Below are 144,179 nucleotides of genomic sequence, written 5' to 3'. Positions count from 1 at the left end.
ATTAACTCTCTTATGGCAAGATTTTATATACCCTGTTGTTCCATCGAGAAATGTGAGGTTGCATAGGAAATGTGGATACACATCAAAATACAAGTAGATTTCATGTACAACCATCTGTAAACTAGTGTGCTGATGTTGCTAATTACTTATTTTGCAATTAAGCTCTGCTCGCTGCAGAAATACTGTTCAACATTGAGCCTCAAAAGATTTCCTTTTAATGCCAGTGGAAAAAATAAATATCCCAGTGCACAAGTTATAAAGTGTGTCCAATATTAGATAAGCGGTGCTAATAATACTTTTATTATAGTTTTTCTTTTATCTTTAAATATGTGTAAAACATCATACACAAGACAAGGGACGAGCAAGACAATACAGCCTCTTTATCTGGGTTTATGACCTGACCTAAAAAACAAATTTGCTTTAGCTCTGCGTTACTGTGACTACACAGTGTAGCAGTGATAACCCGGTCAAACCATAGTCTATTTTTAGCATTTCACTTTCTACTTCACTGCTGCTCATTCAAAGACATTAAGTAAATGTGCTACTATGAAGGACACTTTTAGGACAAGTACACACACTATGCTGGATTTAGTCAAGCCGTTTGTGGTCAATCCACATCAGGGTTGATTGAGTTCTTACTGTGGTTCCATCTTGATTGAGGGCTGATCAGGCCACCCCCAGCGCAATCAGCGCTAAGACATGCCAGACTGAATTGTGTTTAGCTACAGATTTCTACAATGCTTTAGTGGGCACAGTTAATTGATGTTACTATTGCAGTAACATAGCACCAGGCAGATGCAAATGAGAGATGGGAAGTCAAGCAAATAAAGAAAGGAACAAAAACAGAAATTTAGCCCAATGAATTATAAATCAAACTTGTCAAACCCAATTTCATTGCACTTTAACACTGTATGGATATCTGGCTTATTCAATGTTTTTTTCTATCAGTTATATGATTTAGTCATTTAGATAATCAAATGTGTGGGATGGATATTTGTTCAAATTGTACTTTATGTAATTAACACACTTTCTTTCCAACACTTCTTTTACTATGACAAAAATCACTGTCATGCTCATGTGGATGTTGGCGCGAGTACACAATGTTATCTCACTAAGCTCAATTACAACTCTAACCACCAGAACAAGATGCCAAACGTTTGATTTGGTTTAGAAGTCCTCTGCTTTTGCCTTCAGACCCCCAATCAGCACAACCATTGCTGAGTACAATAATATCAAATTACCAACAGGACCAATTTAGATTTCAAGACTTTAAGTGCCCCCTACAGGCTGTTTTGTCTTGGTCCGGAAGCATTTTAATGTTTTAAAAACATATATGAAAATTCATATAATGATAATTCTTGTTAATATGTAGACTATAGAAACAAAGTAATCGTGTGGTATTGTTTTCAAGACAGTTCGCATTGGTGCCCAGTCCGGGCAGTTTTGATATCTCAGATGTACATTTCCTATATGCCTCAATATGTAAAATAATAATTAACCTTTTTTAATCTCACTAAACAAATTATTAGTTATAGAAAATCATATACAGGGTTTAAAACTACATTTTACATTACTGTTGCTTGAAAATAACAGGAATACAACTCACAAGAAAAAAAGATTAATAAGTAACTCATGTTAAAATGTGCTCCTTGTTGAGCCATTTTAGTTAAAGCAAAGGTTTTTTAAATTCAAGCTGTGCCTAGGAGGCCATGAGGTCCCCGGTTCAAATCCCACCTCAGCCACTGACTCATTGTGTGACCCTGAGCAAGTCACTTAACCTCCTTGTGCTCCGTCTTTCGGGTGAGACGTACTTGTAAGTGACTCTGCAGCTGATGCATAGTTCACACACCCTAGTCTCTGTAAGTCGCCTTAGATAAAGCTCACACACCCTAGTCTTTGTAAGTCACCTTGGATAAAGGTGTCTGCTAAATAAACAAATAATAATAATTATCCCAATGTGTCTACAGCCAGCTGTACTGGAGGTATTACGTGTGGCAGTTCATTTATTATTATTATTATTATTATTATTATTTATTTCTTAGCAGACGCCCTTATCCAGGGCGACTTACAATTGTTCCAACATATCACATTATTTTTACATACAATTACCCATTTATACAGTTGGGTTGTTTACTGGAGCAATCTAGGTAAAGTACCTTGCTCAAGGGTACAGCAGCAGTGTCCCCAACCTGGGATTGAACCCACAACCCTCCGGTCAAGAGTCCAGAGCCCTAACCACTACTCCACACTGCTGGAGATACTTATTGAAAACAATACCACAGTGATTTTTGTCATAGTAAAAGAAGTGTTGGAAAGAAAGTGTGTTAATTACATAAAGTACAATTTGAACAAATATCCATCCCACACATTTGATTATCTAAATGACTAAATCATATAACTGATAGAAAAAAAGAGTCCTGCTATCATGGTAAGAGCTGATCAAACGGCAAGCAAAAAAAACACCATTAGGGTGTTTGTGAATTACAGCAAGGAGTTTAGAGGAGTGATAATAACACACCTCCAATCTTAACTCCAGTTGCACCATTGGTACGTGAATCGGGTTCTGCACACTGCAACACCTGCCATCAAATGTCATATTTTTAACACACCTGCTGTGTAATGATCATTCTGATGATCCCCCATTCTATTCCTGATTAGCTGTGCGAGGGTTTGGATTCTGAAAATCACAGAGCATTTATCATCCACCTGAATAGACGGTCTTGCTTTGTCAAGGAGCTGTCAACTGATTTACTGTAAATTACCAGATTGGTCGCTTATTAGGTCCCTGTCCATGTAATGCTGGGTAGTGATGTCTGAAACACTGAAATGTATTCTTCTGCTATAAACCTTAACTCACCGTGGCTTGTTGTTTGTTTAAGAATACGTTTCGGAGATTATTAAGGCTTAATAGCAAATGTGACAGAAATGTGTAATGAACAGTTTTATCTCTAAGCCCTCTTTGTTCATCCCAACAATGGTTTAATTGCTTCTTGCATATCATGGAAATAATATATATTATTAGAATTAATAGTGTTTGATATGTATGTTAAGCACACAGTATGTCATGGAGGGTTAATAGAGTATGATACAGATTTTGTAAGATTTTTCTCCACTGCAAAGCTGACACCACTAAAATAAAAAAAACTTGTATTTTTTATGACTATAAATCCAAAATGTTTTTTTTTTCTTATTAGAGGACACACACCTACTGTAGCAATGCAACATAATAATAATAATAAAAACAATGCTATCTACAACCTCTAAATTAAATATCTAAAGAGCTTTGAGAATGTCATATAAAAACCTATAGCAAAAAACAAACAAACAAACAAACAACAGGTCATTTGAATCACCTTATGGCTGTAGGCCACAATCTGTTTCTTAACTGAAAGTCAGAGTATATCCATGTCTACATTACTACTTAAAGGATGTAAATAAATAATTGTTGGCTTGAAAAATTATATTTAATTTTATTGAGAAATCTATCTATCTATCGATCTATCTGTCTACCTATCTTTATATATTATATATCTGCTTTTTCTATCCAGCTGAAGAAAGACTTGTAGTGCGAAACAGTGCTCCCTCGCTATAACGCGGGTCTCGGGGGACACACAATATGAGCGTTATAACCGAAGAACCGAACAGGGGAGAGGGTGGGGGGCACCGTGGGACACATAACAACACATCAAATGGATATACAAAATACTTGCAATAATTACTACAAATTTAAAACATCACATTTTCAGTGTGCACCGTAGTCTTTAAAGGTTGCCATAGCAATAGCCCCACATATTCTCAATGAGCAGTGCAGTGAGTTGGCACTCTCTGAGATGGAAAGCACACTGACGCAACATGCCTTTATTAATGGATTGACTTGTTGGAGAGTAAAATCCTGCTCTGTGTGTATATACTGAATATAGGACCCATTCTCTACTAACATCTCTACATTGTTGTGCTTGCTTGCCTTCAAAGGTATCAGTATTAAAACAAATAGCAGGGAGGGCTCTCTGTCTGTGATTTCAGTTGGTTTTGTAAACTGTACAGATAATTACTGTATTCTTCATTAAAGATTTAGGAGAACAAATCTAGTTGAGAAATTATTCTGAGAATATATTTCATATTATGTATTTCTATCTCAGAGTTATGAATACAGCTATTTTATTGACTATGATCCTGTATTCCTAAAGCAGAAGCACTGTAATAAATAGGATGTTTGTTCTTATGCCTAACCCCTATCTTTCCATGTGATTCACACGTAATAGTATTGTGCTCAAATGATTGGATCTGTAAAATACAAAATGTTACTGTATTCCTCCTTTAGGCAAAAGGTACCAGGGGTCAACAAGAAGTTGAATGACAGACATGACTGATTTCTATTAATGACATACAAGCAATTCAATACAAGCCTGCAGCCAATACATTGATCTGAAACATGGCTAAACATACAGGATATATGGTTGACTGGACAGTTGACTCCAAACCATCTATCATGCCATATTATTATTATTATTATTATTATTATTAAATTGTGGGATTGTTAATGTGCAGTGGTTCGTTTTTACACATGTCAGTACAATGCAATAAAACCTGAAAAACAAATAATACTGATTACATCCTCCAGGCTGTATGCTATTTGAACTCATTACCTGCAATAAAGGCTTTTACAGATGTATCCCCTCCAATGGATCATCTGATAATAAAAAGTTGTTTTCTGTAATACATGCTTCATTTTATTGAAAGTATAATACCATACATGTTTCAGTGCCTTTAAAATCACTATCTTAACTTTCTTCATTTCAATGCCAATTTTGTGATTTTTACAGGTTACAGTCTCAAACCACAACATGGTTAAAACTGTCTAATACCTGTTTAAGTACATAAACAACATCAACAGTTTGAAGGGCACCGGCATGGGGAATGAGTCCTGGTGTCTTTAAAAAAAATAAACAAAAATCGAAAGCAACTGTATCTGCAGTCGCAGCTGATTGTGTAACATTTGCCTTATGAATTTAGACCTTTTCAACAAGTAGCTTTATGTGTGATATCACGAACGGGCGTGCCTGTAATTCATTCCTTCTCGTTAACGAGTAGTCCTTTGTGCAGGGGGTGATGGACAGCTTGTTCCACTCATCTCCCAAGGGGACAGGGCTTGTGAGCAAAGCCTGAGTATCCTATCTCTAATAAAGAGTATCAGCAGCACATTTCATCCTAACCATTAGTCTCTGTTTCCTTTCTGTGAGAAGCTCAGTGTCTCTTTGAAGCAGTGGCAAATAAACCCCTAAATCTGAAGTGCCAGCCTATCTTGTAGACAGCTGGATAGTAAATGTCACACCGTGTACTGAATGCCCATTATCAGAGCTAGCTATTTGTTCTGCTTTTTTTCTTCTTCGTTGTATTTATTTATTTTTTCCCTCAGCAAGCTAATGTAATACAAAATTGACAAATCAAGCCAGGTCTGTGACAGAATATAATGAACGAGAAAGCAGGAGCCAATTCAACACTATTCCCTTGGACCTAATTGGCCTAGTCATCAAAGATGTCACTCAACAAAAGACTTTCTTTAAGTACATTTCCTCCCTTGTTACGAGTCTATTAAAAAGACCACTGGGTTACCATACACACACACACACAAAAAAAAACAACTAAAAGCAAGCAAAATGTGTCCATTTAAAAGCATTTTTAACAGCCTCTGTCATATACCGATAATTAAAACATATAAACTCAAAGATAATCATTTAGTACTCAGAAGGCCCATCTTATATACTGTAGTAACAAGGTAAAAATGGCTGTTTTTTGACAATACATTTAAGAAATGTTATGAAGTATCTTATTCTTTATCTTAAATATTACATAAAATCCAATGTCTCTGTTCTGTTTGGCACTGCGCTTTGGGGGTCGGGTTCTGTTTGCAGTGGTACTGCACTGGTTTTCAATAAACTACAAATACTGGTTCTGATCAGATAATAAAGGGGAAGTAAACACCTTAGTCCTTAAGAGTTCTTAATGCATTTTTTTGTAATACAGGTTATATTGTTTTTTTAGAATTTGTAAAATATCATTAAATATTACATTAAAGCTTCACTATAAAACATGTATGATGCCACTTTATATTACAAGGGATGAACAGCCGTGTAATTACATTGTAATAACAAAGTGCTTACCAATGGTTACTGTTCTTACACAGTAACTATTGTGTAATTACATGGTGTTGGGCTTGTGAACAACATTTGTATGTCCCTGATGTAATTACATGTGGTACAATCTATTTCCATGTAATTATACACTTATTCCACCAGTAGTAACTATGTGAGAACACTAACCGTCATTCCGGTGCTATTACATCATTATATATGCCCCTAAGTCTAAAGTGTTACCAAATCTCCTTGTAAGAAGGCTACATTAACTTCCAACATTGTTGGCCTCAACATCAGCCATAGTATGGCCAGAGTCACTGCCCCATGAGACAGACAACAGTGTTGCAGAGTAATAAAACAAAAACAAACGGAAAGGCAGATCTTTAAAAAGCAAAGATAATTTGCTTTCACTATGGCATGAGTCACTGCTCTGCCTCCACATCACACCAATGCTTTAGATTTTGCCAAATGCAAAAGGAGTCCAGGATTATACTGTACAGTAATTATGTGTGACCTACCACACATCTATTTTCGTTTTTTAAATATGAATAAATCTGTTGTTGTAAATGTTTAATAAGTAGTTTTGTATTTTAGTAGTTAATATTATGTTACTATTATGTTTATAACGCTTAATACTTTTAAAAAGCATTAAGCATTATAAACATAAAATGGGAGGCTTAAATCACATTTCATTTTGTATTCACATACTGTATAATATAATGCAGAACATTTAGTTGAATTTCTGCAAAGCTCTCTGAATTAAATCAGAAAAAAAAATCATATTCTGTTATGATAATCACATTTAATTTGAATGTACAACTTCTGAAGCAAACGGCTTGGTAGTTTTGAACTGTGAGTGTATACTTCTAATGGGCAATCATGCTTTGTTTGAATTGGGTAATTATTGTAAATTATAATGCATTTCCTTTTAACACTATATTTGTATTTCTCTTACCATGTACAGGATTCCTTTTGAGTGAGCTGTTGTACCTCAATGAGCCTCTATGTATAAAACACTGTCTGTCATCCATAATCCATCTGAAGAGCTTTGTATCTAAACATACAGCATCAACCTGTTATTTTTAAAAAATACAGCTTTATATTAATGAAACTGCTGTTGGTTTATATAACATTAATATCAAACTATATTTTTCTTCATGAAAGTAGACTTTGAAGAATCATTATTTGAGATTTATAAATAAGGCACAGAATAACAACAACAGAACTGATGATGCTTGACATATGTGCCTCCTTCTTATAATAATAATAGAGCCTGATATTGATGTGATACCGTCATCTGAAATTTCTTTGTACCAGTTTGTACTAGATGGGCTAGTGGTCATATCAATATCAGATATACTGTTTATTTATTATTTTTTCATTACATTCTGTATTTTAATGGACTCCTTTATATAAAGATACTGCATTATACAGAATATCATTTGGATGCAAAGTGATTTCCAGCCCTCCAGTAAGCTGCTCTGACCCCTTGTGGGGTAGATATCAGTAACTGTACAGTAATTCAGGTGTGACGAGACCATTTGTAGTATGGTTTTGTTTATGTATTTGTTTTTAGCTTCCAGTCCTTCTGAATATAATGTTAATGAAAGGAGAGAAGCAATTACTCTTGATACAGTGAGGCATAGTGCCGGCAGACACCACAAGAGCTTTGCCTCATAATTCTGTGAGCTGTGTGACCATGTGGTTCCAGGTTTAAACATGCGAACCAGAGAGGGTATCAAGAAACATTTCGATTTGAACCATTTTTGACACAAACAACTGTGTGTTATGGAGGTTTTAGTATGTGGCTTAGGCATAGAAGGAATTCAATTCAGTTACATCTCAGCTTCAAGCCATTTAAGGTCTTTAAGAATTTAGCCATGCAAAATCAAATGTATAAAGCCAGGTTTAAACTGTGGGTTAAGAATTAGTGCTGTACAAATTTGAGCTAGTTGAGTCTAGTAAAGACAGCTTTAACAAGGGTATTTTACAGAAAAAAAGACCAGCTTAGGCCTAGAAAGAGTTAAACAGAGTTTCCATTTTTGTTTCACACAAGCTGTAGTGTTATAATGACCAAAGCAGATAAAAACACAACAGAAGAAATTCACAACACAATTTACTGCAATGTACAACATATACATTCTTACCACAGCTCCCTTCAGCAGGACTAATAGGTTTTGACATTACAAGCTCCATAAACAGCCACTTGGCTGGCAGAGGAAAAAGAAACATTAGCAGTTGGCCCAACTGACAATTGATGCATATAAAACACTGACACGCAATAGGCAACTCATACAAGCAGATATTAAGCAAGACAAGAAGATAATTGTGCAGCTGGTTACAGCTTGAGAAAAGGCTTTTTTGGCTTTATTGCATAAACGGTTAGAATTTATCTTCAGGACTAAAATACAGTATAAAAGGAAAAAAGGCTTTATTTAAAAAAAAAAAAAAAAAAAAGCCATTTACTGTTACAATCCTCTGAGAACATTTTACTTTGTACTTGTTTCCAAATAGGGCCCAAAGAGTGGACAAGCTGAGAACATGTTTGTGTTTGGTTCTTTTTGACTTTCTCTAAATCTACAGGGAGCAATCCATTTCATTCTTATTGTTGCGTCTATAGTAAAACCCAACAAATAGCTGACTTACAGAATACTTTCTAACACAATTCTAAAAGCTTTTTCTTTTCAGTATTGCTCTTGCGGGTTCCATGCTAAATGACGGATTGTTTTTATACACTAGGTACAGGCTGGTCTCAGATTTACTAATAGCAGCTTCCAAAACCCTGTCAACTTTCTGAATACCTCATTACAAAACTAAAAGAAACATGAATTGGAATGAAATATCCACTTATTACGTCTAAATACTTCACTGCATGGTTATCAAAGGCCTTGCTACCTAGGAGTGGGAAAGGTTTAAGAAGGTATTTCTTCTCAAGTTCATACTCAGTTACCTAATAGCAGCTCAGTTCTAGTCTAGCCCCAGCCCCAGAGTGACTCGTTGGCCCTACAGCTCTCCAAGGGCAACTGTGATGCAGTTAGCCTCAGGACATGCATGAGCACTGTCTTTGCCAATGGCATTGCCAGGAACCAGACACTGAAAGGTCCCTCTCCTGAGAGCCCAAGGACAACACTGGAAAGACTACCTAAAGACCACCTCTTTTCAGTAACAATATCACTTTTCTTTAAACTATGCATAAAATTGAATAAAAAACATGAACAAATAAAAATCACACTATAGTTCAGACATACTATCAAATCTCGTTATATTATCTACAATGACTGAGATAATCCGTAGGTTTTTGTTTTTTTTAATACTTTAGAGTGCCCATTATTTGAATGCCCCTGACTGTATGACTCACTTTGTACACCATGTGGCTGTGCTTTTACCAGGTGAGCCACTCCACTGTTATTATGAGGTAAAAGGTATGTGATGGAAGTAGGAGGAATACTAACAAAAGCATATGAAGAGAGAGCTTTCCAACTTACACTTCAACAAATATTGGAGCACAGGAAGTTGAATATTTAGGTCTTCCCAACTTGCATTATCAACAAGGGATGGAACATAACTTAAGAAAGAAAGTATTTTACCAGCTTGTTGAACTATGGGGAACTAGACTTGAACTATATGGAATGTATTCTCTTCCAGGATATGGACATCTACCCAACTCTCTGAGAAGATCTACAAGTGCTACGGGATTGGGATATTTTCCTTTGCAATTTGATAGTCATATTAATTTAGATGTACAATCAATTTAAAAAAAAACACACATTTATCTATTATCACCAGTCTTAAAAAATACTTTTTAAGGTAAAATGGTAGACTGACAGACTTTCCATTGAAAACCAAACACAGCCAACAGACACCAAGGCTCACTCTTGCCATCCAGTGAGGCCTACAAGTATGATCGTTTCAGTGGCTCTCACATTAAAGAAAAAACTACAACTTTGGTGTGGAACCTGCTGTGTGCCCTTTCACAACACTGTGGTTAGCCACAGTGGATCACTCAGGATTAAGTTCAAACACTGAGAACTCGAGATGAATTGAAGTTCATCTACCGCAATACTAATTAATTTAATTAGAACAGTGGGAGGGCACAGCAATGGGCTTGCTCTGACTAATGGCATCATCAAGTAGCGAAGTAGATTCACACATACGGTGGTTATCCTGGTTAGTTTTTGTTCTTGGTCCTGTTATCCAGAAGCCCAGTCAAATAATAATTATTTTAGACAGCGCCAAATTGCTTGTTACCAAATTTAACAATTTACTGTGATAACTGGTTCTCACGGAAGACATGTGACGTGTGTTATAGATTGTGCATTAATCAACCTGTATTCCTTTAGGCAGGGGACTTTTATTTTCTTTTTCGTAGGTAGGAAACAAAAAAGTCAAAGAATAAAACACATTAATATACAAATGAGATGTATTCAAAAAATGTAAGGCAGTACAGGTAGGACTTATTTCATTGGTGATTGCAACTTTTCATTTTGAGGGTACATTGCTGTGCTTTAAGTTATGCCAACCAACATACTTTATGGCACTATACAGTTGAATTCTCCTAACCTTGTGTTTTATAATCCCCTTACCTCAATCTGTCCAGCAGTGAAAGGCTGTTCGTAGTCCTGTGTTAATAGCAGTCATCACTTATTTTGTTTTTTCTCTGATAAGGCATCCACACCTGAGGGCCCCTTGACAGTGGCTAATCTACATGCCACAATTCCTTGTGTCACAAACTGACAGACATTAACTGGCATCTACACCCTGTAGCTAGTACTCTAATGTCTTGAATATAGCAGGGGCTATAAAACATAATCACTGAACCATCTGCTATTATTTGTTTTTAAGCTATATTAGTATTTTCAAAGTGTTTGCTCCAGTCATTAATTAACTCCTATTCAAACTCCTGTTCATTTTACAAAACTAGAACCAAACAACTAAATAATATAACCCAAGTTAAGCACGCTTAGGGTGTTTGCTTCTCATTTTGTAACGTTAAGATGATTTTTCCTCCTTTCAAAAAATAGGAGTCAATTAAAGAATGGAGGAATCGCTTTGAAAATATGGCCCAATGTTTCTAAAAAATACATTATAATGAGCTGGGTGGCAGGAATCAGTGGGGTGAGTTGAAGTCCTCCTTTGTGTCTTTTACTTTTCATACTTCTAGTTACACAAGCACTATTGAAATCACCTGAGCAGGATGCCTACTTCTCCAGCCTGTCCCTGGGATGTTTGCAGAACATGATGGTCACGGAACACTTCCATAAAGCAGGCATCCAGCCCGATCACTTTTTCTCTGAATGTATCTTCTTGAGCTGACCAGCCTTAATAAGCCTGTTCGCCATGTTCTAATCATCCCCTGGTGATGTATCACTCAAAACCACCAACTGTACATGTGGACTTATCATCAGCACAGATCCAATGCAATTAGACTGTCAGGATATTGAGTGGTGTGGTGAAGAAATAGAAGGTCCAAATGGTAGGTTATTTACAAGTGTTATTTTTTTTTAATTTATTTAATTCCCTTCTACCAACAATTTAGGGCTTGCAGTCCCACACAATAAAGTATACACAAATATTTACAGTCCAGGGTGCCAGTGCTTGTGCTCCATGGTGCTCTACTCCTTGGTAGTGCTATGATGGTGCAGGTGCTCGGGGTGGTGCTGGCTTATTAGCGACAGCTCCCGTTCTCTCCGTCTGCAAAATCAAAAAACAAACAAAAACACGGCGCTCTGGCGCGTTAGTGTTTCAGTGTAAGGGGCCATACTCACATAGTTGCATCCCCTTTGTATTCTTAAACTCCTCCTTGTGATCAGTGTGGCGCTACGCCACTGCTTTTATCTAAGATGGCTGACTTCCGGTTCCATCCTCCCATCGAGTCGGCCCATCCCCAGCTCAGATTCCTTCTCTCCCGTTCACACATGCTTATGTCAGTGCTTAGATATTTTCATACAGTGCTTCACTTGCCTTCCATTGTTGCTATTATCTCTATCTGCAGCCTTTCAAAATGCAGTCTCTCACATATGGATCGAAAAACATATTACACCTCTGATCTTGATCTGTCTCTCCTGGTTTAAAGGCTCAATTGGTAGACAGAACTGACGTGTCATGTGTCAATGTATAAAACTTCATGCAGTATTTTGTCTGACCTTGTCAGAACAAGAACTTTCTGTTACAACCAAGCACCGTCAGAATCTGCAAATACATTTTTTATCAGTTCAAAAAAAGGGGTGGGGGTGGGGCATCTTGCAAACTCTTTCACTATTCACTCTGGCCTGCTATGCCATTTGTAAAATTATCTGGCACAGACTCCCTTGCAGCACAGGCTGGCTCATACCAAACAGGTTGGGTCAGAACTATCTGATTATCTTTTGCCTCTTGCTATCTTGTCTTACTTTTTCACTGGATGACACAAACTTTCCAACCAGTTGTTATTTTTATAACTTAAATGGATATGAATAGAAAATGAAAGAGTTTCGTGGGCAGTTTAATTGATGTAAATTAAACATCCCACACAAACCCTCAATGGAGTGGTGAAATAGTCAGGTTTTAAAACTTTATTGTTCTTAACTAAGTAATTAATTGTGTAGGTGGGTTTCATTTTACATTGTCATGGTAAAACTGAATGACTGTACACATCATCCGATGCAGAGGAGTGTGAGATATCTATGGGTTGTAATTTTATTTTAATACATCCATTAGAAACACATACATACGGCTCCAGTTTTAACTTAAGGATACATCTATGAATGTAACTTTACTTATTTTATTGTTCCATGTTATATATATATATATATATATAATGTTAATAAAATTAATATTAATATGGTAATATGTTAATAAAAAGTCCATACCTGGTATGGGAAGGTTTGAGAATTATGAAGTTCATTAGATTCAGGTATAGCACAGATAACACCAGATGATTTAGATTTAGAATCTTGCTGTTCAATAGCGACACCTGGTGGGAGAGGGCTGTAACCATCTGTAGTTTTTCACACAATTGTTACCTGCCCACTGCCAGCAGCTGCTCCTTTTAGGCTGCACTGCAATTACCATTTGATAACACATAAACAAACACTCCACATGATATGCTTTTATATCTATAGTATTTCATTCAACATTCCGTTTTCATTTTCTTCTTCGAAATTTTAATATTTTTTCACATGGTTGACTGATGACATACAGCATCCCATAAATACTACTTAGAAATAATTTAAATGTTATTACTGAATGGTGCAGATGAGACACCCAATTGCTGGAAACTGCAATAGTGCAGCCCTATTGATTTATTAAGATGAGACATGACACACTGCTTTTCGGAACCCTCTTTGCCCCAGGGTTCCTCTGCCACCTTGTCTGCAGCTGCCTGCTACCGGTACCTGTTGTCAGTCTGTTACAGCTCCTGACAAGGCTCTGTGGTTAAACAGCTGGTCTATTTATTAGGATCTCTGTCTGATAAGTTAAGGTATATCTATGATTGTACATCTGTAATACGTTCAAAGTATCTGTGTTTTCTAATCCCTTTTAAAAGTTGACAACAGTATATTTGACTGGAGTTTTGCAGTTTCCCTGTCAATTCTGTGTGCTATTTTTTCTAATGTCCCCAACCTGATGTACCCATCTAGCTAGCCAGTCACTTTCTTCTATCCCAAATTGCACATTGACATATCTCCATTCCTGAAATCAATCCCATTCTTGCTGCCCATGATGACCTATCCTATATTCAGTGTAATGTTACTGTACTGTAATCAGCTAGTACAGTAGGTACATTGTATAGATATACAATTGCTGAACATAAAGAGCTCTAATCCCTGATTGTTTTAAATGCAGCAGACAGATCTGTTGAACTGTGCTTGATAGTAACTGTTCCCTTTTGGCCAAAGGTATAGGTGGCAATGTTGCCATTCAGTTACTTCTGCTCCGTATGTGTTTGAGTAGCTAGAAAATGTCAACTCTCTGGAGCCTGGAGCAACTCTTCTTTATTGATTTTGCTGCCATGAACTTTGGATCACATGAATGAAGCACTTCTGGAATGGACAGTACATTTTATTCCTCAAAAGAATCAGACGTTCTGGTAATTGTATTCCTATTCATAACAAAGGCTAAATAAACCCTCATTCAAACCACAGCCTGCTCACTTAACCCTTGTGTAGTGTGCTCTGGGGCAGCTGTTAAATGGAACTCAATACAGATGTACATTTGATAAACTTGTCGTGAGTAGAAAGGGTATAGGCTTATAATGAAATACCTTTTTATACCTGTTAGACAAAACACAACCGTGAATGTAACCATGTGCAGTTAAGTCTGCATGATTGAATTGTATTTCAGTATGTTGCCACTAATTAAAGAAGCTAACAAAAAACAAATGTGTCCTTGCCTTACTAGAATATAAAGTAGTATTTTACAGTTACACTTCCTAGGTCATTTCACCTTAGCAGTGTCTTACGGCTCAATGTACAGGTAGTGGACAAAAAATGGAAACACCTGGGTAAATGAGGGACACCAAGTATATTGAAAGCAAGGGCTTCCACACAGGTGTGGCTCATGCATTAATTAAGCAAATAACATCCCAGCATGCTTAGGGTCATGTATAAAAATGCTGGACAGGCCTGGTTGCCTATAATTATGGCTAGCATAGCTGTAGGAGGAGACCTCAGTGACTTTGAAAGAGGGGTGATTGTTGGGGTGCGTTTGGCAGGAGCTTCAGTGACCAAGACAACTCAACTTGCTGATGTTTCACGAGCAACGGTGTCTAAGGTGATGTCGGCATGGAACTCCGAGGGAAAGACATCATCAGCAAAGGGCAACAGTGGGCGGAAGCGCATACTCCAGGATCGTGATATCCGTGCATTAATTCGAAGTGCAAGGCAAAACAGGCGAGCAACTGCAGATCAAGTGACTGGAAATTTCAACCTGGGAAGCGAACAGCCAGTTTCATCAAAAATGGTCATCCGAGAACTCCACAGAGCGGGATACCATAGTGGCCCAACGCCCTATTAAGTGACTTTACATTGGGGTTTCCATTTTTTTGTCCACTACCTGTATGTCACTAGCTGAAATGCATGTCAGTCAATAGGGGGAGCAGTTGGTTGGTTTGTGGGAGGAAGAGATGTGTTGAAGAGATTTCTTTAATCAAGTGTATTACAAGACATCATATTTTAAAATGAAAATACATGTGCGTATAACATTTCCAAAGAAACCCTTAAAACCCTTAAAAGATTAGCCATAACAAAGCCTACAGAAAGCATGGCAAATCACTGGAAATTAAATGACAGGGGTAAAAACCATGGTAATTCAGGATAATACACACAATTAATATACATTTATGCATTTTAAGTGTTGAGGGATTTAGCGATGGAGTGCTGAGGTTATTTTACTCCTGAGAATGCCGTAAACAGCCCACTGGGTGGTTATTTGGCCACGCTCATTCATGGAATAGTTACAGTTCTCCATAAACGATCATGGTATATCCTCTATGCACTGTGCAGGCAAAAATACTGCGCAAATAACATGGTGTTGTGCCATGTTTTAAAATCTTTTTTTTTTACATAATGGAAGGCTTTGATGAAAGATGGAGTGCTGTTGGCTATAGTGTCTATCAGTAGTTCCAAAGGCTCCCACAATACATCTGTGCTGTGGGATCAAGAAACTGGTAGGCAGATGGGGTTCTGCAGTTGCCACATACCAAAGGGATACTATGACTGGCTTTGATCAAAACATTGCATAATTGATTTGAGGGGACTAGGTTTGTTATTTCTGGTACAACCTTGATAGTTTTATATATTTCAAGGGTCTAAACATGATAATGCATTTTTGATGTTCAGATATTATGCCAAACACTCCAAGCATTTTGAAAAAATCACAGTAATGACTACACACGTCATTTAGTCATGTCTTCATTTTTTGAAAAAGAAAATTCTACCCTTTCAAGGTCATTACATTTTTACATTTTAGTTTTGCATATACATATCCAGTGACACATACTTGCCCCCCCCCTCCATTTTCACAAAGCATGCATCAAATGTGCTTAGAAATAGCTGTTTCCATAGCAACAGTCTCACTGCTATCTGAACATCTTTTGTCACTGTGACTGAAATGGGGTGCTTAAAATGTATAAAATATCACAAATTCTCAAGGGCAACCTTTCCAATTGAATGTAACATATTTATCTTTTGAAATAGGCCAGAATACACAAGCTCAATTGCCTTTCCAATGCTGACATTTTTATTTAAACATAATTATCAGCTGAGACTGTTGAAGCAATTTTTCATTGTAGCTGTGTGCCTTAACAAACTGCAGCGGTATATTGGGTGTAAACAATCACCTTGTACCGCATCTCCAGTTTCGTGGTTATATGCAAATATCTGAATTGTTTTTATATTGAGCTAGCAAAAAAAAAAAAATCTATATTTTAGCGATGTAAATGATGAATCTGTTTAGATCAACTGAATTTTGTATTTTTGCTAACCCTGGTAAAGTGCTACTGTAGACTACATATTCCATGTATGTACACCCTCCTTATGGGTCCTTCAGTCGTGCCTTAGTATATGGCAGCCAAGTTCACTCACAAGCCCCAGATAAGTTAATGCTGAACTTTTAGTTTTATATGTTACAACATTTTTAAACACATAAACAAATGCGGCTACCAGCAATAAGTCACATGTAGCATGAGTTATTATTTTACCTTTTCACTTGACTAAGGTCTTCATCAAAGATGCCCATACAATAACCTCTACATTTCCATGACTAAGTAAGACTAAATATATTGAGGAGCAAAATAAAGTACTTTATGGGTCAAAATACAATTAGAATACAGCCACAACCATAGATAAAAGGTTGTGACATATCACAAGAACAAAAGATAGCTGTATTTTCATAAAATAGAGTTAAAAAACTAAACAAAAAAGACCAACAGCAAAGCTTTCAAAATACATTAATATGATGACTCCTTGTCAGCATCTGTTGAGTCTTTTAAGTACATACAGACAAAAGTGTGAAGTTTAGTAAACAGGTCAATCCTCACTCCTTTTAATGTTCTCCAATCTACCTTGAAATACCATGGCATACAATATGATTTATTTTTTTTGTCATTATGTATGATTAATCCATAAGCCATATGCTTCATCGCACATAACAAAGCCCTGTTGCATGTGTTCTTTTTTTAGCTGGATATTTATTGTGTTTTTTTAACAAGAAAGCCACTGGCAATACAGTATGTTGTTGACACATCTAATTATCTTTTTCAGAACTAGCGCTCAGCTCCTGTTGAAAGCACTGCTTGAAACTTGGCTACCATAACTTTAGACTATGTCCTTTTGAAAAAAAAAAGCAGCATACCTTTGAGCTGAGATTATATATCTATCTATCTATACATATATACAGCATACATTACATAGTGCGCTATTGAATAGTTCTATGTGTGGTATTATAAAAAAGCTTTTATTTACTGAGTAATTGCTTTTATAGTATGAAATACAGAGGACAAAGCAATAAGCAGAAGGCTGTTCTGAAAAAAGCCCCCGGGGTGGCTTATTTCATAACATTATTGTTATGTTCTAAATTGAGCCATACTGAAAGTTGCAAATCTATTACATTGAAAACAAAAAAAACAACAGTATTTTTATAGGATTGTAGCTTTACTTTTAAGCACAACTCAGCTAATAGTAATAGCACATTTGAAAAAGTTTGTCTTTCGTGTGGCCGAAATAATATTTGATATTGAATTTTAAATCAATTAGACTAAAAACATTTCCAGATGATTTCCAGAGGCCGATGACTGTTTTTATATCACAAACATATGTTTATACTGTTTATATAAATACATTAAATAATATACTAATAATAGACACCAATGAAAACCCAGAAACCCAGATGCATGTTTAATAGACAATGAGATACAGGATGTGTTTCTAGCCCGGCATGGTATATATACCCCTATTAGTCATCAGTCACTTCCAGACACACATAGATGTTTGCCATCCCAGCTATAAAAAGGATTCCTATTGCAATTTGTAGTAACCTTCTATATTAGAAAGACTGGGAAATCATACAATGACAATGAATTAAATGATATATATATATATATATATATATATATATATATATATATATATATATATATATATATATATATATATTTGAGATCAATGGGTGAAGTAAACAATCTATGTGGCTTTCACTGCATTTTATTCCATTTCGCCTCTATTCAAAACCTTTAATAGTGTAAAAAAAAAAAAAAAAAAAGATTGAAGCTGAACATATTTATGGTTGACATTAACGAGTATGTTCAGTCAAAGATGATTCATTTGCTTATTTTTACATTTGTCATTACTGTAGCTATTGTGCACATGTCACTGACTGAAGTTAAAAATGCACTGACATTATCCTCCTAAGCCAGAATGACTTTGTCTTTAACCGATCATAATTAGTATCTGCAAGACAAATACAAACTACATCCATCCTGTAAGGTACAGTAAAAGGGAGGCATCTTAACCCTTTTATCTCTATGGGTAGCAGACACACTGTTAATGCTTTCTCAGCCTGTTCCTGCTCCTGTGCTGGAGTATTGATGGAATGATTACCTGTAACACAAAAGCATCACTGAGTGAAAACCTAAAGAAATCTACAGCAACAACTTGAGCGAATGCTGAGCTAAGGTAAGAAAGTGGCTTTAAAACCTCTTACGCCCTCTAGTCCCGCGGGCGGAACACGGAACTGCACGTAAACATTATATTTCATAACTCATTTGTAATATTATTACAAAAGCAAAAGAGAAAAAAAGCTGACTCAATATCAAAATCGTTGTTTTCCTACCGTCAAACAGCGAAGGAATTTTTCGAATCTGTCATTTCACCGATGAGATATCCCATTCGCAATGTGTCTAGTACCCCCATGCTTCCAAAACAAATGTGATCGACTAGCTTGCGTTTTGCTGCTCTGGTCTTACAACCTTGATGACGGTAAAGTCTCCCTGATCACGTTGTAGGGGAGGTCACAAGCTTTCCATTCATACCTTTACTTTGTTTGTAGCCCAATCCATTACAGAGTAATCGATGTGCAAACAAACAAGCCCACCTCTTGAATGAGATAAGGGGGGAAAAAAAAAGCCTTACAAAGGCTAATGCATGTGGCAATGGATAGCATGTGAGGTGCCAGAAGTTAACATCCCTTTTAGAACTTAGTGTATCACTGGACATAAAGATTTACACAATGTTTATTTTTGGAGAGGTTTGGGGACCCTTGGGCTTAGCTTTGTAAAAACTCCTGTAGAATTTGATCCCTTTGTTCAAACAGTTCCAAATTTTTACCCAGTATAGTAGACATGCTGGCTCTTTTCATATGCTACAAGTTGAAAAAATGACTATAGAACATAAAAAAATGAAAAGCGTTTGTTGTTTTTTTATGTATTTTTTCTGGATATCTCCTTCCAGTGTGGTACTGAGTAAGACTTTTATCACACCTGAGGTTTTAGTCTTGATGCCCAAGGGGTTACCTTGAATTCAAGCCCTGAACCATGCCTGTGCTGTCTATACTTTGGAAGATATTGTGATTTATTTAAGGGCACAGCCCCCCAAGCGGAAATTGCCTGTGAGGGGCTGGGGTTTTGACAGGTTAAAGCATTTGGTTGCTGCCCCTAAACCACACGCCATACTCGACCAGAGCTGGCTGTACTGACAGGCAGCAAATTAGTGGTGTATCTGCTGCAGCACTTGTTATACCTTATTGCTCCAGTAGGTGGCACAAATGAGGCGTGTGGATTGAGGAATCCTGCATCCTGATTGAGAGGGATGTAAAACGGTCAATTAATACCAAAACAAAAGGAGCATGATCTCAGAATTGTCAATGCTTTATGTATGGTATGAGTTTTTCTGTTGTACCACTACAGGTACATATACTGTAATTCCAGAGATTTGTCCAAACTGTAGCATGCCACTCAGCACTCCCTGGAATAGAGAATTGTAGGAGTGGAGTGTAATGGAGTTACTAATAACGTTAGTTATATCTACCACGGTTGTAAAAATAGCCTTTATAAAACATGATATATCAACACAATCATGGTAATTACTAAAGCTTTGCTTACTCTAATGTCAAATTGAATCATCTTTATTTCTTACCTTCTTGTTAGTAGGCCACTGTTTTTATGAAGCATTCTTCTACAAAAATGATTAACAAAAAAGCATTGTTTCCATAACATCCTCAATACCTAACATTAGATTCATTTTTAAGCAAACACTGCTGGCTAGACTGAAGTCTTATTTGGGCACAAAGCCAAACAAAGCTCCCTAAAGCCCTTTTGTATTTGTTTGCTGTTTCAGAAAGTTGAACTGACTGGCAGAATAGTCACCAGAGATTTGTAGGGCAGTGCCAGCTATTAAACAGCAACCTTTGAGAAAAGGATCTGAGAAACTGGAAACGGAATGACTTTGGGTCAGTGTGTGCATAGAATTATAAAATAAATGTATGCAATATTATAAATGCTGTTTAATTTAATTTAATGTAATGTACTGTGCACAATAAATATGTGGTAATCACTTTTGCTTTAATATGTTTTTTTTTTTTAATTATTGTTTTTTTTTTTTTACATTTTTTATATTATTGGCCTTTACTCTTATTGGGATTGATTCTTAACACACAGTGCCACCTATTAGTTGAATGTTGTAATTGCACAAACTATCTTAAAGGTTTACTAGTGTGTCTATGCAAAACTATATGTATAATGTGTGTTTGTTAACATTGTAAAAGTTTAAAATATACTGTAAAGGGTATTCATATTATAATAGTTAACTGTATTTTGACGTTAATACTTTAATACAAATTAACAAATGAAGCTTTGCTGCTAAGTTCTTAGTAGCCTGTAAAGCAGTTTCGATATTTACCATTGGTGTCACGCTGTTGTGTTGATTCCCAAACTTGCCTCTAGATGTCAGTGCAGTACATAAAGTGAGCAACAACGGCTAAGTACAGCATATATTTTGATGTGTTTTCTGAAGCACAAAGGAACATACAGATGAACCCGCGTTATATCACGACTGCCGTGCAGGTATAATTCGTGATATAAATTGGGTTGTGATATAAAGCGAGTTTCACGTTTGCCTATGACAGCACATTAAGAGTGCTATGAAAAAAAACAAAAAGAAAACTAATTTAAGAGTAGTGTTTTAATAATACTGTACGGGTAAAAACGGGTTTATCTGTATATGTACGTTCTTCATTTAAACATCATTAACAGCTAGAGGAAAGGATCTTAAAATGGCAGAATTCACATTTCAAACATTGTAAATAGGTTATGTCTGATCAGCTGCAGACATAATTAATATCAGTGGTAATGGCTTTGTCATATAGGTATATTGGTATTTAATACAAGTTAATACAAGTTGCCCTAAAGTGCTACACATTTTTATTTTTTGTTTATTTGAAATTAAATTAAACTGTAAGTAATATATATATATATATATATATATATATATATATATATATATATATATATATATATATATATATATATATATATATACAGACGTGCTCAAATTTGTTGGTACCCCTCCACAAAAAACGAAGAATGCACAATTTTCTCTGAAATAACTTGAAACTGACAAAAGTAATTGGCATCCACCATTGTTTATTCCATATTTAATAGAAATCAGACTTTGCTTTTGATTTTTTATTCAACATAATATTGTAAATAATAAAACAAATGAAAATGGCATGGACAAAAATGATGGGACCGCTAACCTAATATTTTGTTGCACAACCTTTAGAGGCAATCACTGCAATCAAACGTTTTCTGTAGCTCTCAGTGAGACTTCTGCACCTGTTAACAGGTAGTTTGGCCCACTCTTCCTGAGCAAACTGCTCCAGCTGTCTCAGGTTTGATGGCTGCCTTCTCCAGACTGCAAGTTTCAGCTCTTTCCATAGATGTTCGATAGGATTCAGATCAGGACTCATAGAAGGCCACTTCAGAATAGTCCAATGTGTTTTGTTCTTATCCATTCTTGGGTGCTTTTAGCTGTGTGTTTTGGGTCATTATCCTGTTGGAGGACCCATGACCTGCGACTGAGACAGAGCTTTCTGACACTGGGCAGTACGTTTCGCTCCAGAATGCCTTGATAGTCTTGAGATTTCATTGTGCCCTGCACAGATTCAAGGCACCCTGTGCCAGGCGCAGCAAAGCAGCCCCAAAACATAACCAAGCCTCCTCCATGTTTCACTGTAGGTATGGTGTTCTTTTCTTTGAAAGCTTCATTTTTTTGTCTGTGAACATAGAGCTGATGTGACTTGCCAAAAAGCTCCAGTTTTGACTCATCTGTCCAAAGGACATTCTCCCAGAAGGATTGTGGCTTGTCAATATGCATTTTAGCAAATTCCACATTGCGATCAGAAACGATCAGAAGCGATCAGACTTACCTTCACCTTGGAGTTCAGCTTGTATCTCTTTGGCAGTTATCCTTGGTTCTTTTTCTACCATTCGCACTATCCTTCTGTTCAATCTGGGGTCGATTTTCCTCTTGCTGCCACGCCCAGGGAGGTTGGCTACAGTTCCATGGACCTTAAACTTCTTAATAATATTTGCAACTGTTGTCACAGGAACATCAAGCTGCTTGGAGATGGTCTTGTAGCCTTTTCCTTTACCATGCTTGTCTATTATTTTCTTTCTGATCTCCTCAGACAACACTCTGCTTTCTCTGGTCCATGTTCAGTGTGGTGCACACAATGATACCAAACAGCACAGTGACTACTTTTAAAGAAACTAATTAGTTTGAAATATCACTATAATCCAATTATTTATTATCTTTTCTAAGGGGTACCAACAAATGTGTCCAGGCCATTTTAGAATATCTTTGTAGAATAAGCAATAATTCATCTCTTTTCACAGCTTCTTTGCTTTATTCTATGACATACCAAAGGCATGCAAGTATACATGATAAAATAGCTTTTAATTTCATCACTTTTCAGGAGGAATGAAGCATTATTTCAATGAGCTGTAAGGGTACCAACAAATTTGAGCACGTCTGTATATATATATATACTGTATATATATATTTAAATCAGGTACATCTATTTCAAGTTGCCTTCTGGTAGCAATGCACAAACCCAGCACTGAGTCCCATAAACACTAATCTTTGCATAACAGACACAAGCTGATGTATTGAGTACGTACAGTGAGTGAGGAGGCCTTTCACTCAAGCTCGAGATGTTCCAGTGAAGTTTAAAAAAAGCCCCTGCTGTTCCAATCTGGTGGCTTTTAGTCTTCATTGCTGTCACACAAAAATGATTCCTCACCTCTGGAAAAGTGACGTGTATTCTGTTACTTTAATGAAATACAGAGATATGTTGATGGAGTTTTTATTTGACCTTTTTAATGGTAGTTTAACAACAACTACAAAAGCACAACACATACAAATAGCTTGCTTTTAAATGATGTACTCCAGTCTTTAATAAACCTTTATTTCTTTGAATGTTACAAAACTCAAATAAAAATACAAACTATAGAAATGGAGAATAAAAGGATTTTATTATGGAAGTCAAAAACTTCATATCATCTTTAAAATGTATTGTTTGATTTGGTGTCCATCTCTTTTTTGTTACTACCTTTGTCAATGTTTCCTGTTTTAAATCAGTTTTGTATCGCTTCCCTGAAGTTTCTTCACCCTGTTATAATTTCATTATCCCCACACATTAAGCATGTTATTATTATTATTATTTATTTCTTAGCAGACGCCCTTATCCAGGGCGACTTACAATTGTTACAAGATATATATATATTTTTTTTTACATACAATTACCCATTTATACAGTTGGGTTGTTTACTGGAGCAATCTAGGTAAAGTACCTTGCTCAAGGGTACAGCAGCAGTGTCCCCCACTGGGGATTGAACCCACAACCCTCTGGTCAAGAGTCCAGAGCCCTAACCACAACTCCACACTGCTGCCCCAGTTGGCTACCCCCCCCCCCCCCCAACCCCCCCGCATTTACATCTTAACGAATGAGGATGCGTTTGGTGAAGTCACTGATTGCTAGTGTTTTTGTTTTTTTTTACCACCATTGCTCATTATTGAACACAGACTGTGATATATGCAATGATTTGACAATGTTCACTATAACGTGGAAGAATCCCTGATACTACCCATTAACTATAACATGCTAATATAGAGTAGACTGATAGCATTCTGTATTACTCCCATTCAACCAACTATGAATTAACACACACAGACCTAAGTCAAAAACTTTGATTTAGCTGCCAAATCAATACTATTGGCTGCATGCTGTCTAAAAGGATATTATCACTGGGCAAAACTCAAATACAATACGGTGTACATGTTACAGTTCCCATAACTACAAAAGAACAACTTTAGGAGTTTATAATTGTATCAAACTCCCCAATGTAGGATTCACCTTGCCTCACTTATTTAAGAACTGACTGCAAGATTTATCTGCCTTATTCAGAATTTGTCTCTGCTGCCTTGTTGGCCATTTCATTTGTTATCTGAGATAAAAAAAAAAAAAGTTGCAAAGATACAGAAACCTTTCCAAATCTTTAAACTCTTAAAACCAGAAAAAGAGAACATGCCTGTCAAATCCCTTGGTAACGGTACTCAATGGTCCCAAAAAAATGATTGCCGTCTGCTTCATTAATTAGAATTGTACAGAACTAACCACAATATGTTCCTATTTCTTAGGTTGTTCTCCATGGGGGATCTGGTGATATTTATAAGACATATGTTTATTTATTTATTCATTAATGTATCCTTTTTTAGAGAGAGAGAGATGAATAAACCATTGAAATCCAAACAATAATCATTCAAAATCTAGTATCATATTATGCAGTCACTTATTACAACAAGCATCTTAAGTAAAACCAAGAGAATCAGGAGTATTGTAAGAAACAATGGAAAATAGGTACCAGTAATATTTTAAAGCAACTATTAATATTATACTGTTTCTATTGCAGGAGTCAACACTATGAGCTGCATTTAACTACTGATATGGTTGAATGAGTACTTAGTCAGCCTCATAGACGCCTTTGGATTGGTTGGTCGCAGCTTCCATCCAGGTACAGTATATTCCAGTGGGGCTTGACTCAGATGAGTTTGTAACAGATCTCCACCCTAGTGGCTGATGAGTTAATAATACTGACATCAGCACAACACACGACTGCAGAGCCTACTTGTAGTTGAATGGTTTGAGGTTTGCATTTTGAATGGTTTGCATTTTGAACTGGATTTACATTCAGTTCAATGCCATGTGCTGTAATAAATTGGCATCAATGACTAATATCTTACCACTCTACTAGAGATCAAGCTGTGTAGTTGGGAGGTACCTGTCTTATGGTGCTCTCAGAATTATCAACTCATCCACCACTAGCAGCAGATCCATTACAAGTGGAAGAAGCACTTGTACTGGGGAGAAGATGGGAGCTATCAGTTACAACAGTCTTCCTTTCACTTTTTGAATGGTTCATAGGACTGCTTTTTTAGGCAATATTTATAAACGCAGGTGTCTGATGCTGGTGGTGGCTCAGGTGTGGCTAAGGTCCAACTCCGACACTTGCTAGTTCTACTTAAAACCTTAGTTGGCTCATATAGAGGCAAAGTGTCACACAGCTGTCTGTCTCTTGGATGTAGGTATCTCTCCATGCAAGATACCCAAGCAATCAGCTGTTGTCTATTTCAGTCATGCATAGAATCCTGAACAATTATTAAGAGGCAAGAAAGGAATGGCTGTTTGAGTTGACGTGAAATCGATTCACCTACATAAAAAATGAATGCCTTGCACCTTGCACATTGCACGTCTTGAAGAAATAATCCCACAATGAATGAATTGGAAACCCACGACAATACTCAATACATAACTTGAAGTCCATTGCTTCTGGCACAGCCATTTTATTTCACAAACTACACAAACTTACAAAATCTACACTGCTGACAGAGCTTGCCTCTCTTTTAAATATAAACATTGTGTTTGTTTTTGGGGCTCTACACATGCATTCAGGATGAAAACGACATACAGTAGGGCCCAAGCAAGTGTAAACAGAAGCTGCAACTGATAAGAATCTTTATAACTGGCCTAACTTGTAAGTGTAAATGCAATGAATACTGTTGTTCTGGAAGTTCATCCCCTTGTGCAATGTCCTTCAGATCAAATCAGGTTACTAAGACAGGGTTTACAAATTGATTTGCAAATCTTCCCACTGGCTGCAATGCATGTCTATCTTTAGGGGAAGCAGCTGGTTGGTTGCCACAATGCCAGTCTGCTCCCTGTCAACTGTTTTTTTCCTTTTCATGAAAAGCCTCAAAGCTTTTAAGTCAATATTCAGTTAAGTTGACTTGCTAATAGAGGATGATAACAATTTGTAAATCTGAAAAGAAAGGAAAGACATGGTAAAGTCACTGACTCCCAATCAGCTCCCATTCTTTAAAGATGTATGTTTTGGAAGATACTGGTAAGTGACAGGTACAGTACATGATGATCTCTGGAAGCAAACAAGCAAACAAACAAACAAACAAACCAAAAATACACTATCCCAATGATACAATACAATTATGGAGCAGCAGTGTGGAGTATGGAGCAGCAGTGTGGAGTAGTGGTTAGGGCTCTGGACTCTTGACCGGAGGGTTGTGGGTTCAATCCCCAGTGGGGGACACTGCTGTTGTACCCTTGAGCAAGGTACTTTACCTAGATTGCTCCAGTAAAAACCCAACTGTATAAATGGGTAATTGTATGTAAAAATAATGTGATATCTGTATAATGTGAAATAATGTATAATGTGATATCTTGTAACAATTGTAAGTCGCCCTGGATAAGGGCGTCTGTTAAGAAATAAATAATAATAATAAATAATAATAATACAAAACCAATGCATTTAATTGTATACAAGCAAGCATAAAACATCTGAACCTTGGAATTACACATCCTCTTTTCAGCACTAACTAAATATTTCCTTTTAAAAAAAGTGTTACTTTACAAGCAAAAATAAATACAGAAACTGTAATTAAATCTCAAATGCTGCTGAGTATGTCTTCAGCAAAGCAATAATTACACAGAGATGTCATAATGGTCTATTAATGCATATCTTATGTGGCACATTCGAATCCTTTTCTGCTTAAGTAGCTCACTAGGAAGAGTGGGATTTTATCACATTTTACTTCAGCTCTGATGGACTTTGCACCCAAACACATTTACAGCATACACAAGCGTTCAGTGTGAGATTTTTTTTTTTTTTTGCATTATTGTTCAGTAATTAAAAAAAGAAAGAGCTTTTGGGATACTGCTAAACAAACTGAACAAGCATATCACCTGAGTTATTGGGTTTCTGTCTGTATATACAAACCTCCATCTGCATGTCACACTTTCATTTTTGCATATACTGTATCTGGAGAACTTGTCATGAAAGTGACTATTGACATTCTTAATTAGAGCGTCACATTCTGGGGATGTCTGTCTGTATTTTTGCATATATCTTGAGAACTGCTTATCAAATTGTGATAAAAGCGTTTAATGGCTAATTCTTTTTTCTACTATTCTGTACATACTGTTTCATCATACTGATATGTCTAGTTCTGAATTTACAGCCGTGGTGGCGGATGGATGTTACTGACACGATGCATCTTGAGACTGCAAGCTGTTTGTTTCAGGATCTGTTTGCCTTTCTTGCAAGCTTTGCTCATTTCCTTGACAACATGTAGCCTTGGGCTTAATAAATGGAGTGCTGCTGACGCATGAAGCATCTTACTGAACATCTTCACTGTTTGGGAAATTTTTAAAACTCAGATGAGAATTTGTTTGAAAATGTACCTTTGATATTACCTGATTTAGTCATTAATGGTATCTGTTTGCAAAGATACGTGCAGCTCTCCAATCGATCCAAATGGTGGGGAATCGAAATACTGTCATTGTTTGAATCATTAAAATAGTGATTTTACCTTTACAGACAAAAAAAACCCTGAATATTGTCAGAAAATGTAATTGGTAGCAGTTGGGTCTTCCAGTGTTTAGATCAGTTATTATTATTTATTTCTTAGCAGATGCCCTTATCCAGGGCGACTTACAATTGTTACAAGATATCACATTATTTTTTCATGCAATTACCCATTTATTCAGTTGTTTTTTTTACGGAAACAATATAGGTAAAGTACCTTGCTCAAGGGTACAGCAGCAGTGTCCCCGACATCGGATTGAACCCACAACCCTCCAGTCAAGAGTCCAGAGCCCTAACCACTACTCCACACCAGTAGATGCAGTATTACCATCCAACTTGTAAAAGCTCTTTGGTAGAACAAGTCTGGAAATGGATCATTCCCCTGCTGTTTATACAGCTGCTCATAATAAAAACAATGTTGTCAAAGACCGAGCAAGAGTTACATATTTCTAACAGCATGTGCTGACTCTAAGAAGTATCTAGTTCCAATGCTCAATTAGCCTTCTCATCCAATTATTTCCAGGAGTATAAAGAGCAGTTCTTTCTCTGTATGCCTGTGTGCACCTGAAGCATGCTTCTCTACAGCTGCTCACCAATAATAAACATGCCAGTTCCTCATGAAAAACAAAACAAAAACCTAGAGACATTTCCGTTGCAGCACCTGGAATAATTACAGTGGTCGCTTGGATAATGTGTAAGAGGTGTTGTTCAATCTGCCAATCATCCTCCTGCTAATGGTCTGTCAAAAGATGTTCTGTCTCAACCTTAGTTTTTTTTTTGTTTAATCCCAGCCTCTTCTCTCTCTTTCTCTACATTTAACAGAAAAGCAAGCCATCCGCCCACACACAATCTCAGTTTCCCTTTCATCCTTTACAATGGCAGACAATAGCACAGAGATAGGACATTTAGATGAATGGCTTGCAATCAGCGAACACATTAAAATAATCTGCATATCTTTTTATTTAAGTGGGTGTGTGTTTTCCGGGTTGCACTTTGTCTGGTAATAAATAAAAGAGCTCTTCCACAGCTGCACAATATTTGCAGGGTTTGAAATGACAAACAGCTTGATTTTGCCAGTGCCAATGTTGCACCATTTTAGGGGTAAACAAGAAACTTAGTTTGGTCAATAAATGATCTGTAAGATAATGTGTCTGTAGGCTGTTTAAAACAAATATCCTTAATAAGCTGTTTCGATATGTTGATGAAATGCGTAATACCAAACATTATTTACAGCTGATATTTTGATATGAGTAATAGAATGAGTGGCAATGTTGCAATAATTGCTGGCTCATTTGAGGTTGTTTAGCTTGTGCACCAAGCAAGATGGTTAATGAGCACAGCTTCGTATGGCAATTAGTGGAACAGTAGTATCTCACAGATGATATGCAGCTTGCAAAATATACATAGTAAGTTCTTGTGGTTATGAAGGCACTAAAACAGAAACACTGCAGAGGAGTAATGTTGACTTGAGTGTGTGTTTACCTTCAGATGGGAGATAATGTACAGTGGCTGAGAGGTGAGAGGTAAATACAGGAATGCAATGAGCAGAGCTGCATATTAAATTGTATGAATTTAGGAAGCTTTAGTTTATTCTGGTGAACTGATATACTTTCCTGTAATCAAATATTAGTCAATAAAAACATTTGACAGTATCTATCTTTCTATCCATACATACATGTTATGTTTCCATTTTCTATTCCATATTAATTGGGAAATACAGTTTTTAATGCAATTAATATGTTGAGTGTCAATTCAGTGCCACTACAATGGCAATGGTTTAGTTCTTGGGGCTATAGTCACTATGTCAGTTATGCATGAGCTATTGATTTAATGGTCAAAGGGATTTTCCTATTTGGCATACAAATGGTACCAATACAGACTTGCAATGCAATGCATTACCATGGTACCATATCATACAAACAGTGTGCTACCATACCAGGACCACATGCATGTGCATGTTTTGTTAATGGTGGGTTCTTGAGTGCTCCCTCAGTACCCTGATAGACATGGTGGGTTGCTGTGGTATAACGACACTATTCTACATAATGTCATCATGATCCAATTTGGTAGAAGTTTATATAGTACCAAAATGATAAAGATTAAGACTAATGGAATCCTAAAAGTATAAACGATTTTAAATAAAGTTTACATACATACTGATTCCACGTCTGTAACATTGGCTACCCATTGCATATACAACACATGCCAAATTGTATTCATGCTTTTATTTTAGATAAATAACAAGGTCAGAGAACAAATGAGTATTTATAATGGCAGATATTCAGAGACCATGACCTTGCAGTATAGTGTGCTTCATTGTTTCTTCTTATGGGTAGAGCAGACAATGGCAATCAATACTAATTCATAATGCTGCTTGTTTGTCTCCAGTACAGTGTCACAAGTCTAAATCCTTATAGCAGTATAGAAAAAAAACATGGACTTACTGAATCTTCATAGACTATTATATACAGTATTGTGTAGGTATGCTGTGCTGTTGATGAATTATCAATGGAAAGTGCTCTGGGCTCAGTTCATACAGAAGAAATTCCTAATACCAATAGCCCAACAGCAAAAATTATCAAATGTGTCAAAATCCCAAAGAAATAATTTCAAAATGATTTTCTTTTAATCTGGACAGAATATGCACATGAATAATGTATTGAAATAGTAACATACCCCTGAACAAACTTCATATCTTTCATGTCTTGTGGTTATTTGTCCTTCCTCGTCTGCAATTTGTGACGGTCAGAAAAGAAACCTTAAAATGAAGTTTTAGCCTCTTCCACTAGCTATCAACATCTTATCTGATAAATACTGAACAGTTAATAGACTAATAAAAAACACATTTATTCAAGTTTTAATTGGTGACATTTAGGCTCTCTTTGTTCAGAATGCTAATTTTACCAAGGGGTTTTGAATATATTTGCTTACTTTTACACTTTTTATGTCAATAACTAATCAAAAGTGCCTTTGAACTTAAAGTGATTCTTTCTATTCTTTACATTTGTGGAATTTTTTATTACTTATCTGTTTAATATCCTATGATGGGTGTTTTGTATAATTTGACTGTTTCATGCCTAAATCAGTAATACAACCAGTGGAAAATGAAAAACATTTAGTTGCAATAGTAAGTATGCATAGTAAACAAGGCTCGAAACCCAACATTTTTGTCAAAAAGAGCCAGACTGTACCGATGGTCATGGAGAGCTTAAGCGCCATAAACACAAAACCAAAAAAACGCTGTTTAGCCTGACGGCTTTAGTATTTAGCATTCATTTAAAATAAAGCACAGGTTGAGAAACGTGGTATTTTGATGCACACATGGAGCAGTTTTTGAGTGAGGATTTTTTGCTCTGGGTGCAACAAACAAATGGCAATATTGGTAACCAGTGGTTGTTTTGTTATACTGTAAGAACTACAGTCTGACTATACAGCATCATTGTCTTCTTGTGCCCTTTGTGTTATTATTATTATTCTCAAGGTTACTGAAGGCTGTTTTTGTCTTTTAAATTAATGTCCTTTTCTTGGTTTTGCTCTGCATTATAATCTTCATCTAAAAAAGACTGCTAATTGAAAAATCCTTATTGCATTGAAGCACTTGTAAAAGGCATCTTGTGCTCTCCTTCAAAGCAGCATTTTAATGACTAATTATCTTTTATGACCTTCAACTGATTGGGATAATCTAATAGAGATTAAGGATTACAGGCTGTGAAACCAGCTAAATTGGTTACCCATGCCAAGGTTAAACAGTGCAAACAAGGACTGAGTCTTGGATTTTCACATTGAAAACCTTTAGTAATTTACTGTTGAAATTCCTACTGAAACTGACCAGTATATTGAAAGGTTGAAATGTCTCCATAGAAAGTACAGAACAGAACTTTATCCTTTCCCCAAGAGTAGTTTTCCCAAGTTAGCAGGCATTCAGCCACATTGTGCTCTAAGACTGGCATCAAGGGGCTAGGTTGATGCAACACAGAGCAAGATTGCAGCCCACAGCAATCCAATCCAAAGGTGACTATCCAAACCACCACACCCTCTGGGTGGTGCAGAACCTTGTGACAAAGATTTCAAAGGCAGGGCCTCCTCTAGTGCAACACACAGAACCACGAGAGACAGTTCTGATGATGTTGTTTTTATAAAGTTGCTTTCTATATCAAGATGTGCCGGTGTCAAAATCAATAATGACTTCTGTCTCTTGATAAAACTAAACAAGTTCTTGTGATGCGCTTAGGGAAGTGTATTTCAAACCACCACTGAAAATGTTTGTAAGTGTTTACCATAAGAAATATGTTTAGCTGTTGTTTTTTGCTGCGGGTAATTACCTACTTAACAATATGCATCTTATGGGAATAGAGATTTTCCATTGCTTTCTTGTTCTTTGTTTCACCCCCATGGTGCATAGGCAGCAATACAGTGACAGACAACAAACGTTGTTTTATAAAAGAAAAGTAACATTGTTTTCATATGTTGCTTTATTAGAGAGAAGGTGCTGTATTCTCTTTTGCTGTTTCTGTTAAGATGAATTTATGAAGTGAGGTTTTGGAGAGGACCACTAGAGGTGTGCAACATTCATTTCTGCCCCTTTGCCACTGTGGTTTTGTATAGTGATTTTCCATTGACAAAGTCACAGTTGCCACACTTGAGGTGATGGAAATGACTTCAGAAATTCAGTTTATTAGTCTTTTCAGAAGCAAACCCTGTAGCTGACAAATGACACATTAAACAATGATCTAAACAGAAAAAAACAAAGGGGAATTATATTAAAACATAATAGGATATAAAACAGATAAGAAATAAAGTACTCTGAAATTGTCAAGCCAATTCTGAAAATCTATGAACCCAATGAAATACTAGCAAGCCACCTATTGGCACACCTGGTGCTTACATCAATACAGCCCTAAGAGATTTATATATTAGCCAATACATCTTGGTAAACTAAGGTCATGTAAACTTTTACACATGATTAACTGTTATACATTTTGACTTGCTCAGCAAATCATTTTTCTGATTTGAATTAAACATTTTAATGAATTATGGATGGATAAAACATTTACATGACAGATTTATGCAATGAATTAAGTATTGTATACTAAACAGGCAAATGAAAAGAACCATCCTTCAAAAGTTGGGATTACATGTGAATGACCTTGCAAGGTCACTCATAAATCATCACTCTGTCAATTAACACACACACAGTAAAAAAGGTCAAATAAATATAGACTTGACATGTTTAATAAAATCTGTTGAACAAGACTGTAATAAATGAATATCTGTATCATTCTGAAAGATATGTGCAACATATCAAAACGTTGGGCAGCTGGCTCTTTGAGCTAATATATATATATATATATATATATATATATATATATATATATATATATATATATATATATATATATATATATATATATATATATACACTGTATATGTCTAAATACAGTTGTACCTCCCAAACAAAATGTTGGCAGTAATTTACCAAGGTTTCGCACTAAATTTTAGTATGATTACACCATAGTAAAGTCTAATAAAGCACAAGTTAGTTCTCAACTTCTCAATTATATTGTCATTTAATTATGGAACTGCTATACCTATGTCAATCATATCAATCAAATTATTTTTATATAGTGCCTTTCATTACAACACCATCTCAAAGCGCTTCACAATCAGAAAAAAGTAAAAAGGTCTGTAACATAAGATTGAACAATACAAGAATACAAGTAAAATAAAACACAGAATACAAACATCAAATGGAATCACACTCCAAAGGCTTGAGAGAACAAACAGGTCTTCAGCCATGACTTTTCCAGCGAATCAGCGTGTCTGATGATCACTGGCAAAGGATTCCAAAGAGCCCGGAGGGAAAAACGATGACTTCTTAACGTGACAGAACTAGACACTGGTAAAACCAGCAGCCCTGAATTTGTCAATCTGGTGTCCAGGGTTAAAATAGCAAATTTAAAGATGCAGATTTTGTTCCCACAATTCATCATTTTACCCCCATTTTATCTTCCCGTATATAAAGTAAACATCGACATCAATATTGTAGTTAAAACGTAGATTATTTTATGTATTTATTTTTTTGTATTCTTACATTTTATAACATATTTGTTTCCAGAATAAATGGGGACATATTTTCCTTGTGGAGACCATGAAATAACAGTCACATTTGCAGAGCACCAATAAGATGACATAAGCTCTTTTGTCAGCTAGAGTGATTTTGCTGGTATATCCATAGGTTGTCAATTTACACAACTGACATTGTGTAAATTGCTGTCTGGTAAATTCAAAAGATACAAACAAAGGGGGAGAAATGGCTGAAAAATAGAGTAATAAAAATACTCAATATTATACTGTAATTTATTCTGAAAATATGGTACTAATTATTAGATATCTGTGAAAAAGCATTGTCTATATACCTATACCCATGTCTATATTGTCTATGACATGCAGTTGGGTACTATCGCCAGCTGGCTGTTTTGTAAAGAGTTTCAGCTGCTGATGTCATGTCTGTAAGAAATTACCATTGCTACACAAGTGTTACACAGGGTTACACAGGGGCCAGGGGCAAGACTCATGTGACTGCACCCTAGGGCAAGACTGTACCCCCCCCCCCCTCCTCCCATTATAAACAAGCTGTATCATAATCAAGGTTAAAAGAAGCATATTGGAATAACACATAACAAGGAGAGCTGGTACCTGTCTCTAGAGAAATGATTGTTACCAGGATCTGGGTATTCTTCAGTAATAATACAGTATATTTATTTTGTATAGCGCCTTTCATTAAAAGAAATCTCAAGGCACTTTACAGCAACCAGTATTGGGCACCTTGCATGGTAATGAGGTGCCCTCCATACATGCTCCAGACAGCAATGTGATAAAAGAATAGTTAAACTAGAGGTTAGACTATCCCAATCGTACGTTTAAAAAACGTACCCACATTAGCACTGGAAAGTCAATCAGTGAAAACTGCATTTTTAACATATCAGTCATTTGAGCTCCTAAAACTGCAGACAAATTATACGGTATAGAAACTGCAAATAAGCAGCATGAAGATAATCATGAACAATCACAAGATTTATGTACTGGTATTGTTATTTGAAAATGTGTCATCTTTAACTCCCTGTATCTGAAGAAATATGCTAAAAATGTTCTGACAACATCAGATCACTACTTCAGGACGATCAACTTTAAGTCGAATGATTGATTTGTGTAAATATGTAGTAGCAATGTTCAGTAAATTACATCAGCTGAGATTTTATTATATATATATATAAACGTGCCCCTTAAAATAATGTGTCACTAACACTTGCTATAGAATAAAAAATAAGCTATAGGAATCCATACAAATGTCCCTGTTAAAAGCAGTTCAACAGGGTGTGACTGTACTTACAGAGTTGCAAAAATATAGTTTCTTTGCCTACATGTGCAGTCACATATTCTAAACAACAGATCACAAATAATGAGATACCAACAAACCAACTGTCAGTGAGGCAGTAATTATTATGTTTGTTCTTCTCCGCTCCAACGGTTCCTTCCTTTCACTGTGAGACATGCAAACATAACACACAATTAGAGAAATAATTGATGATCAGTACCTTGGAAGCTTGTGGGGACCTGATTTATGCTTCATAAGTCTAATAATGAGAATGCCAGTTACTTAGTCATTAGGACTCTGCATGTTGCACTCTGATGATGCTCGTGAGGTACAACCATATTATACAAAAGGTCTTTATCTGTCCCTTCCTGCGTTAGTTAGTCCCTAATGAACTGAACCGTCGTCCCTTGCTGTTTTTAGATTCCAATTAAAGTTGTTTATGGAGGAGAAAAATAATTAAATGTGTACTTTGTTTTTTTTCTCTCTCTCTCTCTCCCTCTCGGAGCTGGGTTGCTTGCAGCAGTGTTGCAATATGTTTTGTGATGTTTACTATTCAATTTCCCTGTTTAAATATTAAAAAGAAAAACAGGTGTCACCCACAGTAATGGAGTATAGCCTTGTCTTCATAAACATGCAGTCATCATCATTTCTAGTGTAACTAATTATGCCTTTATTAAGATCAGCTGTCTCACTTGGTGACACAGGCATATATATCTCTAAAAGACTTACAAAAACCCTATTTGTAGGTAATTGTACAGGAGTAAGCAACACAAAGACTAGTTTAGTAGCTTTTAAAAGCTTTCAATTAAAGGCTCACTGTCTAGGTTTAACCTAGGCGTCATCTGAAAACACATACAGCTATGGCCAAAAGTTTTGCATCACCTAGAATTTTAGGATTCAGACATAATTAAAAAACAATTTATTTATTTATAATTTAGATCTTTTATTTAACATCATGTAATCAAAGAAACTACAAAATGATTTTGCAAAAGTCTACCGGAAGCCATAAAATTAGTACCGTATTTCATATTAGATTTTGAAATGTCACATTTTAAAATTTTTGTCAGTTTTACGTTCAGTATGTGGAAAACTGCAAAACGGTATGTAATTCAGTATGTTAACGTAATTCAGCTGGTTTCATTCAACTTTATGAAGCAAAATGGGTTCATTCTATAGGGTGATGCAAAACTTGTGGCCATAGCTGTACATAATTAACCTCACAGAGTTTATTACCCACGTTTATCTGAGGCTATTTGTATATTTTTTTTTCAGTTCTGGTTTTATTGGTTATTGGATGACCTGTTATCAACAAACACTAGCTTTCAAGACATAATTTATTTATTTATTTGTAGACAATTCCACAACTGTAAAGTTCAATCTCCAACAGCTAAAGTTAGTAGTTTTATTAAGCATAGGCAGTCAGGACTATTTCGTTTGTGTAGTTCATTAATGTACAGTATGTGTATAAACTATCCCTATTATAGTGTCCCAATACTTATTGTACAATTTAAGTTCATGGTACATTACAGTACATAGGTATTATGCATGTACTGTAGGTGTGGGCAGTGGGTTCTGGAAGCTAGCAGAAGAGCTCTGATTGGCTGTAGTTAGTAAATCCCATCTGTAACATATATGTCAATAACATACTATACCCTCGCCAATATACTATTCTACACCTTCTTCTGCTTTTACCATGGTATGCCACAGTTTGATAAGGAATGGTTGGTTGTTAAAATTAAATTATTACAATAAATTTACAGCACAATGCTTTTGGGGTCAGCAATTTGCTGTTTCACATTACCCCAAGCTTGGCGTGACATTGTTGCTAATGACAGTGCAACACCTTTCAAAAATATTACTAGTGAAAACAACTTACATTTTTATAATTAATTGCTTCAAACTCTGTGTTTTGATATTTGCAAAAATGAAATGTATGTGTGTTAATTAGTTGTTGAGTGTTCAACTAAAGTAAAATTTAATAGTAATCATATAAATCTCAGTTTTCATGTTCTGCAATCATAATATGAAACTCACAGCAAAGAAAGTAGACAAGACTTGTATAATAAACCAATACATTCCTTTAAGTGTTCATTTAACAAACACATACTGTGAACATATTATTCACTGACAATAAATCGATGAAAGTCACAAACAATTTGTTTCACAGAAGTGGAAAGTAAAATCCCTATTCAATTATTTTTTATTACAAACAAAATTCTCCAAAATAAGTTTGCTGAGAACTTTGAGAATGTAATTTACACAACAGATAGTGTCTGAAATATCCATGTCTTTATATTACTAAACTTCTAAACTGTCTTCTACTACGGAGGGAGACAAATACAAACAATACTCCAATTTAACAGTCATAAGTGGGAAGACAGTGTTGTATGAGGGAGCGAGCATACAAAACTGTATGTAATTACAAGTACTGAACACCAGGGTTCTGGTAGATTCACCCTATTGACACAACTGTTTGTAAATTATTTCTGTCCCAAAGTCCAGTAATATTACATATTACATTAAATGGTGTACATTAGTTACAAATGTCACACGTTACAAACACAAATTGCATACGACATGTAGTGTTGCATATTATAACACTGTGTAACAATTTTTTTATTATTTTTTGTTCCTGGGTAGTAAGTGTTATTTCCTAATTGCTTATGCCTCAAAAGTATAGAAAATGGCTATTATTCCCCACAAACTTTGCTTTTGTGACCAGGACAGTGATATTTTGAAATGTACCTATTTTCCAGAACAATCCAGATAGATTCAGTGCTGAGTAAACTTGGAGTAACTTCTAGAACTTTCCAGTAATATAAATAGTAGTATAAATACAGGGGCCTTAAGCCCACCAGTTCAGTTTAGTTCCAGCTGCCTAAGTGGATACATATCTGCATTTTTCTGAGATGGCATCAAGGTCATAGGAGACTTCAAAATGGTGGCGTTCCTGATGGGTCTCCAAGGCGGTTTTACCAAGTTTCCCTGCTATCTTTGCCTTTGGGACCGCAGGGACACCAAGGCGCACTACCACAGGCGGGACTGGCCACAGCGGACTGAGTTCTCTGTGGGGAGGAACAACGTCAAGTGGGAGCCACTGGTGGACCCCCAGAAGGTGCTGATGCCACCACTGCACATCAAATTGGGCCTTATTTAACAATTTGTTAGAGCTCTAGATAAGGAGTCGGCAGCCTTCAAGTACCTTCTAGACTTCTTCCCTAAGCTGTCTGAGGCAAAGGTCAAAGCCGGTGTCTTCGTCGGACCACAGATAAAGAAGATCCTGGAGTGCAATGAATTCCCCAAGAAGCTCACTAGTAAGGAGAAAGCGGCTTGGAACAGCTTTGTCGCAGTGGTTCGGGGCTTCCTGGGCAATCACAAGGCCGAAAACTATGTGGAGCTGGTTGAGACTCTGGTGAAGAACTACGGCACAATGGGCTGTAGGATGTCCCTCAAAGTCCATATCCTTGATGCTCATCTTGATAAATTCAAGGAGAACATGGGAGCGTACTCGGAGGAGCAAGGCGAGCGCTTCCACCAGGATATACTGGACTTTGATTGCCGCTACCAAGGACAGTATAACGAGATCATGATGGGAGACTACATTTGGGGGCTGATTCGTGAAAGTGATTTACAGTATAATCGTAAATCTCGAAAAACTACTCACTTCTAAATCTTCTGTAGTCATTTTTGTATTACTTTAGTATAAATACATGTTAATTTGGATTCATATGTTGTTTTTTCTGATGAAAAGACACAAATTCGCCCGTTTTCTCATTGGAAATAGGTAAATTTCAAAATATCACTGTCCTGGTCAATAATAGCCATTTTCTATACTTTTGAGGCATAAGCAATTAGGAAATAACACTTACTACCCAGGAACAAAAATTGTGTTACATAGTGTAATAGGTCCTAAGGTACGAAGGGTTAATAAGTTATGGTGAAAGCCTTACTTGACAAGTGTCAATTACTTATTATACGACTACTGTACTGTTGGGAGTTTGCAAATACAATCTGAATAACACTTAAGTAATTTTAATGACAATGGAATAGCATATCAAGTGTCAGGTTTTGCCCTAATTTATCTTATTTTAGATGTCTGTGTTTTATCTGAACAGCAGGCATAGCTACAGAGACAAAACTGCCAGTGCACTGGGAATGCGTTATAATGAAGATGCGATTTTAAAAACGATCTTTGGAGGGCTCTATGGTATAAGGTATAGTAGCTTGCAAATTAATTGAAGCAAAAGATTCCATCCACAGGTAAGGATTCCCAGGGCTGTGAATTATATCAATGCAACCAGATATTTCACATGGGGGGAATATGAAAACAATTAGGAGGCATTCACAGATAGCATGGCGTTTTTAAAATAAATATTGCGTTTTAGAATGATGTTGACTATTTAAAAGCACCAAATAATACATTACAAAGGTTTAAAATGCTGCTTTTTGCACATATCCTGAAAACCACTTCTCCTGTTGTCATTTAACATGGTATTCATTCATTTGCTTGTAATTTAGCAGCTCCTTTGTTATTTGTTGTTTTTGCATGGGTCAACATGCAATTATAGATACTATCCATGTAATATAAAGTAATAGAGTTACATGTAAACAACATGCATTTTGTAATTACACATATATTTGCATAATTACTACTGTACATAACCATCTGTGTAATTACTAAAGAAACAAGGAAACATCCAAACTGCAAAAATCATCAAAACCAACCATACATTGAAACAGTTGGATCGTCTCGCTACAAGATAAATCCTTTAAAATACCAAAAGACACTTAATAAATTGTAACACATTTTTGGAAGTCTTTCTCGTGCCAATTTTCAAAGAGGGACGGTTGCCTAAAAGAACCAATTTTGGAATTTACATAAGCAATAGGCAAGCAGTGCACCATTTACAGAGGGAATCACAGAATGCTAACATGAGAGACAAAAGACTTGGTAACCAAGGTTACATCAGAACAGCATAACACGATTACACATTAAAGCAAGATGAAGTAGGGGAAAATCTCAATAACTCGAGGTAAGAGGGACCAGCAGTGAATATGGACTAACAGGCACTATAATGCAAATTACAGTCTTTTGTTGTTTCAGAATTAAGCTTATGCCTTTTAATTGATTCAATGGACAAGCAAGAATAGTGTGTATTAAATATCCAGCAGGTAAACAAGTATATCAGCAACATGCAGTACATCTTAAGGTGTAAATTCAAAATGATCAGTATGATAAGCTATCAGCATGATGGAAAAGTTGACAACCATGGCATAGCAGTAGTGTATACAGAATAGTATAGAATAGAACCAGCAATGGAAAGTTTAATCACAATTTGATAAGAGTTTCTCCAGATAGGTGCAAAAAAGTGTGACATAGAGACGGATGTCTTTGCAGACAGATAGACACCCCCTATATTCCCAGAATCTGATTTTATAAATAATTTAAACTTAATAATGTTAACACAAAATGTTTCATGACATTTTAAAAAGCTGTTCTTCAGAAACTGAATATGGAAAAGTTCCACTAGCTCGGACTCCCCATACCCAGCCTGTGTTCTTGGCGATCTGGCGTTCCCATCTCGTTTTGTGGGGTATGAATTTATGGCAAAACCTCTCTGGATTGCAGAAGGGGAACATCTTTTTAGATCTCCAAGCTGCCACTACATGTGATAGGGGTTGTGGGTAATCTGGTCACAAATGGAGAGGACCTGGTACAGTTAAAATGTTGCTCAGGCACTCAAGATTAATAAGACAACACACAAAACTAAATCAGGTGCCTCGTCACAATAATACCTGTATATTAGTTCATGTTTCAGCCCATTTTATAAGCACAATGAACTGAAATGAAATTAAATACTTTTTTGAACAAACTTGTGTATTTGTAAACATTCTTTTATGTACATATATAACTATTTGAGTCGTATAATAGTGAGGGTACACCAATTGTACAATAGAACATGTAAATAAGATACTCTACGTAAAGGTTAACTTATCAAGTATTATCAAAGCTCATTAAATAACTGCAGCCTGTACAAAATTAATCACCCAGGGACATTTGGATGACTAACCCTTTTGTAGCCCCGAAGCAACCATTACTTTGCATAATCTAATTTTGTTTTTAAAATGAAAGGGAGGCGAGTTGGCTTGGATGTTTAATGAAGGGTCCTTATCATATCAGCCTTCAGCCAATGATGCAAAAATAAAAGGATGTATAAATGGGAATCAATACTTACATTATATAAGGTTTGATGTGCAGTCTGCAACAAATGCATACTCTGGATTTGCAAAAAAAAAAAGCTCACCCACAGCAATGTGTCAGGGCATGCTTTAGAAAATGCACAGAAACTGCTTCCAGCTGACTTCCCCTATTTCAATGCCAGTGTATATAATAGCCCAAAGTGTTCTGCTTTGACTCTGAGGGTACTGCTCTATGATCATGATGTCTATGATGATGTCTATGATTATCAGCAATGGTTTTACATGTTTTGTGTTAGCATTAATCTTAAACACATGTTCCAATTGTTGACAACGTGTTGCCCTCTATATCATCTAAAAAGTGGATCTCAGCACTGTTATTGGCTTTTACAAGACACATTTCCCCTATTATCATGAACTTACATAATTCAGAGAATGTAGATTAGTGCTGAGTTAGGAGTTACAGAACCCCCTGGGACTTGTAAAGCATGTGAACTACATATAGTTGCAAATTAAAAAAAAAAAAAAAAGATTTCCCATCTCATCTCCATAAACAACATGAAATAGAGCAAATTAAAATTGTCAGATTGAATTATGATAAAGCACAGGTAGAGGAATAAAACAGATCTAATATAATACTGAAAGCACTGTAACCTAATGAACCAGGTAAGCTTTTATAAAGGTATGCTTAAGAAACACAATGTAGTATGGGTTTGTGACAGGGTACCCTACCCCTAGGTATATTTGGTTTAGTTTTGTATAGTTTGGGTTATATAGCACGGGTGAGTTAAAATGTATGCTTGTATGTGGGCACAGGGAAGTCACAATTAGTTCACATGCAGGCCAGATTGAATGCTTAGCAATTGAGCCCTGGCACAGCTGTAATTAAAGAGGCACAGATCTCACACTCAGGGTGGGTTTTCAGTGTGGAGAGAACGAGAGATAGAGAGTGGAGAGAAACAAAACTAAAAAGTAAAACAATTGCTACTCTTGCTGACATAGCTCAGCACGATACTTGTTTGTTTAGTGTTCTCTCTGTTTTGTTTGTTTGTCTATTTTGGCCCTCGTGCCATTTGTTTTTGTATAAGTGTTTTGTTTTGTTCAACCTGTTTTGTTTATTAAATCTGTGCACCAGCGCAGTTTACTCACAGTACCGTGTCTCTGCATTTCCTAGTCTGACATCACCCTCAAGCCATTCCGGTTACGGGGTCACAGTTTGGACAATTTGCCTGTAAAACAACGGTTAGCTGTGTGGTACTCTATATATAAAAAAAGTGAAAAGTACAGTTCATTGATATTCAACAAGCACAACAACTTATATTATTCAGTGATAGTTCTGCTTATCTGGAGGACACTGCTGTTCAAAATGCACCAGGTCCTTCAAGGACATATAATAGAAGTTTCCTATGGAGGTGCTACAATCTTATTGAGTCAAATAACTCAACAGTCAACTGCAATAAAATGAATTTACCAAGATCCATACATCGGTGATGAGAGAGATCAGAATAACAGAGTGCAGGCCGTTGTTTTGCATTTACAGCGCTGAGTTTCTTTCTGTCAGTCTTGTCATTCCAGTAGAATATTAATATGAACAGAGTTAATTGCTGGGTAGAGGAAGGTCTCAAGCAGTTGAAGTGAAAAGGAAGTGCTTAACTGAAATCTGTCAGTTTTGACAAGATGTAATTTATTTTCTCTTCACGATACATACCTACAGTTTTTAAACCTCACTCTTGTTCATTACATAAATTGCAATGAGCAAAATTGCTATGACATTTGACACAGGGTCTTCATCTGCTTCATCATACGTATATAAAGGTTTTTATTATCTCCAGGAAATGCGCTGACAAAATGACAGCCAGGGAATTCTTTTAATTTGCCAATCACTGATAACTTCCCCCCCCCCCCCCCATCCACATCCACTCCAATTTAAAATCACACAATAAAAGATTATTTCACTTTATGACAGATGTAATTTTAGACTAATTTGTTTGGAGATAATTTCTGCTTCATTAGAAGGATGTATTCTTGTTTTAGAGTGACCTTACAATTAAACAAACTTCTGTTTATATTTCCAGCAAATATTTTGATTTTATTGTTGTGTATTTATTTATATTACAAGGACATATACATATGCTTTTTTTTGGTTAGATTTTTACTTCAACCTTTGCTACCCTTATCTTAATCCAAACTGACAATGCATATTGCTATACAATATTATGCATACATGGAACAATTTTTCATTTCAATTTTTAAAAAAGAGAGCCTTGCCACAGGTGTGCTATAGATGTCTGTCTTTGTATAAGATATAAAAACGTGACATTTCATGGGCTACAAAACATCACAATTCATTTTAATGACCTGCACAGGACCTGTCCAGGCCATTTTGTAATACTGCCTACATTGGATTACAGGCCTAATTGCCTCTGTATTGAGCATTATTGTCTTCCCGCTTGCCTATTTTCTGTGACTATAAAATTCTCCCATGACTCTGTCAACCATGCAGACAAAGCATGAACAATTCCTCACAGGAAGCTGTTGATTTTTAAGAATTTCCTGTTACCGCTAATATAAACTATTACTTTCATAAAGTATGAATATTTAATAAACAAGAAACAAACCAAGCAAATAGCACTGCCTTCTATGTCTAGGTTTACAATAACATTACTCGTATCTCTTTATTCCATTCTTCCATAGTTCAGCCTCACTCTGCTTTGTTAGAAATATACATTGTTGAGACCAGTTTATTTACATACAGTATTTACAAATAGACAACATGTTCCTGCCTCTTGATGTAATTGATTTTTTATCCCTACTATTGCTGCAAGCATAAGCGGGAGCACGACTTATATTTTTTAGTCTTATTAACTCATTTCTCATGTATGTAAATCTTCAAAACCATAAGGGGGAACTACTCCTTGTACAGTTCTAATGTTCCAATGAGGTTTGTGCTGCACAAGGTCATACAGGGTATGTGAAGTCAGGAACCTGTATTCAGAGCAGAAGCAGAATGAGAGACTATCACTTATGGTTAGGTCTAAGGATGGTTGTTTGTAAGGATTGCCCTGCAGCACTGTAATGCTGTTTTTCTGCTTCATTTCCTTTTGGCTGGGTGATACGTCTGCATTTATTGAGCAGGTCATCTGGAAGCATCAAAGACAGGCAGCATCTGCTGGGCACAAAAAAAAAAAAACAACAACTGCAAAACCAATTGAAAAGATTTGCAATAGCACTCTCTTTCTAACTATTGCATGTGTCCCTTGCACAATAACCAAGTCATTTGCTATCCATGTCTTTGGCTTACTGAAGAACAGTAGACCGGTATCCATAGCAATTAAACTATATTTGTGTCAGCCTGCACTAAGCTCCCTATTTCAATCTCTGAAAAGACATGTGTAGCATTCATCAGGGCTTTCAGAAGCTATTGTGAAATAAACTGCTTGCAAGATAAGAATGGACTTGCTTGTCAAAGCTTTTCTTTGAACAGCACTCTGAAGTTTTTTTTTTTTTTTTTTTTTTTTTTTTTAAGTGATAGTCAGTGGGGACTCTGCATAATGATCTTAGATCTTGGTGGAATTCTACTTGGATTCTATTTGGGAATTTAGAAGACGAAGGACAATTCAGCATTTTGGCATCGCTCCTGTTTCTGTGTCATTATTTCTATTAGTGTATTTTGTTCACATTTCTAGAGTCTACAATTATCTTATGCCACTGTGACAATGCAACCCAGTAAATGTCTGGTTGTTATTCCACACAGTTGTACTGTGGATCAGACTAGACAAGATCACAACAACCAGTAAAAGGACCCTCTTAATAGGATGTGATGCTGCTCTTTGTTTTGGAGCCCATGTCTAGCTGCTCCCCTTATAAATCTCCCATACTAATTGTTCAGTTATGAACACAGGCTCCATCATTTCTTTCTTATTTCAATATTAAAATGCCACTTTGTGAAAAGCAATATTGGAATTATGAAATACTGTCTGAGAATGTGGTTAGGGGCAATCAATGTCTATACATTGGGCATTAAAGAGACAGCATGATTAACAATGGAAAAGAGCCATTATATACTGTATATAAAAAGGCCAGTAAAACTGGAGCATCCCATTTGACAGACACTACTGGTCTTGAATAGCCTTACAACAGGAGATTGTGATAATATGAATTTTAAAGCAAAGTATCCATTGAGAGCACTGTGAAACACAACTCTGATCGCAGGTGGGTAATGATGGGTCAAGCCCCCGGACACGTGCAACATATTGTATAAAGCAAACCCCTTCAACATGTTTTATATTCATCTGGTAACAGCTTAAATAGCCTGAGATAGGAGACATGCATTATTTATTTACTGTATATGTAATGTAAGGTCATTCGGATAATGCCTAAACAAACAACTGAAATCCACCTTAATGAAAGTGTAAATCAGAGGGACATATTTACATGACTACACAAACTGATCATAATGGTTTATCATCTTATAAAAAATCTAACTTACACACTAAAAAGCATACAACTCTTGCACGAGTCTCTGTGTTTACAAGCACACAACATTCTGGAATCCATGCACAGGCACTGAATGACTTGATAATGTTGTCCACAGCACTAGAGACAGCGTAATGGTAATGTCAGTCAGCCTTTTATTTTTTTAAAAAGACTATGTTGTGTTTACTTACATCCAGCAGGTGGTGATAGAGGTGTCAAAAGTTTGCAGAAGTTTTGTGGAGGCAAACTGGCAATAAGTTCCTTGGCTTCGGGTATAGCCACACTTATCTTGCTGAAGTAAAGTGCTAATTATTGGAACTAGCAAAGAACATAAAGAACATAACAGAAATGAATGATGAATTAACCAATTTCCTCTGAATGCATTATTTTAAATATGTGAATCTGGATCCTGGTAGGCTATGCTAATGCTGATTAAAGGCCAGACATGCATGTTTAATAATAATAATAATAATAATAATAATAATAATAATAATAATAATAATAATAATAATAATAACTCAATTATTGTAATACAGAGTGCTCTAAATCTGTGCTGGGGTTTAGATACCCTCTGGATATTCAGTAAAAATGGTGTTCTAAATTAATACCTAACTTTTACTGGTCTGACATGAAAAAAATATATCACTAATGTAAAAGCAATTACCTATGAAACTATAATAATAGAAATGTTTTAAACAAACAAAACAAATATGCATATTATATTGTGAAAGTTTGCCTATTTTCTATAGTGTAGTTTTGGTCTGTTATTGTTAACCCCTCCCATGTAATTATCTATGCGCTGATTGTGTTTTTTTCCTTTCTTTACTGACGATTGAATACATCCGTTTGATCATTCCCAAACGACACCACTGTGAAGCAGCCTGCAGCTCAGCTTAGACAGGCTTCTTTATTCAAAGCGGTTTGAAAATCAGCAATCAGACTCAATACAGTATACTATTATGTTGCAACAAAGAAAATGTAGGCCAGATATCTACCTATAAATACGAATGTGATTTTTTCTTTTTATATATTCTCATCACATGCAGTGTAGTCCTACTACTGTATGTTCTTCGTTAATTACTGGCAGACTGGCACACTCATGTAACTGCAAACAGGATTTCATGATTTAGAGAAAACGCAGAAGCCCCATTGAGAACGAAAGTTTGTGGCAATCAAATATCACATAAGTCCCATATTAGCTGATACTGTTTGTATCACTCACGCCACTGCATTTGTGGGGGTAATTGAGAAGAGGCGGGATCTGATCAGATCTGAACGTTTCAACATCTATGCCGACTAGTGGCTTGATCATCGCCTTTCATTCTATACAACTGACCGCTTTTCAGTACCTCAGTGCTTTCCTGTTTTCATCCACTGTTGCGCGCTTTCCTCGTCATTTTCCTCCCGGATTGGGAGGGGATTTCAAGTTTGTTTTTAAATCCTAAACTTTTCTTTTTCTAAAGTTATATTGTTTTGACATTTGGGGGATTCTCATGAGTGTCCCTCCGGTGATCCGTCCTCCGAGCCCCATCCCGGGGGCGCAAGGTATCTCTTTCCAAATTCAGATCGGGCTAAGCAGGGAACCGGTGCTCCTTGACTCCAGTGACTTCACCCTGTCACACGTCAGGGAGATGGCATGCTCCATCGTCGACCAGAAGGTAACAAAAACACGAACATTTCCTTTAAATAAAAAAAAAAAAATGCAAACGTGATGGTGTTTGGTGTCCGACCAGCAGCTTGAAAACAACTGATGCAACTGGACTGTAAAGTTGATTGCAAACTTTTTAAATCAGCAGTCTCGTACATGCTGTTTACATTAAGGAAGTTTCGCTTAATAATGCATGACAATTAGGCTTGTTGTGCTTTGCAATCGCCTGCATTCCATGTTTTTGATGTTGCACTAGTGAGTAGAATCTTATATTATTGAGACAGAACGCAGTCATGTTGCAAATAAGGCCGTAGCTCAATGCAGCTGTGGAAGGTTGATTAACAGTATTGAAAGATGTTAAGGAAGGCTGGGTAATGCTTAACATCTGGACAGCTGTCAAAATAACAAACATTACAGGACACGATGTGCCTTTCATAGATGTTGCCTTTGGTTACTAATTAAAAAAAAAAAAAAAGTTTACACGAGTACCATCATGATCAATATCTTCATGTAAAATAGGTCGAACATTTGACATATGTGAATGTGCAGGACTATATGCTTATATATATGTACTTATGACTATATGTACTTTTTTTTTTTTTGGTAAGGTTTAAAACTGCTGAAACAAGCGTGACCATTCAGGAGCTATATAGTTATGTGAAAATAGCAATAACTTCCTGAAAGTTGAGTTACCAGTACAGCACGAAGAGGTCTCGTGGGGCGACACGAGCCTATATACTAATTCAATATGAGCTGCAGAGTATAGCGTGAAACTATTTACAAGGAAATAAAATGGAATTTCTAAATGGATTTTAAAACAAAATCGCCTTATACGTCACAATGTAATTTTAATAAAATGGTAATACATGTTTTACATAAGGTTCTGTATTCTGTGATCAATTTTGTGTTAGGATAGCAGGCTCATACAAACGAAAAGAACAACTTGTTACAAATCGCAAAGTTTTCATATAGGTCTTTACAACAGCCTGTCTCATTCTGTGCCTATTTTGACACATCAATTAGACTTGTCTTCACATATTTATAGTTGCACTTACCGCTTGGGAGAGATACACAGCAAGGTTTATAGAAAGGGGGGGTTTGGAAACTTTACTCTGAATTTTTCATTGGGCATTATATTGGATCAAACTGTAGACTTCTGAGTGTGTGAGTAAGTGGTTATTTTATAAGCTGCCAATTTACCCTAAATGACACCCTGTGGCAAAGTGGTTTGCAGTGCACAGGTGTAGAGGTGATGCAGTGCTCAAGAGAATGATAACAACAATGTTACTGGTGAAATTATGGTTTATTTTGTAATGCAATAGTCTGATGACAACAGTAAACAATAAATTGAGGACTATTTTAAAGGAGTATTGTTCTGGATTTGTAAGATTTAGTTTGGACAATGACAGATGCATCTCTGACTTCAGTCAGGTTAATTTGAATAACTGTGTCAACAGCATTGCTTTCCATACCATATGGCAAAATAACAGCACTTGTTTATTGAGCAAGAATTCTTTTGCACTCAGAATCTAAACAAATGAAACAAAACAAGTGACACACATTTAAAAGTGTTTAAGTATGACATTTCACTTTATTTGTAGCTTTACATTTACCAGTGGCCATACAGTAACAACAGTGTTTCAAAATGTTTCAAAGCCAGCATGAGACCAAAAACATAAATAATATAGGTCTACAGTATTGTTATTAGTTCATAAAAAACAAACAAACAAACAAAAACAGGCTTTAAAATTGCAAAAGACTTTTGCTTTTTACAGAAAAACATTTTATTCAAACTTTATATATTTAACTGAAGTACATTCCTGAATACACAGAATCTTTTCAATAGCTAGATACATAGCAACTAGTATGTTGTTAGTAGGTGCAGATATTTTTTGTTGACATTGTGTTACTTGTAGGGATGTGTGGGAAGAGGTACATGCTAGCCTCATTTCTGAGAATGCTTCAGGCATAACCTGTAATCTCTTAATATCTGGATGGGAGTTTCTGACCATGATGAAATCCTTAAGAATGTAATAGTGTTATATTGAAAACTTTGTACTTTGGGGCAAAACTTTAACTTACCAGGTGATGTAGGCCTAAATACTGGAGACGTGTTCTTGAATATTTACAGTAAAACCAAATGGTGTTCATAAGGAATTCATGCAATAATTAGTTTGTCATATGAGTACAAAAAATGGCACTGCAGATTGCCATTTAGAGGCTGAGGAAGTTATAATGGCAGTTTGATCCATAGGCTGTCAAAACGTATTTAGGTTCCCATGCTAATGACCTTTGAGCTGCTTCCTGGGTATGTAAAATTCAGGGAGAAAGACACTCATAACACAAAACCGTTAAGAATAAATAAAAACACACACAGTGATAATATTGCAACTCACTAGCATTTAATTCATACACTGAGCAACTAAAATGACCAGCTTTGGTGTCACCAGTTGCACACAAGGTTTCAAGTCTACTATTCATGTCCCTCAAGTTAGACTGCCTTTAAATTAAAAATAAGGCATCAGAGTTTTATGTACACTAGAGACCCTTTTTGACCTATGAAGGTTAATGTATTTTGGCCTTCTTTTGTTAAAACAGTACTGTAAATCCCATTAAGAAATAGTAAAACAAAGCAAAGGAAGATGAGCTTCTAGGAGCTTGCTGTACAATGCCACGTTAATTAAAAATGAATGCATTAATGTCATGACTCACTGCTGTTAAAAGAATACTTGCTGTGGAGCCTATTTCTATTAGCTTTCAATGAAGTGTTCTATAGGAACAACTGCTGTTACTCTGTTAGATTGTGGTGCTGGCTCTAAAAAAGTGCATTTATAAACAAACAAATAATGTGCCTTGGCCTAGATGTAATCCAGGTTATGGCAGTGCCATAAAGTATATAGAATATACTGTAGATATGGCACCATATTTGTCATATTCTAATTTGTGTCTGTGAGAATTTCCGTGCTCTTGTTGTTGGTACACGGTCAGATAAGTTGTTTGAATATGGTGCTATCAGTTAATGACTATTCACTGTCTTCATGTGCATTGTAGTAATGTACTGAATTCCAGAGAATTACTAGAAAATATATTATTGAGGCAGATCTGTTTATGTCCTATGTGTTCAGCAGTGCTATGAAAATAAAGAAAAAATAATACTATTTCCCACAGCTGAAATGATGAGATTAGTATTACCAATAATTGTGTAATGTGTACACAAAACTGAAGACCAGTCGCCCATGGTTTAGTGGGTGAAATACAGTAATAATAGCAGTGTTTACAAAGTATCCATTCAGCTTGAGTAGAACCCACAAGCTTGTATATTTGTAATGAGGGCTGCTTGAGACTGTTACTAGGCAGCTCAACTTAGAGTTCAAGCTGCTGCAAAGTAGTATTGAAACAGGATATCTATCTACCCATATGAAATGGGGAATAAAACAGTGAAATGTTTTATTCATGATAAGACAGGATGTTGTTTTTAACTGCTAGAATTACAGTACTGTTGTGTTTCACAACTTTCTACACAGAACTATATGATTCCTGTCTTAGGCTCAGACCAAATCAAAATCTCACTTAACAAAACTGTATTTAATATTGTTTTCTTTTATCGCAAGTATTTTATTTCTTCTACTCATAAAAAGAAAATTAGAAACAGCAGACACAGTCCATGTAGTGAAAGCAATGCAAGATTTAGGGTAGAGGGCAGGGCCCAGGGTAAATATGGAGTGAGTCATACTCCTATGGTATAAAAAGGAGGAAATCTACATAAAGCAATACTTCAACTCTGTAACTGATTGTGGTGGTTAAGAAGCAGGGCTTGCAAGCACTAAAGTTTGCCCCTAGTCTCCTCTTGGCATTGGGTGGCCTTGTTGTGCCGATCCCCACTTCTGCATTTTAAACACTTGTGTAAACCGGACAACATTTCTGTATTATTTTGCATAGGGTAGGAGATACAGGTAATTTGTGCTGAGATCATTAAAAGCCTACATGAGGACTCCATCGCCTGCATTAGAACACATCTGCTCCCTTTTTTATCCTTGACCACAGTAATTGGGATGAGTAAACAGCCCTCTAAAAGGGATCACCCACACTGATTCCCTTATTAATAATACTTTTCCGACCGCCACCTTCAAAATCCTCACCTCCACATTAATTATTTAGCATTAGAAATGGTTATAGTGCATAAACCTATTGCTCCCTTGTGGTTTATACACTTTTTTAAAAACAGTGACACAAATACTATATTTCCATCTGCACCATGAATCCCAGGCTGTAAAAGTAAATCTCATCTCAATCCAAAATCAAATTGAGCCTCGTGTTTTGTTAAATGGACATGCTTTGATCTTGGTATGCTGCCTATGGAAACAAACAGGACTGCTTTGAAATGACTTTCAATTCAGTCCTAGTGGAATACAGTAACAAGTGTAAAGAGTACACCTGCTTGACACTTAGTAAATAGTTTTCATTAGAAGTTTCCCTCCTGTGTATCAAGGTTGATATTTTGCGGGTGTGTGACAGAGACAGAATGATTCTTGGTGATAAATCTCCCTCCCGACCTGTGAGGGTGCTGTGTAAAGGGAACGCCCTGGAATGGATGGCCACACAATTAATTCCTAGGGTTAGGCGGAAGTCGGCCATCTAGAAAGGGGGTGGAGCTATGGTACACTAAATCATTGACCCGGAAGGGAAACAATGTGGCAGCCGCGGATTGGAGGAGTGGTTGCAGTTGTTAACCAAGGGGTCATGATTGACGGTATATAAGGGGACATAGCAAGGTGAGCTGTTCCTTTGTTATGGTGAACGCTAACCCAGAAGGAGAACTGTGTTAAAGTATCGTGAGTGTTTTGTTTGTTTTGTCGTGTCTAATTATATACCTGTTTGTTCTTATTAGATGGCTAACACGATCCGGAGCTGTCGCTACAGGCCAGCACAAACCCGGACACTGCACTATTGTTCACGGATAAATTGTATTTGCACCACTAGCACTAATAGCAGTCACCCTGGGATAGGACTCGTGTTTGTGTATGGTGTGTGTGCTTATTATTTCGGGACTGAACTCTGTGTTTATTTAGCTGAGCAGTACACATCGTTGTACACTGCCAGTCCTCCATTTATTGTTTACTGTTGTCATCAGACTATTGCATTACAAAATAAACCATAATTTCACCAGTAACATTGTTGTTATCATTCTCTTGAGCACTGCATCACCTCTACACCTGTGCACTGCAAACCACTTTGCCACAGGGTGTCATTTAGGGTAAATTGGCAGCTTATAAAATAACCACTTACTCACACACTCAGAAGTCTACAGTTTGATCCAATATAATGCCCAATGAAAAATTCAGAGTAAAGTTTCCAAACCCCCCCTTTCTATAAACCTTGCTGTGTATCTCTCCCAAGCAGTAAGTGCAACTATAAATATGTGAAGACAAGTCTAATTGATGTGTCAAAATAGGCACAGAATGAGACAGGCTGTTGTAAAGACCTATATGAAAACTTTGCGATTTGTAACAAGTTGTTCTTTTCGTTTATGGTGAGCAATTTGTATTGACAGCCAGGGCGTTAGCATTTGTGGTTCTTCAGCAAAAAAGTGTGACACATCACAGTTAAGTTCTGTTTATCTAAATCGAGCCCAGTTTCTTTGCTTGCAGTAAAAATTAACACAATGTAAAGCAACCATCTGTCAACGTCCAGAGATTTATAATACAGTATGTAGTCTGTTTCATTTTCCTTAAATAGGTCCTTCAGACAAGAGCAGAAGATATTCCACCTAAATGCTGGTTTGCATAATTTATGAGCTCAAAATAGGGGGCTCCCGAGTGGCGCATCCAGTAAAAGGCGCCCCGTGCGGAGTGCAGGATGTGCCCTATAGCCTGGAGATCGCAGGTTCGAATCCAGGCTATGTCACAGCCGACCAGGACCGGGAGTTCCTAGGGGGTGGCGCACAATTGGCTGAGTGCTGCCCGGGTAGGGAGGGCTTAGGTCGGCAGGGGAATCCACGGCTCACAACAAAACAAAACTTCCTTTCAAAAATCACGTAGGTCACTAAATACATCTCTGACCAAAAGTGGCAAATTAATTGGTGTCTACATTCAAATAGGAATAGGAATAGGTGATAGGAATATTCAATATTAGAATTTACTATTTTGTCTAATAATAAAATAAGCTATTTTAGTAAACCTAGAGTGGGGATGTGTAATGTGTCATTTTGTAGGCCTGAAGATAGAGCAGGTATAAATACTGCAGGATACCGCTGACATCTGGTAGTACCCTAATTTACAACTCCGGCAGCATGACATGTAATTTAATAGATTTTAGGTTATAAAACAGAATATTAAGTATTCAGATCACGCTGTTGTTTATAGTTCACTCATACAGTTACAGTAGTTTATGGTACAGAATCAGTTTACAGTCTGGGACATTTGGGTGGAACTGTTGAGCCTCTAACAGGGCATTTCAACCTTTTTTTTAAACTGTACCCCTTCTGTTAGGAGGCTTCAGCTAAAGTACCCTTTACAATTGTCTTTCTACTGAATGGTACCACAGTTGCAATAAAAGGCAGAATAATCTGATTAACTATTTTTTTGCCCATTTATTTAATATATAGTTTTTCACAACAGTTTGGGACTGACAAACTGCTGGTTCAGACAGAATACCAAACAGTAGGCTTAATTCTTAAAACTTAATGACTTTGGGTGCACATAATTAAAATGCAGTATTTAGGAATCTCTTTGGAAACACTGTCATTCGCTTTCTATTTGGCAAAGTTATTATAAATAATACAAAATAGTCTGCATTGTAAATGTTTATCATGTTACTTTCCATCTCAGCATAATTCTGTCTGCCATTTTAAATGTTTACAACATCAAAAACATTAACCTGAAGATAAAACTATAATAACTAACAGTGATACAAATATCCAAAGGGACTCTGTATAACTCATACCTGTCAATATTGAGTTTTCAAAATAAGGGAGCTTTTGTAAACTGAAATTTTAGTGGCTGAATTGAAGTGAATACCTACATAAGACAAAGGCATACAACTATTCCACTTTATTACTTGATAGAATAATAGACTGTGATATGGTGCTCCTTCTAATTGCTTTTAAAAGGGAAAAAATGCCAAACAGAAAAACAACCATGAAATGCTTCACACTCAAAGTCCAAACACACAACAATGTGGTATTGCAACATTATTCATTACACTACACATGTTATCAATTAACCTGAATTTCTAAAGCAACTGATGCTAAAATTGTTATTGTTAATGCTACAGTAAAAAGTAAACTATTGATGGACAGCTCTCCTTGTGCTCTATCCACATATGCACCTTTGACCTTGAATTGTTGAAACTACAATGACACAGTGTAATGAGTGAATACTTTCTGAGCCCATCAAGGTCCCAGTCTGATTTTTGGTACAAACGTAGAGGATGGTGTGAACTTCAGTATCCACACTTGATTTTGGTCATCTGTGTTGGGGCTGACAGGCCAGTGGTAAATGTTTTGTGAACATGGCCCTCCTCTTCCCCAAATTTACTTTCTTTGTTCAATATTTGTTTTTCTTGGGCTCTGTAATTCTTAAATATAAATATGCACATATATATATATATATATATATATATATATATATATATATATATATATATATATATATACATAAAATCTTAAGAACCTTATACATTGTTGTTGGACAGTGATAAAAAGTAGCTTGTGTTTGAAGTCAAGAACATTTAAATAGAAAACAGCTAGAGAAGACAATACAATTGCTTTGATATTGTAAGGTAGAGTCTGTTGGAAGCAGTGAACTCTGTTGGAACTCACTAGTAAAACATATTCAGAAAATGTTGAGGCTTAGCTACAATGTGGCAGACGTGAGCTGACATAAATATCTGTAAATCTTGTCATATGAGACACTCCATGAAAGTACTTTTTGTTTTGGCTGCTCTCAGCACATTGAATTGCTCCATAGCAACTGGCGCGTGGAGATGTACTTGAAGAGAAAATAAAAAAATGCTGGGGATGTTGCAAAAAATGCTTTCATCAAGTGGAAAAAATGTACCATTCCTTTTGAATTAACAAAGAAAGGAGCTTTTTGAAAAAGCAGCCCCCCACTCTTCATTGTGGCCTTTCTGGTAATGCACAAAGCATTCTTCACTGCAAAAAACAAGGAAGACATTAAGCTATAAACAATAAGCTTTAGAAATGTGTGTTGTGAAGCACAAGCCAATGAAACAATAATAATGTTGTTTTTGTTGTCTATTGATATTTCAGAACTGGGCTCCTAGCTTTCCACACCTAAAGGTTGAAATTGGCATTAGTGTGGGAAGATTGGTAACTGGCCATAGCTGTGCTCACTCAATTACCAGCAGATGTTGAAAACCTTACACAGTCCTCTTTCAAAAAGATGGAAGCTTTTTGAGCTGCTGAAAGAAGTTGGTGTGCAGCTGCTGTTTCACACATTTTACTCTGGGACTAGATCCAGGGTTACAAAATGGAATTACTCAAATGTTGTAAATGGACTGTGTTTGTATTCAGATACTGTAATTGTGGTGTAGTGTCACTATAGACAAACTGAATGAATGGTACTGAAGCCTGCAAGTCATTTGAATTTATTCTGGAGCGACATACAGTAGTACTTGTCCATTGCTCACTGATTATTGCCCATAATCCCTTCTGAAACGGAGATGGAATCTGCAGCCTGTTCTTCAAAATGTCCCACGACTGAGATGTTGTTCAAGCCCACTAACTCTAAAGTGACCTGTAAAGGGACGACCAGGGCTTCAGGAAAAGAGCAGATGTCCATAAGGTTGGCTAAGTGCAGTATAAAAGTGGTTATGAACTTAGATACACAGTTTTCATCGCAAAGGTCAGTGGCTGCTAAAGGTACAGTACCTCACTTGAAGTGTTATAGAACACCCTGCAATATTTAGAATCAACGTATATCGCAGCAAAATAGTTTTAAACAATATCCAGATTGCTTTGATATTTATAGTCACAAGTCATGGTCGTAAATCAACAGAGGATTTTAGGTTTTGTGAGTTCTACAAAACCTTAGAAGAACACACTTTGTCTTTTATTATAATACTTAATGTACCAGAACACAGTACAAAGAATGTAATGCATTTTGTGTTAACAAAACAGCTACAATAAAAATGAATGTTGTTCTAATTGATTGTAATAGGTAGTAGACTGAGGTATCGTCTTGTCTTCTTAATGAGTTTCTCTGGATCACAATTTATATTTAGGGGTCGTCAGTTTTAATTTACATACATTATATTTAGAATTTTCCTTTCTTACCATATTTTTTCTCAGGATAAATTTCTCATGCTCTACTTGGTTCAAGCAACTGCATTAGTGTTGTGATATGGGTACAGGTAATTTGACAGTTTGAATGCTTTTTTAATGTTTAACGAGTGTGCTTTTGTTGTTTAACATTATTAAAAATACGGGAAATAGCATGGATCATAAAGTGTCGCTTTTAGGTGGTAAATCGATTTAAAAAGGTTCCTTTATGAGTCATGAGCCCGCCATTGAATAGTGCTAATATAATTCCACTAGAGTCCAGTTTGCTTTCTAGCCCTAGACGTTAGCAGAGATTTTGCTGATAATTTCCCTGAACATTTTTTAATTTGCTCTGTTGCTCACCATCATACGGGCACAGCAGGTATTCATAATCTTGTTAAACAATGCTGTCTGCACCTGTTTCCTCTCCATTAGGAAAGTAAGAATCCAAGCATCCATCTGGTTCACGTTGAAGTTTTTATTTAGTTTTTTTTAGACAGGTGGCCATGGAGTGATATGCCTACCCTTCATAAGAATGATGTTTAATAGTAGGCAACAAAATTCATGACTTCCCAATGAAGTGTTGTCTATGCTAAGAACTTTCATCAGCGTAATGTGTTACAGAACATCCTGCAGTGTTTACAAGAAAGACACCATGTTACCTTTGCTATGTATTGCTTTTGTATTTTCAACATATTGCAGACTCTTAAGGCCCTATTAATAAAAGCACTTTATGAATGGGTATACAGTCGTTCAAGAATGAAAATCTGCCTCTTTTTGATGACATCATCAACATTATTAATGTTCCCTGGGTGGTGTCGGTAGCTGTTGCAAAAAATATAAACGGAATCCACCGACAGTAGCCTACTACCGAAACCCGAGTCTGCAGCTGCCAGTCACGGGCAGTTTGCAGAAGATTCTGATGCCCCTATCACATCTGCCAAAAATTCAGGACATGTCATAATTTAGAAAAAAAATGAAAATACTTTGTGTTTATGTTTATGAATGAGTTAAAGTTTCACGCTGTATTGCACACTGTACACAAAATGGATAATTTTGCAATACCAAGCAAGCCCAAATTTCCCACTGACTGCATCAGAAGCACTGCTATACTGTATATTGTAACACTCCATGAAAATAAACAGGTTTACACAGCCAGTATTCGTCGAAACTGTTTATTGTAAACACAGGTAAAAGAAATAAAAAGAAAAAGACCGCTGTCAGCTGCGGATCACGGCAAAGAAATAATAATAATAAAATAACTGTCTATTCTCAGTCTCTCACTTGCTCTCCGCTTCACAGTGCTGTTTTAAAATGATAATGCCAGATAATACGTTCTTGTGTGAGTATATATTTATATTAAACATTTTCCTTCATATAAAGCTACACATTGTTTTTTCTAAATAGACAGTGTTAATCACGGGTATGTCAATCTGTATAACAGAGCAAGTGTAGTAATAAAATAGGTCGTTAGTTTAGACTTGACTGCAGAAAGCGTTCAATAACTCGTAGTTATCAACAGCATTTTGCTGGCGTTCACTCTTATGAATAGCAGGTTGACGCTCAGGTCCGGTGAAAACTTTATGCTAATGAGGTTAAACAGGCAGCTATGGATGAAATCCGATCATGTGCTCCTGTTTTCTCATTTCGACAGACGTTGACCCTTTATGAATAGACCCCTTAATCTCTTTTAATCAACATTTACTCTGAAATGTTCGCCAGGAGAGAAATAATTTATCTTCTAAACACTGCAGTGTATCCAGTTCACTATTTAACACTTCCTCAAAGCTGGCTTTCTGTTCCCACAATACACCTCTCATTTCAATCACAGCACCAACATTGTTGCAGGAGGGAGGGTGAACTGGATACACTGTGATTCATCTTTTTCTCCTGGTGAATGTTCCTGAGTAAAAGATATTTTTTTTTTTTTTTTTTTTTTTTTGTTATAAACCGCCAAAAATATTTTGTGTAAAGTTCTATTTTGGACTATATGGTGTGACATGTCATAATTTAAAGTGAATTTCAAGAGTCTGTCATCTTTGGCTGAGATGATTCTTGAGGTTTATAATATTAAATGTCATCTTTCTCCATTCTGTATGTGGATTCATTCGGACTGTAGGATAGGTTCCTATATCCTGCATTTAGTTATTACAAAGAGCAGTCAACTGATGAAAACAAGAAAAAAACAAATAGGTCAATATTTCTTTAAGTACAAAAGTAGAACACATATTTTTTAACACCAGGTTACATTACAAACGGGTTATTTACCCCTATTTTGTCAGAGATCGAACACGCATTTAATACCAATATACTTTACAGAATTGTTTTCATCTTCTCTGTATGTTATTATTCTTACCAGCACTCTTTTTGAAGCTCAAACAAAACTATGTTAATTGCCTATGTTTATATTTAGTTACATAGTGCATTTTCCTCATATAGGGGGTGATGTAAGGATACACGCAGTGATTTGCGGGTGCAAAATCCCCATAATTCTGCCTTAAGTCTGATTTTACTGGCCACTGAATATGGGGCATATGTAAAGAATGGTGTTCACCTGACATTCTGTATACTTTGCCATCATGAATCCATTAATATTATATTGAATTGCACTTGGCCAATTGCTGACCCTCCAAAAACTTTAAACCTCTTCTTAAAAGGTGCAAACCATTGTAGAAGCAAGTAACTAAGAGCTGTATAAAAGCACACACCTGCAGAGACCTGTCACTGGCTTCAGGGTGGCTGCTGTGGTACACTTCCTGATGCGGCGACACTTGGCTCTTGTTGAAGAGAGACAGAAACACGTTCGGAGGAGAAGGGCAACATGAGGTGTTTGGGATGTTGGAGGATGCGGTGCTAAAGTGTTATCGTCTCACTCCACAGGTCATCCTAGACCTCATAGCTGAATTGAGGGATGAGCTAGACTCCAGCGTCAATCTAGGGGCCCGCTATCCCTGCTCAAGTGCTGTGTTCTCTGCGCTACATTGCAATTTATAAAAATGTACATTGCAATCTCAGTATAAAAAATAGAACAAAAGACTGGACATTTTTAGTGTGGCACTGATTGAGAATAGTACTCTGGTTTGGATTAGCGAGTACTGTACCAATAATTGGCTTGTTGAATAACACAAATTATTGCTATATCAATACAGGTCATTCAAACACTGGGATGTGTCTAGTAATAGTTTGCTTCTGCTTTTCACCTAATTCACAAAATTTTGAAAACAGAAATGGAAGTACACCAGAATAAACAGTTGTTTAAAACAAAAAGCCTACTGTTTTTCACTCTGTGTATTAAATAAGTGTAAGACTGTCTGGCTGTAACACCGTGCACTGAAAGCTGCACACCCAGCTTCCACTCCTTCTGTTACCATGATAAGTATTTTGATTGTTTCAGCTGTATCCTCTGCATGCACTGGGCTTTGTTAAGAGCTCTCCAAACAAATCCTTATAAGGGAGTTTAGAAGAGGCAGTGTGGTTTAATGCATGTGACCACAATGTAATTGGTTAAATGTGTATATTCTAGGACTGAAGTGTTTAATGACTTATGGAGAACATAGACATTACATTAACCCTGAGATCTACTTTACGTCTTGAGTTCAAATCATTTTATTGACAGCCAATACAAATACTGGTAGCCTGTTTGAATCCTAAAGCACAACATACAAGTCCATTCAAACCTACGCCCTGCGCTGTTGCTCACATTGAACATTATTTGTACAGTAGTGTATACACAAATTCTGCTACTTATATGTACAGTTCTTCTCAGTTGTGTTCCACATGTTTTATTTTGCCTGTGTTTGTCTCTGTAGACCCAAGTGACCAGGTGCAGCATACAGTATGTGCACTTAGGCCTAGTATCTGTAGTCTGGCAAGGACACATCATTGAATTCAAAACTGACTTGCACTCACAAAGCAACAATCTTCCATCAGTTCAGCTCCAGTTTTGTAAACAAACAGGAAATTTGTACTTTAAAAAATTGATTCTTTTTATTCCCTGTTCTGCCACATAGCACAACACCGTGTGTCTGTTGTGACTGGCCATAATGAGACACAGTACACTGTACTCTTAAAAAAAAAATGGTGCAGAGAGTTTATTGTGTATGGCATCTAACACAAAAAGGATCAGTCTTAATACTTTTAATCAGAATCTGAAGATTACCAAATTCAATATATTGCTGGTACATGGGCACCCTTTATATACAAAACCTGTGTTTAAAGAAAAGTGGTTAAAGAAAAGGGCTTGTAACCAGGAGGTCCCCGGTTCAAATCCCGGCTCACTCACTGAGTGACCCTGAGCAAGTCACTTGTGCTCCGTCTTTCAGGTGAGACGTTGTTGTAAGTGACTCTGCAGCTGATGCATAGTTCACACACCCTCTCTCTGAAAGTTGCCTTGGATAAAGGCGTCTGCTAAATAAACAAATAATAATAATAATCTAAGATGGTTGCATGTGCGATAAGCTCTCCTGGTCTGGTAAAAAAATAATGTCAAGCTTCTTGGACCACAGAATATTCTCACATAATCCTAAGCAATGCTGGAAAAAAACATACTTTCAGTAAGCTATGCAGGATTGATTTTAACGGTGGTTCATGGAAGAATGATGATGTGTGTGGTAAGCTCAAAAGATCACCAAAAAGCCAGTGACGCTCAGAAAACCAGCACTTCATTAACGTCTTTCATTGCCAAAGGAAAAACGGAGATGCAGAGACGTTTGCATGTGTGACTAGTTCAGCAAATCTGCAGTAGACTTGTTCCCAGACTCACACATTGCAGAGTATTCTGCAGGAAAGGCTAAAAGCCACACAAATAGAGAGACAAGCATTTCTATTGCAATTTCAGCATCAACCTTCCTTTAGAAATTCAGATTGATTGATAATATGTGTTTATATACAGCAATAGTGTGTTCATTTAAAATAGAAGATAATTGACAATGAAATGTTACTGACAGTGGTATTCTTGATCCACCACATATGTGCAGTGTAATGAGTAACGTTGCAGTATCACGTCGTTGTGTACTTTGGCTTTTTATATATATATATATATATATATATATATATATAGAGAGAGAGAGAGAGAGAGAGAGAGAGAGAGAGAGAGAGAGATAGATAGATATATATAGTTTTTATGATGGACTTTGACTTTAGAGTTTTTTTCTTGTTATAAAGTAGGTGCCATAGCTCGTCCGTTGATGACGAGGTCAATGTGCAGTACCAAACTCAGGCTTTAGGTGTGCTGTGTGATGAAAGTAACAACACCAACTGGACCTGTTTACTGTATAGGCTTCTACCAAATCAACCACTTACACCTACAGTACAATAACAACCACAGGGGCCAAGAGATCATTTGATTGTGAAGCATGGCATGGTTGTTTTTCTGTGTGATGTTTTTCCTTTTTAAAAGCAATTCGAAGGAAGTAATAAAGCTAAATAGTTGTATGCTTTTGTCTTATGTAGGTATTCTCTTCAATTTAGGCCAGTAACATTTCAGTTTACAAAAGCTCCCTTATTTTGAAAACTCAGTGTTGACAGGTATGGTATTTTACCATTACTTTTATCAGCTGGAGTGCAAAGTAACCTTGTTGACCTTAAATCTGAAAGCATATGCAATAGTGTTGGGCACAGGTCAAGGGTTAAAGCTTGCCTGTAAATTTACTCTGCAACATGTAATTGTGAAAATCTGCTCATGTTAACAGTAGCCCCCCCTCTGTTCTAACCTTTTCAACCATGAAGTATAAGGACAACGTGACACTGAAAAACAAATATAAAGTCTGGATAATGACAAAATGCGGACAAAATAATATCAACATTTTTCAGTTCTCTTATGGAGATGTTTAGCCATTAAAACCCCATATAATATTCCAATATAATCAGCAAATCACATATAAGAAATCAAGTGCACCAGTTTGGCAAAATTCCAGCACATCTATATCTTACAGATGCCAACCCATGCAACATAGGAATTCTAAAGTTTTAAAACAGCACTTTTTTGTTTAAACGTAGAGCATTATTTAAACGGAAGTTGGGCATTTCATCTGTAAAAACAAGGCCAAAATTTTAATGACCACATAACACCCCCCCCCCCCCCCCCCCCACCCGCCACCCACCGCCACCCACCGCCACCGCCACCTATAGTCCTGTTTACAGTTAGACCAAAGTGCAGAATTTGTAACATTGGGTTCATTCATAGCTGTGAAAAGTCATCAATAGTGCTACTTGGCTTCATTAAAAAAGTAATTACAGCAGATTTTATTGAGTAAAATTAGGCCAGCGATGCTGATGTTTAAATACTGTTCGCACCATTCCTATTGGGTCCTTATTAGTCACTGAGCTATTCGTTAATCCTGGCAGGTGTGAGCGTATTCCTTCTGTCAGGCCTTACAGTATGTGATACTGTTTTCACACATCCACCCAGGCTTGTTGAAGTGTTGTACCATCCCTTTCCTTCTCTCTTGTCTTTATTCTGTTTATGCTGTCACACCTTTCTTAACTAAATTTATATAACAGAACCCCAAATAGAAAAAACGCTGTTCCAGGAATTATGTTTTTGTTCTCTTGTTCCAGGCTCTTCATTGTTAGGACCATGGCCCCAGGCCTTAAATGTATATAGTTATTTTGCCATATTACCTTGTGATATTAAAACCAAGTTGTAGGTATATCTTATCTATGTAATGGACAGAGAGCAAATTACTTTTATTCTTGTATGAAATACCAATACTACTTTTCATACAGAGAATTTTTTTTTTTTTTCCAGAGTAATCAGAGTTTAACTTGTATGTTTTTTTGTGGACTGGTTCATTCACTGTAAAATGATGATATTGGTATTCTCTGCCTGGATAATGTTGTTGCTCAGCAACACATTGTGATTTACTCTAAAGTGGTTATTTCAACTGCATTAGTTTGGAGAGGGCAATGTTTGTAACTGTAAAATGATGTTCATGTACTGTGGTTACCGAATTATAAGAAGGTGCCATTCTCAGTATGATAAACCATCATTTACAAGATATTCGAGCACTAAATACCTCAGCAGGCTTTACTGTTTTCTTTGTGCTTATGACAACTGTTATAGACTTGCAAGACTGTAGTTCACTGCATGTTTGATTCAGTTTTGTTTACTTGCTGGTAGACCCATATTATTCTTATTGTGATCAAAGATTATACTCAGAATTTATTATGATTAGCAATCCCTTATGTTATCCCTCTTCTAAAGGACACATCAACTTAATGAGACATTGGAGTGTCACACAGTATTTAGCAAGTCAATGAAATCAGTATAGTTTGTGTGGGCTGTTCAGGGTACCACCGTCAGAATAATCAAAACATCTGAAAGGGCTTCTCTGTGGAATTGAATCAGGAAACCACATGAATGTAATTAGTCCTGTGCTCAAGTACAACGAAAGCCTGGATTTGAAAAAAAAAAGATTTATAACATTTTATGCCCATGATATATTATACTGGATGTTCTGTAAGTATATTTTTGCAAAATAGTTGCGCTAATGTACAGCATCAATAATTTGAAACTAATTGAACTGAAGTGTAATGTAATAGAAACTGTGCTTTGTAGCATTACACTGGACTAATGTGTCCTCTTTCCAGATCAGTGAACTGAAACCAAACTGTACAATTAGCTTGATTTCCTCTAAGCAACAGCAAGAGCCCTTCACAGCCAGTGTCACAGGCAGGTGACAGGAACAACAATGTTTTTTTTACTTCTGTTACAAAAGACAAACACACATGAAATGCAAGAGTTGGACTTAATTTTTACATAATTTGGCTTATAGTGTTGCTGCATCTCAAAGAAAATGTATTGGAAAATGGGTAGAAATTATTATTCTTTGGAATGTAAATTAAAACACAGAAGTGGCTTAAATTCCCCACAATTGCTGTATTCCTTAAGGAACCAATCATAATATAGGAGAATAATCTTAAAAACACATTCAAATAATTTAGAGGAAGCATGCTTAAAAGACATTTGAGGGGGTATTTTATACATACTGTAATACATCCTCATACAGTATGATATTTGTGTCAGTTTTCAATCGGCTGATCCGCTTTCCTCGCCTCTCTGTACTGAAGTGCATACAGGAAAAGCAGGGTAAAAGGATAAGGAAACACGTGCCCCAAATAGAATTGTGTTGCAGGAAATGTGTGAAAGAACATAAGCCATAATTATGTTAAGTTTTATGACATGAATCTCATGACATAGTCTTTCTTTCACAGCTGTTTATTACGTGTCTAATATTGTTTTACAATATGGGGCATAAGTGGCAATTATGAGGGTGTACTGCAATCATACATATTACAGTCATTTAAATAAAATGTGGTTTGCAAATTAAGGAATTTGACAGTTGCGTTGGTTTTTTTGCAAACCATGAGCAGACATGTGATACAAGACCGTCCAAACATAGTATCTCGGGACTAATTTGACTATAGATTTATCAGTAGCAAGTTTTTTGGAAGTAAACATCTTTATTCATAGGAGGAAAGCTGTGCACAACCTATTTACATAAATAGTCTAAAATGATCACAAAACTGTAACACATATCTGGTTTATTTTAATTGACAAATTGTGCTGATATGGGCTGTTATGTTTCTCTATTTGAAATTACCCATTTCCATTAAGGTACAAAAAGTTTTTTTATTTTTTATTTTTTTTTAAGTACGCTGAACCTTTAAGTAATTTAAGTGTTTATCAAAGTCTTATATCTCTTTTATCTAGTAATATAGGATATCCATTAAATACTACAAAGGAGATGAAGGCCCATTCATTAAAGTCTACAATAGCCCACATTACCTCCAAATTGTTGTTAGAGGTTCTTAAGGAAACATAGGATGCTACATTAATTTATTTCTAGAATTTCTAGAATTAAACCCTGACATTATTTATGAAGAAATTGTGCCATTTGCGTAAAGGCTATATAGTTTTCTTTGTATTATAAGTGTGTTATTTTTCCACTTCTTATCTTATATGTGGTATTCACGACCTGTAAAATGTGGGATCTGTTTAATTACCTTTCTGGACATATTTAAAATACATGGTCATATACACTCACCATGTTCTCAAGTTTATGTGTTGATATAACACAACATGATTGAACATAAGGGAGCTGTGTGATTTATGTTATTCACAATTATTATCAGAAATGTATCTAACTCACCCAGTGACTTCTATGGCATGGGAAAGCTGCGAAAAGCTTAGTAATCAGGATGATTTTAATGCCAAATCCTTAATCATTTTCTGCTCTAGTAAATATTGCTGTAAGTCTGACGCAAGGTACTATTAAAAGTAGTAGAGAAAAACTGGGCACTAAAAGCTGTTATTATGGGCACCACTAGTCAACTAGAATTAAAAACCTGTTCATAAAATTGAACCATTCCACCATTGGTGTAACATGACTTAAAAAACTGAAGTGTTCATATATTCGTGCAAATACTGTACTTTATTGTATGTGTGTGCATAGTTGTAGGAGTAGAAGAATGTCATTTGACATGCAGCAACTGTGTCTTCATGCATTTGATGAACAGTATTCACTTATCTTGTCTTAAAACAGCAGCTCCCAGCAACCACTGTCTTGCTGTACCAGTGAGAGGGAATGCAAATGGATCTTAGTCCTACTTGCAGACTCTTCCAGCATCAAAAATCTTTATGTGAATTATACAGAGGTTGAATGTATAGCACACACTTGTGCACATTACCGATTTATTTGTTATTCAAATAGAAGCCATTACAAAAATTCTGTCAGTTTCAGTGAGAATGGGTAGGACAGCAGATCTTTGGTAATAGGCGTGGTTGGCAGGTGATGACTGTGGGCCATTTCCATGTTGGAAAAACAAGCTGTATTAATTAAGAAATGGACACTGCAGAACAATTTAAACAAACCTGCAGTCTCGTCACATTAAATTGGTGCTGTCTTAGTTGGGCCTGTAGTAGTCCAAAACACTACTGACAAGGCAGTGATGATTTCTCTCATTTCCATCCAACCGCTGTAGAAGGCCATTTGCCTAGTCCATTTATTACAACAATGTATAAAAATCATAAATACCACTGTCAATCTGCATTCTCAATATCACATTTGTGTAAAACGTCTTTCTTTTGAATAGATCAGACATATTTTATTTTCATCGCCTAATGTTCCCATCCATGCATTTGTTAAAAGGTTTGATTGGGCAGTCAGAATGATACACGTTTGTAGGTCAGACTTAATTAGAGTGTCATTTTTGCCATTATACAGCACACTTTCATTTTAATTTTAAAATTGCTAACCTGTGAAATCTGGCCTCATAGAGATCGTGAGAGAACGCATTTCACGGAATTAATGTGGAATTTTTACAATCAGCAATTTAAATTGCCCCTGTCCGGTTTGAGTGTATAATTCTAATGAATAGTCATAGTTTTGAAAAAGCCCACAAGCCCACTGTAATTTTGCCTCTGCAGATTGGAAGTAACTAGTGGATGTCAAATGGGTGTGAGAATGTCATTGCAACACTTGTAAAGTAGTCACTAATAATGTGTGACCGTGTATAATTATAGTGATTAAGCTGACAATGAGAAGAACTAATGGTCACCTTCTATTTAACTTAGCAATCAGATTCTTGCCCAAGTGAAAAGTTTAGAAACGAAGTAGAGACTATTTGAAAAGAAAAAAAAATGTGTGCATAAGGAATACATACATATTCCTAAGTAAAATCTTTTTATAATAAATCGTTTGTTTACATTACATCTGTTCATATAATCCAGAGTAATTTCGGAAATCTGTTTTAATTGGCTCATTTTCAATATATGAAATGTGATGGCCAGTTTCAGACATTTATATATTGCAGAATACACATAATGGATTCTATTTTCATAGCAAAGCGAATCAGTCATGTGCAGGTCATGTGAGGCATGGCCAGCTTCATCAAGCACATGCTGCCATTTTTTTTAAAGCTTTATATAATCCACATAAACATTTTAAAATGTGTGCTAAATACAAAGTATGCAGTTTAGTATAATTATAGTGTTCCGTAAAATATACTATATGTTCTACAATAGTATAGAATTGGTGCACAAGATGCACACACTATGAGATGGAATGGATGGAATAGTTCACTTGGATTGAGAGCTGGAAGATTTTAAGATCATTTATATAGAGTTACTTTATCAGGTTTCTCCTTCAAAATCCTGTCAAGTCACATCTACTTAGCCTCAGAAGCACACTCTTGGGTAGTATTAGCCTTGTACACTCTCTTCTTCGTTTCTGTGTTTTTGTTCTGGTCTGTCTGGGCTGAAACACACAAATGGGTTTTTAATTAGTGCTAAATGTGGCAGTGGTTTAGTTACAGTGGTTTAAGTGTTAGCCATAACTATCTGGCCTTAGACAGGTGGGGTTCATTTGATATAGATGCCAAATAGAAATGTATTTGAGATGGCCCATATTTGATTCCTTTCATCAAAATTCAAAGATGAGCAAAAAAAAAAAAGGATGGTATTCAAGGAGTGTTATACCCATATGGGAGATACAACCTGAAAATCGGGACCCTCATATTTAAACTTGGGGTTTTAATAATTTCTAGAGGTTTAAATGCTATCCAAACATATACAATTTTGCCTAAACGTTTAAACATAAAAAATATTAATTTTAAATAGAGCTGTTAACCTCAGGGGTTGATTTGCTCAACCTATATCATGCAGGCATACACCACAGAAGGATTTATTTTAAATGATTTAACATAAAAAAAAATAAGTGGTTGTTGCAAACCAGGGAGATTCCCCAGTGCTGTAAAACTTCTAAAAATCCAGTTTGGCTATCCCTGTAAGGCATAGGTTGATAAAATCAAGCCGTTATTGTTTATATATTTCTACTTAAACAGAATAAGGCTAATTTATTGAATTTATTGTATTCATCTTGTAACCATTTAGTGTTATATACATAAATGCTGCAGTAAAACAAAAAAAAAAAAGCATGGCTTCTCATGCTTCTCATGGTGGGTAATCCGATGGGTTAAAATGTAAAAAAGATTTAGAAACGAGTTTAGGAATAATAATAATAAATAATTATGACGTTCTGATTGAGAAATTTCCATTCTTATTTATCATATGTCTTTTGTAGCTAGAACATTGTGTTTTATAGATGAGATAAATGGACAGAAAATTGAGTCTGTCTTATAACATTCTAATGTTCCTGAGATTCTACAGGAGACAATCAGAATAAGACACATAAAAGGACCATCATTGATACCATTATGTTTTTAGAATAATGTTCTTAGAATTATCAACTAGGTATCTAATGTGATACAATAATACTGTGATCATCTAATCAGATGCAGTTATTATCATGTACCTGGGATGTTGTTAAAAAAACAAACAAAAAAACCCCCAAACAAACAACATAGGAGCGTGTCTTTTTTCCATGTTACCGATCATTATTTTAATGTACTGCATTTGAAGACCTTTGGACCATCGTTGGCCGGCGATAATGTTGAAATTATATCATTAAGTAAAACAACAGGTTTTAGAATGCAGCTTTTCAGTCATCGTTGTACTGTTCAGAACTGCCGTCTATTCACTTGATCTCTTAATAGGTTTGGGCATGCATCATAACATCATTAATTGAGGTACTATACTCTCTGAATGTCTTCAAAAAGACTCTGCCTAGGGTTTCACCTGATACTTGAGCCTCATCATATTGTCATCATTAGCTGAGTCGTCACTAAGACGCTTATAGTGTGAATAGCATTTTTATTAATTGGAAATTTAAGATATTCAAGGCTGATTGCCTTGAAATGGGATCACACTATATCCTTACACGATGACAACTGGAAGTGAAACAAATGAGTGACAGCTCCACTTCTAGGATATCAGTGACAATTAAAATGAATGCTGACAGCAGCTTGTTGCCACTTGGGTGTTGTCAACAAATTTCACCCAAATACGATAATATTGAATCCATGGGTCAAAAAAGGTATTATAGAAATATACAATTTTGTAGTCTATGCTTACCTCATACAGTTATACAGTTATTATACAACAAGAAGGGTGTAAAATTCCCATGAAACAACCCAAGTAAGGTTCAATATTTCTAAATTAGGAAATACCAAAAGTTATCACATTTGAAGTATAACAATAATTTTGTGTTTTAAAGAAAAAATAAATAACAAGTTTATTAGAGCATTTTTTAGCCTTGTAGAAATCCGAAATATCTAAAGATAGCTTTACAAGTTTAGTGGTGATTTTACAGTAAAGGATATCTGCTAGATCACTGGTTAATGACAACATTTTAGTTCCACTTCATTCCTATGTTAGGGCATACAGTAACACTTAACGCTTCAGTGTGACCTGAGAGCTTGTGTCAGTATGTAGGCACAGTGCTGTACAACCCACGGAGTGGGCTCTTCTGGTGTGTAATAGTGGTGGAAGGTCTATGCTTGGGGAGCATTAAAAAAAAACACAATAGAGCCTGCTATAGTGCTGTTTTCTCCAGGAAAGGGATTCCTACAGTAGTCTTGACTATATGTTATCCCAATGACATGTTTAAACCCCCACACATACATTATTTGGCAAAACAACATCCTGAAAACTTGTTTCTCATGCTGGAGACCTTAAACCTCTCATTAAAAAAGTGATGACTAGTATTTCCATACATTCTTTTTTGTTATTGTGAGTGTAACTTATTAGTGATGTATAGCTAAAATAAAAGTAATCTAAGAAACATCAAAAACAGTCAATTACAATATCATTTAATTGTATATATTTCAATAACATTTTTTTTATTGCAAATTGTTTACAATATAATGTGTTGCAGACAGTCATAGCAATTTACTGAGCAAGTAGGTGGGCTGCTTTAAACAGCAGTCTTCCACGAGAACAAAGACGTAATTACTGTTTACAAAGAAAATAAAATGATCACCTTTTGTTCACTTATGGTCACAATTACACTTGTACAAACAAAAACCCACTGTGTGGTTCATATGACTATCAATAGTTTTTTTTTTTTTTTTATCTGTCAACACTAACTTTATATTAACCCCCAGAACCAGCTGAAGAAAGCAAAACAAGAATGTCATCCATCCACAAAAGCAGTCAGTGTTGTACCAGTTAATGCTGTTCCAGTTATTTTAAAGGGTTCAGAGTGCAGTATTGGAAACAGATTATTTCTTATGCGGATATACATTAGATTAGATGATTCCTGTGGTATTGGAGTTAAAAAGGATTATTTACAAATTATTCTTATTTTACAGTTTGGGGGTTGTTGGAGGATTGGCTGTTTTTATTAATAAAATAATATTTTACCTGAAAGATAAAGCTGACATTGAATCATAGGAATTTGTGCTGATAATACAAAATGTGAATTCTTATATGTTTTTACAGTAGAATCTTGGGGGGAGGGGGACAACAGTCTTGCACTTTAGCAGTATTGAATACAATTTATCTCTGCAAACACTGGTACAAGCTGAAAATACAGCATGTCACCACAGTGTGTAAAATAATCACATGAAATATTGATTATGTCTGCAAGAGCCAGCAATAAAGCCACATGTTTATAAAGAGAAAGTTCACTGCTGTGATACTTGTGGGACTGATTACTATGGACTAATCTCTTAATTACAAGTATACATTTATATCTGCTTGGAGCTTTATCTCCTGAAAGAGACTTTTACACAGCGAGATGAAAGTTTATTTGACGTGGTTTCAGAATATCCCATCCTGGTTTTTCAGTCATTTGTGAAATCAGGATTGTATTGTTTTCCAGTGACACAATGGCAGGAATAGATTTATTCTGGTTGCCATAGACTGAAGTCTGGCCTAATTGGATATTAGGAGACAGTTTGCTTTAGTTATGGCTGAGTGTAGCAGTTAATTTTGTGTTGTGAGAGAAACTGCTAGAAACTTTCACAGAAAAAAGAAAATTCTGTGTAGTCAGCACAGTCAAAAATATTGTATTATCTTAGTAATGTAAAGTGTATGTGTAGATGCTACTGGAGCCAGCCACTGCTGAGCTCTTCAAACACCTCATATCCTTATACTTAACATGGATCTAAATGCTGCCACTATATAGGGGACTACAATACTGTGCAGATATTTAGATTTGCCTCCATTTACAAAAAGTAGACGATTGCTCTTCATATTTGCTTTTTGGTTTATAGATAATAGAGACCAAATATGTTTATATATTAGCTTAAAAGTTAATGCATTGTACTGTGCCATGAGGGATGCATTGTTTTTGTTCACAATAACACAAAAGTATAGTTTCTTCATTCAATCAGACAACATGTTTTAATGTACCATACAAGGTGGAGGAAAAACACTGTTTCCTCCTAACTGTAAAGATCACTTTTCTCTTGTCCCTGTGGGAAATCTTTATAGCTAGTTCTAGCTGTAGTGGTTTGAGCTGGCCTAGTTCTCTTGCATATCTTGCAACAGAACAAGACAAGTCATCGATTCTTGCAGTGTGGCATTTTTGAAAATGGTACTTGTGACCTTGAAAAGGAAGAGTTAGAAACATGCTTGATCCACTTCATGTCGTCTTTAGCTAGGACAGAATAAGGGTGTTGGATAAACTGTTCTGTAGAACTAGTGCCTGAGGGCATTTTTGTTCAGTGCTTTACAAATTAGGTTTTATTTTTTTAAGTGGAAGGCCTGCAGACGAAGTACATACAGCACTGGAAATAAAAGATTACTTTTCTTTATTTTATCAGGGAAGCCCCTCTGGTCTGCTCTTGATAAGAGACTCCAAAGAAGGAAATTGTTGAATGGCAACTTTCCAGAAGCTTTACAAGAGCAATGTACTGTTGAACAGCAATAACATCCTACCGCAGCAGCTTAACCGTAAAAACCAGTCATGAACATTTGTTTGATTTTCCTACCAAGAAACAATCCAAATGCAAGTGTTCAATACCACATTATTATTATTACTTTGGTTACAAATGACATGTGTCTGTGTAAAAAAAAAAAAAAAAAACTCTAACAATTTCCTTATGGTATTTGAATGATTAATAGTTCTTATTCATTTTGAATGTATTACACTTTTTCCTGGTAGTGGTTAAAAAAGACAAGCTGAATATCAAATTCAGGTCCGGCACAGGTAGCTCCTAAGGCTCATGCATTATGCAGCTGTTTTATGCCCATAGACTTTTAATAGGAGATGCATCTTGATAAGGTATGGGAGAAAACAAGGAGAAACTGGCTAGACATCAGGGGTTTCAGTACTTGTTGTCGTGATCTGTGTTGATGTAAGTCTGTGGGAAGACCTTGGGTAGCTCTGCACCCCCAGCTGCCCCCCCACCCCCCATTTGAGATATCAAGACTAGAGTGATTAGCTTTAATTCTAACACAAGATACAGTAGGACTGAACACTCGGGCTGGGTATCGCCTTGTAATGATTGCGTTTATGAACACTACCAAACCCTAAGCTGTGTATTGGCTTGCCGCCTATGCTTATCCAATGACAAATGTAGTTTTGAAGTGCAATCATGGAGAGTGCGGCGAACACAGACTAGTTTGCGAGCTGTGAAGACGTTGTAAAATCAAAACTCGAGTCTAGTGTGAACAAGAAGGTACAAATATTACCCAATGTATTATTTAAGGGAGCAGAAAACGTGACTGGCCTAAACTGAGTAAGTGACCTAAGTAAGTGGTTATCTGGAACATCATAACCTTCATTTTACTTGCATATGTTTGATCTTTTGTGCAGCACCATGTTACAAATAGGTTATCTGCACATGAAGACAATTATTCTTTGATGATTTTCATTAAATACTGGTTGTTGGCAGTAGTGCTTATTAGGTGACAAAGGATGGGCACAGCTGTTTGTCTGTTAGTTGTACATTATTATACTGCTAAATTAAATAACATCATACAATATTTATTTTGCTTTCTTTAATTTCTTTTTTAAAATCAAGCAGGCATTCATAAGAAAATAGGAGCACAATTAGTGTTCCCAATTTATTTTACTTGCACAGATCAAATGATTTGTATTTATTTTTTTATGCTTTTATTTTTTTATTTAGTGTGTCCAGTTATTTTATCCCTGATTTTCTCCCCAGTAATGTTTTCCCTTCACCGCAAACTCTCCACACACCTCAGATGAATTGAAGGTTCAGTGGGTGTCCTCCAATCCCACGACTGAGCCAGCTTCCTCTTTACACCTAGGAACTCGACAGTGGATGTCAGCGAACTACCGACCTCTGGAGGACAAAGGCCAGCCCTGAAGGTGTATGTTTTTTAGCTCGCTGGGCGTCTGGTCAACAGGGTTCGCTGTAGCGCGATGAGGAGAAACAGTCCCTGACGGTTTTGCCTCCCTAACCCTTGAGAGCACCGCAGCCAATGCGACGCTTCCTTCAGAATCCCCAGCGAAGACCGTCCACTTTGCACAGCCAGGACGCGCACCTGCGCTCTATGACTCACCCTGCACAGCACGCGGCTGTGCTTTTACCAGGTGAACCACTCAGGGACCCCAAATAATTTGTATTTCAAATAAGGAATGTTGTAATGTAATATTTACTTCACTGATTGATATGCCTAATTGGATAATATTAAATATCTTCTGGAAGTATTTATTTGGCTTCCATTTGCTTTTCACAATAATGCAGGCATTCACAAGGAAACTAAATCTGACAAAGATGGAGAGATTCATATTTAAAGTCAGGAACATTGACATTTAATATGCACTACATTTCTGTTTCATTTACACAGAAATAAATGCTAATAGAGCTTTGAACCACATTAAGTTCTTATTTACGTTCTGGATTGTGAATATATTTGTGGAATTGTTTGTGTGCACAATGCAGACTTACACCTGCTCAACACAGTCCTAATATTCCCAACCAGTTGAGCATCTATGGTTTGTACTCTCTTTTTTATTGTCAACACTTGACAACCTTTCTGGAGTAAAATAAAACACTGATATGAAATACAGTTATATAGCACATGAATATTGGTGCACCAGTAAAAACAAATGAAATACAAAGAAGAAAGCTGGGCTCAGGAGATTACATTATTTCTTTAATAGCTTAGAAACTAATGGGCCACGTTGGTACAAAGGATCATACGGCCGTAACAGTGCATGCATTTTTTGACACGATTTGAGCATTATCTGGCTGTCAAAATGCATCTCCCGTAATGATAATCTATTCAGTTTCAAGCTATAGAAGTGAGTAGAAGGCTTAACATTATTCATCTAAATTGAGCTCTTAATTGGCAACTCATTCCTGGTGGAGATTTCTTAATAAAGATATGCGAGATTTTAGAGCTTGAATATTAACCAATAAGGGCTGGTTTACTTTTGCTATTCAGTGAATATAATGTATTAGATTTGCCTGATATAGGACTTTCCTCACTTATCTTGGGCCTCTGGACAAAGAGATGTTTTAAAGGGAGTTTAGATCTCATACTAATGACTTGGTTGACTCAGACTTTCCATGCGGGGGCTCCGCAAGGTCATCTTGTGTTACTGGAATGTGGATTCTTTATTAGGGGAAAGCACTGGACACAGGAAGGATACATTATGCATGAGCCACTTGAACTATCGTCCTCTTCCTGGTGGTACACAACTGACTCCATTGAGACCAAACCGACACTGGGCACTTTCTTAGCTGATTCCCTCAACTTGGCGATGGGATAATAATGTATTAAAATAAAAAACTGCAAAGGCCTGAGCATGTGAAGGGCATTGCGTGTTGTTTGGGATGTAGGATTTTTTGTTGAAGTGTAAGCACCGTTGATTGGGGTAATATAATTACGTCTCAACGAATGTATTATTGACAAGAGTCAATCTACAGAACCTTCCTATTTCTGATGAGCGATTTTAAAAAGCATATTTGTTTTCTAAAAGCAGCCCCAGGCATTTTAATCCATTTAGTACTAGACCGTATTTCAATGTAGTCTCACTGTACTGTCACTTTATTAGAATGTATTACCTAGATTAATATCTGTTATGAAATGTGTTGCAAGATGCTGTTGTCATGCAAAAAATTATATTATTTTTGTTAACATAAGGAGCCCATCTAACCCGTGTAAATAAAACAAAATTTAATCAAGGGCATACGTACCTGCCATGTATAAGTAAGATGGATGCTTGATGTTTTAGCCCATTGAACCCAGTATAGAGTCTGGGTCAATTTAATCAATGTGTCATGCTATGTGACACAACAATTGTGTTTTGATTGCCAGTTGTTACCTTCAAGTGTGTAATACCTATCTGTTTACAATAGTTTCAAACTGGTTCATATTCACATTATGCTTTTTAAAATTGGGTCATTACTATTCTCCTTACCAAGACACGCATGTCCTATTATCCTAGTAGACCAAAATACAGGGTGTTACTAGTTACTACTAGTTAATATGGATAGATATTTCCTTGGACTTTGAAAATAAGCAACCTAAACATTAAAGGATCCCTTTTATATTCATTAAAAATACCAAGTTGTTTTTTAATTGACCTTGGAAGAAAATTTAATTGATACAGCAGCATTTAAGTATAATTGGGAAACATGTATTGCGATTTTTGCACTAAATCAGTTACTTACCTTAACCTACTGCTAATTTCTTAAATAATATAAAACGTGTTGATAAAAATCTACCGTCTCTTTGAGCCCAGAAATTATAACACTTGCTGCAGTATGTTTAATAATTTATCTCCAAGGCTGTCTTGACACTTGACTCTTTCAGTTAATTAAGTTTGTAACAAGCTCTGCTAGCATGAGCATGACAGTATATTATCTAGTTTGCAATTATTTTCTTTAGTTGCCTATTTTAGCAGCAACACAGTGTATTTATCAACATCATAGATAGATAAAAGAAACAAGTGTTGGGTTTGTAATTCGCACATTCACTTTGTTTTTCCATCACTGTATATTAAAAGTTTATACTGAAACCAAATGTATAAAACCAAGCACAACACTAGCAACCAAATGCACATACAAGTTATAATAACATAAGGATGGACTGTCCAATGGATGGCTTCTGAGACATTTATGGCTCATTGAGTATGGCTCTTATAATTTAAAGGTACAGTATCTTATTATAGGCTGCTAAGAGGTTAAAAGACAATACAGGAAAACTGGACTCCTTTATGTAAAATACAGTCAATTTACACAAAACTAATGTTTGGCAAAAAATCGACCAAAAAAAACAAAACACAAAAAAAACCTGATACAGGGGCTGATGTAAGGATAGGCGTAGTGCAAACAATTGCGGCTGCACAATCCAAATTGCCTAGCGACCAGGCAATTATTTTGCACTGCGGCCTACGTAAACTTAAGAGCAATGCAAATTACTCAACATGCACAAATAATGAGCTGCAATCATGATAATGAGGGTCGCAATGAGCACCGCCTGTGCATCGGGCTATTTAGCGGCTGCACTTACAACCCAGAGGTGAGGTGAGTTAGGAGTACAGACAGCAGTATCTTATCTAATTTTCTTGCTAATATTTAGTCAGCTTTTAAGTTAACTTAACCAATTTAGGGTTATAGTATGCACTTTTTACATTTTACATTTGATAATTACTGTGAAGCTACTGAGTTGTTGTTTTTTTCCCTTTATTGTAAACTGTAAAAGGTTAACAGGTTAATGTAGTCCACTGATGACAAAGTAGAATAAGTTGGTTTAGTAATAGCTACAGTAAGAGCTATACAGTAGGCCTTTACAGTATAAAGTAGATTGCATCCTTGTGAAAATATCTCTTTTGTTTCTTGATTTCCTGAGACCAGAACCCACAGAGAGTGTTCAGGGGATGGACTATCCTAATGGGATATTATAAAAATTAACCAAGACATGGGACTTTTCTTGTGCTAAAATATTTCTAATTGTTTAAATGTTTAAATCACAGTATGCATTCTCATTTCCTGTCCCAAATGACCCTACATAGGACCAGTCAGCAAAACATGTCAATAATGTGAGTAGTGGATGGGTTCTAATTGCTTTTATTAAAGCAAGCAAGTTTCCAGGATTTAATTTGCAGGTGCTGTGTGTCTTTTCAAAGGACACAGTTTTCTGACATGCTTGAGGCTAAATATATTCACTAGACACGGGTGCCTTAAGAATAATTTTGTACGCATGAGGCATTTATGGGAAACCATTAAAGTACCATTAAAGTATTTTTTTTTGTTTTGTGACAATCAACAATAACACGCAACATTTTGCCTTCACTGCATTCATTTCAGGCATTGGGCTAATTATGCTGTACACAGTCCACTCTGCTCAATGTGTGAGCATCATTTGTACCTCATTAAGATAATGAACGAAACATACAGTGTTCTTATTAAACACAAAAATTCTTCTTTGTTTAACAGTGACAACTTTGTTTGCATGTGAGACAGTGTGAAGTGCTTTTTATTTCAGCTGTAAAACAGTACATCTAATTACTATTGTGTGAATAAGTTTAGGGTGCCTACTAAAGCTCATTAAATGGTTATTTTTCAGTGTAATCTGTCAGCATAGTATGTTTTTTTGCACAATTGTGGCAAAGCTCATTCCTTAATTATCACCACCTGTAATTGGTTTACATGATCATTTCTTGTACAGGCTTGTATTGAGTGGTTATAGAAACAAAATATTTTGGGAGTAAAACTAATTGCAGGGAATGTAGAAGGTAGATTAAGCTTGTGTCCTAATTAGCTGCACTTCCTTTTCACTGTTGCACTCAAAGGAAGCTATTACATTGGCCAGTGTTTTCTTGGAACATACTCTGAAACAGAGTGAAAGTAGATTTGTTCTTTCAAGTTTTTTTTTCCATTCTAATGGATAAAAAAAACAAATCATATAAATAAGAGAATGTGAAGTCAACACTGCAAACCACATCAGACCATCCACACTGAGCATGCTACAGATCTAATTATTGTATTTTATTTTCATACAGTTCCAGTGTCCTTTATTATTTTTGCCACAAGGCAATGTCAGTTGTCATTAGGATCTTAAGGAACAGGTTATGTTCAGTCATTGAGGACAAAGATTTAAAGTAGGGGAGTGAATCTAAGAAACCCTATGGCCAGCCTTATATGGCCAGTTATAACTGTGTGATTAGACCAATATATAACACATCCACAGACCACAATGACAACACTGCCAATTGTGAAAGTAGTTTATGACACTTCAACCTTTACACTTCATTCCCCGTCTCACACACTCACATGGTTTACAGGCATTGATCCACGAGTGAGATAAATAACTGTCATCGGCTGCATAAACCAGAGCCTATTGTCTATGTTAGTTACACTGACAATAAAACTGAAATACTTTAGGGTATTTTTTAGGTTAGAAAATGATCACATTATAATTTATAATTTATAATCACGATCATGTTACATAAGCATGACTCAAAGAAAACAGTCTCAGGGGGAGCTCTGCTGATAAAGACATAGGCAATGATTTCCATGGTGATGATGTGCAGCAAAGAATTGTAAACAATATATTTGAAAGAAAATTCAACACGTAACTTTCTAACTTCTGCCAAAACAGACTGCTTAGTTTTGTTCTCTTTATTGGCCAGTTGGCATTTGACCAAACTAGTAAAAATTACATTTTCCATCATGTCAAAACTATGTCTGCAGTTGTGCTGGTTATTGTTCTACAAATATTCTCTTTCTGAAACTGCTAATTAAATTTGAACTAAACTTAGTTACACCCTGAAGGGATCTGATGCAGATTTAATTTTCTTTCCTTCATTACACCTAAACTCAACAGGCCTTATTCAGCATCAAGTCTCAAATGTGGTTATAATTGAACAGAAATCCCACTGATACTGTCTGCACTTTGGATTTTGTTGCAAACTACTTTGTTTTCATTTGTGCAGAATCGTTAATACAATTAAGCAACTAAAACCCAATTCTATGAAATAAAATACAATGGTCTGTAGTTGGTCAGCAATGCCTTATATGTAGAGAATCACATCTCCAATTGCAATACTACTTACCACAAGGTAAAGTTACTGAGAGTATGAGAATCTGGGGGTACATCAAGGCCCGCTCTGACTGTCTGTCCATTCGTATGCCTATTTTTTCAAGATACTGAAAGATCTAATTTTGTATTTACAACCTGAGCAAAATTCTCAAAAGGTCAAAAGGTAAAAATTTGTTGTAATTTACTTCAGATTTAGTATTCTTAGTAGGTTGTAATACTGTAGGTATTTGTAAGTTTAAAAAAAAAACCCAAAAAACTTCATTTTTCACAAACAAAATGTTGGCATTTTATCGACATTTGACCAAATGCAGGTGACCAAATGAATCAACAGTAATTAAGTGCTTATTAGCATTATTAGCATTATTATCCAACTGTTCACAGAAATCATATGTGATAACTCTGGTTAAATAATACAAAGAAAAGCATCTTTTAATGAATGATTGCATGCATGCAGGTACATAATAAGCCACAGGGTTTATAGATTTGCCAGATTTACATTCCAAGTAGTTTGGCTTGTGTTTTGGACTTATGTGCGATTAACTGCATTGTCCTTTTATGTCAGTTGTTTATTTTTCAAGAAGCTATGAAGTATTAGGAAGTGAGTCCCTTCACTGTAAACACTCTTCTGGTTCAACCTGATGGACCAGCTTGGGTGGGGGGGTGGGGTCAGGCTACTAATGCTTAGGTATAGGGTCTGATCATTTTAGAGAACCATGCAGTGAACCGTCTGAGCGAATATCATAAACATATACGGGTTTATCTAAAACATTACAAAATAATGCAATTCCAAAATAACTTTGTTTTCTGATAATCTTACCCCATGTAGGGGGATGTTACTAACATACTTGATTACATCCAGTTATACCGTATGTCATAGTATGTCATCAACACCAACATCAAATCAAATTGTGGTAAAAAAGAATTAGTTACCAGTTTAAAAATAAAAATAAAAGTGAAATATTAAGGGTAGTGAATTAGTGAAGGATCCTTTACAGTAAGTGTGACTGGTAAAGTCGGGTCTGGACCTTATCCTGTTCGTTATCTGAACCATATTAAAATTCCTCGTCGTGTCTTTGTTTTTTTTTGTTTTTGATACAATTCATCAAAAATCAGTGAGAACCCTTGGAATCAAAATACAGACGGCTGTTTTAAATACTCATTAATAAAATTATTATAGGAAGTATGGATTGTACAGTGGTTTTCAGTCTGCATTTCACCATGATAGCATGGTTAAGACCATTGGTCAGTTTGGACTGGCTACTGTATATTTGTTATTGTATGACTAATACTGTATGAAAGGTATTAATGGCATTTCTTCAGTTATCTATAGAATGCACTTTTGGTAAATATTTGTTTTGTTTTTCCAACATATTTTTGTAGACAGTGGTTTACCATTTTATTTTTGATGGCTGAGACATGCAGCAGATACGTGTGCATTTGTTCAGTCAAATAAATGAATAGTATTCAATCAGGAAAGAGCCTTGGGTTGTGCTACCATGACAACTGTACTGTTATAGTGGATCTGCTGTCATGGTGACCTCAGTACCATACTCAGTATCTGTGTAGCTTTTTGTAAAGACCTCATTAGAAGGATAAGAAAAAGCCATGTTTAGAGTAGATAAAAAGGATCTCTTTAAAAAAACAAAACAGTAACAAGTGTAAAATTATACAAAAAACAACACAAACAACAAAAGCATGTAAATGTTTTACTTTAGAAGGTTGGCTTAAATAGTTGAATTTCATTTGGAATTTCATTTTTTTGTGTGTTCAGAAATATGGCCCCGTCCACACTGATCTTGAGAACAGTACTCAAAAACGTTTTAATTCATCCAGCTCACAGCGCCCACACTGAAGTACCGTTTCATGTTTAGTCTGGCTTAATATGTACTAACACTATTAAAATAGTTTGGTCACAGTTCCTAGCAGCGCAATGAACAGTGGAAATGAATATGATAGTATCTCACCATGCATTGTATTTTATTTTAAAATAATGTGTTAATGTCTTAATAAAGGTCCATATTGCTAAAAAGAAATAAAACAAGTATTTTGGAAAAAGTAAATGCGTACACACACACGAGTAGGGCTTGAAGTTTTGGGGTTTTATTTTTAATCAGGTGACATCCCTTTAAACAAATTAAGCTGATTCTGTTTCATAATTAAATTCAGAAAAAGCTGTTAATTGCATTGATATCATCCCTGAGCCTAATTCTGATACCCTTAATTTTATTTCAAACAGAGCTGACAGACTACATGAATTGTTCATCCCTGGTCCTACTTTTAACTCGCATTTCATTTTTGCAGTCGCCTAATTTAACGTTGTGCTTTTGTTATTTTCCCTACTAGTTTAACAGAGATGTCCTGACAGATCTTTTTTTTAAGCATAAAAACGAATACCCAGTGCAGAGTGTACACTGATAGCAAGTCCTTCAGGCGCCTGTTTAGAGTATTTTGCCAAACATATCAGAAAGCATTTTGGGATATTGGAGGATACACAAAAAATGTAGTTCGGTATTACGGCGGTATTACACACTTCTGACAGACTATACTACCTGATGCGATCTAATTTAGAACTCAGGACTACCCCCTGAGGTGGTCTGGAGTCCAGTTCTTGAGTACGGTATTAAACACTGCGTAGTGTAGATGCAAACTCTCCTGTATCCCACATTGTTCTTATTTGAATTTGATGTACTGTACTTTATTATTATTTATTTCTTAGCAGTTGCCCTTATCCAGGGCAACTTATAATTGTTACAAGATATCACATTATTTTTACATACAATTACCCATTTATACAGTTGGGTTTTACTGGAGCAATCTAGGTAAAGTACCTTGCTCAAGGGTACAGCAGCAGTGTCCCCCACCTGGAATTGAACCCACAACCCTTCGGTCAATAGTCCAGAGCCCTAACCACTACTTCACACTGCTGCCCTCTTTATAACTGGTCTTATCTATTATGTGATATTCTATAACGTGATATTCTATAATGTGATACTCTGTAATGTGATGTTTTATAATGTGAAATTTTGTCAACTGATACTTTGTACTGTGATACCTTGTAACAATTGTAAGTCGTCCTGGATAAGGGCGTCTGCTAAGAAAATAAATAATAAATAATAATAATCCTCTGGCTGCAAGTAGCCTAGTTACTGTTTAATATTTCTATTCCACTCACTACAAGATCTAGTGTTTAATAAATTAATAATTTATGGATGAGGTTAATTTGAAGCTATTATAATACCATAAACTAGTCCAGAAGCAAATATATACATATTCTGTGAACATTTTGTTATAAGCTGATACTATAACAAATGTGTTGAATCTGCTGGTAGATCCCAACACAGCCAAACATGTGGAGGAAAAATGTTTCACCTACAATGTTATATATTGAAGTTACTCTTCCTTTGGTTCTAAAAATGCTTCTTTAAGGCACATTTCCCCCAAGCTGCTGAAGGCAATTTTATTCAGCAATTCAATGAAGGTTAGTTTACCATCAGAGAAAGTAGGGTTAGAGAGGACCTGCAGAATCCTGCTGAATATCTGATAGAATGGAATGATGGTTTCAGTGGTGAGGTACTCAAAAGAGCTTCTGTTGTTGTGATTATGTAAATTTGTCAGTGTCCACCCACTCAGTTGTTACTCCTGGAGAACAACATAATTAGAAAATATACATGAAGAGATTCTAACATCACGTGATGACAAATCAACAAACTGATACTGTATGAAATGTAAATTGTGAATACAGGTGAAAACTTACTTCAAATATTTTTATTAGGGAACATGCCTGCTAATTTCACCCTTAATTCCCTTTTTCTTTAAACATATCTGTTTTCTTAATTTAGGCTGCAAATGTTTTCAACCTGTTTGTTTGTGTGGTGTGATTCTCAGAAAGCTTTGCTATCCTGGAATGTCAGTTTCTCAATTCTCTGTATTGTTGCTGAACTGATAGCAAGCATGAAGTATAGTTAGAGAACTGTCTACAGCAGTAGTGTGACCAAACTGAAAACAATCAATACGTTGGAATACAGTACAACACTTACAGGAGAGGACAGCATTTAATCAATATTGTTTTCCTGTGACACTGCATTGATGTATGAAGGGCACAGTTTAAAAATAGGCAACACCTATTTTCTAACAATTAGACATTCCCGCGAACTGAGCTTTAATGAACATCGATGAACTTTAGTCAGAACCAGAAGGTGGATCGGGGTGTACACTATAATTCCAGTAAAACCTTGTATTAAAGCCACATCAGAAAATGGCTACCTCCCAATTAAAGCCACTTTTTAACAGTTGCGATTTGCTTCTGTTGGCAGCAATACAAAGCCATCTTCAATAAGAAGGCCATCCTGCATTGATTATTAAGGCCACCATCCACAGTCCCAAATGTAACAAGCCACTGTTAAATGACCTCTCTAATAAGACCAGCATGCGCTACACTATCCTTGGGAAGCTTTGCACATTTCATTGAGATTTTGTAATACAAATATTAAAAACTAAAACAGTAAGTTAGAACAGCTTGGACAGAAGAAAACTAAAATAAATAACATCTTTGACAGATGTTTTGACAATGTACAGAACTTTCAGTTGTTAGGTCCCATCCTGTGAAGGCCACGTTTTATTTCAAGGACAAGCTTCAATAGTAAGATTTCACTGTAGTTGAATAGAAAAGAATCTGTATGGCAGAAATGAATAGATAACAGCCTGGCTGTTTCTGTCAAGCAACAGCTTCTTCTGTGTTTACAAATCATTGCCTGAGAGAATTACTGTGCACAGTTCCAGACTGTGAACATATGTAAAGTGGAAACTGTTAAATATATGTGTTTTCCATTTTACTATGGAAATCAGTAATTTAGTCCCTGTGAACTTTCAAGAGAGTTGGCAGCAGCATAATTTTACTAAAATGATCAAATGAGATCATCTGTACTAAAGCAAGATTAAACATTGACTTTAATTTAAAGTGAAGGTGCTGAAAAGCCTAGAAAACACTTGGATCAACAAACAATAAAACAAAAGAAAAATCTAACATATGATAAAAGGTAGGCAATGCTCCAGTTTCATTCTTCATGACATTCTTCAGACATCTTGTAACAGCTCCTTTTGGTGTTTTTGTAACCCTTTTTTTTATAAACAGTAATGCCTTTTCTTCTCTTTTATTTGCAGTTCCCAGAATGTGGCTTTTATGGAATGTATGATAAAATTCTGTTGTTTCGACATGATCCGAACTCAGACAATATTCTGCAGCTGGTAAAATCTGCCACTGAAATTCAAGAGGGAAACCTTGTTGAAGTTGTTCTTTCAGGTAATTATTCCAGCATTGCTTTTTGTGTCACTGTTGCTTTACAACATACTGTATTTGTTTATTTGAAGATCTAGATCTTAGAGGATGCCTTGGGGCCTAAAATAAAATATATTACTGCACACTGACAAGTATTAGGTGCACATAAAAATATTTTCTTTTCAATAGTTGTCTGCCCCCCTACCCCCTGAGTTTATCACTTTTGCAACATTATACTGTACAGACAACTTTTTTTCTTCATTCTTTTCAAGAACGCCCCCCCCCCCCAAAAAAAAATCTATTTTAGACATTGCGTCATCATGTTGATGTTGCCTTGAGACATGTCCCAAGGATCCAGTTTTTTACGCCTTCTGTCTGCACCAATATGGGAAACAAAAAAGAATATTTCAAATTCTGATCTATGTTTAAAGTCGTGAAAGCAACGGTCACGCACATGCACCTTGATGATCCCACCTGCAATGTTTGTTGTCCGATATGCGACCAAATTGGGTGCACCTTAGAGCCCAGGACCTTGGGCCTACTTAAAATCACCTGAGCATGGTATTATGAGGTGGGATAATGGCCTGAATCACTTTTAATGTGTCAACAACTGAATGAATCAGTACACCACATATTGCTAGGAATCTACAAAAATATCACACAGACTAAAGCTTTACTAAAAAATCATCGTGCTCGTGCTCTGCAAAAGCCACTGCTCTTCACCCTGATATATCCACAGATGTCTGGTTCTCAGAAATTAAAGAAGTCAAAGGTAAATTATAACACACTTTTGTGAACCGAAGCCTTCTTTATAAAAGGTCCAGTCTGATGAACAGGTCATTGGTTAAAATGTTGCTGTCTTAGCTATGAATTGGTGGAACATGTCTCTGGGTTCAGTTGCTGTCTGCTCTTCTCGTCTTCCTGCAAAGGTCTCTAATTTCCAGTCATTTTTCCACATTTAAAGCAGTCAGAATTAAGATATAATCTGTTGATTCTAGACTGTATATCCATGGATTTATCAAAGTAAAAGCTGAATAAACTGTTTGTTCCATTCACGCTTGCATACAAGTTTAAAATAAGCTTATTCTAGTTCTAAGCTTATTCTAAGCAAGAAACTAGATTAAAATAACTTTTCTCTTTCCACTAACTCTAGGAGATCATCTCAGGTTATGTTTTCCAGCGATTACATTGTTTATTTACGCAAAAAACATTTCATATCATACTTTAAAAACTGTAGGAAAATGAGCAAACAGCTTCCAGATCGAGTTGAACAAGTACAGATTTTTAGCGTGTTTGTTTTTGTGGGTTTATTGAAAACCTGGTTTATTTTCAGCTGGGCTGCTATAGTATGCAAAAAGCTATTTGACACAGATGCTTCAGTTTGAGATTTTTATTTGAAATCATGTATGACACCTTTATCGCGTTTTAACAAGCGCTTTACAGGTCTTCTGGGAGAACACTTGTGTTTTATTTTAAGTAATTGATTAAAATGTGGTTTGTGGGAATCACAGTGAATCACAGCGTCTCCGGCAGTGGCTCAATATGTAATTCAGTAATGATTTTTCTGAAACAGCTGGAACAAATAAATTATCAACCAATTTCTATGAAACTGTCACATTATTCAGCAGTGATAGAATCATTAGGTAAAGCTTCCAGCAGATTACTAATGTACATTATATTGTCAGCCTGTTTTTGCATAACAGAATTTATGCATGTACACAGTAATTACACCTGATTGCTTATAGATCATAGCAAAACTGGTAAAACAGAATAGAGAGACACAATTATAGTATATAAAACATGTTCTGTAGGGAAAAAAAAACAAAAACGTAGGAAACCATTTCATATATATCTATATATATATATATATATATATATATATATATATATATATATATATATATATACATATATATACAGTCAACCTCGGTTAACTCGATAAACCACAGGGATGCCATTTGGTATTCAAGAAGGCTGGTGTGTGTAACAGAGTAAATAAGTTAACACTAGACTCTTTCAGAGAATAGTCTGGGTTTCTTGTCTTTCTTCACATCATAGTCGGCCATGTCTAACTCCATTGCTTCAGTACATTAGCATGGGAAATGAGCTAGAAATATCATGTTTTTAAAGCAGGCAAAAGAAGTGTTCTACAATGCAATTCTTAAATACAATCTATTGAACTAATAGCTCCACCATTTTTTTTAAATTTCATGTCATGTCATTACTTGGTAATATCTGTTCTGCTCCATATGTTAAATATTATATTTAAAATTTTAACCATATAATAGCACACACTGAAGATGCACATATTTTCATCTCCAAATAGGCTTGGGGGGGGAACAATATGCATTTCTTTTTCACTGTTCATGGATTCTTGCTTGTTACCTTTTAGTTGGCAATCAAACCCCTTGGTGGTACAGTTTGGGTTGTGTTATCAGAACAATCACAATTCCTAATTGAATAAATCACTGTTAACTAAAGCCATACAGAGAGATGCTAAAGAATATAACCTCATGAAAAAGGGTCCTGTTTGGTAGCAATTTTTGTATTAACGCTTGACACGTAAGACGAAGATAGGTTTAACTGTTCAGTTTTTATATCACTTTTGCAAAATGTCTTAGAGATGATTCATTCACAAAATTTTAAGAACTGTTCAAAAACAGGTTAAAGGTATTTAAAAACAGAAAAAAACAACACTATTAACCTTCTCTAAAATGGCTGTGAACTGCAAACTTTTTTAAAAATTGACTTTTTTTTTTTTATTTTATAAAAAAACAGTCCTAAACAAAATATTCCTTAAAACAGCCCATAACGTTTTTTTGAATAGGGCCAACTGTTATTATAACTGGAAGAACTGCAAAAAAACATTGGTTGGATTTCTTGTTCGTAAGCACAGTAAGTTTGGTTGACTTCAGAAGGGAAGTTACTATAGTGCCATCTTGTATCTAATGTAGTGATTCACAATCTGTGTATATACCTTTTATCAAAACATTGCTACACATTCTGAACAAGTGATGCTTATAACAGTGACTGAGTGACCTCTTGTTCTCCTCACCTCAAGTAAGATGACCATAGTGTCAAAACTCACTCTGTGGCTAAAGCCAATACAAGAGAGTGGTATTGACAGTACCCTTTAGAATAAGCAACCGTTGTAAACCCGGATGTGCAGTATTGCATTGATTTCAATGTATTTAATTTAATTCAGGCACTTATTATTTACACCAGATGAACATCTTTTATGCATGCGCTTCATTTTGCATAATAATTCTGAGTGTTACTGTTTTTGCTTAGATCATCATATAATGAGAGCGCATGCCGTTTAGAGGTCATATACATATGCAATACATTCTGTAAGAGGTCTGATTTGTTTTTTAGTCACTAGATTTAGATTTTGTACAATTTTGTTAGTGCTGATGTTTATATATTGTATACTGTACATTTCTTCCAGGTTGTACACATGATTCAACAAGACAACTACAGCATGCTATTTCCAGGAATAGATTTTGCTCTATAAACTGTGTAAAATAACATTTTTTTCACATTCACTTTCTGTACAGATCAATGACTGTGATGCACCACAGAGCATTGTTATCAATAATGTTCAGTTTGTTGCAATTGCATGGTCTCATTTGTTAAGTTGGCCATAATGAAGTACACTACATGGCCACAGTAATTGTATCTACTCAACATGCTTTCCTGCAGAATTTGACCATTCATTATTGTCTAACAATAAAATGGCAAGCAACTGATTTCACCATTGTTACAGCATGTTCATATTCTTTATTTAATTTGCAGATACTTCTATGAAATGTCATTTTATAATGCAACATTTCCCTTCTGTCTTCAGATACATGCTTAATGAGGGTTACATTTCTGCTACGATGACTGTATATTATGTATAAATGACCTTGTATTTTTTATTGTAACTTTCTGACAAGATTAGGACGTATAAAATTTACATATGGATGGACTATTGCAGTTTAACTAATAGTTGAAAATGATCCAATTATGACAACCAGATGGCCTAGTGGTTAGTATTTGGAGGACATGGATTCAATCCCCATGAGAACCTCTATGGTAAGACCCAAAATGCATCCCCACAGGAATTGGAATAAGTTGCTCAGATTGTACAAAGAATGTACAGCTACAGACTTTATGTAATAAACAGCATATAGTGAATGTGAGACTGGAATTGTTAAGTACGATCCCTACTGTAATTTCTGTTTTTAAACAAAGGTACTGATAATAATTAGAAACGTGACATACAGTAATACTGCTAAATAGCTTGTAGGGTCACCATGGCAGCCAGGATTTAAGGTATAGCAGTTTAAGGTGAGTAATTTTAAAGGGACTACCAGGGATTTACATAAGGACCTATTACATGATAGGAACCTCTGCTGATGCGGAATTATACAGTTTTTTTTTTTTAAGTTTTCCTTCTGATTGCTTTATAAAATCTTGATTATCAATTACCGTGTGGTTGAAAAGGGACAAAGGCTTTGATGTTGTTCATCTAAATTGTGAGTAAATCTACAACAGGCTTTTGTGATGCTTTATTTATCTTCAAGCAAAAATACTGTGCACTAATTAGCATCAGTGATGGATAACAAGTACTTTGTTGATTGTTCAAGAAGGGATAATATTAGTGTTAGAAAAGGCCTCAAGCACTTAAGTATCACTGGCTACATTTCCATTGAAAATAGAGATAGCACGCTATGAGTGTTGCACTATTACTCCTGAAAAAAAAACCCATGACCCTGTCCTTTTTTATTTTGACAAGGGTTCACAACAAACTTCTAAGTGCCACTCCAGTGGGTGTCATTTTATGATAATTAAGGAGGGGCTATGTTCATATTTCATACAGCACACACGCATCATAAGAACGTACCAACAATTAACTGTGCATTGCATTAAAGAGGGTCTTTACAATGACTTTGTAAGATTTTAGTATAATATTACAGAAATGTTACAATTTTACTTACCAAATCGTGGCCATCCGGGTTTACAGCAGATCTAACTGGAGCGTTCTACTGGTCATCTCTGTTTTTATTTGTTTGTTTTTTTTAACAACGTAAGTTAGCATGTGCTTCGTTTTTTGGTTACTCATTACTTATTGCATCTCAGAATCGCTACACTGTAACATGATCTTCATAAAAAATGTGTCCAGTAGTACGATTCTTAACTTCATATTGCTTGATTTTCAAAGAAAGGCTATAACTGCTGTAATTATTATGTGTTAAAATATTTTTCAGCAGTAGGATTTGATGCTATGATCTTAAGACTGTAAGCTAAGGATTTATGGCTTTATCTAAACAGAGAGCTCAGCTTGTTGCTGAGATTTCAATGATTTATCAGTCACAGTCTGGAGGTATGTATATCAACTCATTTATTCCATTTATAATTTATATGTATAACAAATATACAGTATAAGCAGATTAACCTGTTTTGACATTATTCAAGGATGTATTTTTTAAATTCCTGCGAGTGTACTTTTGACAATTGTGGGGAAGCACTGATGTAGCTCTGTGCCCTGTCCTTGGTTGGCATTTTTTTGTGATTTGCAGTGGGATTACAGGAGATAAGGGGGTGTATTTCTTTCTCTCTTAGTAAGATGACGGTTTTTCAATTTGTACCTTGGATTTGACCCATGAAAGGAAGTTAATCGTACCAAACTGGCATTGTCTTACTCCTGCCAGGCACTCCACGCTTGGAACATGCTTTTTTAGTACGATGATGGAATGATAACATCAAAATTCTAGAAAAAGAATGTTCCATTCTGGATGCCAGAAGCTGTTGTAAACATAGCTATTGTCTGTCTTTAAAGGAAATGTTTTCCTCTAAGATAGGCAGTGTAAGATAATTTGCACATCATCCTCTTGCTTAATTGACCTTAAATACAAGCTTAAATAAAACGGGCACATACAAAATATATAGAGACAAGATATGGAACATTGATGCAGTGAGAAACATTGTGACATTTGGATTTCAAATATAATTTAGGTAAATGTGGAAAAAAGGTTTGCACTGACATGTACTGTGTTACAAAGTACTGTATATAAATCCTAAAAATAGTCCCCTTAACAATGTTTGAATTGCCCTTGAAAACTATCACTACGATATTGAATAACAAAAACAATATTTGTTTTTATAGTATTACCATGGGTATATAATGTGCACTGTGGTTTAAAAATACAAATACAAAACATTTAATTTTAGAACAGTATAGATTTACTGTGGCTAAAACGACTACAGCATTGTCAGCTTTACAGTCATATTGAGCTTTTCTGTGGTATTATTTCTGAAAATGTATCCCTGTGTAAGGTGACAAAAACAAGGAAAGACAATAGCTTGACTTTGACAGGGATTACAGGACTCCAGGTGATCAGTGATACATAAGCAGGGCCTTGCCTTTAGCTAAAACAAAAGATAACCTGCCCTCAAAATGCACTGATATTATAACTACAGGAGGAGGAACGGCAGTAGCTAAAAATGTCATATGGCACGCATTGTGTTTGCTCAGTGATTCCAAGCTAGTAAGAAGATGCCTTTGTGCTCTTCGGTGTATTCAGTTTCCATCTGTCACTGCTGTTTTCTTTCTGTTTTGAACTGCTGAACCTCAGAGAGAAAAATCCCTCCTATTCTTTCCGCACACAGCATGGAGAACCTTGCAAACGCTGCCAGTCCTCTTCTGGGCACGATTATCACCGGTGCAACACGTGCACACCCACCGAGGACTGGCAGGCTATGCCTCTCCACTACCAGCATTCATTACAGTCAAACACCCTTGGAAAAAGCAATGGGGTGGGGCTTTATAATACAAACACAAGTACAACCATGTAACAACCAGGGATGACTTTAATGGCCAGGTTAAACGTTTCATGAAGACGCACTCGTCTGTGAATCCGAGGGTCACAGGTTTTAATCCTTCCTAAAGAAAAACTGGGAACCTATACTGTCTAAATGTTTAACATGGTAAATGTACAGTTTTTCTATATGCTTATACTAAACACGTAACATAGTTTACAATGCATGGTCCATTGAATGAGATGTAAAAGGAAAGGTAGCTCCTACTACTAATGATTCTCCTGTTCTTTCATTGAAGGTATTTTTGTCGCATTTAAAACCTTATTTAACGCTATAGATGAAAATTGCTGTTGCTTCCAGGTACCTTGTCACTTCATGTGTTGACCATGTGACCTACAGGAAAGATACCAGGATGCAGCACTATATCTATGTTGCTGTATTTAAAATAGTTACATATCCTGCTGTGAGTTTTTGGTTGACGTACAAAGTATAATGTATGTCTCTGCTATGACAATTTCCTTCAGTGACTGTTGTACAGAAAAAGTACCTTGTTGCTTAATTTTCTGGTTGAGAAAAAGAAAATATGATACAGTAATAAAAATCCACGTTGAAAATGTTATTTGTTTTATTACTGGTTTAGGCTTAGAAACAGGAAGCTATACCAGTAATATTAACGAAATAATTATACATTGTAAATAGTCATTTTGAACTATCCTAACGTTGTTTTCATGTGTTCAAATATCTGGTTTAACAGAATCTATACTGTATATACTATATATACTATTGGGATATCTGCTGAGTCCAGGCCACCCTGATGTTTTCTCAGCCCTATAACATCACAATCCCCTCTGGTGTCTGGCGGTATTGGACCTGCCCATAAAAAATCCAGGAAACAATTGTACTAAATAAAGTGGCCAAAATGGGTCTCAGTGATCGATCAGACTGTCACTCATTAACTATCAGGCCTTCCTCGATATCTACTAAAGCTAAATGCTGCTTACACGTAGACCTCAAATACTTGTGTTAATTCTTCTTTTCAGTCAATACAGACTCAATCTTACATGCTGCGTGCCAATGTAGAAATTGAGACTATACGTCTCAGATGGCAGATCTGCACTCATGTTGGGACCAGAGCAGAGTCCATCAACCGTTTCTTTATCTAAATCAGCAGGTAACCAAAAATCAGCAGAATGATGTTAAGTAACCTACTTCCTAATCAGCATGTCCACTATGTTCACATTGAACAGACCAAAGACTGACAACAGTTAAACTGTTAAAGCCATATGCTGTATACAAATATTTTGGTTATCCTTATATAAAGCATAGATACCACTGGTTAAACTTTATACCATATACATTTTCAGAATATGTCATTTCTCACCTGTTACCTATTACAGTATGTATAATTATCTACTGCTGTTTAGACCAGGCTTACTTACTAATATTTCTGGATTTCTGAAATAAGTTGGTTTAAGAATTGACCACTAGGAGAGTGCAACTGTAATAACTGCCCCCCCTGTGAAGTTAGGTTATGGAAAATATACAAAAATCACAGTTTCAGAAGGGACAGACATTACAGCTGCACACACTTTTTTCAAATCAGTTTTTAAGAATCTTTTCAGGAGCAGTTCCTTTTAATAAAGTTGAATACATGAAAACTCAGTAATATATGCTCAAATCCATCCCCCCACACCTATGTTTCTATATTACTTCAGCTGCCCTTGTGATACCTCTGCTGCTTTGTACTGAACCATGCATTGACACTGAAAATAATGTATTTTGTGACTAAATAGGCAGCTTGTGTCTGGGGATGCAACATGATTTAAACAAACATCAAGTAACAATATAGCTCATTAGAAATCACATATCAGAAATCAACCAATCACGGTGAAGTATTTACCAAAATTCCAGTACACCTTATCCTGTGTACAGATGTGTGGCAGGGTGAAAGCCCTATGAAATGTGTGTGTGGGGGGTAATATTGGGTGGCAGGGAGGGAGTTCAAATTCTCCCAGCAAAAACGTGGGAATGTGGCTAGCACCAGGAATTGAATAAGTGATTAAATGCTTAATTAAGTCTCCAGCCACAGGGTGATCCCAGGTGTTAGAATAGTTAGTGTTTTGGCCCTTGTGCCGTTTATTTTGTTAGTGTGTTCTGTCCAGTGTTTTGTGTATTTGTTTATTTGATTAAACGTACGCATTACCGCTTGAAACCTGCAACTTCTGTTTCTGATTCTCCCTTTCTGGTCTAAACATCATTGCCAGTGACGATGTCCTGTCACAAGATATCCCGTGTATTGAACATCACACCTAATTCCAGTGTTCAAAAATCAAAACAAAACAAAAAACACACAGACCTGGTACCTTTTGTAAAATACAATAAGATACACCCTACACACGATATATTAACTTATAAGATGGTTTGTTATTGTTTTACAGCTTCTGCTACAGTTGAAGATTTTCAGATCCGACCACACACACTGTTTGTCCATTCATACAGAGCACCAGCATTTTGTGATCACTGTGGAGAGATGCTTTGGGGACTTGTACGACAGGGTCTTAAATGTGAAGGTAATCAAGTCATCTTTTCTCACTGTTTTCCAATTGTTTTTGTTGTAGGATACATTACATAACAATATCACAATCCGGTATTACTACAAGGTCTGCTTCTGAAAATACTTTTAAAATCAGAAGTTCTTAAGTGAGATGGTTTAAGTACTACTAGGGGTATCCAGCTGTCACTACCACAAACCTCTATTACTGCAAGGTTGTCCAAGCTATTTCCTTTAATACTTTTGTTGGAGTAATATTTCTAGCACTAGCTTTAGTTAGTCACTCAATTTGAAATGAATGCAAACTGTTTTAAGTGCAGTGACCCTTGTAAAGGTTTACAACAGTTTTTTTGCTGGGTATTTCTGCATAGTTTACCCTGGTTTGACATGTTTATTAATATGCTTTACCACACCTTGCTATTCTTTATAATGCTCACCTATGCCTTACCATACTTTCACTATGCTTGATTACACTTTGCTATGCTTTTATTATAGTAAACTTTATAAGGGAACAAGGAGATAAGCAAACCCGACTGCAACCAAACATCATATTGCTGCAGATAGATACATATCTGTATAGTCTCTCTATACTAATAATAGTGTTTACAATACACCCTTCAAGACATATTTCACTTGAATTACCAGTACATTAATGTCCCATCTCTTTCTTTCTTTCCAAAAGGATGTGGGTTGAACTATCATAAGCGCTGTGCTTTCAAAATTCCTAACAACTGTAGTGGAATACGAAAGAGACGACTGTCCAATCTTTCTTTAACTAGTTTGACTACCTCCAGGTCAGTCTCGGCTGAACCATCCCCCAGCACCCCAGATGAAGCACTACTGGTAAGATTATTTTAGGGGTTATCAGGACCACTACTTTGCAAGCAATGGTTCTTGTGCTATGGAGTATTTAAATTATAGAGTGTTGCAATACTGTATACTCTATGTAAGTCTCTGTCTGTCAATCTGTACAGTATGTCAATATGTCATTCTGTCCCTCTTAGTAGAGATAAGCACAGACCTTCAAGGACTTTGAAGGACAAACATCATTATTTGTAATTATAAAATGTGAGGTTTATAACATTTCACTTCAGCCTTATAGAATATATTTTTCAAATATAAAAAACATGTTAGGGTTTCCCTAAGTCAATAGTTGAGTTCAAGCACATTCATTAAAGCCACATTTCCAATATCAAACTGGGGCTTCGGTTCCATCTGCAATCTACAATCCAATCCGCAACCAGACATTACCATTATTTGATCACCTGTATGCATATTTATTTGTATGATTCCTGTTAGTTATATAGGACTTCACAAACCCTCCTGTCGTTTCCAGTACATTGGGTCATCAGGTAACTTTCCTGCATCAGCGTTAGTTGGAGAGATCGAGTTCTGCCAGCCCGCAATCCTAACTGGGTCTGAGAGAGTCTCAGTTGAAATCGGTTTGTACTTGATCTGCTGCTGATGGAAATGAACAAGTCTAATTTAAAATTGCTTACATGTCCCAGTGGGAGATGGAAGTGTAGCATGAGACAATCATTAAACACACACTACTAAGTTATGAAATGCCTCTTTGCCATTATATTAAAAAAAAAAAAAAAAAAAAAACTTGGAAGACTGCTCTTTAGATAAATTAAATCAATGTTATTAATTGAGCGAAGAAGCCAAGATTGAAAAACTCTTGTCAACCACTGGTGTGTGTCTTTGGGCAACTGAGGCTGTGATTTAATTTTATATTAGGTCAGTCCTGCATATTGTTAGGAAGAAGTAAAGTTTGGGAAATAAGAAATAAGAAAACAGCCAAAAAAAGTACCTACTGTATACTGTATGTTTAATTTTGTGTGGCTGTAATAATATTCATATTTTTATTTTGCTATATTCTATTTAAAGGTAATTTGTACTGTATAAAGGGAAGTACACCTGGTGGCTAGGATTATAGGATTAGTAGCTGTTTACAATGGAAATAAAAAATCTTTAAGGGAAAATATGATTTTTCTGGACACCCCTATACTGTTCTGTGCACCAGGCCCTCCCTTAAAAAATGTATCACAGTAAAAACATAGCAAAGTGTAATAAGTCATAGTGAAAGCAAGGTAAAGCACAGCGGGGTATTGAAGAACACATTTTAAAACATGGCAAACCATGGTAAACTATAGTAAATGCATAGTATAACCATGGTAAAAGTATGGGAAAGCTGCAGAACTACCTTGCAAATGTACTTTGGTTAAACTTATAAAGGCTCTTGCTGTGCCCTCCATCTCCAACCACATTGAGAGAGTTATTCACAAGCACTGTTTAATATGCGTTTGATATTATACTTTATTTTTTGTTTGTTCCAGTACATGCGACTCAAGGTCATTGTTAAAGTAATTCAGTTGCCATTAGTTCTTGAAGCAGGGTGCCCTCTTAATATTTAGTATTAGTGCACTGCCATTTACTTCAACACTTTCAGTCTTTCTCAAGTGGGTATCTGAGGGATTAAAAAAAAAAAAAAGAAATACAGCTTTGCCTTAGAGCCTTATCATTATGCACCATACATGTATAGATAAAACAAAACAGTGTAATTGCCATGTGTTGCTGCTTGCATTTATGCTGTGTTGTTCATCATATCTGGTAAATGGTGATGGTGGTTTATTTTCACATTTTAAAGTTTTTGTTTGCGATTACTTGACAAAAACATCTTTGCAGGTAAAAATATACAGGCACCATCATCTAGTGGATCCTTTCCTGGACCACTGAGCAACAGTGCATGCAGCATCTTGTGTAAAATAGCCATTTTTGTTTATATAAAGCGGGTTGTTCACTTTCATGAGTTAAACATAAAAAGCATTATTAACTGGTTATTTAACACAAATAATTGAAAGTGTCAGTAAGATAAAATAGAATCAACAGTTTAAAAAAATAAAAATAAATGCATATACACCAAACAACATCAGTATAAGAAAAAAAACAAAAACACACACACACTTGTGATTTTCCAACAACATTACAAATTACAGCACTGTCACTGACATCAGCAAACGTTCCAATTAGTCTGAGCAGTTGAACAATAGTGGAAGCAATACAATGAATGAAAGAAAATCTAAACTAATGAGCGACCCACTGTGTGCAACTTATAAGTTCATACCACGTGTTAGCAAATATAATTGCTGTTTGCATGGTATGGCATAGTTAAGGGTTTCCAGCTAAATAATCACTACTTTCTGTTTCCCTTTTGCATTGTTGCCTGTTTATGTCCTCTTTCTCTGCATGCATCAGTCTCCTCTCAGCCCCAGCATTGAGGTATGTACTGTCTTAATCAAACTGTTTTTCTTCACAGATTATGATATCCTCTACCCTTAAAGTAATCCAAGATATACATTTAATCGTTAGATATTGAAATAAAAATGCTGATCTCAAGAAAAACACCTTTTGTAGCAATATTCCAATTTTGATATAGATAATTCAGTGCTGAATATTAATTAAACCATCCCTGCATATTTTAATGCTAAAATCACTTTTAGATTGAACAATAGAAGGATTCATTTCTTCCACTAAAAAGGCACATTTTGTTAAAAACCCAAATGTAATATATTTGTACCCTGCATATGATGTGGAATTCTTTTAAGTGTTATTTTTATGAAGCCGCAGTGCTGGTTTACTATCGCCTTTCTTAATAAGCTTTCTGTTAAAAAGACATCAATCACTAGAGCCCTCCAGCAATAGACAAAGAGATATAGGGATCTATTTCAGCAATCCAAGAAAAGTGTGCTGCCAAGTACATTTTTTAAGGCCTGTACTAGTCAGTGCCTCACTGCCAGTTCTTAACTATACTGACTACACTGAAAATAGATTTCTAATCTGGTATCTCTGTGGACAAGTCAATGCTGAACATACAACTTTCAGAACATTTGAATGGCAAATTCTCTATAGTTAAAAACTATATATATATATATATATATATATATATATATATATATATATATATATATATACACACACACCCCCACCCCTCGTTATATCGTCCCTCGCTATACTGCGGATTCGGATATATTGTGGTCCTGGAGTTGGCTCCCCATTTTTACAGTCTAACTGCGCATGCCTTAGCTACACTATACATAGACAATTTCACTTAGAATTGCTGTTTGTTTGATTTTGTACTGCACATCACAAACTAAAATATACAGAACTAGTAAAAACAAAGCATTAATATCGTACTGTTATCATATACACACACATTGCACAGTAACACAAAGCATATTAAATATGCTTGCTGAAGCAGTTTTTTAAGCAATGCACAAGCAGAAGTCACAGGGCAGTGACATCAGCTCCCTAGCAACAAGCCTCCTATGTTGTGAATGGATTCTTTCAATGCAGCGGTTTGGGCATTTGAGAAAGGAGAGGAAGATTCATGAAATTAATTGGAGACTTAAGTTGATGAGAAGCAATTACCCTCCGCAGTATGAATTAAAACGGTGTGCTGCTTTTTATACGAAAAATGAGAAAAAGCGGGATGCGCAGAGGATTTATATGGCCATGATAAAACGAGGGAGTGGTTGTATAGTATCTGTTAGCCTATTTGTTTTTCTATGGGTCTCTTGCTATATCGCGGCCCTCGATATATCGCAGGTGTTGGGGTCCAATACAAATCCGCTATATATCGAGGGCGAGTGGGTGGTTTGTGTGTATATATATATATATATATATATATATATATATATATTCCTCAAACAGTATTTGTATAATTGTGTTTAAATGTCTTTGTTTAAACCTGTTAGTTGTATGTGTATATCTGTGTGTATTATTTATGTTTTCTCACACAATTATTATCTACTAGGCAATGATGCTAAAGATTTTTTTTTTTGTTATAACCTGATATGTTGTTGTTTTTTTGCTTATTTAGTTGTAATACTCTGCACATACCAATGTAGTATTATGCATGCTTAGTAGTGACAAGCAGATATAACTATGTAAACAATTGAAAAATGGATAGTACTGTTAATATACAGTGCAATTTGAACATTAATAAATATATTATAACAGTTTCATCAAACTTACATAATTACCAAAAATCTGCAAATTTGCAAGAAAAGAAATGTGCATTTTTGTTAGAAATGCGCTTCACAATGTATGCAGTCAACAGGAATTTGTAATGTGGAATTAAATGTACAGTATTTAGGGTTGTATTTTGTAAAAAGCCAACCTCTTACATTCCCTTATAGCAAAAAACTCAGTCTGAGTCATTCATTGGACGAGAAAAGAGGTCAAACTCGCAGTCATACATTGGACGCCCGATTCAACTGGACAAGATCCTGCTGTCAAAAGTGAAAGTACCTCACACTCTTGTTGTCCACTCATACACACGTCCCACTGTTTGCCAGTACTGTAAGAAGCTACTTAAAGGGCTTTTTAGGCAGGGCTTGCAATGTAAAGGTAGGTATCCTTCACTTCTGCATTGTCAAAACTGATGTGCCTGCAACAGCTAAAGAGATCATAATAAATAAGGCTAGACTGCTGACTCATCTTTGGGGTTCAAATGTTGACTGTGTTGATAGAATAGCAAAGTGAAAGTAAAAACACATATAATTATGGCAAGGTACTGCAAAACCAATGTTTAACCTGGATAGTAAATGCAAAGTGTAACAAGGCAAACTGCTAACTTACTATGGTAAACGGTTTCTTACACTAACATGTGAACTGATACCCTTATTGTAGGGAAATATGCCCTTTTGTTTTTTTGTTTGCAGGAAATTATGAATTCATGTCAAATAAACGCACACCTTGGTGATTATCAATAGCAACACGTCAACTTTATGTTCAGATCTTTCATTTAATTTATACACATTTCTATATTGAATTAAACCAGAATAGCTTGCAAATCATGTTTTTGTAATTGTACCTGGAGGAGGGGAGGGGGGTTCCTATATAACTATCATCTAGTCCAAAGATTGGAAATAACAAGCATACATACAGAAAAAGTAATTGGATTAGCTTTACAGTCCTTTAGACTGAGTAGTTATATATATATATATATATATATAAATAGAACTGTGACCCCACCCAACCCCAAAGTGGATCAATAAGGAGCAGTACGTATGGCATAACTACACAATTAAATCTTCTTTTGATGTGTGTTTGTTTGTTTCTTTCTTTCTTATAGATTGCAAGTTCAACTGCCATAAACGCTGTGCCCCCAAAGTGCCAAACAACTGTCTTGGTGAACTAGCCATTAATGGAGGCAAGTGTCTTAATACTAATTTCAGAACACACCTTATGCATATCAAAAATCCCAACATTGGATACAATCATTTATTCTGCTGAAACACAACCACATTAAGATTAACACTTTAAAAAGGGAAGAGGATGCACGAATATGATCATGATTTTAAATGTCAGGTCTAGTGGCTCATTTGTGAAAATGTACATATAGTTACCCTAGTGGTTGTTTTTACACTTTGGGATTGTGAATGTCACTAACAGATAGCAGAAGGGCTGGAGTAAAGTTCATTAGAAGGGCTGGACATTTTCAGGTTGCTCCACAGTAACCCCTGTTGGAGAGGCAGTGTAGGTGAAGCCTTCATGGCTCTAATCTGACCTCAGACTGGACTGGATCTGAAGTGCCTTCTAACCCACATTGATTTAGACTAAAGCTTTACTAGCTACTCTGGTTTAAGATTACCTGGTGTTCTGCTTTAAAGGTCTATCCAGGATCACTGAAGTATTCTGAATTATATTAAATCAACTCAGGTCATGCTGTTAGAATTAATTCAGAAACATCTAATGTATCACATAGGCATGCCTTGTCAGTCTGAAACTGTTCCTTTAGTAGCGATTATTGGTGTATTTGATTAGAACATTTGGGCTATATTCATATTTACCCCAGTAAGTTTGCCATATTTTTTTGTAAAATGAAAAAAAAGATGATGTTACAGGACTAGCAAGAAGCAACGAAGTTAACAGCTCTTACATGAATTGGAAGTTTTGTAACATCAACATTTAGTTTTCTCTTTTGGATGAATATACTTCTTGAATTCTGAGTTCATGTGGTCTGTGCTCAGGCAGTATAGAAAATACCATATGTGTTATTATAATTGTGACTAGATTTACTCAGTCCTGGTGCAGAGTCGGACATTGTTATGGAAGAAGGCAGTGATGACAATGACAGCGAACGAAACAGTGGGCTTCTGGATGATATGGAGGAATCCATGGCACACGAATTATCAATGACTGGGAGCCATAGTGACACTGGAGAAATGCATGACCACGATCCAGACCATGATGACTCCAATAGAATGATAAGGTCAGAAGGCATTGACATACATTATACAGTTGGTACTGTACATGCTGATTGCCAACACTTCAATATGCATTGTATTTGCTGTGCCAGCCACCTTTATCCTTCTTAGCATGTACACTGCTATGCCTCTTAAAAACTAGCGATATTGACAAAATGTCTGAACCAAAGGTGAAACATGCTTCAGAACCTTCTAAATAGCAGCTGTGCTTTGTGCTCACTCTTTGATAGGCTGAGGGTGAAAGTAACAAGGATATGTTTTTAATTCTCCTTGTTTGTAATTCTCCCTAGCCCTTCAACAAGCAACAATATACCTTTGATGAGAGTGGTACAGTCTGTTAAGCACACAAAAAGGAAAAGCAGCAATGTGATGAAAGAAGGATGGATGGTTCATTTTACCAATAAGGACACCATGGTAAGACCTTTTAACCTCGATTGATATCAATATTGGTATATTATATCGATCTCTGTCTAAATATCTGTGTATACATTTATATTTGGGCCATTTAAGTATCCGCTTTTTTAACTGTCACTTTTCCTCGCCTTATATTGATTCGCATGGCCCCTGGTGGCCAAATATTTTAATAAAGCTGTTATTAAAGACAATTATGTTGTGTCAAAAAGATATCCAAAGCAAACCAATACATAAATGTGTGTGTGTGAGGGGGGGGGGGAACACCCATTAATTCTTTGATTGGATTGGGTACCATATGTTTATTTTACACAGAGATTGTTTACTTTCGTAAAGAAATGATTTGTGTTTGCCAGCTAATTCAAAATTTGAATATTCATTTACATTTGGAAAGAACACTCAAACATGAATACCCCAACGTTCATTCCAACGCTAATTAGTATCGAGCAGTAGTTTGTGGGGGAATTCTTTGCAATAACAAAGTACATGCTTCATTCCCCCACCATTGTGATGGAAAATACACGTGTTCAAATATATGCAACAAGCCGTTCACAAGTTATACAAACTTTCACGGAAACAAATATCCAGACATCCATACAAAAGAGCATGCAAAAGCAGTAAAATCAAGAAAACATGGGAATAAATAAATTCCAATGTATTCCATTGGATTGCCCTGAGCTGACAACCACACTCCAGGGGATTAGGAATGCTTGAGTGTGCCTCGTGTTTTATAAGACCCTGGCAGTGTGGCTATCTCATGGTGACCATCCTCCTTCCTGATCGCTTAATCAAGGTCTTAAAACTGGAAGGTATAGTACATAACATACTGTATAGAAGCAGACAAAAAAGTCTATACATATTAGGGCTGTCAAGCAATTAATCTCGCGATTAAAAAAATTAAGCCACGGTCAGGATTGAAGTATGGTGTGCCGAAAGGCTCAAGACACAGCAATGAGATTAACGTGCGTTGAGAAAATCACAGAAGTTAACTGCAATTAATTGATAGCCCTAAGAGATATGTATGTATGTATGTGTGTATATATATATATATATATATATATATATATATATATATATATATATATATATATATATATATATATATGTAGACTATAAAAGTTAATGAGAAGCAGTCATGTAGAAACATAATAATAATAATAATAATAATAATAATAATAATAATAATAATAATAATAATAATAATAATAATACTTTTATTGAGGAATGCTGATTATATTTTTGTCTGTTTACAATTTGTATACAGTCCTTCGCTATCCTTGTAGTAGCTGCTGGTTCTCTTGCAGTGCACAGACTGTTGTATTTCATAAGATGCAATTTGTTAAGTAAAAATCTTTCTATTTTAAGCAGAGGACATTTGTGTTATAAGGAATTCTCTCTATCTCATCTGTGCTCTGTTTATTCCTCTAATATTCCTCTTGTAAAAAACAGAAATAGAAACATTTTACACTGCCTTGTAATCAGAAAATACCTGGGATCAGGCCCACTCTCCCATGTATGTTGATACTGTCCAGCGCTGTAAACAATTCATTTAAAGTGGTATTTTATTACATGTCATTATCAGAGTTTGGCTAAGCTTTTGTATTTGCCGCTCAGTCAGAAACCTTCTCTCTCCATCTAGTAAAATTGTGACATAAGATCTCACTTAGCTTGCTGCCTCTTTGAGAGCCAGATTCAAACTCTTAAAGCAGCAATAGAAGTATGAGATTGAAGGTTAAGTTGTTTACATGAGTTTTTTTCTTTCATAACATGTGAATGAGCTCAGAATAAATCTGATCAAACTCTCGCCTCTCTCCATCTGAGCGTCACCTAAAAAGCACATGTCCCAACAGGGTTTGCTGGGATAGAAGCCAGACAGGCATCTGACAGTTGGGGGTCTCATTGGTTGAGGACTATATGTTCAAGCCTTAATCTGTTACTAATGGGATTTACTGCATGTCTTTCTTTGTAACAGCGGAAGAGGCACTACTGGAGACTGGACAGCAAGTGTATTACACTGTTTCAGAATGACACAGGAAGCAAATACTACAAGGTAAAGTACACTTTAAACTTTCTATTAGTAATGATTGCAACCTTGGACAAACTACTGATTGTGTATTATTTAATATTCACAGTACTCTGTTTATTCACAATCTTTTGGTAGTTTATGGGCTAAGAATAATGTAGTTGTACCTATCAAGATAAAGTAATTGAACAATATATTATTCAGTGGCATCTTCAGGTCCTGTATATATATATGTTTAATAAAGATAATGTGTATATGCAAATATACTGTCGGATTCACATAGGGTGTACCTTCAGACCATTCCCTACATATTAGATGCACAGTACTGAGAAGTCCTCCAGCACATGTGTGATGATAACAAATGTCCTTAAACAAGTGAACCATTGTTTTGTTATGCCTGTAAATGGACAAACATGACTATGTATGCATGCATGTGTGCCCCTTTTGAATCACACAGTTTACTTGTCTGTGGTTTTGTGAGGGAGTTATCGTTCCTAGACCTTTATACAGACAGACAATCTCATATCTATGTTTTCATGGAGCTTGATCATTTGGTATGTGGCCTCTAAAAAAGGGGGGACAATCAAGGCATTTTTACAGTTGCATCACCATCATTTATGTTTTTAATTAGAAAATGACTGTCTTGGTTTATCCTTTGTTTTGCAACATCTTTCTCCCTGATTGTGTATTGTTTGCATGGCTAATTTAGAGAGGATCTCTTGACTTTACTGCTTGCTGTAAATATCCTGCTCTAGCTTCTGTAACCACCTCCTCTCTAATTCTTTTGGACCAAATCAACAGCTTTTTGTTCCTTCTTTTGTGTTGCTCCAGATGTTTACTCAAAGAGGCATGTATTAGTTTGTTTTGTTTGCGTTCACTTTGACAAGAGCAAAAACCTGTAGAGTAAGGAATATTGAATATATACCTCAATGAGGAAACACACCATTTGACCAAAATACCTATACAATTAGATGTAAACTCAAGATACAAGTACCAAGAATAAATCAAGAATATCACACGCTTAAATTAAAAGGGAGAGAATGGCTTTGCTTTTATTTTAGATAGTTCACTGTGACTAATTAAGCTAAACATATTGATAACTGAAAACGCTGTAGTTGTTCATTTAACTTTGGGTATAAATTGGATATTTTATGTCTCTTAATAGTGAAGTATAATTACTTTAAAGTTCTAATTATCTTTTTGCTTCATTAATTCTGTTTTAATGATCTCTTCCAGGAAATTCCATTATCTGAAGTTTTATCCTTGGAGCCGGCAAAAAATTTAAACTTGCTGCCTCCAGGAGTAAATCCGCACTGTTTTGAGATCACCACTGCAAATATGGTTTATAGTGTTGGTGAAAATTTAGTCAAAACCGGGAACACACCAGTTAACAACAATGTGCTCATAAGTGGTATTGGGCACGATGTTGCAAGGATGTGGGAGATGGCCATACAGCATGCATTAATGCCAGTCATTCCAAAAGGGGTCTCGCATGGATCAAGACATGGCCAGCACAGTAAGTGTCTAAATCTATTCATTTTATTTGTCTGATTTGATATTTATTTCAAATGGGTCGGGTCTGATACTTTTGCCAGCTTTTACATTGGTGTCTTTTTCCTTCCTTGTGCAGTCTGTTGTGGTTTGAAATAAAAACGAATTTGGTCAATATGTCTATGTTTACAGTTTAGCAGTAATAGCTGTAATTCAGTGTATGGCATCATTGCTCACAAGTCAAGGTAATGAAGGTAAAAGGATGTTCATTCCACTGTACCTGCATACCCAAAGAGTGAATATGCTGATGTCTGAATAAACCAACTACAATAAATTATTAGTAATACCAGTATCCTTACTGTCTGTTGCTATAGAAACTCAAAAGAAAAGTATCCACTAAGTCCAGTTATTTTTTAAAATGTTGTTAGCAAAACTACTGCAAAGCTACTCCTGACCTCATGATGAAATAACAGCAAAGATCGTATTATTCTACAGACAATTTAACAAGTGTCTGTAACGGTCTGACCTGATCTTACATTATTGTAAACTGCATGGCTCTCAGAACTACAGAATGTCCCATATTTAACATGGATTCTATAGTTCTTTACAGAAAATATTTCATCATATATTTGAATTGGTTATACAGGAATTTAAGCAGTGGGATATGTAGGAAGATACTCTTTTACATGAGAAATATCAAGTTAATCTGAGAGCTACTGTATGTGATTGACTACTAGTACTACTTTTCCACTGAGGTAGTGACTGAGAGTCCAGTAAAAAATATACCATTGAGCTTTAACTTGGGAGCATTTCTGTCCTATCATAGATAAGGACATACTGTATTTGACTGTTGTGAACATTGGACATGAAACAGACAAAAATACACTTTATTTTAATAAGGAAGAAATTAATAACTCAACTTATATAGCAATTTGAAAGTGTAACCTTGTCTTCATAGGCTTATTTGGTCCCTGTTCTGTATTTGCATGCTATAAGCATATGAGCCGTATCTATTTTTGTTTAACCAACAGAAGATGTTTCTGTTAGCATTTCTGTGTCCAACTGCCAAATCCAGGAAAACGTGGTAAGTAACTACATTTTGTTTATTATGCCTTTAATATACTGCAATACCCTTAATTCCCACTGGTACGCTTTTTGCACTATCAGCGACATGCTTTTCTCATAGTCTCGTGCCTGGCTTAGGGTTACCGTTAAGCTCCTGATTTAAGAGTAGGTACACGCCTAATCTGCAGAAAGACACATCCCTTTAAAGCTGTGGACAGTATTAGTTGGCGTTTGTGTATTCATGAGTCAGTTGCATGCTTTTTTAACCTTGTGTGTCCAAATGAAAAGTCTTTTTGACTCAATACAGCAAACCTGAGGTCATAGCAAGGATATTGCCTTTGTTTACCAAAGCATATTTAAATGTAAGAGAAATTAAATTAACTTGGGTCTAAGCTTGTCTTACTTGTATGTCCTAGTATCTGGGTAGCATGTAAATATTGCTGCTTATGTGATAAATAGCCATGCAGAATGAATAACAATGTACAGTATGGCCTCACTTAGGCTGAAAGCCCTTTCTGGCACAAATACAGCATACTGTTGTTTCAGCGTGTTGACTTTTTTTTGCCTCAACCCTGTCAGGTCTTCTTAGGAGATATGGCAGACTAATCTCTCACCTTAGCCTTCCTTATTTTTTGGGATAGAACATGTATAACGTCAGCAGCCATGTGGTTTAGTTTAAGGTCATATTGAAACAGACCCCAACCTACAGTACTAACTGTCTGGTGTTCAGATCGTACAGTTAATTTTCCTACATCTTGTGAGTCTTCTGACTCCAAAGAAAGTGAACACCAGGGACCTGTTTTATCAGGCCCCTTACATGTATTCTTTTGCACTGTGCTTGAACTGTGATTAGCCAACAATGCAGCCTTTTTGTTCAAATGTTTTAGCAGTTTCTATTGACAATGTTTGCTGTTTTTTGTTTTATTCTACTGAAACAACAGATGGTAAATGTGAGGTATCACAAGAAGCAACTACACTGACAAAAATGCTTTTCTTAATTAGAAAAAAAATGTATTATTTTAATATTTTTTTTCTTGTTATAAAAAAAAATGAAGACTATGTTTCTTAATAATATAATAACAATAAATAATTTCTTACCTGATTAAGAATTCGATTAGAAAATTATCCTTATTTTTGTTTTACTGTCTATCCTATAAGTCTTGACATAAACTTTTCTTAATAGGTTTGGTATTGCACTCATTTTCTGATAATGATGATATTTGTGAATGTGAATGCATAGGTTCCTAAAGAAATTAAGCATCTGCAAAGCCAACAACTGCAAAGCACATTGAAACACACTATAAGGTCAATGAAGAACCCCAGATCGACAGGTTATCCCTATACGGCTTGTAAGTGCTACAGATTCTTCTTTCTGTGGTCTTTCTCATTCTTTGCTGGCACCAGCCAAGTGTCATAGTACAGAGGTCCTTACTGTAAGTCAAAACAAGAAGCAACTGCAAAAATGTCTCTATCTATAAAACTTTCCTCTCCTTCCAACAGGACATTAGCTCGGTTTACCAGATTTTCCCTGATGAAGTGCTAGGATCGGGACAGTTTGGAATAGTATACGGAGGTAATTAACATGCTTATAAATATGAGACATTTGCTGCAGTTAATTAACATGAACTTTATATATTCAAAAAAAGAAATCTCTGAAATTAATGTGTTGCTAACATTGACAGTGTTTTGAGATTAAAAGTAATCATACATTCATTTAAATTTCAAGAAAAAAATGTAAAACAAAGTAACAAAGCTTGCAATACTATGGGGGAAAATTAGTTTTTAATTAGAAATTGATAGGCAATTTAGAGAAAAAAATGCATGCTGTTAATTCTGGAGGTGTAATTTGTTTCATATTTCATCTGCTCCAAACCCCCTTCTATTTGCGTTCTCTTCATTTAATGTAATTGTGCAATCTTTAAAAAGGAAGTAATTAGGGTATATACTGTTTAATATGATACACATTTTTACAGCAAGTCAATAATCCCTAAATTGTGTGCCATCTAATTTTCAGTGAAAATCTTGCAAAATCTCTTTAGAAAAAAAATTAATAAATTAGACGAGGTTACAGAATTTTTAAATTGAGTGGTCTGTGTTCTGAAACAGGAGTGCTAACCAAAGTTGTTATGCAAATTGTTTCACTGTATTCTCTAAAAGCACTCCCTTTGACAGTCAGTTTCAGTAAGACAGCAGATGTTTTGTCAATAGACTGACACTGTTGCAGGCACATGGTTTGAAGATTCATCAGTATCCAATAGGCTTGTGGAATGAATGCCATCATATCTGCCCATAGTAGCCCTACACCCCAATCACAGTGTTATGGCAGCTATAATCTGATGTACAATATATAATACATCTTAATGAATTCCGTCATATTGTGTAGGTGATAACTGAATCTGTCTTTCTTTTAGGAAAACACAGAAAGACAGGAAGAGATGTTGCAATCAAAATAATCGATAAGCTAAGGTTTCCAACCAAACAGGAGAGCCAGCTACGCAATGAGGTTGCTATTTTACAGGTAAAATAAAATCATAATAACAGTGACATGGATGCATGGAGTTGCTTTGTGCAACATTACCATTAACTAATGTGTTTTGAGTTCTTACTGGCTTAACAGCCACTGTTTAAAAATAAAAAAAACATAATTTAATATTTTGAAAATGAAAGGAAACTATGAATTACAGTCATTACATTTTGCAATTAAAGCACCCTTAGAAATACTATTTTACAAAATTAAACTCAGTTTCCCCATTATGTTGCTATTAAACAACATCCATTTAGTTGCTAGAAATCCCCTTCCAATGTCAGATGAAAGGAAGCTTGAAACGGGGAGAAAACACTCTAATGGAAGCTTTTTGTGTATTCATCCACAGAACCTCCATCATCCTGGTGTTGTCAACTTGGAGTGCATGTTTGAGACTCCTGAACGCGTGTTTGTTGTCATGGAGAAGCTCCATGGCGACATGCTGGAAATGATCTTGTCAAGCGAAAAGGGAAGACTGCCAGAGCGCATTACAAAGTTTTTAATTACGCAGGTAGGCCATTCGGTTATAAAGTGCATACAGTACATGAAAAAAATGATTCTGTTAGGCTAAATATGTGTTTCATTTTAAAATAAAGCATGCTTGTGTTAAATGGTTTGTTTAGAGCCATCGATTCATGTGGAAATGTATACCTATAGAATAATACAGTATTGCTTTTAGTTACCGGTATATCAATAAATGAAAACACTTAGATTCAGTTTAAAAAAATGAGCACATTTATTTCAGGCAAATCTGAACTGTTGGGCCCTTTTTTATTTTTAATTACACGCATGGTACTTTTCTAGAGCCCCATATCACTTGTTTCCTTGGTTATTATGTCAGCTCTGCCTCACTGACATCATCACTGCCCCCAAACCGCAGGAATGTTGCTTGTTTATTTCGTACATTGCTTAAGTTGTGATGTTTAGAATTACCACACAGACAGTAACTGCCACCTTGCACCAACACTAAAAACCAAGGTGCTATATTGATGGGAAGCCTGTCACAAGCACTTCATATACTGTACACCTCAAGCCACCATACAACACAAGACTAGTTAGAGTTAGACCATACAACAGATTAAATTACATTACCTGCAAGAGACAGGAAGGACAGGTATCGAACCTTAAACATTAAAAGGAGCTTATTTTTAAGTCAAGGATAGTTATATTGTAACCCTTAAGGTGTTCAATCGATAAACATATCTATTTAAAATGTCAACACCAGGGTAGGAAAACAAGTTGAACACCCCCTTTTCAAGTTGTCCCAAGAGGCAACACAATATTCACGTTACATGGTAGCACACTGCATTCCTACACAAGCAACCCCATTATGACTATTCAAAATAGAAATATGGACCCTGATGACTGGTTTTAATGTAAAAAGTGTATTTCTGGATTTGTGTTAAAATATTCCTTATGCACATGGTTAGGATAGAAAGGCACTGGCATGCAGGGGGGCAAGGTGGTGCAAAGGAAGCATGTCAATCTGTGACAGATGGCATTTCGCCAGTCTGGGAATGTCACATACTGTAGATTTTATGGAACATTAAATACGATGTGACATACCTAAAACGGATGAATGCATTCAAAGATTTTTAAAAGAAAAATGAACCATTATGAAAGCTCCAGTGGAACGTCATGGTTAAAGAGATTACAGAATGTGTCACAAAAAGACAGCACACAGCACAGTTATCTCACATTTGCTCTTGAGTACTGTTTTTTTTTTTTTTTTTTTTTTTTTTTTAAGAAATTTAGTCGTCACCAATGGTTTTTAGCCCGGTTTTCTCCCCAATTTGGAATGCCCAATTATTATTTTTTTCCCGGTTCGCCACAGCAACCCCCTGGCGACTCGGGAAACGGAGGCTGAAACATGCATCCTCCGAAACGTGTTCCTGCCAATCCGTCAAAGCCACCACCTATGGTGCTGGAGGACAACACAGATCTGAATGGCTCCACTGTAGACCTATCAGCCACAGGGGTCGCTGGTGTACGGTGAACTGTGGAATGCCCTGCCGACCTAATCCCTCCCTACCCGGGCGGTGCTCCGCCAATTGTGTGCCGCCCCCTAGGAACCCCCGGTCACGGTTGGCAATGACATAGCCTGGATTTGAACATGCGATCTCCACGCGGAGTGCCTTTACTGGATACGCCACTCGGGAGCCTTTTGAATACTGTTTTTAAAACATACACAGTTAGAAAGTACTTTGAAAAGCAAACAAATTATGGAAAATCTGTTTTAAAAATGTATTGAAATAAAAATGTGAAATCATGTTTTAAGAATTGGACCACAAAAAAAAAAAAAAAACACTCACCATATCAGCTGGTTTCACAGACCCGGTTAACACTAATCTTGGACTACCTAATGTTAATTTAGGGCAGGTAATTCAAGATTAGTACTAAGCTGAGTCTGTGAAACCAGCCATTAATGTTAGAAGTGCTTCACTGTTAGCACATTATAATTAGAATAGTTGCAATAATATGATCAATGTCTTTAATTTACAGATTCTTGTAGCACTGAGACATCTTCACTTTAAAAACATTGTTCACTGTGACCTCAAACCTGAGAATGTATTACTGGCATCAGCTGATCCCTTTCCACAGGTAAACAGATAATACATTTATTTTATTATAGAATTGTAATTGGTGTGTTGTCCTTTATGAAAAAAGATTTGGAGAATCTAGCCCCATAACTGTTATTTTAGAAAAGTTTTATTGTCCAGATATTTGTTGACAGGCACCGAGAGAGCTTTTTCTTCAGTAGTTAATGTTGGTAATTGTGCACTGTTTGAACCACTCTCTTAAAACAGTTCTATATTAGAGAAACATATTCAACACAGTTTGGTATGATATAGAAAGAGAATGTATGTATAACCTTTTGTTTTACATTTCATTTCAAGGTTAAATTGTGTGACTTTGGATTTGCACGAATTATTGGGGAGAAATCTTTCAGGCGTTCTGTGGTGGGAACCCCTGCATACTTGGCTCCAGAGGTCCTGAGGAACAAGGGCTACAACAGATCGCTGGACATGTGGTCTGTTGGTGTCATCATTTATGTTAGCCTCAGTGGCACCTTTCCATTTAATGAAGATGAAGACATTCATGATCAAATCCAGAATGCAGCATTCATGTATCCCCCAAACCCCTGGAAGGAGACTTCCCAAGAAGGTAGGTAAATTAATGTTCTGTTAGTATGCCAAAAAGTTGCCTGTACTGTATCAGTTTGCTTTTAGGAAGCTTAAAGAACCCAAGGTGTCTTAAAAGACTGTTTAGTCAAGGAACCTTTTTTGAGTGTTTTTAAACATGTTCTTTACATTGAAAAATGAAAATAAACAAATATATCAATACAACATGTTTTGTGAACTGCAAACTTGAAAATGGAAACAGGCTGTAAAAAACATTCCCTAATAAATGATTCCTTAAAATCATGCTTTGTGAAAAAAGTGTCTTTTAGATTTATCCTGATAAGTTTCTTTGTGTTTTTTTGAGAAACAAACATGTGTAAAAAAAACAAAACAATTGCACTGATTTGGCTTGTTCTAATAAGTGAAAATAAATTAAATAGGACTCAGAACTATAAGAATTAAGGTTGTGTGCCATGATGAAAGGTTGACAATGACAGAATTATACATGTAAATGTACTGTATCTCAGTTCTGATTAACATAATCTCTTTGCTCTTTGACATTGTTATTGTCCATTTAGGCATCATTGTATTAACTAAGCTACAGTATATTTGCTTTCGGTACAATTTTAATAAAGCTAGCTTGGGAAAGACTTGAGACCTATAGAATGTATTTAACAAGGAATTACTGTGTTTTTGTGTATTGGCCTAACTGACAGTCACCTAGATAAATGACTGCTTTCACATGTCAAACAAGTGGATTTCAGGGTTCTATTGTGTTGGTCATCTTTAGAATAAGTGCTTCATCCACCCTCAGCCTCCAAGTCCTTGTTTAAGACTGAGGCAGAGTCAGCCTTCATGAGTTACTGCAAAAGCAAATTCATGTTTCAAAGGTATCTTGCCATCTACATTGCGCATTATCCATAACAGTCACAGAACCTGAATCTTTGCTCCTTTGTTTTAACGATACATCAGTACATGAAAAGCTCTCCAGTGTTTATTTGTACGTTAGTCTTTAAGTAAAAAAGATTACAAGAATGTGCAGATATGATTCCCTATAATAATGTTTGCTTTCTTTTATGAACACTTCAATTTATTTAGCCTCCTTTGTTGAAGTAGAATAATAATGTCATCCAGTCAGGTATTTTACATTTTTCTGTACTCTACCACTAAAATCAGGATAAATTTTGCAGGAAAAAAGTACAATTATTTTCAATACGTAGACCTGAACTGCACACATTTTTATTTTCCACCTTTTCGATTTCATTTCATATCCACGTGTACATTTTCACTTGTACTGGGTTTTTTTTCAATCCACATTGGTATTGGAATGTTGTGTCCTCTTTAGTTATAATGTAGATCTGATTAAAATGTATAGGTCTAGACTGCCATTCATGTATGGAAGACCCCTTTAAAACCTAATTTAAATGATCATGTCTGCTTCAAACCAATTACTAGTCAAAACTGGCAATTCAGATGTTGTATTTAATGACATACAGTATATGATGAGTTTGCTGTGACTCACGTTGCCCTGAAAATGAACCCAGATTTTTTTTTATAGTGCTGCTTAACAATCACACAACAGTACACATCACACGTTCGCACTCTAGATTGAGTTAGCAATTGAAAAGTAAATTAAGAACAGTTTAAGAGATTTGCAGCTGTTGTACTGAGAGGAGGATACATTTGCTGTGTTTAACTAAGCATCTGTAAATAGGCTTATATATTTGTTTGGCATATTTATTTTTGTGACTTTCCATTCATTTGAATAATGCTGATGGATGGGTTTTGCAATTGGTGGCCTCAAGGTCAAAAATCCACAGTCAGTGTCAGAAGCACTTGACCCCTAAAATAAGCTTAACGTTTTGTTTGCTTTGGCCCTTATTCCCTTATTGAACACTGCATATAGACCTTTAAGCCTTTTTATGTTAACATGTTTACTGAAGATATGTTTTGTTTTGCAGCAATTGATCTCATTAATAACTTATTGCAAGTGAAAATGAGGAAACGCTACAGTGTGGACAAAACCCTTAGTCATCCCTGGTTACAGGTAAGTCTTTCGTTGCTAGAAAAAGCATTAACTTATCAACTTCGCCGTAGTCTTTATTTGAGCTAGTAGCTTTCTGCTTGCTATTTTTGTTCTTCAGTGCTAAAGCATTTGGATATTTGGGTTAATTAATTGCAGGGTATATAGGGCAGCAGTGTGGAGTAGTGGTCAGGGCTCTGGACTCTTGACCGGAGGGTCGTGGGTTCAATCCCAGGTGCGGGACACTGCTGCTGCTGTACCCTTGAGCATGGTACTTTACCTAGATTGCTCCAGTAAAAACCCAACTGTATGAATGGGTAATTGTATGTAAAAAGAATGTGATGTCTTGTAACAATTGTAAGTTGCCCTGGATAAGGGTGTCTGCTAAGAAATAAATAATAATAAAAAATGAAGTACTTCCTTGTCATTGCTCCCATTCTATTTTAGGAGTCAGTATTTTAATCAATAAAAATAAAGTATGAAGAAATGCTTGTTATAAGTTTACTGTGGCTTTCTTGTCATAGTATAATACCCATGAATTACATGGCACTGTAACAGTGAACACACACGCATACACCCATAGTGGGATCTATTCAATGGATCTAAACAGTGACCAATTTTAGTACCAACAGTATTTAAATCAATTCAAGTTTTAAATTTTGTAAAAGAAAGAAATGCATTAATTAAGCTCACAGTTGTTTCATTGGTGGTGGTATAAACACATAGTTTGTAATGGGGGTCTCTTTTTCATTTTTTCTTTAGAACCCACACATATAGGGCAGCAGTGTGGAGTAGTGGTTAGGGCTCTGGACTCTTGACCGGAGGGTTGTGGGTTCAATCCCCAGTGGGGGACACTGCTGCTGTACCCTTGAGCAAGGTACTTTACCTAGATTGCTCCAGTAAAAACCCAACTGTATAAATGGGTAATTGTATGTAAACAAATAATGTTATTGTATGTAAAAATAATGTGATATCTTGTAACAATTGTAAGTCGCCCTGGATAAGGGCGTCTGCTAAGAAATAAATAATAATAATAATATAAAATGTAGATGTAATTTAGTCACAATATATTGTATGTGGTACTGTCCGAGACCCTGGCACTGAAATTTGAGACGTCTGTTGAGCCACCTGATTCAGTGCCACTCGTACAAAGATCCTCCTGGTGCATGTAATAAGCAGCATCTGTCTTGTGCCCACCAACATACAATCAAACTGGTGCTTGCATCACTGTAAACACGAGCAGACTCAATAACATGTCAAAAACACTAATAACTTGCCAATTTGAAGCGCTGGAACGTTGATCAAGGGGTTGAGACTTTATGGCATTGCAGCCCCCAGCCTATGGGCTGGATAAAGACCCGTCTTTGGGATCTGATTTAAGCTTAGACAAACATATTCTCTCTATGGCCATAGAGTCATTTTACCTTTCTTTCTGGTGTGATTCACTGTGTGTGCATTGCAGATTTTAGAGTTCTCAATCCTTTCCCATTAGATCAATAGCTCCACCTTCCCTTTGCGGATTGTAATTGTTGAACCTTGAAGTGGTCAAAGGATGTCATAAGACATTTTGGTGGGTTTTCACCCACTTAAAAAAAAATTTGTTTTTTTGGTTTTTATTTTGTACTGGATCTAATTAGGGAAGTAGTTCATTTTCTAAAGCCCCTTTCACACTGGCACTCCTACACAGGTCCAGACCCAGGTTCTGGCTACCCAGGTCACAATCCTGTATACTGTGAAACCATGTACCCGAGTCGTACCTGGGTTAACCCGGGTCCCAGCAACACAGCTCAGGATGTGGGTTGGCACGCTTTGACCCGGGTGGAGCGAGACAAAATGCATGACGCCGGATGAAATAACAAACAGCCACACCTGCGTGAAGGTTTCACTTCCTCAAGGAACATTTTTGTTTATTCTATTTAGCCATATTTGTGTTGCTTGAGACACACCATGAGCTAGATTGCAACACATCAAAAACAGTGTGAAATCGTGTAGCCGACTCACATGACCCGGGTAGATTCCGACCCGGGTAGAGCATGCCAGTGTGAAAGGGGCTTAAGATAGCATTCTTAGCAGGGATAATGGATTGGCTGAAACAATCAGTAGATAATTTTTACAGGAACCTACATACGTACATACACACATATACATGTAGATAGACAGATAGATAGATAGATAGATAGATAGATAGATAGATAGATAGATAGATTACACTTCAATAATTATAATATATTAATTGGTTCATTGAGGATGTGAATCAAAGTTTAAACTTATATTTTCAATCAAAAAGTAACCTTTTATTAGTATTTACAGTCATTCATTTGAAACATTTTGAAAAACTGAATATCAGTGAAAGATCCTCCTAAAATGGGACCTCATTGATTAAACATTTAAAATACAGCCTAAACTTTTAGAGCCTTATTCATAATAGTCATTGGCTCAGGAAGCTTACAAATAGCTGTATTCAATAATATAACAGGCAAACCCTGATTTACTGTCCCTTTTTTCTTTAATTACAGGACTACCAAACATGGCTAGATCTGCGGGACCTTGAATGTAAAATGGGAGAGCGCTATATTACTCACGAGAGCGACGACTCGCGCTGGGAGCAGTTTGCAGGACAGCACGGCCTGCAGTATCCACCACACCTGGTGAACAAGCACACAGACTGCAGCGAGGAGCCAGAGACAGAGGAGGCCGAGATGAGGGCCCTCAGCGAGCGCGTCAGCATCCTCTAAACAACAACACGGACCTCTTACACTGTGGAATTAATAAAAGACAACCGCCAGCTTTAACTTTTGCCTTGCAAAAACTGCCGTCCCACCAAAAATAGCACAATCTAGAATGTACTCTTGCCATCTTCTTAACATTGTAAAGTATTACCCATCTCAGTTTCCCAACGCCTCAAAGAACGTTCGTGTCGTCTTGATGCTAGTATGTGAAGTCGACAACTGTTTCTCTCAACACAAGAGCTATCATTGTTTGTCATTTGTTTCCAGAATTTTTTCTGTCAAACAAAGAATGTTGTAAAGTGTGCCTTTGCTTGTATTACCCTGATATGTCATCTTGAACAATATTGTCTTTGTAAATTATTATTATTATTATTATTATTATTATTATTATTATTAGCAGTATTGTAAACAACCTTTTCAGAACCTAGGTTTTGTCTGCTGTTCAGGAGCATTGTCTTACTCCTTTAGATCAACTGATCCATGAAGAAGGCAGTCTTTGTTTTCACAGAAGACCGTCAGAACGCTGTCTTTTAAAAGAGAAGTAAATTATGAGCAAACGGGTCAAACCTAACTACAATTATAGTGCAAGTGCTTTATGTAAAAAGCAAGCCTTAATGCCTTAGAAACATGTTAATTGCAGGATAGTTCTGATGAAATGACATCCCTTTTCTTAAAGATGGATCTTAATGCAGTTCAGCAGCTTGTTATCACGTGGCCTCTTTGTGGAAGTTTTCAATAAAAGTCTTGTAAAGATTTCTGTTGGTGAAGTAGGTCATTACATCACATCTGAATCTGCAAGATGTGTTCATTATTGTTTTATATATTTTCAAATTACTGTGCAGTATCACTTCTATAACCAGTGCTGTTTATATTACTATACTGTAGTATTGCATTAGTTTCTCTTCCTTTGGGGTCTCCACATATTAGTGATTAAGTCTTCTAACAATCCACATATATCCGCCAGCGCTCATCTTGGAATTATTAAGCAAAAAAAGCTTCAACTTTCTCTCCAAAACCTTCCCATGAGCTTTCTGACATCTTAATTATGATTGATCCTGTAGATCCATGCCCATTTTGGTTATCTGAACCTTTTGATTTTAGGGTCTGTGATTTGGAAATTGTGCAACTTTTACAAGTTTGTCAATAACTCCATCACTGTCTAGGGCCATCAGTATCCCTTTCTCTGTAGACATTAGCATGAACCCTTCCAAGTACTCTTGGGACACAGTGCTTCTCAGTCTATTCTTGACAAACTTCAGAGTGGAGAAACGCCTTTCACATGCTACTTGCGTTACTGACAAGGTCAGGAGGAATTTGTAGCCCAAACCAATTACATGATAGGCATCAGTCAATAAATTGTATCGGGATAGAATCAAATAGTGAAGTGCACGTTTTGTTCTCTATCTCCAGCTCTTCTTCACATGCTCCACTGTTTCCATCCTCCTCAGGCATCTCACTTGTTGTTCTGACCCTGTATCCACCCCAAGCTGACATCTTCAGTCTGTCCCACTGTGTTTGGGTGATCACAAAAAATGTGTCCAGCTCTTTGGACTGATGGCGTGTGAAGTAATCAAAGCTACCAGCTGACCCCCCTGCATTCACTTCATATATCTGCATCTTGTCTCTCTCTCCTCTTTCCACAGCTGTTGTTCTCTCTGCACTGGACCCTGCAACAGCATCCATTCTGTCCCTCTCTCGCTCCTCAAGCTCAGCTGCATCTGCTTTAAAATGCATAAATGAACAACAGCAATCAATTTAAATAATACCTTTAGCAAACTTTATTATAATTTGAAAGAATACTCACAAGAACATAGCTTGTTTGATTTATAAAACGGATAGTTCCAGTCCTGCTCTCTGATTGGTCAAAACAGCGATCCAGCTGTGCTATATTCAACCATAGGCCACTGTTAGGCCTTCTCACCATTCCATAAATTATATCTTTGTGCAACAACCTAATCAATATCGACCTAAGTATCAAACCCAATCAAATTCATGTCAAACGATTGCCTTAGATTTGGGATTTTGTTAGTGTGATACAATACATGCAATGTGAAATCTACGCTGCGAGTGTCCTGTAGGGGGCGATACTGTAGCCAATTGGCTAATGCCACCATCAGCTCGACTTGCCATCATTTTGTTTCAGTTTATATCAGCGGTAACCAGCTAAATGGTGGAGAGAGCGAGAGAGACGCGACCTGGTAAATGTTTGAGCTAATGGTTTTTTCTTAGTAACCCAGCTAGCTAGCATAGATGGCTAGTCGATTTGCTAGCGGAGCTTAGCATAGCTATACATAGCTGACTAGATCTCAAAAAGTGACTAACGTCACAAATATTGGTGCAGGCGTTTTATAAAAGCAATAAGGTAGGAGAGGCTGTGATATATAGTGTATATAGTCACAGCTAGGGCGTTATTAGGTACGAGGCGCAGCCGAGTCTTTAATATATTTTAATGCAGCCGTAAACTCTACTGTTTGTACCTGCGGTGCTCGACCCTGCCAGAGCGTCGTCTTCTTCAGTGGGCTCCCTAGGCTGGCTGATTAACACTGGCATCCTGACCTCCCTCGCTCTCCCTACTACCAGCTGAACATGTCCGTTATTTGTGTGCACTTTGCAGCATCTGCCTCGAGAGACCGTTGTCGTTTGTCTCTAACCTTTTCTGCCCCACTTTTTCTTTTTCTCTGCATTTTCTACACTGACAGTCATCCACTATCAATACAAGAGGTTCAAACGAAAGACGAAATCTGGTTGACCAATCCCGTTCTAAGAAAATCCGGGCAAGTCCAATCAGGGAGTGGCCACTCCTCGCCCCCCCCCCCCCCCCCCCCTTAGATATTGCGATATTGGATTTACCCAAGAGATGACTGGTGTGGTGATGTGTGCACGCGACAGAACGAGATTGCCAAGTTAATAACAGCGTAATTCTCAGCATGTAATGGGGGAAAAATAATAATAATAATTATAAATCAAACGTAGACCAGCGGCCCACGCAGGTCCAAACAGACCGGCCCACCGGGGATTCTCCCGCACTTCCCGATGGCCAGTCCGCGCCAGGAGTCCACTGTAATCTTAAACCAACTCATTCATCCCTCCCCATTATTATGTCTGCCCAATCTCACACAGGCAGACATAACACAAATCAGGCTCAGTTGGAGGTTTTAATTACTTGCACATGTTGATTGGCGGAGTACTAAAATGGGAAGACTGGGGTTAGAAAATGGTGGACTTCAAGAGTAGGGGAAGTGTATATTAAAAAGACAAACATTAGTATTAAAATCCGTTATTGCTGGATAACCTTGTACACCTGGAGGGCTTTATGTGGCTGCAAATAAAACAATGCTGTTAAAATACTACGGAAATGCCTTCCTGTAACCCATTACACACGTTCACAACAGATAACACTGCTTGGTTGTGTGACATGTTGATGTAAACACTTAATTGACAAAGGACCAAACAAAAATTCAAATGTGTACAGGTACAAGCACTCAAGGACCATGTAATTGTATATCCTTGCTCATTTTTAGAGCCTTGGGTGTCTCTGCTCTGCATTTTTACCTTTGGGACGGCAAACTGGTTAAATCATTCTAATGAGGATTTATACTCTTAGTTTAGACAAGAGACCAAAGTTAAGCTGCAGTGAATATTTTATATTCTAAACTTTTTTTTTTTTAATGAAACTGTATCCTACATCCTTGGGTAGCTTAATAAATTAAATTCTATCCTACTCAACCTACTCATCAGTAAACTAGCTTGTTTTTTTTTTTTTATAATTCAGGTCAGATACCACATAGTGAGTGGGATAATGGAAAATGTGTGATTAAACATCCACTAGAAAACGAACCACAAAGTGAAAAAGAAAAAGTTTACTTTAGTGATTTAAAAGAAATGTTGTTATCATACTATTTCTATTATGTAATAATTATCACTGAAGGTATGGGTATGGTTTGTGGGTTTAGATGTTAAAGTGATATATTCAACAATATGTTTGTATTATAAGATTGCATGTATGTTATTTAAAAATGTAATCAAAAATATTTAAATATAAAAAAGGTTATTTCTGCATATTGCTCAATAAAGTTTCTCCTGGCTTTCAACCAAGCAATAACATGTGGTATATATTTCCCTGACAATGCCGTGCAAAGTAAGAGCTTCCTGTATCATGTGAAAGTACATAAACATGTCCTGTAAAAATGTAACATGAAAACAATAAACGTGAAGGCGTGGATTGTACTGATATAACCCACCCCTCAGGTATGCTGTGATGCTCAAGGCGCAGCACAGACCTTCAGCCACCTGAGGAGGGGGTTGTGCTGATGGACAGAATAACACTTTACCATATATCCTCAGATTCTTTTCTTGTCAATAACTTGTGATAAAGAATGACCAGGCTTCATCTCAAATGAATAAACTATACTCCATGTAAAAATGTACAGTGCAGTTGTGTCTGATACGGCAGGCCAGGGTAGACTGTTAAAAAGGGGCAAGGACAGAAAATTAAAGGGGGGGTTGAATCTAGCTGAGCTGAAAGGTGGGTGAGCAATTTAGACTTAAAACTCCTGTTATGTTTAGTTCAAGCACAACACAGTTCACTACTCCACTGTACTACAGTACTTAATGCACTAGGAGGGTGGATGAAAATACTGAAGTCTGAGCCCCCTGCAACCAGTGTGCTTGGATGATGGTTACAGTATTTAACTGTATGAAAATAGTGAGAAGAGCTGCTCAACACCTCAAATATAAACCATTACATATCATATAGAGAGTTTGTCTTTTTACTTAAAGCAAAAATAACATACATAATGTGGACAGAAAGAGCTCTTTATCTGTATCATGTTAGTACCTTAAAAATGACCAGTTAAACCAAATCAGATTCATTCACTTGGCTTTAGCAATGCAATACCCTATGAAAACCCTATGGGAATTCTTTTTATAAAGGAAAACTTAGATACTCAGGATCTTCTACTGGAAAACAGGTCCTTACAAAAGCTCTCCTTTGAATCTTTAGGACACTGTGGTGGGGCAGATTTGGCAAATGCCATTTAGTGACCAGGACTTTCTCGCCCCCTTGTGGTATTTTAGCTTCACGAATGGGGGGGGGGGGGGGGGGGGGGGCGGGGGCGTAAGCTATTTTGGAATGTTTAATATCATAAAGGTGCATTCACTGAGATATAATTCATGGCTGAGTGATCACAACATTCTTCCACAGTTTACCTTCTGTCGACTCTGCTTAATCACAAAACAGACATTGTTGGCTTATCAGTTACATTATACAAGGTAGTCTGAGCTACATGAACACAAGCTTCCTCTCTCAATGAAGTGTGTGTCATACACTTGCTTCTACCAATAGCAGCAAAGCTCTATATTAACTTAGGGAAGCAAAACAAAAACAACAGATTGTACAATGACAATATTTTACAAGAAACACCTTTGAAGATATTATTGTCATCATGGTTTATTACATTCGATTCTAACAGGTAACAGTACTGTTTTACATTGTAAAGTAGATACATGTGTACCTCTAACAGTAGACATGATTGGTAAGTTAACCAGGGGTCAGTAGCTAAAACAATAACATTTAATAAAACAATACTCATTTTAATAATAAAGCTGAACAATTACTGAAAGCAACACGTCAGAGATATATATGTTTCAACATAATATACCAAAACCCTTCTTTAGAACGTTGGGGGAAAAAAGTAATACAACAAGCCGAACGCATTGAAAATCTGATTCGTCGTTAATATCTTTCTGCCGCCAGATGGCACTCCAAGCAAAACAATTTCTTCACCCATCAGACCCAACCAAAAGAATCTTGACAACATTATTATTGTATTTTCTGTTGGCATCTGCGATAAATTATCTAAACTTAACACATGTTCCCAACGAAAATTGTAAACACTGAGGTAACTGAGAATCAAACTCTGAATGCGTCAAATAAACGATATATATATATATATATATATATATATATATATATATATATATATATATATATATATATATATATATATATATAGACACACACACACAACACGAAAGGAATTGCCTTTAAAAACTGAAATATGGCGATGAACAATCATCAGATATTTACAAAAAAATTGTAATATTGTAATATAATGTAATCGAAATTATATATATATATATATTTATATATTTAAATATTTATCCGATACAGTAGGTGTGAAAACAGAAATGTCAAAAATATTTTTTATCTTACAACCGTATTATTAAAATTGAAACAGAACCATATCCGATGCAAATTAAATTATGTTCTGATAATAATCTCGATAGCGATTAAATGTATCGATGATCTATCTATCTATCTATCTATCTATCTATCTATCTAGGCCTATCTATAAATAAGATAGGACAAAGGTGTTACAAAACGCACTAAACGTAACAAACAAACAAAATATGATTCGCATTCACAAATAGGATCTGTATTAACAAATGAATACGCAAGAATACTGTAGGTTTAGTACCTTGATAATGCAATATTGGGACAGTAGCGAGAATGGGCACGTTTTACGCGCCCCTAATTCATGATTCAAAGCTGCAGCATAAAAAGGACGCCAGTGAATGTATGTCATAAATATATTTAGGTCTATACATGTTTGTTTTAATTGGATAGCACTTTCGTTGTTTAATAGTGTGAACATACGAATGACTTAAAATACTGATATCTTTCGACTTTTCTTTTTTTTAACAGTTAATATATGTAACAGCGATTACTGCTTTCAGAAATACAATTAACGAAGCAGTATTAGTGTTTGGTTAATTTTGGTAAGCACACTGATTATCATATCGGATCTTTTGTACATTAAGACCCTAATATTCCTAGTTGTTTGGTAAAGTGCACCTGTGAAAACAAAAGAAGAGGTTTCACACCTCATACTTTTAAGCCTTAGGTAAGGAAGTCAGTGTTGTGCGACCGCACAGAGGAAAACGTGCAACATGAAACCAGGCCACTGTGAGCAGAGTAAATGAGAACCCTCTGGGTACCAACAGCCTTTTGTTTGACATGATTAAATCCTCTTTGTTTCATACATACATCAATGCAAAAACAAACAGTCAACTCGAGATAAAGGAAGGATTGCAATACTTTTTTTTTTTTTTTTTTTTTTGCATCTGGCTTTTACGGCTCTTGGATACCTAAATAAACCACAATGCTTCAGATACAATCGATGGAACCTGGAAGCAGGTGTACGAGAAAACGTTTGCCTCCAATAGGTGTAAACCACATGACAGGAACCCGATCCAACGATAAGAAGGACGGATTCTTACTTCGCTGTCAAATTAATTCCTCTACAAATTAAGCCTCTGAAACTTACATCTCAGACGTCTGTGAGCCGCGGAAACCTTTCGATTGAAAATAAACATCTCTGTGGTCCAGGCAAACATAAAACCTTAAAATACAGTATATAAAGAAGCCTACTAAGACGCATACTTAAATAGCAGTGTGGAGTAGTGGTTAGAGCTCTGGACTCTTGACCGGTGGGTCGTGGGTTCAATCCCCGGTGGGGACACTGCTGCTGTACCCTTGAGCAAGGTACTTTACCTAGATTGCTCCAGTAAAAACCCAACTGTATAAATGGGATGTAAAACTAATGTAATATCTTGTAACAATTGTTACATGTAACAACTGCTAAGAAATAAATAATTAAATCAGAGACAGATCTTGGTTTTAACAAATTAAAGCGTGTATTAATTTTCATTAAATAACAGATAACGCATCGGATGAGTTCCCATTGAAACTATGCTGACTGATCTCCCCAGCTGAGATCCTATATGTAACAGAAGCAGTAAGCAATTACATATAATAATTTGGTTATATCAGTGGGTGAAACTAACAATACCTAGAAGCAATAAGCTACCTTATTGCTTCCCACAACCAGCAATTACCTATTTATTATTCACACACCATCGGAATGTTTGTGTTCTAGTAAAATCACCCGTTTCAAACCACGCGTTTCATTTGTATTAGATGCTTACACTCATCTCTTTATTTTTTCTGTATATGTATTGTTAATCCATTTTATCACACTTCGATCTATTAAACATAATATGTATATATTAATGTGATGGTTTACATTATAATCTGATAACAAAATAATAAAAACGCAATTGGAAAATGTTATGTAGCATATAGGCATGTTGATTTGCAGGGTGTTTTGTAAGAAAAATAATCATGCCATTCGAATAAATCTATTCGTCAGATTTGGCCAATTCCCACTTCTAAAATCATCATATTTTGTGGTTCTCGGTTTAAGGGCAAGGAAGCATTCACCTTAGTAAACGACTGAAGGGATTCGTGTGTGTTCATTTAACAAGCCGTTTAACTACCTTGACTATATTCCAACAACAACAACAGAACTAACGGAATATAAAGGTTATGTACAATTATTTTACATTCCAATGTAATTCTAGGTTATATATATATATATATATATATATATATATATATATATATATATATATATATATATATATACACTACTTTACATCATGTCAGTATAAAGATTAATCTATTGAAGAATTGAAGAATATGCATAGCGTATATGAAACGAATACAACATGTTACAAAATGATTACAAATATTACGTTTTATGAAAAAGTATAGGAAACAAATTGCTTACAAATACAAGTATTGTTACCTATTAAAGTGACATATAAGTTAAATATATGTATATCGTTCTTCAAATCAATTCTTCAAATCGTGATGAAAATTTTAATAAAAGGCAAACGTGGGCAGCTTTCGAATATATTGTTGTTAGCCGTAGCCTAGTGGTAACTTTATTCAGTTTGTAAGCTCTGACATTGTTGCTGGCATGTTAATGAGAAGTCACAGTTCCATTTATAATAAGCCATATGCTCTACAGCATATTGCGAGAAAGGGTAGAACGTGATTGTTGCCTAGTAACTCATGTATTCATTCTGTCAGTGTTGGCACAGATAATTTCACTTATAGGAAAACAAGTATAATAGTTTCCCACATATGAATTATTTAGTGTTTCTGTTAGAAAACAATAGCAAAACAATACAATATTTCTTATGTGTTCATTTTGACATACATACAGAGCACACACGAGCAAAAAACAATGCCGAATAGAGAAAAAAAATAAAAAAAACAGCCAGTCCTAACATCGGATTATTAATTTCAACAGAGAATTGAACGAAATTGAACAATATTGTTTACGTTGACGGCTTTTAAAACGTTCCAAAAACGATTGATATGTTTATGTTGGCACGACGCTGCATTTGTTTGTTTGAAGATATAGTATAGGCTATGCGTTTTTCGTTTAGATAGATCGACAATACCGGTACCTATAATTTTATATATTTAACAGTTTATACAATCCAACTGTATTTGAGGATTAGCCTATACAATATATTTGTTTTTATTTAACTGACACCTTTGCAGTGATTCAATGATAGATAACAATTTAACCCTAATAATCCCTTCAGATTAAACTAGAGAAACTCTGATGGACTCGTGGCGGGCAGCATCCTTTATCCCCAAGTAATTCTTAAAGTGAACAGTTAATCCATTGCGGTGATGAAAGAGCAAATCGTTGAGAGGAAAGGCAGGTTCCTGTTTTTAGAACCTGCACTGCACCTGCAGTGGTATCAGCGCTACTCATCCTTGAAGGCATTCTGCCCCTGTAAACACACGGGATCTTCACAACCAACAGTTTACATGTGTGAGGTACACCGGCCATACACTCGTGTAAGTGGAATCACATTCCAACTATCTCTTTATCATAGAATAACAAACATTAAATAGAAGACGAATTGCCCTTCTTGTGTTTTTTCCAAATGTCATTCAATTCTTGACAGCTTTTATGCATATAATCTTTAAAGGTGATTAATTAATTAATTAATTAATTAATTAATTAATTAATTAATTAATAGGTATTAATTTCAGACAGTTTTCTGCTCTGAACACGCACATATAAATACATCACAAAATAGTAATTAAGGTTATATTTTAAAAAAGAATAATGGTGGTGCTTTAAAAGTGAAAACAAACAAACAAACAAACAAACAAAAAAAATACGAATACATAAATAAATAACACCAAATCTTTCGGTATCCCGGCACCATATTATTACATAAACTTAAAGCTTCTGCATTATATACGAGTGTGTCAGAACATGAATAGTAATAACATTTTGTCTTTATGTTTCATCCCATTTCTGAACCCATCACCTTATAATGCAGCATGCGCAATAACCAAATGTAAGGGTCTACGCTTATGTTAACATTATTATTATTATTATTATTATTATTATTATTATTATTATTATTATTATTATTATTATATTCTTTTTTTAATATTGTCATAGTAATGTACAGGCATATGCTTTTGGGGCATTTATCATTGTATTCTATATACTTTGTACAGAAATGCATTTGTTGGTGGTTATGTACAGGACCGCAAAACTGAACCACACCGACATCCAATCTCACGCCGATAAGGACTGTGCATTAACACGCTGCAAAGTGTTCCAGCCTACCAGAGCGCTGCATTGTAGTTCTTTCCTGAGTTTCACAGCACCTACACTGTCACATTAGAAAACCGCAATCAAATTGCATCACCGTTTCACTTTCTAAAAATGAATGAGCACAGCACACTGCCATCGAGACAGAAAAACAACTACACTGACAGCCAAATAGTCCACGACAACAATAAAGATACAAATAAACCTGTTTGAAATACAGACTTAAACTAGCGGAAAAACTAGCTCGCAAATCTGTTATGATGGTTCCATTTCTAATCTCACTCTCACAATCACTACAACTAATGTAAGCATTACCCACCCCCTAAGCATGGCGTATAAACATAAATGTATTATTATTATTATTATTATTATTATTATTATTATTATTATTATTATTATTATTATTATTATTATCTTACACGTTGTGACAAAACAGACAGTTAAACATTTAACATCAGTACTACTACGATAACTACGACTACTACTACTACTAATAATAATAATAATAATCACAACTTTTATGTGTTAATGTATTGTAGCAGGGTTGGTAGACGGCTCGTGTAAAGCGGTATCGGCGTTATTTAGTGCGGAGCTCCCGTGTTCGCGCCCGCCCGCTCACCCGGCCACCACATGTGCGTGGATTGCCTCGCCCTGTGTGATGCGCCTGCCTGCGTTAACTCGCTACAGTGTTATTCATTTTAATATGATATAATAAAATATCTGGCATTCTGGCTCTACGAAGAAATATGTTGTGCTCTTTTTCATGGCTTCAAACTTATCTGCTTCCGTTTGCGCATTACTACCACTAAATAAAAAGAAGAAGTCTTTACATTTAAAATGTCTGTTTTGCTTCAACCGACCGCACGCGATTACATCCAAGTCCACAATTATGAAGCAGACATTTTGCAAACCAATGGTACGCACAGAGCGTAACGGGCGTGCAGCTGCGGGCGCCAATGGTTGTACATGCTAGAGTACATTCAAATATTCTTTATTCGTTCAATAACTAAAAACGCTCTCAAGTTGTACTTATGAAGGCGGTCACCAGGGGGCATGTGGCGACTAAACCAAAGCATGGTAACATTTTAAGAAATAAACAACATGTTGCATGTTTGTTTTGATACTTATAAGAAAGTTTCCATTTTCAATTCATGATGATAATAGTTTGCCAAAAAAAAACAAAAAAACAAAAAAACAAAAACAAACAAAAAAAAAACAGTAGAGATTTAAGTGTCATTTGGAATTTAGGACAGAAATGTGGTTTGCCACCTTAATTTAATTAATTAAAATAAAAGACCCTTTATATTCAACTTGTATAATTTACAATCTTGGAGTATGCTTTTGCCACCTATCGCACAGCTGCCATGCTAATATGAGAGTTTGTTGTTAAAAGTAAGCAAAGACTGTTTGCTCTACAGATGGTTGAACTCTTTCATTTAGTGGCTACACAGCTCGTTTAAAGAATTACACAGGTCACAATGCGGTAATCTAAATAATTTAGTCTCAGGGTATTTCTCAGGCACTACTGATAGTCAGAAGGGTTCCAGCTGCTTTCTGTACCTGGAATTGAGCTCCAACATTGAGTATGCTGTTAATGTTAGAGTTTCAGTCACTAAGACGTTGACAGTGTCCACAAATACCTTTTAATGACAGGACACATTTGCTGTGTCAGGAAGGTCTCATACCTTGTAAAGAAACATGTTTTCAATAAGTCAAACACTGTAACACTTGCATCTCCCCTTCTATTATCTACACGGTCAAAAGACTAGAGAACTTTTGCAAAGTTGAAAGCATCTTAAAGTGTTATGTGCAGAAATGCAAAAACTTTAAAATGCTTTTTCCTCCCTGTTCCCCCTACAGGGAGTTGTTCAAGTCTGCCAATTGGACTAGCTAAATATTATGATAACCTTTTCCATCCTAATTTGTACTGCAGGCTGCGTGTGTGCTAGGATCAACATTAATTACTGTATAACATTTCAACTGCGTAGTTCACTGAAATGTCAGGCAGTTAGCTGAAGGGGATGTGGGGTCCTGAAATCAGCAGGAGGGTCGTGCCCCTGTGCACAGTGCTGCAAAGCATGATGGGAAAGCACATTTCTCAATACCCTATTTAGGCACTGTACTCTAGCCAGACCAAATTTCTGTAATACCTCAGTGGGGAATAAAAAAAAGCTATTATATTTGCAAGTCTTAAGTTACAACATATTGAAGTTGTAAAAATGATGACAGCATCTGCTATCCAAGAGTGAGTGATTTGTTCTAATAGCCATCCTTAAAACCTGCAGCTAGTTTAATCTGATGCTCTGCTGGTGCACCTTACTGAGCATGTTTAAGTTCAATTTTACATGGAGCCAGCATATCTTTACAGAAGCTGTTTGACCAAGAAATGCTGCCATGCTTATTCATTTGCACCCTGAGAATTCATGAATCAATTTGTTCTGGGTCGCCACATTGCCCTGCCAGAATGAGAGAAAACTCTTCAGTAGTTGAAAATCAATAGCTGGCATTGGAGTGCAGGCATAACAAGCATAACTGGCACACAAACTTTTAGTGTATGGCAGGGCACATTTCTGAAAAACAATGCTTTAGGAGATGAGCTCGGACAGACATGCTGGTGTATGTATATACATCAAAGCCTTGTTTCTGTACTGCAGTGATGTTTTATGGGATTGCTGTTTTGTAGGAGCTCGACAAAGTTTGAAATCATCCCTATAAACAGCAGGGGTCACCTTAGTACAATTTGCTAAATTGCCACCCCCTGCCTAGAAAGCCATAAAATACAGTTCCAGTAATAATTATTGTCTGACTTTCATAATGCACTTCTATTCATGCATTGAGTGACATTTCAATACACACCTTTGGATAGGTATTTATACACCTATCAACTCAACTGTTAAAACATTCTTGTCAGTTTATATTTTTCATTTCAACCTCTCTCCATGTTCTTGGCACATGACTACAAGTACATCATGTCTGTCAAAAGCTCCAAGTTGTCAGTAATAAGCTCTGCCTCCTGTTTTGAGAACAAATAATTTGTATTAATGCAGTTACTGCAATATCTATAGGTTCAACTAACCTAACAGAACAGGTTTTGCAAACCAGCAAAATATGATCAAATTTAAATTTTTATCTTTATTAGTGTGAAGCTAAGATCTCAAGATATTATAATGAACAGTATGAGCAAAGGCTGATTTAGGAAATTAGGCCTGAAGCAAGATATCAAAAATGTAGCTATTTTAATGAGACAGTATTAACAGTAATGGCATGTAATTTAGCATTGGTTTGCACACCTTGTTCTGCTTTATTCACTTTGGTGACATTGCTGTTGTCTATGGAGGTAGTGCCTAACATCACCTTGGAAACCATAATCATAAAAGGACTCTGCAAATCACCCAAAGTGTGATAGAAGTAAATTTGAGTCTTGGTCTAATAAAGGGTCTTAATGATAAACCAATGTTTTAAGACATAACATCTAATTACATTTTATATGAAGCAACACCATCTTTATGGAACTGATGGTTATTAGATAATAGTCTATTAGCAGCTTGATATTAACAATGCATCTCATTCTGCCAATTTGGTTGGGTGAAAAATTAGTAAGGCCACTTGGTGCTATTGATTTGGACAAAAAAATGTGAAATGCTTGCAATATGTAGCAGATATGTGGAAAATCAGATTTAGTCATGATGGACTGATCCGACAGACTTTATTAGAGGGCTGATAGCAGAAGCACTAGGTCGGCAGTTTCAAATGTGATGATTATGGATTATTCTGGAGAACAGACAGCACATTTCAACACTTCATTGAAGGAATTATCAAAGTGGCAATCACTGAGGAATCATCACGTGTCTCTCCAGAATAATTTAAACACCTATTAGACGCCATAATCATAATTACTGTAGAGGCCCTACTCTGTATGATCAAATATGCAGCACTGTAAGTACATAGAGAATCTTAATACCCAGGTTCTCAGTGGTTCAAGTAATAAAAACACTGAAATCTGGAGTGCAAGCTGAACCATGCAAGTGTGATTCAAATCGCACTTATTTCAAGTAATGCATTGGCTGTCATGGGCTCAGTTCCATATATGAAGCTATTGACTTTTAAGAAATACCTGTCACTATAAGATATTACTTTCATGAATGTTGGTCCTTCATACCCAAAAATATGATACACACACATAACAAATGACACTGCATTCAAGACCAGACCTCAAGGAAGCAGAGGCATATGTTTTTTTTTTTTTTTGTTAGTTTTTTTCCCTAATAATGCGTCCTGTGGGCAACAAAATGCAGTGGTACCAAAAAGCATTTAGACACCAAAAAAACGTAAACATACAACATGTCTAGATACAAAATAAAAGTAAGAATAGATATTGAAACTATTAGGGTTACTGTCTGAATATTGTTTTCTCTACTACAGTTACCCAAAGAGAAACTCATGTTTCTTGATCCATCGGGTGCAGAGCCCTGCTATGGGGGGACTTGTGTAAAAGATTTGATCACACATCTAATGTATTAAGGGAGTGGCGTTCCTCTCTCGGGTCCCTCGTGCAGTAATAAGGATGAAGAAATCAAGTAACTAAAATGAAATCAGTATAATGTCAATTCATGAACAGACTGAAATGGAAGACCATTTGAAGATAAATCGATAGAGAATAGAGATCAGCGAAACTGGCAATTTAGGGGTTAAGGAGACAAAAAGATATGGAAACCTTTCAATCATTTTTTTGTTGTAGTGCCTTTTTTGATCTGTATTCTGTGTAGTGTGTTTCCCATTTTATTAATACAACATTTCTTTGGAAGTAATTGTATTATTAACTTTTTGCTTTCATGCATGGAAAGTTTTAATGACATGGTCTGTATTTTTCTCCCTCTTGATAAAGTTGGGTGTTGTTATGTTTTAGATCTACTGCAACTCTAGTCATAAAAACAAAATGGCTGTTAGTTTGTGTTTCATTTTTTTTTAATAAATCAATTAAGTAAATTCAAAATTAAGCCGTACCAAACACACCAATTAGTGAAACATTCACTTTTGAATTAATCCAAAAAGCCGCTCCTATTACCTCAGCTCCTTAAGCATTGCAGATATAAAGAACTGGGAGTTATATGGAGAATTTTACAAATCTTCTGAATTTTGCAGGATTGTGGAACTCTTACTTGAATCCTAAATTAGAAAACTTTTCATTGCATAGCACAACAACAAGAGTTTAAATGCATGTGTGGAGCACATTCAGCTTGAGGGAGATATTATGGAAAGGGTTGGACAGAAATGGATACCTACTCTGGTTCAAAGGTAACATTGTAATAGTATTCTATATCCTAAAGCTACTATTTGAGTACTACAAAGATAATGTTAATGAGTAATACACACTCTCCTATGTGTTCATTTATCATAGTCATCATCTATCGACTATGACTACGACTACTACTACTACTACTACGGCAGGTGGAAATAATACAAAATAGATTTTTACTAAATGAATTTAGTATTTAATAAAACATTGAAAACTGCAGCTTTAATTGGCATCATTCTGAGACAGATTCTTACATTAAAAAACAATTCATAACTTCCATATTGAGATACATTAAATGTTTTTGTTTTTCTTCCCACGTCAGACAAATTGGCAGGGATTCCATCTCCATATTATTTTTTAATTTTCAATTTAGGTTATTTGATTTTTCGCTCAAGTGACCACAGTAGAACACATTTCATACGCCCACTTCTGTTTTCTTTGTGATTGCAAAATTATATTAGAAACAAAAGTCTGTTTGAAAGTAGCTTACAGTTTAAAAATGTGTTTAATAACAGATGAACACTGGAAACTATGCAAACAAAATGGCAGACAAGAATGACTTCATTTAAGGCATAATTGCTTCTCATCAACCCAAGAAATTATGCAGACCCCCCCCCCCCCCCCCCCCTCCATTTCACCCAAACAGGAAGAGTCAGAAATCACTCAGGCAGACTCTAATGGAAAGTCTACTCCTAGGTCCCAGCAAGGCAACTGCTCCACACATAGATCTAAGCCTAAAGACAATAGCCCTCAGAATCAGTTAATCATAACATATTATTTTAGATCAAGTAAAACTATACATCATTTTTGTCATGGTGTGAACTGGTGTCATTTTGTGGAAACTACTTTTACACAACTGAGGAGTACTTCCATATGTTAAGTGCTGTGGTACATCTATGGCAAGTACACTTTAATGCCATATGCATTTGTGGAGAATAATGACTTTTATCACCAAGTAAAAGTTATAAGCCAAGTAGATACACATTTCAGCTAATGTATGTCTACAGTAATTGTTACAGCGTTATCATTCCTATCATTCCTCTTTTTAAATATACCTCCAAATAACTGTGCATTCAATGCCATCTTAATTACAACCAATTTCAATGAATGTACTCCCTCAGCTTTAAAATGCTCGTTGCAATTAGTCTTTTACATGTTTTACAAAAAAAGTTTTTTTGCCTTTTGGACAAGCTGATCCCTGTACTCCTTATTAAAAAGTCACATGAGCCAGACCTGTGAGTTTCACATTTTAAGCACTGTCACATGTTTCATAAACAAAAGCTTTTTGTGCTGTGTGAGGCAATGGATTTATCTCTGTTTCAACACATCAAACACCTTTTAAAACCATTGCTTTGACAATTTGTACAAGTAATACTGCTCCAAACTATCTGAAATATGTGACCGTACTTAGCTAATTCTCTTCATTTAATATTTGTTTAATTTTAATGTGCAAATCTGTTTTATGTGTTAATGAAAGCATTCATTGTTTTGCTTTATATCAGATAAGTGTAATCCTGCATGATTCAAAGCAAATCACAAATTAGGTTATAAGTATAACTCATACAGGTTAAGAATTCCCCTTGAGACTAACTTGCATTTGAATAATGTGATTATTTTATTGTATATCTAATAATTCACAGGTAGATTTCACATATATTACACCTATCAAACAATACTGATAATATGATGTATCAGTGCTTTATGGTCACTTCCAGCCCACTGAGACAATTGATAGATACAATGTTTTAGCTATGGTATTTTAAAAATGAAGTCATCTTATGATGAAGGTCCAGTTTAAAATACATGATCTTGTATTATAATCAAAAACATGTTAGTGTTTCTTCTTCTTCTTCTTCTTCTTCTTCTTCTTCTTCTTCTTCTTCTTCTTCTTCTTCTTCTTCTTCGTCTTCTTCTTCTTCTTCTTCTTCTTACTACGCCACTGTCAAAAAGCATATTTTTAGTCTATATAAAAATGCCCTTTTCTGTGTCCCTATTACATGTACCACACCATTCCTCTTTGAATGACAGAATTTATAAATTATATTAGTATTGTTTGTTTTTTAGATACATTTTATTAGGTTATATTTGACGCTTTAAGCATAGGTAATACCTTATGGTTGCAAGGCATTACAAGAATCTCACTTATTTATTTTATATGCAAAAGATTATCATTGCCAACAAGCATAATACAATATAGTTAATGAATAAACAAGGTATGCAAGGGTGTAATCACCAGATAACTGATATTCATTGGAAAACACATCATGTGTTTGTACAATCTCTATTTAAAAAGTACTATAATAACACCACAAATCTATCTTGTTAAATGTAAAGTTTGCAGAGATGTTACTACCTTTCTGTAGCAATTAAAGCAATTACAGCACTTCAAATATCCAAGTAGAAAAACTGGAGAATACAAGGAAATATTATCTAAACCTTAACAGAATTAACCAAAAACCACAGGTATATTACAGAGCCCTGATACGCCAAGATCACTGCAGGGAATCTTACATTAACAGGCACACTGGTAATTAAATCATTTGTTACTTTGTCTGTATGTTTCAATGTTTCACTGATACTCTGTCAGGGCTCTTTGTGCGGATCAGGGCTAATCAAAGGTAATCAATTTTCAGCATTGAAGAAATCTGTGAATGATTATACATTCATCAGATCATTTAGTGAAGTGCGTGGAAAGTGCAATGCAATTAATCTTCCAGCATGTGGAAAAATTACCACCATAGTATTCCACGGTTATAATTAATTTTGCTGCCTTGCTGTGAATTTTGAGTACTTTTCTTTGGACGACCTGGCACCAATAACGACTCAAAGTTAAGTATTTGCAAAGCAAGCACAACAGTGAGCAACACAAGTTTAAACAGACAGATCTCCAACTTCAGGGTGGCTATTACTCAACATAATCCTGATTATATCCAATCTTTCACCAGAGGCAGCCACCTACACTGAAGCGTGAAAGGCATTAAAAGCACAATATAAAGTAATTAAAATGTTAGCAAAAATAATGGTATTTTATGTAAAACAACCCAATGAAAAATAGAATTCCACAAAACATCTGTTACAGAGAGAGAAACTGAGCCCTGAAATCCAGGATTGGCAATGGGATCAGTGCTATTCAACATGGAACATGTCTATGTGCAAACTGACCATTACTCATCTCTCACTGCAAGTGTGGACAAAACAGGTGAGCAGGCAAACTTAGACATCAGCCAGGAGCCCTTTTTCTTTTTAAGAAACTGTGCCCATTTCCCACCTTTTATTTAAAGGCATGTTTTGAAGATGGTTATTTATAATACCTTTATCTGTGGTTTCTCAAGATGTTTGTTTTATCAAAAATTTTAGCGAGACAGTTAATAACATACCTGGTATTATAATCACATTGATACTGTGCATGTCCCTTCCAGAACATAATGGAAGTCAATGGGGGACAAGCTTCAGATAATATTAATTTGGTTCATGTCCAGCTCCATCTCTCATACCGCTGAATTCCACACCACATAATATAATGTCTTTGGAAAATAAAAGATTAGAAGGTTTACATGTATGTTCTGATATTTAGAGTATGGTAAGACAATAAAACAAAGAGAACAAAGCCAATCTGGACAGTAACATCAGAGTACTGCTGTCCTGTAATAACAGTGCAGTTTGCATTACCGTTATTATCAGGCCAAGAATGAAATCCTGCAACCTTTTAAAAGTGGTTCTAAACTTTTGTATAGCTATATGCAAATTCAAAAGAACATTAGACGTCAACTAAGGCTGTACATTTAAACCTTCTGTGTGAATGCTCCTTTACCATTTAAAGTATTTTACACATTTTCACTGAAAAATAAGACTTGATTTAGTATTTCTAGTCATCTTTATATTATACTTTTTATGACAATTTTTCACATATAGTTATATGGTTAACATAAATATTAAGATACTATAAACAATGCCATTTCTTCAACCAACAAACCCAAAAAATCATAAAATCATGACCCCCGTGAAACAGTACATTTTCGATCAAACTTTAAACATAAAGTGCTATGCTGTTTATGATTTTTGTTATATTTGTTTACCATTTAAACACTGAAACCACTATAGCCATATTATTAACCTTTGTGCCACTATTGATTTTAACCAGCTAATAAGATTCATGTCATTCGTTGTGCCACTAACTTCCAATGACAGAAGTTACAGTCTCTCATGAGCTATTTCATTACAATGTATTTCCATAAAAGCAATTAAAAAATTCAATTTTGCATTTATGACATTCATTTTCTAAGCAATGACTTTTTAATTTTTAATCAACAGACCTACTGTATGCCATACATTATGCATAGATTACCTTATTAAAATAATATGGTATATTAATTTTTTTTTCTGTAATATTAAATAGCATTTAGGTATCTCTTGACTTTAACTTCACTTTCTAATTATTTTTTCTAAGCAGTACTAATTGTATTATTACATTTCACCCATACTAACTGCACATGACCCCTATCAATATATTCCTGTAATAACTCACAAATACTTTTCTCAAGAAAGGTCCAAAAACTAATATCACAAGCACAAAATAGCTAAACTCATAACATTAACCATGGAATTATCAGGTGCATTAGCTTCTTATAGGTCACCTCATTATATAAGATGATTATTCTTAAAAAGAAAATTAGAAAAGCTACACAAAAAGAAATGCATGTATTATGCATTTCTCTGTATCTAAAGTATCATGGATTTTCTTATAAAGCGCTTTGTGATGGTGGTCCACTATGAAAGGCACTATATAAAATAAAGATTGATTGATTGATTGATTGATTGATCTTGCTGCTTTTAAAAACTTTAGATCACATTATTATTATTATTATTATTATTATTATTATTATTATTATTATTATTATTATGTATTTATTTATTTCTTAGCAGGGCGACTTACAGTTGTTACAAAGGATCACATTACAAAATATCACATTACAGCTAATAGCAGTTATAAAATACAATAATATCAGTAGTAAGTAAGAGAAAATTCAAATGAGAGAACATAAGAAATACAATAAATAATTATGTTTGAGCAGAAATAATAAAAAGGAGTGGGGCACATTTGTCAGATCTATCAAAATCTCTTCAGTTGTGTGTTGTTTGATTTAAAAGTACAAATCTAACAATAATTCGAAAGGCTCTGTTGAAATTTATTTCAGGCCAAGAAGCCATTCCAGTGTTTCATTTAAAAAATCAATTAATAAAACACTGAGACAGGTACTGTACTGATGAAACCTGTATAGAATGCCTTACTCAGAATCTGCAGCATGTTTTCTTTTTAATTGTCCACACACATTTTCTAATCATCAACACGTTATCAAACTGTGTAGAATTGTTATTTCAGTACAATACTGCTGCACTCAGCAGAAGTCATATTGAATATGAGGAAAATGGCAAATTACTCAAATTATAAATATGTCACAACTACAGTGCTGCTCAGATTACATTTTAATAGGTTTATTTCGTTACCACATGAAAATACAGTACAGTATTTACTTTGTGGGTTCCCTGCCTAGCTGCATGCTATGCAGTGCTGGGAGTGTTGACCAGAACTCTGGGAATCGCTGTGAAGACTATAGTAACGGAAAGAATAGAATAAAAGGTGGATGGCATCTGTGGATAGGAAACTTATTAAAAACCCCAACCCTTTTTTTATTTAGAAATGGATGACCCTGTGGGACATCCATTTCTTACAAACTGAAGTCAGCAGGACTCATTACTTGTAAATCAGGCACCAGGGTTGTAATGGTCCTGGAATGCTTCAGCTGTTCAGGTAGAAAACTTGGTCCTTTATTCACCTCAGGACAATGCCCAGCCACTTCAGAAGCTGCTTGCAAATGTCAGGCCTTTGAATGTAACTGCAGGTGTTGCTTCCCAAAGACTTCTGCTACCCTCCTATGTGACCTGCTGTTGAATAATAAGGAAATGCACTTTGGAATTCAAACAGACATTGAAATAATAGGAGCACCATTTTGGGGCTTCCTTCTCCATTTTCCCCCCTGAAGTGTACACTCGACCATGACTAATATGGCAAACACATTGGGTGTGTTAATGACTTTTAAATTTCAGCATTTCCACAAAGCTGCTATATTGTTTTATCATGGTAATACTTTAGAAAAACAGTAACTAGTTATTTATGTATTTTTTCCCCACAAGAAACTAACAAATGCAATAATAATTGGAATAGTTTAAGCTATTGACTAACCATCAAGAATATGCATTATCCTAAAATATATGATCAACTAAAGAAAATAAACAAATACATGTCTGATGGCCAGAGCACAGCATTACAAGTATTATCAAACACAGCACACAAAATAAAACCCATAACTGACACTAATTCACCTGCAAACACTTCAAGCCCAATATGAAGGAAGATCATACAAATCAAATGTTGCAGGATTATTGTGTAGAATGCAGCTATGTTGCATTGTTTGAACAATGTTTCAGTTTAGTTCAGAGTTGTAGGTGCCAAACTAGCAAATAGTTTAGCAATGGACAGAGACGTGACAGAGAAAGGGAATGACCAAGGATAGACACGCAGACACACATACAAATATAAATACAGCTTTTGTACACCATTAGCTCCTAGAAGTTCTTGAAGATTGTTCCAAAAAGCTTTTTTTAAAAAATTCTCAGTATTTGCTGATTACTTTCAACAGTTTACTCTATACAGTCTGTCTCAAAAAAATCTTCTGAATTTCAATATATTAGAATTATTATTTTTACCTATTGCCTACCAGTGCTCTGACAAGCATGTAACAATGTCATTATCACGTCAATTTTCTTATTCTATTTACATACTGTAAATCCTGAAAGTATCAACTTCCTTTACGAAGAGAAGCCTTCTCTCAATAAAATAATGTCAGTGCTTGTTGATAACTTGGTATGCCATCATTTGTTTTAAAACCTGTTACAGCTTATTCACTAAAAACTATATTTTATAAAACTGTTTCTGCTTTGCGCTTCAGGTCTCAGTTTACCATACAGGCTTGTTTGTTTCTAAATAGGAACATCTGTGCAACAGCCTGCCTGAGAGGTCTGCATGCAGTGCAGCACTGAAACAAAGGCAGTGCTGCTCCAGCTGGTTTAGTCTCATGTGTTTTTATTCCTTGATGGTTTACCTGCAAGGTAAAAACTCAATCCTGCTGTTATTATTCAGATATAATTAGAAACCGTAATTACCGGGTAATCGCTGTGCAGGCCCATACCCTGCTTCCAGTCAGTGACTGATTCGGTATTGCTGAACCGAAGTTTGTGAGTCTCCATCAGTCAAAATGGTTGAATTTCCCAGGCTTTTAAAGATGTCGCTGACACACATGAAGCATCCAGTAATTCACTTCTGGAAAACATTAAAAAAATGAACGGGAAATTATCTGACATCATCATCATCATCTGGTGGCGATGCATTTTGAAAAGTTACTCCATTAGAAATGGCAAGGCTAAATGGAGCATGTGTTCCGGAAATAATGAAAGGAAACCATTCAAAATTTGTCTTTCTTATTCATTTCAACACTTCTCTGTTTTCTGTTTTTACTGAATAGCATTCCTGGTCTAGCAGTTTTGTCTGTATTTATTATTTGAAGGTTGGGAAGATTATCTCTTGAGTTTCAATAAACCCTGGCTCAGTGGCATCTGACAAAATACTTGGCTACAATCCTTGCAGATGTTATATACTCACAACAAACAGAAAGTGTGTGGGGGGGGGGGGTCTTACTTTCCTCTGACTGTTAACAGTTGTCTTTCTGCCCCAATCACTGATGTGTTTCTTTCAGAAATGCTCATTTGAGACCTATATAATTAATTGCTGTACAAAGAGAAATTGTATGGAACTATTATGCTACCTACAATGTCTTTAATACATTAAAAAAAGTAATTCCAACAAAACTACTTCTTCTGCTGCTGGTCTTTTGAAATGTACTGCATCGAAGCACTCAAAGCAGTCCTGATTGAATTTATTTACTGCCTGAAATCACAGAGCTTTATAGGTACCACATCTAATTTCTATAATCATTTTAAAGCCCACAGGAGATTAATTTTGCCCACACACAGAGACTTTTATTGCAATGCTCTAAAGTTACGGCCTTTCAGCTCCCAGTAGCCAGTTTACTGTACTGTACTGTGTCATTACAGCAGGTATGGGCAATTCTGTATGGAATGCAGACCGTGTATTATTCTTTTCTAGTGGGTAGACGGTAAGCCTCTGATAGAGAAAAGGCACCCCCTGTGGTAAATGATCAAACTCCCAGCTGTGCAGCGATCGCAGTCAGAGGTAGGGGGTCGGCGCACCAGCATGCTGAACCACTGCACTTACTTTTATATATTGAACGTGTTTTAAAAGAATACACGGCTGATGCGGGACTTCCATGAGTTTGGGTGTCTGAGATGGAAAAATTCCAGAGAGAACATTCCAAACATCTGAAACATTCAATAATAAAATACAGGTTTGTTTTGTTCCCTCTTCTAACCAAAAACAGCCACGACTACATTATGTTTACTGCCCAGTGCCTGGCGGGTAAAACATGTATACGCCAATAGGAAGCTGCTGCGTTAATCACCAACTTGCAATCCTTTAATGCTCCATTGAACACTGTGCGGGGAAAGGCAGAATATTATAAATAATGTTGATAAAAAAAATAAGGGCGTTAGGAAGGCATCAAAATAATCTTTTTGTTAGATCCCATATTATTATTATTAGTTTTTTTTTTTCTTGATGTGAAGAAAAAAAAAAAAAAGATTTTAAGATGAAACTGGGGCACTTTACTTTGCTAGGTGAATTCTTCAAAATCAGCAACCATAGCTTAGTAAGGCAGCTGTAGGAAAACAAGGTTTAACCCTTAAAATGGTTCCAAACCTGTATTTTATCAAAAAATCTGTTAGAGGAAAGGGTAAGGGGCCCAAATTTAAGAACAACAGCTTATATAAATACCACAAAAATATAGATATGGTCATATGAGGCCCCTCCATATCTTTCTGGTGGTCTGCCATTGTTCTCTGTAGGTGTCTTTATTACTTATTACATATCATCTTCTTATGTCTTAGTTACATTTTTTTAACAACACAGTATAGCTACAGCCTACATTTATTAATAATAACTAGATAATATTGTCTATACCAAAATATGGTATGTATATAAGATATGTAACAAATAGATGCATTATTTAATCTTTATAACAGATTCTTAAGTGATAATTGTACAGCTTTTATTCTGTTTACAGCATAATAATGACAGAGTCTTCTCCACAATCATGCACATTCAGAATGAACTGAAAAAGAACTATGTAGATGACCGTTGGGTGTCAATATTTTTTGAAAAAAAATGCTTTCATTAGGAAGAAAACAAACAGGCTTTTATCTGCTTTATTTTGGTTTGGTATGATACTTGAAAAGTTGTACATATACAAAACTAAAGTGCTATGTGGCATATGAAAACAGGACCAGTAAGAGGCAAAAACACATCTATTTACCATCTAGTCATTATCTATTTATGAGGGGAAAAAGTAATAGTAGCCGAATAACGTAATTAGCCCTAATCCCCTTTTGAAACATAGTTTTGTAATCCATACCAATTCACAGTATTTTTTTTTTTCAAGTTACTAAAGGCTGTTTGACAAATGCTTCTCACAAAACAGTACAACACCTTGGGAGAAAAGTCAGTTTTGATCCAGGTTTAAATTAGAAGAAAGGGGCAATTAGATGTAAACAAGTAAGAAAGAGTGGGACTATTCTTTGTGACATACCAGCCTTAAGTACAGGACAACAACTTTAATTCCCTGATTGACAGATGGATGTCACATAAGATGAAAATGAAAACTGACTCAGTGGACTGAAGAATAACTTCCTCTTGACAGTGCCTCAACCTCTGACCTTTAACCTGACTCCTGTTAGCTTTACGAACACAAGGCAATTGTCACAGGTGCAGTATAAAAGGAACATACATAAGACCCACCAGACTGGCTCGAAGTGGCTACAGATTTATTGTTTATGATGCCCACAACCTAATTGTTGAAGAAATGTCAAAAAGGTCCTGACCTTTTCTGACCTTTCAGGACTTGAAGTAATACAACAGGGAATAGAAAATGTGATGAGATGTAAAAATGCAAACTGTAACAGTCTCAATTTCTATTACAACAAAATAGTGTTGTTTGAAACCATGAAAGTGTAATATTTAGCTAGGATTATAAAAAACAAACAATTGTTTTGGTGACTTGCATTAATTAATCCTACCACAGGCTTGCTAATCCAAACAGGTTGGTACAGGACTCTGTTCAGATCTATTCTTAGTTTTATGTTTTTTATACTTCTACATCATCAAAAATGTTTACATACTTGCTGATAGCATGGTCCGCAATAGATTCCAATAGATTTAGATACAGATCAAGAAGCTCCTTCTTTATAACTGAAAGTTATCATATATTGTGTATTCAATGTATTGCTGCAGTTGATTAGGGAAACCCAGGTAAATCATGATGACACTGTTTTGTGTGTAATTGGTATTTTTGTGTGATGCACTGCCATTATATCCACAGTCAATGAGATGAGATGAGGTTAGAAGAGCTATACCACAAGTGCAGAAGAGCCTGGCATTTTGCATGGTGGTTAAGATCCTCATTTGTGGAGTGCAGGGTCACTGTTCTCAACGGCCTCCTAGTAACATTGGTACCATGAGCCGGTTAAAGGGTGGTGTGCGGGAACAGTGTGCATTAAAATAAATGAACCAATTTTTTTAAATGAATCTATTTATTATATGAAATGTTGTCTACTGTTATCTATTTGTTTTAAACTTACAAATGATATATAATATGAACATCATTGGGACAATGTATCATGGTGTCTAAAAAATAGGTAAGTTCTGTTCTGTTTTCCATTCAAGATCATAAAAGACAAAATATCAAAATGTCGGAACAATTGGTTTAAATCGATTTATTTTACATTTAACATTGTGGATAGTTTTGTTTAAATTATTATCAGCGATTAAAAAAAAAAAAAAAAGTGAAATGTACTGTATCTGCCCTGTAGCAACGAGGAGGAATGAGAAACTATTAATAGGCAGCACAGAGCTTTCTACAAAGCTCAGAAGAATAACAGCATGATTACAGTATGCTATCAAGAAAATTAGTTGTTTCAGTTGTGCATATCCCCAGTAAACTGTAGCAACATAATAA

At 35.9% G+C, this 144,179-nt stretch overlaps 1 protein-coding gene and 1 long non-coding RNA gene across 4 annotated transcripts in view; one reads left to right on the top strand and one right to left on the bottom strand.

Moving 5' to 3' along the window:
- The first annotated feature begins 47,315 nt into the window (after positions 1-47,315).
- Positions 47,316-117,936, top strand: LOC117425143 (serine/threonine-protein kinase D1). 3 transcript variants are annotated; one of them, XM_058991604.1, is made up of 19 exons: positions 47,316-47,751; positions 85,052-85,190; positions 94,409-94,540; positions 95,204-95,364; positions 97,780-97,803; positions 99,723-99,933; positions 100,661-100,738; positions 101,602-101,800; positions 102,086-102,209; positions 104,179-104,256; positions 105,466-105,745; positions 106,755-106,804; positions 108,286-108,358; positions 109,197-109,303; positions 109,659-109,820; positions 111,812-111,910; positions 112,207-112,474; positions 114,393-114,478; positions 116,971-117,936. In XM_058991604.1, exons 1-19 carry the CDS (start codon positions 47,587-47,589, stop codon positions 117,187-117,189), a joined length of 2,655 nt encoding a protein of 884 aa, XP_058847587.1. In that variant the 5' UTR covers positions 47,316-47,586; the 3' UTR covers positions 117,190-117,936. The 3 variants fall into 3 exon arrangements, with proteins under 3 accessions (XP_058847587.1, XP_058847588.1, XP_058847586.1); XM_058991603.1 differs by having other exon boundaries at positions 47,320-47,751; positions 106,752-106,804; XM_058991605.1 differs by lacking the exon at positions 97,780-97,803 and having other exon boundaries at positions 47,317-47,751; positions 106,752-106,804.
- A 20,566-nt stretch (positions 117,937-138,502) lies between these two features.
- Positions 138,503-144,179, bottom strand: part of LOC131698538 (uncharacterized) — an 8,322-nt gene continuing 2,645 nt past the window's right edge. The window contains exons 2-3 of the long non-coding RNA XR_009307623.1: positions 140,200-140,356; positions 138,503-138,921 (exon numbers count right to left, since the gene is read on the bottom strand). This is a non-coding gene — a long non-coding RNA (uncharacterized LOC131698538). The remainder of the gene's footprint in view (positions 138,922-140,199; positions 140,357-144,179) is intronic.

Source organism: Acipenser ruthenus, chromosome 18 (genome assembly GCF_902713425.1).
Source record: "Acipenser ruthenus chromosome 18, fAciRut3.2 maternal haplotype, whole genome shotgun sequence".
Taxonomy (NCBI): domain Eukaryota; kingdom Metazoa; phylum Chordata; class Actinopteri; order Acipenseriformes; family Acipenseridae; genus Acipenser; species Acipenser ruthenus.
Note: the sequence above shows the minus strand (reverse complement) of the source record. Positions and strands in the feature narration are given on the sequence as shown.

Coding starts and splice junctions, on each gene's coding strand:
- LOC117425143 (XM_058991603.1), top strand. CDS start 47,587: ATGAGTGTCCCTCCGGTGATCCGTCCTCCGAGCCCCATCCCGGGGGCG. Junction 108,359..109,196: donor GTTTGGAATAGTATACGGAG/GTAATTAACATG, acceptor TCTTTCTTTTAG/GAAAACACAGAAAGACAGGA. Junction 112,475..114,392: donor GAAGGAGACTTCCCAAGAAG/GTAGGTAAATTA, acceptor TTTGTTTTGCAG/CAATTGATCTCATTAATAAC.